Consider the following 144,179-nt stretch of genomic DNA (forward strand, 5'->3'; position numbering starts at 1 on the left):
GGGCACTATAGCAAATGCCTTACCAGATCTTCATTTTTATCTCTATAATGTCCCTTGAAAAATAAATCTGTCATGGGCCTGGAGGTGTGGGAATAGCTGCATTCTGTTACAGGAGTAAAAACATTCTCACTTTTCAATGCACCTCTGTTTAATTGGGTATTCTGTTTATTTCAGGCACTTGAGGCTTTGCTTTCATGAACTGGTAACAGAAGCCTGTAATAAGGTTCCCAGCAGATACTGATGGGGTTAAACCTATGACAACCATCACAAAAAAGCAGGATCTGGAATTTTTTGCTGTTGCTTTTCTCCAACTTCTTCCATTACTCTTAGAAAAAGCAGCTGTCTGGGATTCACTCCCAAATCAAGCTGGCTTTGTAAGCCCTTTCATTATTGATTTTCATTGCACAATTAATCATAATTTTCAATGCTTCAGAAAGGCTTAAACATTCATATGAATAAAAATAGAGAGTCAGCAGTTACTTTAAGTAGGAGAAAAAAACATGAGGGCAATCAATCCACGTGCTCCAGGGTACAAGCCTGATCAGCAGATGGACTCAGAAGGAAATATTCCCCCACAGTGTAGTAAAACATAATTAGGTGCACAATGAGGGTTTTAAACTTCCTTGTATATCATCTATCCTGGCTAGAAACCATCTATTCTGGCCTTAAAAAGAGGATAACAAGCAGTATGGCTGGCTGCTGTGTTCCTGTACAGATAAAGTCATGTTTCTGCTTCCTCCAGGGGTGGAATTGAACCAAAACCGCAAGCTGAAATCACTCCTCATTCCAAGTGCAGCTTAATTCTGCTGTGAGCCTCATCAAAAATGTCAGGACTTGGTGTCCATTGCTGCCTAACTGAGAAGCAGCTTCCATCTGTCTCCTGCTTGGAAAATGGGACCATGATACTGGCAGATGGCTGCAAAAAGCACATGAGCAGCATTGGTTCTAGAGCAAGCACTTGGCTACCACTGCTTTCAGCTTGACTCAGAAATGGTTCCTGGTGCCTCTGATCTTGCAAACCCATGTGTTGAGCTGCTACTGTGACTGTCCAGCTCTCCATTGTCTGTTGCTCCTGGCAGCCTCCTCCAGTGCCTGAAAAATGGAATCAAGCATTTGGGAGTGTTTTCCTCAAGGCTGCTCAGTCACTTTACATTCAGCACTTTCCTGGCAAGCAGACAATGTGAGCAGCAGCAAGAGGCACACTGAATGCCTGAGTACCAGCCTTATTGCCTGCTGTGTGGTGAGCAATGTCAGAGTCAAAATTTATCAACAAACCTAAGAAGCTGTTACTAAGTATGACAGGAAATAGAGGAGCTCTGTGTACTGGTAAGGTGATATCTGTGGACTTTATACAGCTTAGTGTGGGAAAATTCTGAATTAGGACCAACATCACTTGATAATGCTCTCATTTTGTTCGTATTTTTTATGTCAGTGCTCAGTGACGGTTCTCTTCTGCCATTGATTTGTTGCCCTGATGGTTCCTTTGCTGCTGTCAAAGTAACACACAGCTCTGAGTCTCAGTTCTCAGACTAAGCATTAATTCTAATTAGTCTGAGAACTAAGCATGAGTTTAGTTCTCAGCATTAGTGAGAGCACTGTTTTTCATTGCACCTTATTTACTTTTTGTGCCCTGATCACTTTGTAAAGGCGTGTCTTACAGAAAACCTGATTTAGTCCCAGGGTGCAAGCTATTACAGGTCCATGATAAATTGTTCAAAGCCAAGAAGGTCACAATTCACACAGACCATGTGCTCACAGGTAATGACATGTCTGAAATCTGTGAAAAGAGCAGAAAACTACATAATCAATCATGCATAGAAGCACTGAACTCCCTCAGGGCATGCACTCATTTAGTGCATGGTCTTGAGGATCTCAAGGAATACAGCAATGGATAGCTGTAAACACACAAAACATGGAGAGGAACCCCACACATACACTCGGGAAATCTCATAGCAGGTAACTGACATGCACAGTGCTGCTTTGACTGACACAAGCAGAAAAGCAATGTCACATTGCCAGGCAACTCCAGCAGCCTACGATGTTGTCCTGGCTCTTCACTGCAGTTAAGCAAGCTGGACACCATGGAGCACATTTTGGTTTGTCACTGAGGTGGGGAGATGTCTTCTGACCAGCCCCTCAGTAACATTCCCTCCCTCGATTTTGCAGCCCTGGCAGAACACCCTGAACATCTGAGAGGTGGTGTATAAGCATTAGGTGTATCAACCTGTCCATGCCTCCTCCTTATAACCTGCATCTGCATGGCTGCTAGTAAAACAGACCTGTGAACATGCCAGTGAAAGGCTCAATCAGCCACATCAGTGAAAAGTAATAGAGCTCTCTGAGGAGGAATGCAGGCCCCCACTACCAGCCCCACCTCCACTGCTGGAGCGATGCTGCGCATGTGGTGATAAACCTTACAGAACAGCCAAATGACTCTAGAAACATCCCAAATTCACCACTGAAGCCAAGTTCTAGGATTATAGGTTCTGCTAATTTTAGAAGTTGTGAACTGTGAATGCGACCAAAGTTGGAAACCTCCTTGGCTTGCCAAGCTTCACAACATGTGGGACCAACCTGCTAATGAGGGTTCAGCTTCTGCTGACCTGGTGGAACCCATTTGGGAGCACCCAGGGGCTTTGAGCCTCATAGAAGAACAAATTCTCATAAAGTACTTTCACTATGTGCTTCTCATACAAGCTCTGGGCAGAGGAATGCAGAACATGTATGCTATACAGCACCCTCTCTAGCCTACAGTGATCTCCTAAAGGTTTCGAAATGACACCCCAGACAGGAATCATGGTGCTCTCAGAGAATGGCCCTTTGATGTAGATTGCAGAAACTTTAAGCACAGATGCCCTTAGGTACCAGAGCAGTCGCACCATGCGGGGCTGGAGCAGTCACATAGAAGTGCCACTGCTTTGTTGGGGTCTGCAACTGCAATGCTGAGAGTGCACTGCAAGAAAGCTAACCTCCCCTATCCCTGGATGGATAGAAGACAAGTCAAGTGCGTATTTGGATACACTTGTACAAGAGCTTTACCTTCCAGCTTTTCCTCTGCAGTGTGGCTCTGCTTGTGCAGACTGATGGTCAGCATGGGCTGAGAATGAGACGTGCCAATCTGACCTGGGGACCATACCAGCGAAAGGTGTGAATGAAAGGGGGCAGGAGCATTGTTCCATGAAGCTTCTCTTCACCAGCATCCTCAAGCAGGTTTAGACATCCTCCAAACAGGTCGCAGCATCCTCAAAATCCAAAGGCAGGTTCCACTCTTCTAACCTCTACCAGATGCCATGCAAGCAATGTGAACAAGTGCAAGCAGTGCAGAGAAGACTAGCAATTACTGTTGATGCACTCAAGAGACAGGCAGAACACATTACTAGTCCAGGGCTAACTGTGTTCCTGATATTTACGTACATGCACATAAGTACATAGAGATGGGGACAGATGTGCATGCATTCACTTGCACCTTAGGTGATCTCTGTAGATGGTACTTGAAGAAACTTTCTCCAACACTCAGTAGCTTTTCCTGGAATGCTCCTGCAGTTCCCATTGATATCCTTTTTTAAACAAAGTTAAGCTTGCTTTGCAAGTACTTCTTGTTAAGATACTGACAAACAAATCAGTATTTACTGGCATTAAGAAAAGATGAGTCACTTGTTTGGGTGGGAGTTGATAACAGACCTTCAGGAAACAGAGCTCATGATGAAAATGTTTAACCAGTACTGACACCTCCGTACCTCCACAAAACGGCACATACACTACAGCATCTTTCTCCCTGCTGACCCTGGAAAGCTAAACAGTAAGGAGAGTAGAATAAAAATTTAATAAGATAGGTTGGTGTAAATGAATACTCAAAAAAACAAAGTGGACATGTATATGAGGGAGAAATGCTGTAACCACAAAAATTTAGACATAGTTCAGATTGTCCCTTCCTGGTGGTTTCATGGGCTGCAAAATTGCTTCCAGAACGAAATGACAGAGGTTGGTGACATTGCCCACGTATGTAAATGATCACAGTGTCCTACGGAGATTAATTGATTCATGAATAAAGATGAGGAGCTGAGGTGTGCAAGGAGAAATCATTTATCAATTATATGCCTTGGAAAACTGAAAGATGATGCGGCCTTAACGGCTGAATGGGTTTGAAAGAGAGACTTGTAAATTGAGTTCTAATTCTGTTCTGCTGTATTCATAATAAAGAGCTGTTAAACTAATTGCATCCTTGTGTGGTTCATGAGCAATGGCACTCAGCTGCATCAGACAGCAAGCAACAGAGATCAGAGTTTAGTCAGATTCCAGTCATTCTTTGCCTCATCTAGGAAGGATGCTAACCAGTTACTTTTGGCCTCATCAGTAGTTTTAATGCACAAAAAAGGGCAAGTGCCATAAATATTTTTCAGGAGATTAATTTTGTATTTGAATCTGAATTTAAAGAACCAAGAAGGACAGCACAGACTCACTTTGCTTTTGTGTTCTGCTTCAGTTACTTGGATCCATTGTGATTATCCAACCCTAGAGGGCCTCGTTGTTGACTAACTGGAAACGAGGATTCTTAAGGGTCAAAACAGTAGCAAAATATGCTAATCCCAAACAGCAAAAAGGATCTGAGGGATGAGGCTGCTGGTAACAGCTGACCTCTCATTCTACTGCCCCTTCTGTGTGCTTGTTAACAGATTCGCTACTAAAAACAGACAGTATCAACCTAGCATGGGCTCTGGCACACACTGAAATACAGACTCAGATCCGAGAATCTCGATGCAGGAAGAGGCTTGTTATTTAAAGTCTTGCTGCTTGACACTGTGAAAGCCTGGGATCAAAGAGACAGCCACACTTGTGTCCTTGTTGAGCTTAGAGGAAATTTCTTGACACCTGGCTGCTGAAAGCCAAGGATGCCACTGATGGGAGTCACTGGAGATTACTCAGTGGCACTGCTGTGACTGCTCAAGACCATCTCCCTGCAGCAATACCAGTAGTTACTTTTTTGACTTGTTCTATCTGACCACTTTCTTGGGTCTGGCTCTCCTTCACCAGCAACAGCAGCTGCAGGAGCACAGCACAATGGCCAGGCACAGCCTGGTCCTGCTCATATTGATGTTGTCCACTTCCAAAAGGATAAAGTACATTTTGGGCATTTTCATATTGACAAGTCACTTTGTCATCTCAGCCTTCGAGTCATTTCACTGTGGCTACGAACCACAGACATAAGAAAGAATACACAGCACAAAGGTTTTGTGATCCTGTAATGTTTACAGAGGTCTGGCAGCGTGCTCTGCATTCAGAACTCCTATAACCATCACAGCCAAGCATGAAGCTGTATGCTGGTGCAGTAGGTGCTTGAGCAGTGATAGATACCCTGACTAGCTGGGACATGGGTACCTGGCCTGTTCTGCTGCCACCTTTTTCATCACAGACATCTTAAACCTCCACACAAAGATGTGCCAGAGCCTGGTCTGGATGAGGTACAACATCTACGCAGCATCCAGAGGACATTAGTGTTACTATACATGAACGTGGAGAGGGAGTGGAGAAAAAGCAGATTTGGCCTAAAGAATGGATATCTCTCTTCAGAATTGCCTTTGAGGTGTCATTATACTTAAAAAAGCAATATACTAATGGCACCAGGAAGCTTATATACTGCCAGTCCTAAATCTCACAAGTGTAGTTTTCAACAAAGAAATCAACAGACTACTTTGTTAATTACCTGCTCTGAAAACTAGGAGCCGATTGTCCCTTATTAAATAAAAGCCTGTGCGTGTCCCAGTGCTACTCTAAAAGTTAACAGAAACCAACTGTCCCTCATTACTGCAAGGCTTCTGATCACATCTGCTATGGTAACACTTACAGGCACCAGCTCATCATAGCCCGTGGTCCGCCCGTGGTCCGCCCGTGGTCCACCCGTGGTAGAAGGAATAATTAATCCAGGTGCAGCAAAATCTTTGAACTTTCAACCAAGCAGCTCTTCCTCAGGGAATGCTGATTCATCAGAAGCAAAAAAGGATCAGTTTTGATGAATTTCCTAATTAGAGAAAAATACATTTATTCAGGGAAGGGAGCTCTTGAACAGTTGAAATCTCGCCTTGCAAGAGTTCTTAAATTCAATTTGATTTTCTCCAGGTCAAAAAAAAAAAAAAAAAAAAAGCAAGCATAGAAATGCAAGTTAATTTTCAATAACATTATAAAAAGCCTTGAAATTGAGTAAAACCAAATAATAGTTGAAATGATGAAAATTACATACTTTGATTAACTCATTTGCTTTTATAGTTGCCCTTCACAGTGGTCTTTAAGACTGCATTATTATTCCCAGCTTATCTGGGAAATATTTCTCAGGTTCACAGAAATTCTTGAAAGTTAATAAACAATCTACTGTTGTGGGTAGAGCAAATATATCTTAATTTATGACTTTTGTAGCCCAGAATAGCTCTTATTGCTTGACCATAGCAAAGACCTGAATGTCCAAGCTGAGGGAGGGAGATATCTGGAACTCATGGTGTTCACTGGAACAAACAGCCTCCTACCTCTAAGCCAGTCACCCCAGCTCCAATGGCCATGAATAGGAGCAGGTGTTTCATTACACTCTGAGATGTCTATAGAGATCACAGATGGATTAGTCCTGGAAAGAGGCCACTTCTCTGCAGTGCCAATGAAGCAGCATGAGATGGCTCACTCAGGTATAGTGGTCTGCACTGGGAAAGGATGAAGTTGGAGGAGATGGTGTTTCTAAGAGGACAAGACAAGTGGGTAGGGGTATGGTCAACATAAGGACAAATGATGACCCCTAACAGCTGGGTGGAAGTAGAGAAGTTAATGCTTAAGTTTCTCTTTTTTTTGGTCTTCCATCCTACATTTACTTTTCTCTTTATTTTGTTTTAACCTGTGCAGTGCCTTAACCACCACAAGACTCTAGTTTGTCCTTCCTCAGAATTTCATTTAGTGTCTTTAGTTTCCTCAAGCACCCAGTTTTGCTTTTTTTGGGGGATGTGAAACACTTTCAATACATACCAGAAACCCAAAACCGAGCAGGAAAACAGCAGCTTTCAAACAGAGTGTGAGCCACCTCTTTGCGAAAAGCTGAAGAACCCACAGTAAAAGCAATCAACATAAAAAAAAGTCTCACATTTTCCCAAACTTTCTTCTCAGGTAGTTAGTAGAAAGTGTTCCCTTTTCCTCCTTAATTAACGCTTTAAGACATAAAGAAATATGATCTTTTATTTCCTTTTTTACCAGCAACCCCACTCCATCAGCTTTTCAATTTCCTCTGTTACACATATCTCAGTAGGTTCAATTTTTCTCTGAATTTGTGTCTGTGCATCAGACATTTCCAGACAAAAGGGTGCCTGGATGGCCAAGCTTCATCTCCTGTATTTTATCCTCTGCTGGCAGCTTCCTTTTGCCTACATGAGGGAAGAGCATCTGAACCCCTGGTTTAAAAATCAACCCCTGTGGCACAGCACTTCCCCTGCTGTGAATGGCCTCTGTACCTTACCAGAACTTCCAATTTGTTTGAACAACATCTACAAAAGATAAAATAGGAACTACAAAATCTAGGTAAGGTGTCAGTGTTTTTTTTTATTTTCCCTTTGGTGTCCAGTTTGGGGAGTTCCAGTGTTGGTGCATATTCACAGACATTATAACCCCAGGGTACTCACTGGGTAGCATCATTCACCTCTGCTGACTTCAGCCATCTAAAACTCAGCTGTCTGGCTTCTTAGGACAGATGTACCCTCTGTAAACATTACAGGATCACAAAACCTTTGTGCTGTGTATTCTTTCTTATGTCTGTGGTTTGTAGCCACAGTGAAATGACTTAGAGGCTGAGATGACAAAGTGACTTGTCAATATGAAAATGCCCAAAATGTACTTTATCCTTTTGGAAGTGGACAACATCAATATGAGCAGGACCTCCCCAGGGAGCTCTGTCATATTGACTTAGCCACCAGGAGCTTGGGAGCTTGGGCTTGAGATGAGAGACAGTAGTAAATTTTAACCACTCTTTAAATAACGTTTTTTAAATCAATAATGTGGGTCCTGAACCCTCGGCTTTCCAATTGCATTTAGTTTCATTGTGTATGCCATGAAGATGAAGTTTTGCCTGCTCTTTTTTACCCTACTTATCTGGATTCAAGAGAAGCATGTCTTCACTCTTTCAAGGTAAATATCTACTGGTACTACTGGGCTTTTAGAGTGTGGTGAGTGGGACAGGGAATGTACTGAGGCAGAATAACTCCAAGTCTCATAAGAAAACATTTGGCAAAGGCTGACATTTATTTATTGGTCTTGTAATTGGATATGTGGTTCAATTTAACATATAGATGATGGAGGAAATGAAATTATTCTAAGTCTTCTTTGCATCCATAAATCCCATGTTTTTAATCATATTAAAACTATTTTTTTGGTCTAAGTGCCAATCAATTCTGTTCATTCAGTGCTTTTGAATGCCAGTAAAGGGCATTCTGAAACTTAATGGGATAAAATAATTTGCTTCATTTGCCTTAAAACAAGATCATAAGTGAATTACTTCTTGAGGTAGAAAGATAAACCATTTCAGAAAGTGCTAACAATCTGTTTTCTTTCTAAAGCAGCTTTGATGATTGTTTTTCCAGTCCTAAATCATTTTTGAATAACCATTCGGTATTTGTACAATGTTCTAGAAGCAGCTTTATTGTTACCTATTGATAAATTTCAGAAATGCCCGGGAACCAAACTCTTTCTTAAAACACAAGGACATATGTCAGAGATGAAGACGGGCAAAGTGCTTTGATTTTCTACATGTACAGATGATTTGAAGAACTGAAATGTTTTAATAGGTAGAACTAAAAGGATAAGCCCCTTGTGGTGCTATTAAGCAAGCTGAGCAACCTACAGGAATCACGATTAAACACAACCCGCTCACAGGACTGAAACACCCACACAAATAATAGTGAATTATGTCTCACAGCCCCTCTGTAACTCCACACCACATGCCAGTGGCAGACCTGTGAGAGATGAACACCACCGAGTTAATGTCTCAGAAGAGGGTATTTCATACCCATTTGTGTTACAATCCTGTTTTGTTCTAGATTGCTACAGAGGTGTGAGGAAGGTTACAGCGGGGGAGCAGTTAAACATGGTTTTAGGTTAATAGGGGGACAATTAAACATGTTTTTAAGTTAATTCAGTTGGGCAATACTGCTCTGTGCTACTTGAAGGTTCATCTATTTCATATTTTAATTAAATGATGAATATCTGACCCTAACAGAAGAATGCAACATTTCTCACTGAAAAGTCTGAGTCTAACCTTCCCAGCCCTGTTTATAAAAATGACTAAAACAATGAGATTTTAAAGGTGATATAACTGACTTTTTACTTTTATTTGGGTGCTAGTGTGGAAGGATTTAATGGTCATGTATTAAAGCTTGCCTTTGCAAGGTTATAGTGTGATTACTGCATTGTGAGACTTGTGAAAGAGTTGGGAACAGTGGAAAGACACACAGTTCACTTGTAGAGATAGGGCAAGTGTGGCAGCTGACTGAGAGACAGCAAGGTGGGAGAAAAGAGCCCACAGGCAGACATCTCTGCTCGAGTCAGATGAACAGCTTACACGGTCCAGGAGAACGGGTGATGATGCTGGCAGCATTCCTCTAGTGACACTACCTGCCGGAGGCAGGTAAGACATTCAGCTGAAGACAGGTAGGGAGGTCTCTTTTCTGGAGATGATAGTCACAACACGCAAGATTCAAATGAAGCCAGGCTATGAGGACAGAGAGACACATCCCTGCTGGTGCCTTGGTTTTGTGGCATGTGATGCCGCTGGCATTCACAGTGACTGAGAAATGAAGTGGAGAGGAGAGATGAAGAGACTGACATGCCAGAGAGCCAGCACTGATTTGCGACTATCTGTGAGAGGGTGGCCAGGGCCCCTGGGTGGGATTCAGCTGACTATATGGGATTTCTGTAGAGTGCTGCATGGGAACAAGTCCCCTTCACCTCCTGTACAGCTAGTGGAGAAAAATATGTGTATTTAGGTTATAACTTATTCCAGTTTAGCACACACATCTAAATTCACTCAGGTTAACCAGGCCCTGAAAATGTCTGTTTCTTTATTAGGAGTGACAAGCTCAGATACCAAAACCATCTAAAATGAACTGTAATGCATCCCACTCACTCTGTCATAGCTACAAGTTAAGGCCTGAGCATTGCGGGGTATGGCAGCTGGACTTACTTTTGTCACCCAAAGAAAAAGTAGAGGCAAAATAGATGGGGAACAATGACAGAGCCCAGTGGGACCCTGGCAGAAAGTTAGAGAAGTGGAATATGAAGGAACCTCTTAAGGACAAACTTAAAGAGTAACTAGGGAAGCAGGGCATGAGGACAAAAAGTGGAAGCGTATTCAAGATGAACATGTCCAACCAGGGCAGTAGGCAGGAAAAGGAAGCTGGGGATGGGAGGTTGTTTCTGAGATTTGTATAAAGGCAACAATTAGAGCTTTTCCTCAAAGCAAAGGAACTGAGAAGCTGAACGACTACAATTTCAGCTGTTACTACTCTCCATGTTAAACATGGCTACAAGAGCAAGGGCAGAACTCAGATCAGCTTCTTCAGTGTATTCAGGTCCTACCAATGAGAGCTGTAGAGGAATTGCTGCTGGCTATGACCTGTCCAGTACTTATCACACTCAGTTGAAATATTTGTGCAGCAAATGTTGGGGTGCAAGTACATACCAGCTTCCTCATCATAGCACTCTCAGGCTGTGTGAATCACAGGACAAAGCCAGATGTAGCAGCACTTTTCTGGCCTCCCCTCTGAAAAGACTCCCTCAGATACAAGAAGACAAATTCACTTTTAAAGTAGCCACAAAAACACACTGTGAACTACACTTGCCTAAAGAAATAGGCAAAATGCCAACTCTGACTATCCCTGATTACTTTTTGATGCTCTGTCAAATGACGGTGGAGGCAAAAATAGGGCTGGCATATTGCTGGTTTTACATGAGAAACAACAGTGATTGCTTTGAAAGTGGCTAAAAGTAGAAAAGATAAATTACCAGGTTGCCAGATGCTGTCACGTCTCTGCTTGAAATCAGTCACAACACTGAGTTGTGACAATCGTGTTATGCAGCTTGAAAACACTAGTGCTGATAGCTCTGCCTGTTTTCTTTTCAGAATAGTCTTTGCAGACACAGCTGGCAGGGGCTTCCACAGTGTCAGGTTTATACACTACTGCCAACTCCACATGATTAGAAGGCTGAGAGCCAGCCCAGCCCAGACAATGGAAATAAGTGTTTGACATTCCCCTGAGTCTGCTCCTTCTACACAGACAAATTATTTTAATTATCTATCGAGTGCAATTTTGAGCTACAGAGCTTGCAGGGAACTGGAAATCAGGACTGGATTTACAATGCAAAAATAGTGGATTTTCTTTCCAGAAAGTGAATTTCACTTCTGTCACCAATAGTGGGGCGAGGCATGGAGTAGCTGGATTGCACCATTTCATGTACTGCATATCCAGACCATGGGTTTCAAGTAGAAGGGGAATATAAGTTACCAGGCAAAGAGGGGGAGGACAGTGGTATAGACCAACTGAAACAATACCTGGCAGAGGGACAGAAGTTAGGAGATTGGGACAGCTGGACTTTAGTAGAAATGATGATGGTGGTAGTCTCTGCTCATCTATAAAACATCATGTTTTGCTTTTGCCCACCTGGGAGGGCTTTTGCCACTGCTGAACAGTGGCTGAGACCACAGAACTCGGGGGACAACAGGAGAGCTCTCTTCCTGGTCTAGGCTAGTTTTCCACCGGTGCTGCTGCACTCAGGTGCAGCTGGAGCTTGTTGCTGTTGTGCTGGTACCAGCTCCCAGGATGGTTCTCATAGTCCGTCAATAAATATTGGCTACCAAAGCCCTGCACCACTTCCTTCATGGATTTTACTGGCTGGCAAAAGCAAAGGCTGGAATGGAGCTCAGCATCTCCATTATTGAATCTTTGAGTCCACGGCAGCCAAGACAGGGAAGATGAGAAAGGCCAAGCCTGCTTCTCTACTTTCACATGACCTAGAGTTCTGAGTACCTGTGCTTTACTTAAATACCCTTCTTTTTCAGAGATGAAGTTTTGTGGGCTCTTCCACAAACAGACGAACAGGTTGAAGCACTTCAGGATTTATTGAACACCACTGAGGTAAACAGATCCCTCTGCCTTTCTTGTATCTAGGCCAGTTTCTTCCTCCAGGTGAACTAATACTGCCTTTCTTACCAGAGGAAGATTTAGCCCACTTTTATTCACTTGTTCCAATACAGCAACTCAACAAATGCCTGATTTTCATTGCTCCACTATCTTCTGACTTACATGAGGAGATCCCTTCTTCATAAAGTTGAAGTAATGCATTATAATAGAGCTCAGATTTCTGCAATTGATTTTGTGTAGTAAGACACTGAAAAACTGGCAAAGCACCAACACACGGTAAATAGAAACATGCTTGCTAGGGAGCCTCAGCATTTTAGACCAATGCAGTCTTGACCTATATGACTTGCACAGCTTTGAAGATCAGTACTGGATTTTTATGGTAGTTTTCTTAAAGCAGCATTTAAAAGATAAAAATCTCTTAAGCAATAGCTTTTTTAAAAGTAAACAACCAAAACTCAAAAAGCATTTTAACCTTTCATTAAAGACTAGAGTATTTAATTAAAATGAGCCATCTCTTCCTCTTCAAAAGCATTTGCCCACCTGCACCCTCCCAGTTTGAAGCCAACACTCTGCAACAAAGGTGTAAATGTTCCATCAACCAACATAATTTACAGTATGATTGAGGATGTGTTACAGATAGATGAAAGCTTTCAGTGGTGCTTATGCCCAGTCTTTCTCTGTCTTTTTTGGCTACTATTTGTTTTATGTCCACCCCAAAATTCTACCAGTCTTCTGCTGTCCCTATTAGCATCTTTTGATCCTTCCCTTTAGTTCTCACAAACCTTGATAACCTTCCTTCCTCTTTTCCACTTCCACAAGTCAATTCACACATCTGTCTCCTTTCTTGTACCAAAGTAAATCTTCCCTCCTCCATTTCTTCCTCATCACCATCATTCTTCACTTCTTTGTATGCAGGAGCCCCAAGAAGTAATTAAGAACAACTGCAGTACATTCAGTGCAGAGAGAGCATGTGCTGATTTCTACCAAGTCACTTGTGTGAATACGCAAGCCGAACATTTTTCAAGGGTTATAAACTGACCATTTTTTTCCCATGGCTACAAATTGAGCAAGTTATAAGAAGAGAAAGGGAATGAGAGAAGGAAAAAGAAGCCATAAATAGTGCCTCCTAACAAATTTGAATGGTTCCAATCTAGCAATCTAGCAAAGAAGCAGCATATGAAAATTAGCATCTTACAAGAAGAATTATCAGGCTAATTATAGGTGCTACTCCTGCAGTTGGAAGCAAAAACCTAAAGCAAAGGAAATACTTTGTTCTTGCAGCACACACATTGCACGTAGCCTCCATCAGAAGACCCAGATGCAGTAACAAGAGAGTCTTTTCTTGCTGCCATGGGGTAGTATTGACCATTGCGATAATAGGTAAAGAGACCAATAATCATACGCATTATCAGAGTTTCCCATTTACCCCCATTCACTGCTCCTCTGCCACCTCAGCTGTGTCAATCCAGAGTTCCTTGGTTTTCATCACTCTCCATTCAAATAATGCCTTCACCTAAGAGAAACTCAATCTGAACTAGTGCATGCTGGTGGAGACAGCAGTCTAGCTAGGGAAACAGGAAAATCAGTGCTGGGCAGCTAAGCATCCAGCTTGCATCTTAGATGGGTTTTCCAAACAATGCTGAGCCATGTGATGCTGTTACTACCCAGCCAATAACATGTGAGGTGATACACTGAGACTAGCTCAACCATTTGTATAGCACACTGCAGTAATATATCCAAGGGCCAAATGTTTTCCCACTTACTGTTCCAAAGTGTTGATTAAAAGCATGGATGAGTTTTCTGTAAGATTTTGCAGACACATTCTCTCTGAGGTATGAGTGAGGTAAACAACTGACAACTGCTACACGCCTGGAAACATGGCACCTAAGTTGAATATAATAATGCAACCACACCAGAAAGGAAAAAGAATAAACCCTTTTGTCTGGCAACTCCATGTTGTATGTTTTCAAAAATGCATCCAAGGATCATGTTGATCTTTTTCACATTGTGAATTCATAACTAAATTTCTTCTTACTGTCACTCCTAGATCTTTTGGTATTACTGGTTTTAAAGTTTCAGTCTTTTATTGAATATGTTGGCTTCTGATTTTATTATTGTAAAAGATTTAATTTTACCAAGAAGAATCTCATTTTCTTATTTTGCTCCCATTTCTAATCTCTGTATTGCTGCTTCAACTTGACTTATATTCAAACCCCTTCTGGCACTTATTTCCCCCCCTGATCAAAGTCATCAGCAAATACAATAACCACAAAGACTAGCCTGATCTTCATTAATTCTCCAAATACCCTCAGGGAAAATAACTCTCAGCAGACTTTAAAACATGTAACATAATAACCAGCTAAGCATATCTATTATACCAGAAATACTATCTCGGAAAAGGTTATGTTCCTGTCTTTGTTCCTGATTTATGAATTTATGTGCAGAAGTTATTATAAACATGTCTTAAACACACACGTTTTATTTCCAGCCGTAGCAGAATGCAGAAACACAACACAGGGAACATTAAACTGCTTGTTACAAGTGGTCTCTTAAATTGAAAACGTATGCTTTGATTATTTTTGAACTACTTCTTAAATGTCAGTAAGAATATTCTTTCTTTCCTAAGTTAAAAAAAAAAATAAAAATAAATGCTTTTGGAAACTTTGCAGGTCATTCTCTGGCAACCTGTTGTGGTTGAAAATATCAAGAAGGACAGAGAAGTCCATTTCTATGTCAGGGCATCCAGCATAAATAGCATAAAAGCTCAGTTAAGGCAACTGACCATCCAACACAAGTATGTATTTTTTTATTTGTTGTCGTGAATGTTTCTGTAAAGTTGTTTGCCATTTATTTCACAGGACATTGTGCTCTTTTTCAGAGTCTCACTGGGAGATGTTCAAGGACTTATTGAAAAACAGATAATCAATGACACAGTCAACCCACGCATATCTTCATCATATTATGAAAACTACCATTCGATGAAAGAAGTAAGACATTTTTGTCGTAACCCTCTGTAGATTCAAAGGCTGAAATTTGTCTCATGTTTGAGAATGGAGATAAGGAAAGAAATCATCATCAGGTAAATTATTACCATTGTATTGCTCAGCCACTGAGAGTTGTATTTACTGTAATGCCTTCATAAAGAAAGAAGCCCCAGACAAAATCTCTCATTTTTGCCTCAAACTGCCATTCACATACAGTTAATAAGGAAGGAAAATGAAACCACAAAACAACATACAAATATTTTACACATCAAATGAACAGCGATTTAACTAAGTAGAAGTAAAGAGGAATTTCAGGGCTACATTTGGACACTGTTGTGACTGTATCTTAGTGAGGGTTTTATGAGAAATTACAGAGAGACAAGTGGTAAGTGGGCTGAATTGCTAGTTTTTCTTTCTCATCAGCTAAAGAGGCAGGATTTTGGGAGGAAGAATTAATCTAAGTCTAGACCACGTTCAGGGATGAAGGCAAACAATTGGGATAAGATCAATTTGCTAACTTCAACCTTGCAGATATATTATTGGATGGAAGAAGTAGTGAAAGTCCATTCTGACCTCCTCCAGAAAATATATATTGGATCATCATATGAAAAAAGACCGCTTTATGTTCTGAAGGTACAGCTGTGACTTACTGCAAAACCTGTCCAAGTATTAATGTCAGCAAGTGACGAGGTTTGGCCAGAGCACTTTCTTAAATCTATACTTATATGCATATTTTTGTGGGGGTTATAATTTTCTTAAATTCTTTCAATAATGTGTATTGCATTTGCAAAGGCATTTGACCACATTAGGCTCCTTGTTGGGTCACAAGAAAGTTGTCACATTTAGGCCATCTTTCAAATGCATGAAATACTGGTGTGGTGGATACCCTCCTCTGCTAACTATGAATCCAACCTAGTTTGTTGCCCTGCTTAGTTGGTAACCTACTCACTTGACCTCAGGTCTTGCTGTAGTCTTGATGCTATGTTAGGAGCTTGCTGCAAGCAGTCTGAACATGGCTCCCTGACTGCATGTGAATATAACTGACAGCAGTATCCTGGCCCAGTATCAGACTAAGCTCTCCTCACAAGACAGATGTTTCTTCTTCCATCTTGGTTACGCTTTTTACTTCTGCTTTCAGGTGGTTCACTTTGCAATGGTGCCATTTTAATACAAGTTCTCTTTTGTCAGCTTTCTAAAAGGCAGGACAAATCCAAAAGTGTCATATGGATTGACTGTGGTATCCATGCTAGGGAATGGATTTCTCCTGCTTTTTGCCTGTGGTTCATAGGCCATGTGAGTAGCTAAACACATCTGATTGATTATCATTTTCAAAGCAAAGCAAAAAATCTTGATTATTTACCAGATTGCACTCTAAGCTTCATAAAGTCTTAATCTACAACACCAACATACGAGTTTTGTGTCTAAGCTGCATACATAGCAGCGAGTGTGTGTGCACATATGCGTGTGTGAGTAGGTGGAGGGGGGGATGTGTGCGACAGACAGAAAGTCATATGGATCAAACGCAAAAGAGCTCAGATGTATTCTCAAGTATATGAAAGAAACTTCAAAGTTTCTTCAAATGTGCAGCAGATTCAATATAGATGTTTACAATTATGAATAGTCATGGATGGAGAGGGCATGTCAGGAAAAGCAAGTATCTGGTAATCTACTAGGGCTGTGCCCATACCACCACATGGCTCCAAGGAATGATCTTAGCTCTGAATCATGCAGCACATGGTGGCTCATGCCCATATTACTGGCAGCTGGCCCTGCCTGGAGTAGATCAGAGAAGACCCAGAGTGAGCACAAGCTGTCCTACAGCCCCTGGCTTTTCCCTACATGCCTTCCTAAAGAAATACGTACCTCTTGCTCCAGGCATGGCATAACTCCACACCAGCATGAATGCCAGCAATCTCTATTTATCACTTGCTGTGATGTGTCACCTGCTGCCGTGCCTACTCCTACTGCTCCTCTGCGTCCTCCCTCTGCATTATTTATTTGTGTTCCTGCTTTTTTCCAGTCTGTCTCATTCAGAGAACGAGGCCACACAAGCCACCTTCTTCTAAAGGTACCATCCCTCCTAGAGACAACCTCATTTCAGACCTCCAGAACACGATCCACATCTGCCAGCCACATGCATAGTACCAGCTCATGGGAACTAGTAAATCACTGATGGGATGAGACTGTAGTATGGGTTTAGCCCAAAACCAGCCCTGATGTGCAGTTGCAGACCGATGGTCACATCTGATCTTTGGTATTTTTGATACCTACACTGCTCAGAATAGTGAACAAGGGTACACGAAAAGATTCAACATCCATGGTTTTCACCTGTACCTTAACATATGTTGCCTTTGTCTTTTGGAATTTAAGGCATCTCTGCTCAACTCTGTTAAGCTGCTGGCCCAATTCCTAGTATGTACCAGAAAAAGGCTCCTAATGCCTTTCTGGCCCAGACAAGGTTGCCCAGATTGCTCAGTTAATATCTTGAGGTATTATTCACTGTTTTCCACAAAAGCGAAGTTCATTGTAAAAATATGCTAGATGAGATTCAGACTTCACAATCACCAGTACTGTAGCCAGAGAAACAACATAGATGAGTCCTTCAAACATGAATTACAGTTCATGATGGAACTAAATAATAAGGATAATAATCATCATCATCATCATCATCATCATGTGTTTATATCTGTCCTCAGTCACAACAATAAAATCTCAGTGACTATAATATTTGAAAGGATATTGCAAGAGTTAGGAGCAGATACAGCAGAATGTACCTTGTGACCCACCTATAATGCCAGCCTCTAAGGTTCCCTTGGAGAGAAATGCATTTGCCCTTTTCATGCTGCTGCAAATAATTACCAGCTGTGCTGTCACTTTGCCAGTGACATGTCCCTGCAGCATTTTTCAGAAAACAAGCGGAACATTTAGGTTCATAATCCTTTTGATCTCACTTATGTGTTTTAAATTCAAATTTTATTTTTATATCACTTCATAAAAATAACATTTCAAAATCTGACATTAATCCGCATCTGCACACACACATTAAAATCACTAGCTCTCTCTAGTAAATCCTAGGCATTCTTATAATGGGTTCACTCTTTATCATTTAATTTTGTAGAAAGATTGACACTTCCCTTTAGTCAGAGAAAGCCCATTTCCTCAGTAAAATGAGGAATGTTTTAAAAATAATAAAGTGGTTTAAGTAAGGCATAAATAATAACAATAAAAATATTATATGATTAATAACTTAATCTATTTTAATAGTAATAAACCCACTTATCTAGGTTAAAATTTATCCCTGTGTCACAGACCAACAACCAGTTAGATAAGAAAGAAAAAATAATGTTATATACAGCAGCCATTTGAAACATTACTTGTTATTTTGGGGCCTGCTTTATTTTATGTCCTGATTTATTTTATATACCACTACTTTCCTGGTATTTTCAGTGGGAGGGAGGGTTCCTGTATTTTATATGACTAGCAGAAGTTCAAACCTTCCTCTTAACAGGCTTCAACTCTACCTCATGATCACCAATTAACATTGGACTGCAGCATATCTGATTGACTGTGTCAGTTCAATTCTTACCCTCTCCCTGGCATTTCTAACCAAAGAGCTACTTTGCTGTTTAGCAGTTTCTGTGATGTGATGCATCTCTACCAGGAGATAGACTGGTCTGATAACTGCATGGTTATTTTACATAGGCCATCAGGTGCCTTTCTAGGAAGGTAAGAAAACCACTGTTACAAATGCTTTTAAGAAGCTTCTCCTGTGCTTTATAGGCAATCCATGTGCGTGAGAGAGATCAGACCATGACAGCACTTCTGGAGCACTTTGACTTCTACATCATGCCTGTGATCAATGTAGATGGCTACGAGTACACGTGGAGCCATCCTTCTGTATGTAGAGCTTTTCTGACAGCCTATGCAACGCACTGATGTGTTATTTATGTGAACCATCAGTGAGCATGCTTAGGGCATCATTTCCACCCTGGAACCGCATGCCCCGAACTCTTAATCTATGCTTGCAATTTCTGCATCTTTGCCGTATGTCAAAAAGAACAAATTCTGCAACAAATTGGCATCTGACCCACAGTGCCTTGGTGTCTTCCAAAATGCCAGAAATGCATTTGTAAATGACAGAATCTCACCTTGGGATTTTAATACTTCAGCAGCAAGGTTACAGCTACTGGCACAATCCAGCACAAGCTGGACAGCATGCTGCATCACACAAAGAACAGTCAATAGCTCACACCTTCCTCCTACAAGGTAGCCCCATTTTCGGTGTACTTTTTGCTTCATATACATGAAGGTACGACATGTATCTTTTGTCCAAGAGTTTATGTATTGGTTGCAAATTCCAAGCTGTTGAGATGGTTCTTTGGTTTTTAGACCATTCACTCACATTAAAAAGAAACCACAACAATCTTCCTCCACTCTTTTACTCATCCAGTCTTAACCCAGCCTGTCTCACATTTGGATAACTACATATATATATACCTCAACAGCTGCACACCAAATTTCCAACTTTCCACATGCTGTCAGCAATGCCTACAAAAAGGTTGGACTTGGGAGTTCTAAACTCATATTTCTGGCCAAACTGTATGTCTCCTCCTCTCCTTCCCCAGTCCAAATCCATTGAAATCAGACCAGATGTGACCACTTCTTATCCTACCCCGTATTGTCTTTTATCATCCAGCCTTGCCGGCAAGCAGATTGTGGTTTTATAATCTGCCTTGGTCTTTTGCATCTTCCTTGACACATGACCTGTAGAGGCACAAGTGGGAAGTCATTTAATTAATCAATGAGATGGTGCACTGTTTTTTTCAGCTTTTTTCCCTGAGCATGGCTTGTGTGTTCGTTTCCATAGAATCGGCTGTGGAGAAAGAGCCGCTCATCGCATGGTAACAGCAAGTGCATTGGTACTGACATGAACAGGAATTTTGATGCGCACTGGTGTGGTATGATATAACTTCCTTCCTATTGTACCCCTGCCTCACTTTCAGCCTTTAAAATTCATTATTTTGGAAAAAAAAAATTTTCCTATTTCACAGAGTTAATATAAAGACAAATGCAGCTGATTATCTGTTATGAACAAGTGAATACTTCAACTTCAGACACTTTTTGTTGGGACTCAGGATTTTTCCTCCTCAGAGGGGATTAACCTCTTCCCAGCACCATGACAAGAGAGAGGGGGACCAGGACCCTGGATCCTGCCCCTTGCATCACACCATAACACATGTGGTGTAGGCTATTAAGGGGAGGGACAAAAGATGGAAGAGAACCATCTCAATATCCCTTGCCATGTCAATCAAGAGCTGTTACACCATCCAGTTGAATAGATGCTCCACCGTGCTGTGTTAACTGATCACCCCAGTCATCCTTCAGTAATGCCTAGCTGACCAAGATTTTTTGGCTCCCAGTGTTTGTTGTTTTCAAGGCTGTATCACGTTTATTTACCTACAGGCAGTTTAGTGCTTGACAGGTTTTTAATGCAGAATAGCTGCCTTAAAATGTTAACCTATGGGTCAGATCTGGCTACACAGAGTACTGACAGTAATGTCCTGTATGACTTTTGGTCATTTTAGTCAATTATTAAACTGGGAATAAAGATGTTTATTAACCATCCATGGCTATTATATGGGGAAAACCACACATTTTTTCAGGCACAAAATTATGAAGATGGAGACCACAAACATAGATCTGAAAGTGATATTCAGTATAAATGTGTCATAAAAACAGAATTTGGAGAAGTCTGAAGGAGTAACAGCAAAAACCTATGTGATACAGATACTAGTTTCAAGGTTATACAATGTAGCGCACTCAACTTGTCAAGCACTTCTGGTGAACAACTTCTGAAGTGGAGAGATGTTTCTATTTCACAAAGAGCAGAAGAAAACAGGTAGATTAGAAAGTGCTTCCTCTTTAAGTAAATCTTTGGACAAAATATACATCTTCTTATAGGGCAAAACCAGAACATCTTACTTAAGTAATCAGGGAAGCATTCATACTGTTTTCAGCCATGCTACACTCCTCTCTTTTAGACGTGTTTGGAAACATAGAAAAGCCTCAGCACTTTGTAGGGTCATTGGAGAAAAAAAAATGTAAAGGTGAATCTAAGGACTAAGTCAGATGCTTGTAATAACTTAAACAGGTGATTGTAAGGTTGTTCCTAAGTTTCTGCTTCTTTTAGTTATATTTATGTATATATACGTGTAACTATAGTCAGTAAAATGCTGAAAAAACAACCCCTGTTTTTCTTAGTTAGCATAAAAATATTGTTTATACTGATTCAGATACATTAATGACTGGTAGCAACAGTTGAGCAGATTTAACCTAGAACATATTAACTGTAAAAATCTCCATTATTGCTGTTCAACAGGATTCTCAGAACCAAGCTGGAGTTTTATCACTTTATAATACTGCTGCAATTATTAGTAGTTGTGTCAATTGAATACAATAACAGAATTGTGTTCATAGGAAAAGGCCACAGATTCATGGGGACCTGCAAGTTAACTTTTCTAAGCAGAGAAGAGTTCTTGTCAGGGGTGCCAAATGTTCAGACTTCCACTGGCTTCAGATTTGCTTGTGAATACACTTTTGTGCCACCGCAAAATCCTGGGTTTCAGCTGTATGCATTTAAAGCTGTTTTCCCTCTTCAGCTGCTTAGATAACAACTTTATGAAGTTTATGAACAAATCCCTCATGGTTTTTTTGAAGAGCAAAATACACTAAATGCACTGATACTGTATGTTTTTCTTTTATACCAGTATGAAGCAAAATTATTCCACAAAAAGCAATGCACTAACTTGGAATTTGCTCTGTGGAACCAATTTTGACTGGAACCTGGATTTAAATTGTTCTCCACATTTTCCATATTGTTCCTTTAGCTGGCTGCTCACAATCTGCACAAGAATTTAGGAAAGCAGACAGAACATTTATCTAAGATTGCCAGCCAACAGATTCTTCATTGCCTTTTTCCTTGGAGAGTTCTCCCTTCTTTGCAAAACAAAACAGTGTAAAATTTAACATTCTCATTTTGCCTCTTTTGCATGACTTTGCTCAAATGCCAGGAACTGTTTGTATTTTCATGTGCATGAATTTTCATGGACTGTGAAATCCCCCTTGATTCAGAAACATTAAGGTTCATACTTATATCCCAGAATATAAATGTGCCACAGCCCTCTCTACCCCAGTACCCTTCTTTCTGACCTCCCAGCCTGCACCTCCCAGAGCCTCTCTGTTGCCACTTCTCCCACACAGCCTTCTCTCTTCAGTGTATTATTTCTGCTTCTTCATACAAGGGGCATTTATTTTTAGCCATTGATACTATAAAGGAGCTTGCAGCATCTGTGGAACAGTTCAATGCATGAAAATACAGGTTTATTCATAACATCAACAACCACACATCACCATATCACCTAAACTTTCTGTCTATTGCAACTACATTTCATGAAATACACCTTTATGGAGCCATGGAACTTTTAATTAAAACATATATATATGTTTTAGGTTAGTACATGTATATGTTTTAGGTTAGTATATTAAAACATATATATGTATATGTGTTAAATATTAAATTAAATAATTTTACATATTGAGATATATATACATTTCAATCACAATTTTAAAGCGGTTTTGGGATCCAGGTATGCTCCCTGCTACTTTGGCATGGTATAGATCTTCCTTAGATATCACTGGCACCAAAAGATGTTTCCTTCTCTCCTGTATCTTAAGATAATAGCTTGTGTTTCTTTCTCAGGGCTGCAACTTTGCAGCTGTAACTGGCATTACTGATTTCTGAAAGATGGGCATCTGTTAAAACACACCAATGCCCAAGGATGAAGAAAGTCTTGCCGGTGTTAAAGTACTCAGTGAGCTTTATCCCTGCATAAGATTTAAAGATAAAATGTCCATTTAAACTAGAGATAGTAGCAAAGGGGAAAATTTACAAAATTGATTAAAACATGGAGACCTGACATTTAACATTTTAATGTCCTAATGTCGTAAAGATCCTAGCTTCTTCCAGAAAGTTATTTGGTCTTATTCTGAAGAGAGCAAAAATGGTGAATCCTAGTCGTCTTCCTGGTAACTTGTTCCAGTGCATAGTTTTTCTCATTCCCTTTGATTTGTGTTTCTCCTACTTCCAAGTTGCAGGTTTTTTCCCCCCAGTAATCACTTAGAACTGTCTTTTTTCTGTAGGACTTCTATATTTTGAGAAGGGATTTCACGATTTTGTTCTAGGTAAATTTAAATCGAGCATATTCATCCTCTCCTCTAAGACATTTTATCCGGTCTTCAAGTCATTCTTTTTTTCTTCACCTTCTCCATTTTTTTTTCCAAGTGTATAGCAGGTGAGAGATCCCAGCAGGTTCACACTGATTTCTGGAAGCATGAGAGTTCTTTCCACAGCATGGCCATGTCCATTTCTTCTGTATTAGCATCATACTCTTCTCTTTTGTTAATCAGAACTGCAGAAGAGGAGAAGGAGTAACGCTGTGCACTTCTTTGTTACAGGAGAAGGAGCATCTCCCTATGAATGTCATGAGATATACTGTGGACCCTACCCTGAGTCTGAGCCTGAAGTGAAAGCAGTGGCTCGGTTTATCAGAGATCACAAAGACATCATTAAAGCCTACATAACCATGCACTCTTACTCCCAATTGGTATTGTTTCCATACTCTTACACTGTGGAAAAAAGCAAAGACCATGATGAACTGGTAAGTCTTCCCAGCTCCTGAAATTTATTTCAGAAATCTCTCCCTTGCTTTGTTAGGCTTCTAATGAGGAACACATGGTGCTCTAAGGATCAGGAATTAGCAAATTAGATTTCTCTTGATGTTCCTAAGAACTTAAAGAAGTCTGGGCTGATCTAGCAGTGTGCAACTTATCAAGCTGCTTCTGAAGACTACGGTAAAATAAAAATACTTGTTACAGATTGATAACACAACAACCCCTGATACACTGAAGCTAAAGAGCAAAGTCTTGTTTTATTGTGCACCTTGAAAAGATATTTTGCTAATTTCTGATTATGTTGCACAGTTTACATACATCCTAAAAGTACTTGTGTGTTTAACTGAAAAAATGCCCTCCATACACCTAAGCAATGAGGTACTCTTGTGGACACTTGCTACTTTTAAGGTTTAATAGTAGAATTCCCTCAATGAAAATCTATGTCAATACTACATAAATCAATAGTGACTTAAAATACTGTGGTGAAAAAGGAGAAATTTGAGACAAGAGGGAAAAAACGGTCTGACAATAGTTTGCTGCCTGAAGTGATGGTAAGGTCCCATATATATTTTTTACCTAGCTACAGCAGAAATGCAAACTGTGGCATGGGCATATGCTTAAAATTTTAACCACATTCTGTGGGTTTTCTAGAGCCTTTAATAAGAACATTTAACTAATGTGAGTTAACACAGAACACAGTGTAAGTAAATCCTAACTGCATACATATTAACTATTATCACAACACAAGAATGTTTTGTTTAATATCAGGAAAGTCTGGCAAAGAAAGCAGCTAAAGCTATAAGGAGAACAACAAAGAAAATTTACAGACCTGGTGCTGGTGCACAAACAATTTGTAAGTATGACTTTACTGCAATAAAGCACATCCTTGCTAGCATCAGAAGACAGCTTTGGAGCAGAAAACTAAAGTTCTGGTTCTAGGTGACTTACCTGTTTTCTCTTCTTATACAGATTTAGCTCCTGGAGGGTCAGATGACTGGGCTTATGATCTTGGCATTAAATATTCTTTTACCATTGAGCTTCGGGACACAGGAACTTATGGATTTTTGCTTCCTCCTCAAGAAATTAAACCAACTTGCTTAGAAGCACTTTCTGCTGTCAAAGAGATAGCTCAACATGTTCTTCAAAATTTATGATGTTGAATATAATTTATTCCAGCATGACTGTTCTCAGTTCAACCAATAATAATAAAAAAACCAAACACCTTGCTGCTTTATTAGGATTATTTATACACGGGCAAAAGGAAAAAGAATGACTGCACTCCCTGTATTTCATTTTAGAATACATGACATTTTTTCTGCCATACTTATAGACCTATAACAGTAGTTCAGTGCACTACATATATATATACTGAACACTGTAAGGGGAAAATAAGATAATCTTATGTCCCTCTAGATGATGGGAGCTCCAGGTGATGTAGCATCAAACAGGCCTCTGACTGACATATGTCATTCTGGGCAGACCCAGAAAAGATTCACTCATTTTGGTCACACAAGCTGTTACAGGATTTCCTCATAAAAAAACCCCAACAACCTATCCATCATTTTCACAAATAAAGGCTGTGCACATGAGAACTTCCCCCTGCATCTTTAGAGAAAGGTAAGGACACACCAGCAGCCAAATCCAGTGGGAGCTGCCCAAAGGCTCCTCTACTACAATCAGCTGCTATGTTTATCCTGTGGCCAAGGATTAGCACAGAACATAGGCTTCAAGACTTTATACCAGGGCCTCTAGTGACAGGACAAGAGGCACGGTTTTAAACAGAAAAAAAGATAAATTTAGGCTAGATATCAGGAAGAAATTCTCCCCTGTGAGGTTGGTGAGGCACTGGCACAGGTTTACCAGAGAAGCTGTAGCTGTACCAGAGAGCCCTATCCCTAGCAGTATTCAACTCCAGGATGGACGGGGCTTGGAGCAACCTGGTCTAGTGGAAGCTGTCCTTGCCCACAGCAGGGAGTTGGAACTAGATGGTCTTAAAGGTCTTTTCCATCCCAAACTGTTCTGTTTGCACCTCAGCCACAGTGTTTATCAGCCCCCCAGTCCTGATCGGCACAGGCCGAGAAACCAGACTGGCGAGCCCGAGTAGGGCGCGAGGAACAACCAGCGCTGCCGGAGAACGTCGCCCTCCTGGGCTGCCGAACAGCCCGAAGCTCCCTGAGGCTTGGCGACTCCCGGCCAGCTGAGCAGGGCAAACAAGCTCCTTCCGCAGACTCATCGGCCCGCCTTCCCCGCCCTCCTCCAACATGGCGGCACTACCGCTTCCGCCCGGTCCCCTCTCTGCTGCCCTCCCTTCCCTGACGTCATCACCAGCGGCAGCGCTCCGAGGCGGGCGGCGCGAGGGCCGCCGGGAAGGCCGCGCGCGGCGGGAGCGGTGGTGGTGGCGGCGGCGGTTACCCATCGTCCGCGGCGCGCGGGGGCAGGACGGGCGGCGCCGGGCTGTAGGAGCGGGCGGCGCTCCTCGTCTTCCTCTCCGTGTCGCTCCGCGCTCAGGCCCGGGAGGACGGACTCCCCCCTCGCCCCCTCCCACCCTCTCCGCCCCGGGCGGCGGCGGAGGAGGCGGCGGGGAGCGGCGCGGCAGCGGAAGGAGCAGGTGAGTGTGGCGGAGCGACCGGGGAGTGGAGGGAGGGAGAGTGAAGGGCCGTGAGGGAAGGAGAGGCGGGAGAGGGTGGGCCAGGCCGGGTCCTGCATCCCGTTCCCCGCGGCCCACGACGGGCTCGGTGCCGGAGCTGCGGGGAAGGGCAGCGGTGTCGCCCGCCCAGCCCGGTGCGCGGCTGGGGCCTCGCTGAGGGCGCGGTTGGGCGGGCCTAGCGATGCGGCCAGCCAGCCGTTTGCGCGGGGTGAGGTGCCATCCGTCGGTGACCATGCCGGTGCCCGCCTCCCACGTACTTGGATCTTCCTTGTTGATGTTTTTTTTCCCCTTCAGTGAGGCTCTTCTCCCACTTTCTGTCAGTAAACCAGTTTCTGCTTCATGCGCTTAGAGGATCGGCTAATTTCGCTGGTGCCAATTCAGTCATCACCATGTCTTTAGACAGTGGTCTCAGCTGGCTCCCATTCCTTCCAGAGCTTGTATGCCAGGCATGTTGGGTTAGTATTGCAGATGGTCTGCTTAGGTCCTTACCTTTGACTTCCTCTGCTGGATTCTCCCTCCGCCATTGGTTTCTTGTCAACCTTTTGCCAGATTGCTTGAAGAACAGGTTTTGACAGATAGTGGAATAGGGATCAGGACCTTAAGGGATCTTGCTGTGGTGGTGAAACACTTAAGGTGCCTCTGTGCAGATTGGAGCGGTCAGACTGGCGCCATCAACTAAGTGTATCTGGAAACTGTGGTAGTTGTATGTGGCTGTGCCCAAAATAATCCATTCCACTCCTCAGCATGCTTGTTATGGTGTGACAACGTGCTAATGTGGTGCTCCAGTTTATAGATTGGAGATAACATGTGTCCAACAAACTTGGCATGAAGGCATAGTGAACTGGGGTCTGTCCACACAAGTCTGCATAGACTGTCCCTTAGTCTGATGGATCATCTTCTTTGAGTATGGGAATTTTGTTAGATGAGATATGGAATACTGAATACTTTCTTTTGTGATGCTAGGGCCTGATTTTTTAATTTATTTATTTACATGTAGAAAGCCAGCTGTGATTTTATACTTCTGAAAACATAACTAGCAGTTGCTTATCACTACTAGTGAAGGAATACCATATGTTAAATGAGAGGTAGGGTCAACTTAATATGGTGACGGGTTGACAGCACGGAGTTGTTAAAATAAACTTGGAATAATTTCTAAGGTTCTGCCAAACAGGCTTCTTTGTGGGAGTTAAGAGTGTTAGACTGACATCATATAAATGTGCAGCCAGTATTTGGCTAGTTTTTTGGAAGATGGGTAACAATGCGTTTTACTATTTTTAGCATTATTTTTAGGTAGTAAACCAGTGGAGCTCCTTCCAGTATCTCTATTTTGTTAGTAGCATCATGTGGAAACATTAACACTGTAATCAGAAACAAAACCTTTTCAGATAAAAGCTTTTCATGTGGAAAAGTGGAGGGAAGCACTGACATTTTCCTCTTCCTAAGGTGTTATTTAGTTGTCAACAGGTATTAGTTTATCATAGGGTGTTACAATCAGTTTGTGCCTGAACTCATGTAGGATTTTAAAATTACAATTTTGTTTGTAACTTTAAATGGCATATTATTTGTCACTTCACAGGTAGGAATTTCTTTATGTTTAACCTGTGTGTGGCATGCATGTATGCATGCACAGACATTGATTGACATGCCTACTAGGGATGTCTTGGACTTTCTTGAACAAATTATATCTTGTTATATTTTTTTTCTGAACTTTGCTGTTGTTCTGTTACATCTCAGTTGTAGTTATCCTGTCGAAGCAGGATTGTTTTTTGCAAATGACTGGATTAGGTTTTTCTAGTAGAAAAGCAGGTGTTTCAGGTGTGCGTCTATTGATAGTGGCTTATGTAATATCATACTTCTTTTGGAAGAAAAATGCTAAGCATGCTTGACCCCAAAATGGAGGAGTACTGATAATAAAAATACGGAATTTCATTGAATGTTGTGTTAATCATCATGCTTCATTGATTTCAGTTACTTGGATAGTGCCCACTAGGTATACTCGCTTCTCTCAAGTCTGTCTTACATTTTAAATTTACTCATGTGATAACACTCAGAGATACATTTTATTTCAAATGGTAGTATAATTAATGTCATTAACAGTTAGTCTCTCACCCAGGAAAAGTTACTTCATTTAAAGAATAACATAGATTCATCTGTAGGTTATTGTAGTGTTAAAATATTCCTAAATTATTACTAACAATTCCTACGGATCTTATTTATGTATTGGAAAGTGATACTTTACAGTCAAAACCTTAGCTATAGAATTTATTTTAGGAGTATAAAGTTAATTTTGCTTAGTAGTAGTAAGCTGTTTCAGAAGTTGCAGACACTTCAGTGCCCCTAGGTAGATACAGCGATACAGTGTCATGTACTTGAAATATAGGAGTACATAATTTTCTACTTAGAAACTTAAAAAAATAATAATCATGGAAGTAATTAGCTGAAATGTTGAAATATGAATGCTCAGGGCTCAGCCAACACTGATAATCAGTGCTTTCTAATCCATGTGAGTGTTTGATAAGGAGATGTTAGTTCAGAGGCACAGGCATTTAGTGGAAAGGAAAATCGCTGAACTGGCCATTAGTGTGGGATTTATTGCAGAATGGTGATCATCAAGAGTAAAGCAATGTAAGATGAAAATGAGGGAGAATTGAGCAAGTTATGGGAATTCTATGGGATGTTCCATTTCAATTGTTCTTGATTATCCATTAATATGCAGTCTGAAAAATCTGGAATTGAGACAATTTTGTTTTTCCCCTTATAGTACTTGTTTATAAGCAAGGAAACTTGTCACTAACATAAAACTACTGTTAGGCATCTGAGGTTTTCAGCTGCAATATTGTTTAAATAGTGGCTTTATTTTTCCAACTTGCTTGGGTTTTTGAAGAGTGAAAATGGGACTGGCTACATTTCCAGATACAGTCTCTCAAATGTAATGCTTGACATAGTGAAAATTCCTCAGTTTGCCTGTGAATAGCATGTCTGGGCTCTAAACATTCAGCCTGTATAACAGTTATGTTCACTTAAAGTGAAATCTCATACAGTTTTGGTTGCAGGAGCAACCAGAAGAACCCTTGTGATAGAATTGACAGAATGCTACCTAAAATAGTACATATTTTTTGTTTGTTACTCTTAGCTTTTTTTTTTTTTTTTTTCATTTAACATAGGGGTTTTTTTACAAACCATAGAAGAATCAGGGTTGGATGGCATTCTCTTAATTTCCTTATAGGAAATTATTGGCCAAAACGTCAGGAAGCAGGTAGTTGGAATGAAGTTACCTGTTCAGTTATGATGGTGTTTCCCCCTTCATCCTCTCCATGTCTAGAACTATTCTCTTAAGCTTAGTCATCATCTTAACTTCCCATAGAAGTTAATTCAAAGAAGGTAATATTTGCTAGGTAAAAAGTAAAATTTAAAATAAGATGTTTTGCCTCTGTTTCCTTGAAAATAGAAGGACATTGAAATTAGGAGGCAAAATAAAAGTAAATTTTATGTATTATGTACTACTATCATGTTAGTGTGTATTGTACTTGCGTATCAGATGCACTCATTTTATCTGTCCTTCATGTGTTGAACCTTCTCCCTATGCCATTGCCAGTGCCGTTCTGCTAACCCTTTTTATTTCAGATATATCTCTTTTTAGTGCAAATATTTAAACCAAAATCAGTAGTTCGTATACGATCGTCTTATTAAAAATGCTTTTGCATATGTCAGTCAATTTTTGTATCCTCTGTTAAAGTGTGTAGCTGCATGAAACTTTACAAATTCGCTGGGGGATTTTGCTGACATGCAGTGGGAAACAATCCTGAAATGGAAGGGTGCTCAGCTGGGTGAGATGTGGTATTGTTTTGCTTTCTACCTTTAATGGTTTATTCTGTCAGACTTTGTAACTACTGCTGCACATTGAGCTGTCCACAATGACTCCTAATTATTTTTCTCAGAAGACTGGACTAATTCAAACTCATCAAGTATTTAGATAAAATCATTTCTCCTTGTGTGCATTACATTTTATTTATTTGCATTTCATCTGCTGTTGTATAACTCAATTTTCTAACTCAGGTAGATCTTTCTGGAAATCTCTGTTCTCCACAGTTTTTACTAACCTAAGTAATTTCTGAATACTGGCAAATTCTACTGTTTCACTGTCTGCTTCCACTAATTGTTGTTAACCATTGTTTTTAATGTCTGGTATACAACACATGGTTAACTTTTACCATGTCTGAGCATCTTGGTTAAGGTCTTGGTTATCTGAAACTTCCTTATGATAGAGATCAAATTCTTCAGATAATCAAAGTGTTGCAGAAGTAGTCATTAGAGCTGAGCTGAGAAATCTCTCAAGTACAGTTTAAGCTTGCTTTCTTCTGTTGCTTGTAAAGGAGCTATAGTGCCTAGCAAGAGCTTCAGCACAGTTTTCTTTGTAGAAAGTGCACAAATGTTAGTCTTCTAGAGAAGCCTTGTTGTTGAAGTAACCATAGGATTCAGATAATGAAGTTCCATCAAAATAAAAGGGAGAAAACCAGGTATTATCCAAATTTCAAGTGTAAAATACGTACAGCAGTGTTACTTCTTTTTTTTTGTGCTTTTGTCCGCATTTGTACTTTTTCTTTTTTTATTATTTTTCTGTAGAATGGAACCTTACAATCTGAATGCTATGGGAATATATTGCCGATAAGATCAGTGAAAATTTGTAGTAATACAGTGTCGAGGGTGTTAGCTTAAATCTGTATTATTCTGACTGTATGGATGAGCTTTTCGTGACATGTGGATAGGGGCAGAAGAGATAGCAGAAGGGTAGGTGGTTAGAGTTTGACTAATCATGTTGTACTGAGTAATGAGCTCTAGAGTGATGGCACTGTGACAAAGAGGTGTTTTTTTTGGGCTGTATATAAATCGTCCAGAAACTGGCAGATTTTCCGAGACTGAAATAATTTCAGTGTAGTTCAAGTAGAATTTAAACAATGGACAATGGTTTTTGGACTCCAGTTTGCGCTTTTTTGTACAATCTGTCTTGAAATGTGTATCTTCGCTTTTTTAAAAAAAAAAAAAAAGTTTTTTTTTTCTGTATTCAGTAACTCCTCAGGTAAGAGAAGTTGTGACTTATTTATCAAACTTGTGCTGTATTTGCTTTCAAATTTGTTTTTTTTATAATGAAAGGAGTTACTTAAGCATATCGCTGTTTTGTGGTTTTTTTTTGTTTGTTTTTTTGTTTTTTGTTTTGTTTGCTTTTGAGGTTGGTGGTTTTTGTGGGTGAGGTTTTTCTTGGTTCAGTTTTTTTTTGTTTCTTTTTTCTTTTGTTTTTGTTTTTTGTTTTGTTATTTTTTTATTTTTTTTATTTTTTTGTCTTTCTAAACTCAGGTGATTGCAAATAGTTGTAGGATATAAGCCAGTAACAAATACAGACTGTGGATGGTATCAAGGTGATGTGCAGTATGATGTCAAGTTGGTATTTCACACATCAAAATAAGAGGGATGGATAGAGCTCTCATTTTCTGGATATCTGTTTCTGAAAATGAGCCATTACTTAATTTCTTAGAACCCGTTTCCGAGAGGTTGGTGAAGTAATATTAAAGGTTCTTTTTACCTGCAGTCGCTTCAGCTCCTGCACATAAAATACATGTTGAAGGAAAGCATCTGTTCTGTGTGGTGTTTGGTACTGAAATGGATAACATATCCTATGATCTTTCCCAAAGGGAAGCTGAAGAATCCAAAACAGGTCATAAAATAAAATGAAGGACTATCATTACTGGTGCTCAGCTGACTTGTTTAAATCAGAGGCATTCCTTGTTATTAGATACATTTCACTCATTTATGACTTTTATTCTTTCTTCATCATCTCTGCAGCAACTCTTGCAACATGTATCATACTATTTTATTAATGTGAGTTCAGTGTCCATAGCCTCAAACTGAAGGATTTTACAGTTTTGCTTTTTTTTTTTGGTTGAAGTAGTACAAAATGTCAAAAATTAGAAGGAAGGTCACAGTGGAAAATACCAAGACCATATCCGATAGCACTTCCCGAAGACCCAGTGTGTTTGAAAGGCTTGGACCCAGCACTGGAAGTACTGCAGAGGTGAGTTGTAAAAGCGTTCTTCTCCTCTCCACCCCAGCATCTTCTTTTCCAGGATTTAGGTGGTGGGAAAGTGTAGCTTACAAGTACCAAGTACTCAGATGTCACTGATATTAGTAAAGGTGGAAAGAACTCCTTAACGCATGGACGTTCAACATACTAGTAACTAGAATATTTAGATAACGTGTGTTGTCCCAGCTTCTGGAGAGGAGCAGTAGTAATGTACATATTAATGGAATTCACACCAACCTAAATTTTTCTCTGCCAGACCTGATGCTTATTGTTGGGTTTTGTTTTTTTTTAAATTATATTACTGGTGGACAGAAATTGCAGATAAATGGGAGTTAATGTGGAGTCATTTGTTTGTTCTGCCACACTCACACCAATGGTATTTCCAGAAACGAGTGTGAAATTCACCCAGTGATGTCTGTCTCTTAGACACAGTGCCGTAACTGGCTGAAGACTGGCAACTGCCTCTATGGGAACACATGTAGATTCGTACATGGCCCTTCACCACGAGGTAAAGGCTATAGCAGCAGTTATAGAAGGTAAATCAAGAACTCACTTTGAATTCTTCACATGCTGTAGGAAAAATAGCTTTTGCAACTATGTCTTTTGTTGTGTTTTTTTTTTTTTTAAGTGAAATGCTGTTGTGTGCCTAATGGTATGTTTTATCAATAACCAGTTGCACTGTGAAGCTTCCAAAGACAATTTAGCAATTTGCAGTGGGTTTTCTCAGGATTTGTGTGTATGTAACTTTAAAAAATGAACAGAATCCACTGAATGCAGATTAGTGTCTTATATTACTTGAAATGGGAAGTTTAAGTGCCTTAACACTTTTTTTGTGTAGTGTCACTGCAGCTTCTGATATGCCTTTCTGTCCTTTACTAAAATGCTGTCTTGCAGCTACTTTCTGCAGCACTCGCATACTTGCAGCCCTTTTGCGTTTGCTATATTGTTTGATGAATAAGGCATCTATCCTTTCTCTCCTGTTGTGAGAAAACAGTTCTCTTCAAGATGTAGTCCTATGACTTTATCTGTCAGATACAGAACAGATATCCTGCATTATAGGAGGTGATCCAAAAAGTAACTCCATTTTTCAAATGAGAGTATTTTTACTCTCTGCCTCTTCATTTGTTACTGTAATGTGAAAGCACTGGGTGTCTCAACTGTCCTTTTTGTGGCGTAACACCTTACTTAACTGAAACAAAATGTGGCAGTAACTTTGTAATATTCTTGCTATAAAGAACAAAAAAATACAGTTTCAGCATAGTACGTCTTTGTATGAAGTCTTCACATTTTAGAAACAACCGCCCTTCATAATGCTACAGTAGTGTCTGTGTTGCCTCTAGATTACAGATGGGCACACTAAAATATCAAAGTGTAAAGCCACAACAGGAAGGTTGGCATGAGGTTAGGGTTCTGTTTCTGTCTCTTTTTCCTGGTCTTGTGGCATACTCTCAGGATGATCTTGACTTGACTTGTTTGATCTTCCATTGTTTCTAAGGTGGTAGCAGCTGGGATACAAAATACATCACTGAGTTTAATGTTTCTTTCAGTATGTAAAAAATTTTAGTCCATTCTGTACTGAATGTTCCAAATGGGAAAAATGAGTGATTTACTGGTAGAAATTAAATTTTAAAGCTTTTAGAATGTCACTTTCTTCTTGTTTTCAGTGTTTGGAACACTCAGTGCATAGTTCTCCTTGGTCATTTGAAGAAAAGTGACATTTCTTTTAATGATTAAAACTGTGTTTCTGCTTCACTGTCACTACTGACATTTAAGAATAATGTCAGTTTACTTCTTTTTATTGCTAACTTTTTTTACTGGGACTATATGAAAAAGTCAAAGGACAAATCTTGCTGCTTATCTGCTTGACACATTTAACATTTAAGTGTTCTTAAAAAGGGTGAGGAAGCCTCTGCCTGCCTTCCACATACACATACACACACACCATAACAGACAAATGAAAAAAGCATGCTTGTCTTCAGAAGTTTCTGGTAATACCTCACGGCCAGGCACAGAAAAAAACTGATTTATGTACATGATAAAATGATGACAGTTTCATGCCATTTAACATTACAGAGATTTTTACAAATGTTACCCAGAATTTTGAATGCAGTTTTATTGGCTTCTTGCAAGCCAAGCTCATGCTGTTTCCACAGCAGTTCAGTTCAAGCAGTATTCTTGTGCAGGTATCTGGGACAACATAATGGTGATGTGTCTACATGTGTTCAGCCAGACCTGCGGATGAAGGCCTTTGTTTTGCAAGCAGTTGGTAGGGCAAAGCAAGTCTTGCTGCCTTTCTGTCTTGCCTTTCAGTTTCATACCTGTCTGAAATAAATCTGTTAATGGTTTTTATCTGACTATAACGCCTCCCAAAACTCAGAATCACACCAGGCAGTAGGAAAACTTGACTCTAAAGTGTGAAGAAGACTCTTTAAGTTTAGTTTCACTATAACTCCGTTTCAGCATTAATGCTGCTTCTCACAGCATGAATTTTAATCTTGCTGTTACAAAAAAGGGAACCTAGCATGTTTGAGCATGCGAACCTTTCTTGATGAGGGTATTAAGAATTTGTTAATAGACCTGCCAGTCTTCCAGGCATCCAAAGTATGGAGAAGCTAACAAGAAAAGAGCTGTGTATAAACATGCTATCCCACAAGGAACTTTCCTCTCTTGCTCCACTTCTAAATTGTTGGGTAGCTGCTTGGCTGCTTCCTGCTGGTTCTCTTATACCGTATACATATGTGTCTATGCCATTGTAACTTCTCTTTCTTAGCCTGTCTGATCATGTTCATTCTGGATAATTAAACCATTTTTAAAGCCAAACCAGCAGTGATATTGGGTAAGACCTTACAGATTTTGTGAGGTTCAAATACAATTGTATGGGAAACTGAAAAAAAAAGGGACAATATTTCATGAGCAATTTTAATATGTACATTACACACTAATAATTGTCATTTGCTAATGCCTGCACGTGTGTGCACACAAACATACACAGATATGCTCAAAAAGTACGTTGTAATGTGTGCCTACTGCTGGGTAGTTACTCCCGACACTGTTAAGAGGCAAGTGGAGGGACTGTTACAAATCTGTATTTCCTAACCAAGCTGCTGAATATGCAGAACTGAACTGTTGCACAAGTAATGCCATTTAAAATTGCTTAATGTCCCTGCTTTAATTTTGAAATGATGAAATTCTGCATTTTAGGCCTTACTTAAGAAGTAAGCCCATCACAAAATATTAAGTCATTTTTTCGTCGAGTAGTTTTCTGCTTTCAGTGTACAGGGATAATGCTGTGGAGCCTTTTGTGTGAAAGGTTCTACCAGCTGCAGTCTAGCCACACATTTAACTGTAGAGGTAAAACTATAGTTACCTGTTGGAATTCATCAGTGTGCATTACGTGTAATAATCAAAGAGCCTTTTTGGAGGGGAAGCAAGTGGAAGGTTAGGTAGAAAAGAAGCCAAATTAAAGTTGTGGTATACCTGAAAGAAAAATCAGACCAGCTTCTTTTTCTGTGCATTAAGTTAAAATATCTGAAAACTGTTCAGTTTTCTGAATAATTGTTTCTTAAAATTTGACAAATTTTCAGTCCAAAAAACAAAAAAAACCCAACCCAAAACAAAAATTAAAAAAAAACACAAAAAACCCCACTAACAAACTCCAAGCCTGAAGCTGTAGCTTTTTTTCATTTCTGTGATTTCTTGGTAACTTTTGTAATCTTTAAGTAGATTTGAATAATAAGTTTTTTCTTCCCTCCCATACTGAAAAAGATACTAATTAAGAGTGAAATGGTTTCAGTGTTTTTTCACTCTGGTATGTAGCTTTTTTTTTTTTAAAAAAAAAAAGATATTAAAAACCAAGTACATGAGCTGCATTCAGTAGAAGTTCTGTTGCTTTCTCCTTTAGCTGCTGTTTTATATACCTGAAATTGCTCCTGTCGAGGAGCAATGTTACATTAGCTTACATTTTTTTGCCCTTAAAATTAATTTTCACTTTCACAAATTCAAATCCTTTCTGCCATAGCTAAGTATTATTAAAAATTAAGGCATATATTGCCAGTACAATGTTTGAAGACAGTTTATTTGTTGAGGTAGCTGATGGTTGGAATGCTTCATAGTGTTTCAATAATGCAAAGGAATTATCTTTCTAAGATGGGTGAGGGGAAATAAAATAAGCTTGAATACCTTTGCTAATTTAATACCTTTTCTAAAGTCAGGTGCTTTAAAGATGCAAAGAAGATAACTTGTTTATATTTGTATGCTGGATATTATTTGATCCTTAGTGCTGAAGGAAGTAGCATGCTACCATTTTGTACCTTTCCTCCAATCTAGATTGACCTGTATTTAAAACTTCATGAAGAATTAAATGTATTTAGAATGAGAGCAGTCGCTGGTCTTTTTCTTCTTGGATCCTAAAACACTTAACCTTATGGCACAATTTGGCAACATTGCAAAAGACGAAGTGGAAACCAATTACTGTTTTTCAAATATGCACAGGTTGAAAATGAAATCATTAATTTAGATTTTTGTATGCACAAACTGTGAAAGACAGTTTATGATGTACTTATGTGGCAGAGGAAGAGTGGGAAAAATGACACTTTCTAAATGGAAACCCTAATTCAGTCTGAAAAACAAGTGCAGACTTCCTTATTCAAATAGTACATATAACTTCTGATCAACTAAGGCAGTATCAATTATCTCTTTGTGATTCTTTAGTGTAAACTGATAGGTACAGATCCAGCACTTTCATTCATCTATTTCATGGGAGAATCTGTAGTTAACAGCTGACAGCCATCCTGGAAGTACAAAACTCGGTATCAGTCCAGTTTTATATGAAGAGAAAATTTGTTTTCTTGAACTGAAAGATCATATGAAGCAGCTCTTATATCCATCCCCTTTGCTTAGGAACTTGTTTGAATGCAAAGGTTGTTATCTTTAAACTCATAAGGGATAAAGAACTTGTGAATACATACTAAGGTGACAAAATTACATAGATGTGGTAGGATAGGATGTTCCCCTTCCCTTCCCATAATACCTTTTTACAGAAAATATATGTTGTTACATGACTGCTAGAGTTCATCCAATATTTTGTAATGAAGTAACTGCAAAATGGAAAATAGAGGAGACCTCCAGGAGTAAATTTCTGGTGCATGGTCTTGCAACAGGGTTTTTTCTGTGGCAGTCTCGCTAAGGCTGTGAGAGGATGGCACTAAGGTCCTGTTGTCTCCACTTGCAGGCTTCATCTGTATTCAGAGTTGTGCTTCTGTGTGACTGTCGTTGCTAGTCTAAAGTAATTTGACTCTGCATTAATTGTGGTTTTTATATATATACACATATATATATATATATAAAAGATATATATTAAAATGGTGCAGCTTAGAATATGGAGAAGGCTAAAGATATCTTAAAGACTTGGTAAGAGTGATTGTGGAACACAGTGATGGTCAGAAAAAGATTTATTCTGGGTAAGATCACCTGAAGCTGATCTGGAGTAGTAACCAAGTCATGTCATATACATGTACAAGTAATTTTTCTTCTTAGAGTCAAGTCTTCCTTCATGTTCTGAAAGGGTTGGTTTTTTAGAATGCTTAAGCACATTAGAACAAAGTATTTTTTTTTTATTCATCTATTTCACTTCTGGGTGGGAGGTTTAGCTTCTTTATGTATATGCTAAATAAAAAAAAAAGTAATAGCTTGTATTTGTTTAGAAATAGTCCCACAGAACTGGTTATATTATGTTTCTGTATTAAACAGGTCACCAGAAAGACCCACTGGAGATCTTCGGGAAAGAATGAAGAACAAACGTCAAGATGTTGAAGCAGAGCCACAGAAGCGAAGTACAGAGGAATCGTCCTCTCCTGTTAGGGTAAGAGTGGAGTTTGCAGAACTCCAGAATCCCTCAGTAGCAGTTGGGCAATGTGTCCTAGAAGCCTGATCATGGTGACTTGTAATATTTAAAATGTTTTAATGAACTGATCGGTTTGTACATAGCATGTGGCATATTTTATTATGAAGTGTCTTAACAATTGTATTATATTGCAATTTTATAGCACTTTCTGGTCTTGTGGTGCCCAAAGATTTTACAAACTCCACAGACTAAAATATATTATGGATACTGATATTTATTATTTAATAACATTGCAGACTCTGGTTATTACCAAGAAAGTGTATTAACTGATGTTCCAATCATCCGCTGTTTTTCCCCCCAGCACTTACTCATATCCATTGTTCACATGCATTCTGACTCCAGTTTTTCCAAATTTGCTTTTGATGAGACCACACAGTTACTGTTGTGCTGGTTCATTTCACCTTCCTCCTCACAGACTGATCAGCCATCCCAACTGCTCATTTTTTGTATTTTGCAAAAATTCATCCATTATCATTCTCATTTTCTTATCATCTTTCTGCAGCCCTATACCCCTAAAATATCAGAACTTACTTTTTTAAAATCGTATTATCTGTTCCTGATGTTACAAATGGATAGGGGCAGAGTTGGTAGTGTGACCCTGAACCCATGTAACAATAGCACCAGTGTATTCCTGCATCATGTTTTTTAAGACCATTTTCATATGAATAACAACTAAAAATTTTTATCTGTGAAAACTCAGGTTTGCTTCTGCAGATATTAACAGCATTCTGTTTTTATTTCCTCTTGGTCTGTTCCTGCTTGCTGTATAAAATGAATTTTTATGCCAGGTATAAAGAAATCAACAGCAGCTGCTATCATTAAATTAAGAGAATGGCTTACCTTTCAATCATGTTTTCAGTTGCTGTTAATTTATGTAAACTTTTGATCTTTTTACTCTTTTACTTGAATGTGTTTCTTTTATTTTTCTAATAGTTTGAATAAACTGTTCAGTTACTGAGTACATGGTTGGTGGGAGAAGTGTTTTTGTCCAACCGTTATTAAAAATTTATCGTAACTTCTTCTGTCCAACTGACAACTGTACAACTCTGATTTTGATGTAATTCTTACTTTTGGTAAGAATTCATGCTTTTATAGTGTTCTATTAATGTAATAATAAAATACTTTTAAACAACTAAGACCCAAATAAAGATGAACTTGAAGCAGGAATCAAAAAGCATCATAGATTTAGCGGGTCTGTTAAAGTACCCAAGAATTACAGGGTAAGCACACTGCAGAGGAAAAAAAATTTACTCTGCTTCAATCTCATAAAACAGAAGGCTGAGGAGACCACTGAGCTTTTATACTATTTACATGGAGGCAACTTTCAAATGTGGGATATCCAAAGAAAATTTCCTGGTACAATAGATGAAGAGGGACAGTCATCAAGAGTTGCATTGCAAAGAACCAGGATATCTAAAGGAACAGAAGACTGAACTGACTGAACTGCTAACAAAAATCTTGCTCCATCATTAGAGCTGCTACTATGGTGGAGATCTAATATCTGAAGTTTCCATCTCTTACTAAAGCTTTTGGAATAACAAGAGGAGCTGGATAAAAAAATCTTAACTTTGTTTTGAAATAATGAAAAGTAGCTTGTTCCATAAAAAGTTTCCTAATTGTACTTTTTTTTTTTTTTTTTTTTTTTTTTGAAAGGGCAGCACTGTTCCTGCAGGCAGAATTTGTGCTTCGCCAGTCTACTAGCATGAAACTTTAACAGAGCATAGGGGTTAAGAAAGAACTGTTTGATACAGGTGAAACCTTAAATAGCTTCTTTTGAAACAAGGCTTTTGAGGCATATTAGATAGTCGAAGAATAGTAGGTATAATATTGTCAGGTTTAGAAGCTAGCTAAGGGGAAAATTTTAGATTAATTTCAAATGATAAAGTTACAGAGGATGTTATGGTGCTTCATCTAAAGAGCTATAACTTTTTAAGAATGTGAAAAAAATGTTGGCTATCCCTAATGTCAAACTTTACAGAAGATATGAAAACAGTTGAGATTACTAAAGTCTGAGGAATGCCACAGAGATTGGGGAAAGATAGTTTTTATCAGTACAATGAAAGGTGAAACTTGGTGTTGGCAAGTGCAAGGTAATGCACAATTAAGAATGTATTTAAAACAAAGAATCATGAATGAATATTTGAAAAGTAACTGAAGCCATCCAGTAGAAAAACAAGTTATTGTGGACAGCTCAATAAAACTATCTGTTCAAAATGCAGTCACAGTTGCAGAAGCAAACACTCGTATATAAAAATGGAATAGAAAATGATCAATATTATGTTGTAGAAATTCATGGTTCAGTTTTATTTGAAATGGTGTTTGGTTATGATCGCCTGTATGCAAGAAAATACGAAGTATTTTTGAAGTGGGCAAGGAAGTGAGAGACTGGAGAAAAAAAGAGCATGTGGCGAATGTATGTAATGTATGGTTGAGATAATGTAAATTAGATGCGTCATGTTCATACTTTATCCCAGTAGAAAGAGTGGCAAATTTTAAATGATGAGGGGAAATGCTGTTTATGTTATGTATGACAATTCTACCTGATTGCCAGAAGATACATTAAAAAACCTGAATAGGTTCCACAAAAAGTTGAGACAATATAACTAGTATAAAATCATCTTAGAAGGCATTTCTTTTCTTTGGAGACATAAAATAACTAGCACAATCTGTGTGTATTTAGGACAAAACTTCCTGTAAGGACAGATTATAGAATATATTCCTTATATCTTCATGTCTTGCACTGTTATTTTCAGAGACAATATGCTGCGTTACGTGGACAACTACATTGAACTTGGTTGTTTCTGTATTTCTCAGATTTGTGCTCAGAATTATTTCAGCACTGTCTGTAGTGTATCAATTACGATACAGATAGAGTAGGTTCATGCTGCTACTGTATTTAGTTGGAAATTTTTATGTTGAAATTTTCCCTGTATTATGAAGACAGCTACATTGGAGTATATGAAGTATTAGCTAAAGTGTTACCTGGGAGGTGTGTGTGATTTGGGAGAAATAGTTGGAAGAACTTAATGTACATTTAGGAAAGGTTTTTTGTAGGGATTGTATATTAACCTGTTTTGTATCTGTGCTCTTTATCAGTATGGCTTTTGAATATCTCTACTAGAAATGGAAGTCAGCATTGTCTTCCATGTCTGAAATGGAAACAGTACCTGTTAATTTCAGGGAAACTTCAGATTCATTTTCGTGTACATTTGCGTAGTGTGGTAGTAGTTTACACTATAGAGGTATTATACCTAGAGCAAAATAGTACTGTGCTTGCCTAAAAGATTCTATCTGTAATACTTGATAGCTTATTTTAGATTTTAAGGAATCTGTGCTTTTGAATTAGTTTATATTTCTGCTTCGTGTACATGTGCTGATAAGGCTGAAACTGAAGTTTCTGCCTTGTAAGAGTCTTATAAATATTCTCTCTGCTGGTGTTGGTAAAATAATACTGCTTGGCTAGAAGTATGTTTTGCCAACTGGATGAGTCCTTCTGTGCTTGGCCAGACTCCTCTGGCTGTGGTGGGAAATTCATTCAAGTAGTCATAAAGTCTTGTGCTGTAGGGTGCTGATCATATCTTACGGGGTGTGGAACTTCAATTTAAGTAGATGTTAAGTTAAATAAAATCTCACAGAATTCAGCCATAATGTCATGGGTTTTTTGTTTTGTTTTTTTTTTTTTCCTAAGTAGCATTTCTTCTGAATGTCAAATTAACCGATTAATTAAACTGTAATCATCTAACACATGTAAATAGTGTAACTGAGCACATACTTGAGAACAGCAAGATAAGGTCTACTAACTTGTTTAGGACAATCCGCAATTTCTTCTTTTTTTTTTTTTAATAAATATATTATTGTGAAAGGTTATTATTTCTTGCCTAGTAAATGGGATTTTTTCAGAGTCTGCAGAAAAATAGTTCATGAGTGTGGTTAAATTTGATACAGCGTCTTCAAGTACAAGTCAAAGACATTCTGCTGGCCTTTGGAGCTTGACTTACTTTATTCTTGGCTTATTAAGGGAGAGACAAAAAAAAATCCGTGAAGTACAAGCAGGTCTATATGAAGGAAATATTTCCGATAGTATGAGGGAATTAAATATGTTGTAAGTGGAACAAGTACAATGGAAGGAATACCTTGAAGATTTTTGCAGTGAGAAAATTCAAATGTGTCTTCTAACCATCATAGTTGAAATTCTTGATTTGTGACCCCAGGAATAAATACTCAATTTCTAAACTGAGATTTGTTTTTTCAAGATGCAGTGTTACCAGAATCTTTCTCCTGGCAAATAAACTGAAGTCATTTAGTGTATAAATGGGCTTGGATCAAGTTGTCCAGACTTGTAAAATAGCATGCTTGCATAAAAATTGTCTATTCCTTTCCCCTATATTCAGTAATTCAATAAAATTTCTTTCATAGATGTTTTTGCTGTCAGTTCTTCTGTAGAAGTATAATTGTGCCACTACTGAACCACTCCACTGAAAGGAGAAAATACAGGTTTCTAGACGCTTGTGTTTGATTGTGAGCTTGGAGATGTAGGCAAGATGTAAGCAATACTACACAGGTTGTGTAGTATTGTGTAGTATAAAATATGTATTTCAGTTTGCTAGTAAGAAGTAGTGTTGGACTAATAGAAACTAGTGTTTGTATTCCAGAAATTGTTTATTGTTTGTTTATATTGTAGGAGTTGGAGTATAGAGTAGAAGTACACAGTTTAATACAACAGATGCAGTCTTTCAAGGAGGGCAGTCTAGAAATGTTAAGTTACTCTAAGAAGATAGAGTGGTTTCAGGGCAGTCTTGTTGATGAAGTTAGGGTTTTCAAATGTCAGTAGAGGAATTTTCTTTTAATGTAACTTGCTTTGTATAGTACAATTCTTGCTCTGAAATGTCTTTAGTACATCTTGTGGTGATGGCTTAGGTGGTGTCAGTAGCCAACACGACTTGACAGGTTACCATCTTGTGCATCGTTTTAGAGATCCTGTCATGAAATGGAGAAACCTCTTTTTCCCTTCCCCCCACCTTTTTTTTCCTTATTCTACAAGCTGCTTTAAATTAAATATGACACAAATTAGTTCTTTACTGTGAAACTCCTTTGTGTTCCATAGCGCCTGGTCGCTTCTGAGCCTTTGAATATGGTACACTGAATGCATAAAGATGAGAGGCTTGAGAATAACTGTGTGCTGAAGCATCTGGTTTAGTTCACTAGGTAAAATAAAGACAGTGCTTGTTCTGTCATCATATCATTAAGCTAGGGATAAGATTTTAACATTTAGTGAGTAAAAAGGAATAGTTGAATTTTACTTACTTGGGAGTGACTATCTAGAAGCTTATGTTATTTCCTTACTGTATTTCTAAGGTGATTTTAAGGATTGAAATTAAGTAAAAATCAAAGTCCCAGTAAGAAATAGCTAGCGAAATTCTCAGGCATCTCCTTCTCTTGGTATAAAAGCAAAGGTTTCTACGTATCAACACTGAAGAATCCCCAAAAGGCAAAAGAAGGCACTATGGGAGGTGAGAACAAAAGGGATATGGAACGGACTTTCATTATTTGCTCTTTCTGGTTTCCTACTTAGTAAATTAACCTGAGATACTTCTAAGCTTGAATGTTCTTTTCCATTGGGTTTTTGGTTTTGTTTTTTTTCAAATAGTGAAAAAACTTTGTCCTATGCTCCACTTGATCCCAGGTAGATTATTTAAGGAATGTCCCTTCAGCAGCGGCAGTGATGTAACTACGTATCAATTACTACTGGAATTTAGCTGGGGAGAAAAAACAGCATGGGTTCAGTTACCTTATGAAATTTCTTTCCTATAAGAACAGTCTTTGGCTTCCTTAGGAGTCCACAGGACCATCTGCCCCATGCAAACTGGTGCTGCTGCAATAGTTAGACTTGTGTAATAGCTCAGGGCCAGTGAAAGTTCAAATATAAAGTTATCAACAAAACTTGATTCCAATATGTTGCTTTAGCCTTTCCCCCCCGTCCCTTCCTTCTGCCAGCCAAGGGTCTCTGGGTTTTTTATTGTTTATTTTATTGTTTCCCCAAATTCTTTATCCTGTGGAGAGTTAAATGGTTCAGCTTCTGAGGCTTATCTGCCTTGCATATAAGTATTCTTATTTACAGCTGAGAACTCTCACTCAAGCTGGCAAAATTACACTCTTCCAATGTTTGTTAAGCTATCAGCTCAAGAACCTGATCTGTTCTTTCAGTTCCTGTTTTAAACTTTGTTCTCTGATACATGCTTGTTTCTTGCCCTGCCCCTAAACCTTGTTAGTTTATGAAACCTTTCTTCTCTTTTCCCCATCTGCTGTTTGCACACTGATTATTTGAAATTGCATTCGATCATGTTGCCTGTGGAATCTCTGCTTATTTAAGAAGGTATTTGTTCAGCAGGCTAAAGGGAGAAATACTTTTTGAACTATAAAAAAGAAACGGCCAAAATGCCATGTAAAATGTGCCTTCTTCAGTCTTCTTTTAAAATAAAAATGTTTACTCTAATGAAGCATTTTTCCCCCTATAGAAAGAGTCTTCACGAGGAAGACACAGGGAAAAAGAGGATATCAAAATTACAAAGGAGAGAACACCAGAAAGTGAAGAGGAAAATGGGGATTGGGAAACAAATAGAGAAGGTAAGTGTAATGAAACCAATGGTCCCTCTACAGCTCAGTGAATTACAGGATTACTGGACTGTATGTAAAGTAGAATGTTTGAAGATTTGGTCTCTAAACAGAATACTTTTATGCAGTAGACATTAATTTTTAGAGGTGAGTAAAGAAGCAGTCTTTGCTTTGTAGTTGGACTGCTACAGTGCTAAAACCAACTTATTTTAAAAACAAATGCATTTTTTCCCTTTTAAAGGCTCCTCAGACACCAAGAAACTTGGCCGTAGTCTACTCTATAGCGGAACCTTTCACATTTAGATCACTAGTTGAATCCAAGTTGCATCCAAAGTAATTTCAGAATTGAGCAGTCTGAGGAGAGAGAATAACTCCTTAGAATTAAGTCAGCAGGGTTTTGTTGCATAATTTGTAGTGGTATAGGCTGTCTCATTAACAAGGGTGTCATTGGATGAGTATAACAGCAGCTCAGCAGCTGAAGGTAGCACTATGAAAACGCTCCAGGAGTGGTAGGAGTCTTGCATTACCTTCTGTACTCATTTTTGTTTGTGTGGGCTTTTTTGTTTAGTTTAGTGGTTAAAAGCTGATTTTGTTGTCTTTGTTTATAATACTTGTCCCCTTGAGGAAAAGACTGTCTATTTTCTCCTGAGTTTCACTTCTGTTAGAGACCAAGCTCACCTGACAGTGAAATTATGACTGATTCTAATGAACTGTAGTGTTTGTGTAGTTTTGTGTCAGTGCTTCCGAAGTAGTTACAATATTGCAATTGAAGATGAGAATCCTGATCCATTCTAAGTGAATTCAGATACAGTGAAGGTATTTGCAATAAAGTATACTACAAGTTGGTTTTGGGATGAGGCTCCTCTGTAAATTTCATTAAGTAGGTGACTTTTAGCATGTGAGGTAAGTGTTGCAAATATTGTTTTGCATGTCACAGTATGTGAATGGAAACTGTGATATTTTTTCACTCCTTTCTAAATTTTCTTTTCAGCATGATTTAAGAAACAGCGGCCTATGACATGTATACATGGAAGTAGAATCTGAAGTCAAAACACTTTGGAACATAGAACCCTCAAGTTTTATATAAATACATAGTATGAATGTCTGAAGTTCTACACATTGAGGCTTTCATCTTGAAAACTATGCTTTATCAAAATAATGTTGATTGTAGCTCTATGGCTGAAGTAGAATTACTATCTGTGAAGTTCTGCTGAGTGCTGTATAAGCAGGTAGATGGACTGGGAAAGAACCTATGCTGTTAGGAACTGCACCTCTCTATAAGCTGTTCCCCTGCATTCTTGGCACATAAAGGGCATTTGTAGACCGAGTTCAGTTGTTGCAGAACCTTTTATATAGTTCCTGTGTGTAGGAGGGGGAGTGAAAGCTAATAACTTCTTAATGAAGTAATCTTTTCTCTGACAGTTATTTTCCTGAAGTGCTTTTTGAACATTAAACTTAAATAGCCTTATAATAAGAAATGCAAACAGAGTGAGTAAATTGCTTTAATTTTCAGTAAGATTTCAGTTGCAAAGCTTGAAACATATGATATTAACTAGCCATGACTTAATGAAAAAGTGAGAGAAATTGCATCTCTTCTGATACGAAAATCAAACAGTAATAATGTTTTAAAACAGAAATAAACTCTTGTGCATTAATCCAGTGAGAGAGGTTATGCAGACCTTTTAAATTCAATTTGTATATATAATTAAGTGTATCAATTCATTTGCGAGATACTCTATTACACGAAGCTCTCTAGTAACATGCTTCAGTACTTGGATCTGTTTCATATGAGATTTCCCAGTTAAGTAGTGCTCTACATATTTTTGGATTTCATGAAGATATACTCCTTTTTGTTATTTAAATATAAATAAATGGTTTACTGAGTTTTCCTTCCTACCTAAGCTTAATTGATGTAAGTCTCTGAAAGAAGTTAAGGTGTTTTTGTTAATGGAGTTTAAAAACTTAACTGCAGTTTCTGTGGAACTAACTGGAGTTTTTTCAAGTTTACACACATAATTAAAGAGATTTGGCTTAGCTTCATTGCTCCATTCATGCAGTGCTTAAAAGTCACTGAAATATTTCTGTGTTGCATCCAGTATGCTAAATATTATTATTTCATATGTAATTGTTTACTAATCTGTTTACCTTTTTCATTTTTTTAATAAAGACTCTGATAATGGAGATGTTAATTATGATTATGATCATGAGCTGTCTTTGGAAATGAAGCGCCAAAAGATTCAGAGAGAACTCATGAAATTGGAGCAGGAAAATATGGAGAAGCGAGAGGATATAGTCATTAAAAAAGAGGTTTGTATTATGTCAATGTGAAATTAAAAATAAAAATTCAGGAGCCACTTCATAGCCTTCTAATTGTTTCCTGGAAAACTTAAGCTTCCTCGGCTACAAATGCACTATTGTATTACATAGTAGTAAATAACTGGTGTATGTGTATCTAAGTGTGGGACTTGGATGTTATTTGTGAGAATCTGGTCAATCATCCAGCACCATAACCAAGTGTTCTGCTTTATGAAGTCTGCTATTAAATGAGTAGGACAAACTTGAATGCTCACTGGGCACATATTGATTTTAAACTTTGAGTTATAGTTTTTGTGATGTATTACAGAGTGCATCATCTTATCTGCACCCATCCGTTTCCTGTCATCTTCCTTTTATGATGTTCTCTGAAAATGATAGTTAGTTTATTTGAGGTAGATGTGTACATGGTTAAGATCTCAGTCTCAGGCTATTACTGAATTTACGTATTTGACCCATACAGTCAAGCTCTTGAGCATCAGTATCGGTTAATATATTCTTTTCCTCAAGATTTCTCCAGAGGTGGTTAGATCTAAATTATCGCCATCACCATCACCGAGAAAGTCTAGCAAATCTCCAAAACGAAGATCCAGTCCCAAATCATCTTCAGCTAGTAAGAAAGAGAAGAAAACATCTACCGTATCTTCCCCACTCCTGGATCAGCAGAGGTCAGTATGTAAATGCATCTTGCGAGAAAAGTGAGAGAACCACGCTGATTTTTTTATTACTGGGCTTTTCATAAATAATATGGGTTTCATTATCCTTGCTTTCAGCACTTTTGATTCTGTAACCTCAGGTGAAGTTGTCTAAATAGTGCATTGTGAATCATCTTACGCAGAAAACTGTTACATTAATATGGCTGCCAGTTGATTAATTTCATGGTTTACAAGCAAACCTTTTCTCTCTGAATGTCCAGAATCTCTGAGAGGTGATGAGGAAATATAAACCATTAAAAAAGTGGGAAAGCAGTTTTATTTTGAGACACTGCAGCCTGTGAAGTAGCTTTTCTAGACTGAAGTGAAACTTTTGTAATTTGACTACCTGCACATTCTGTTGGTATTGCATATTGCTGTTCAAGAAATAATGTTTGACATATTGACATGGCAGGAAATTTTTCAGAATTCAGGAGGGGAAAGGAGGTGGGGGATGTGAAGGGGAGGGAAAACGCAAAGACAAGGTATGTGAAAATCACAGGAAGTTTGTACTGGGTACCTTGCCATGAAAAGTCAATCTCCAAAAACCTGTTTCTAAGTGATTGCTGGCTGCAGGACCTTTTGAATGACTACAGCACTTAGATAAGAAAGAAATTACAGTAGCAGAGTAAGCAGACACATCTGTATTTGCTAAGCAAAAATTCCCTTTAAAACAGGGACAAAACAATGTTATTTCTGCCATGAGAATGTACAGCATGGGGTAGTATGCTGCTGACATTCACTATGCAGTAGTATCTAGTTCATAGGGTTTATGTCAGTGGTAGTTTATATGAAAAAATATATACCATTTCATATCATGGGATGCATAGTCAAAAATATTCTTTATTCTGTGTCTGGTAGTTAACGTTAAATTCAAGACATGAGTGGATAGGTCATTTTGTGTATGTGATTAGGGTTTTGCATTGTAGACATGGGAGTCTAAACAGACAAGATGCTTCATTGAATTCTTGTTCTCTGATGTGTGCAGTTCATGCAAGGGCATTTTAACTTTGAAAACTGGTTCTGTCTGAACAGGAGCAATTCCCATTTTTGTTCCCTTGCTTCAGAAATAAAGGTTATAAGTGGAAGAGCTCAATGTGAATTTTTACCATCTACAGTCGAGTAGAGTTATTGAACACTGCTTTGCTAATGGAGTGGTGAATCCCATCCTAAAAGCCTCAAGGCCCTTTACATTATAACTTTCCTGCCAGCATCTGAGAAATCATTGTTTGAAGTAGTTGGCAGTCCTTCATTTTTCTTCCCCCTGTTAATCTGTCTATAGGAGTTCTAAAAGTAACCAGAGTAAAAAGAAAGGCCCCCGTACCCCTAGTCCTCCTCCTCCAGTACAAGAGGAAACCCCCCTGGGGAAGAAACACAAAGAAAAACATAAAGCAAAAGAGCGTTCAGAAGAAAAGACAAGGGAGGTGAAAGAAAGAGGCCGTGACTTTGAAAGGCATAAGGAGAAAAAAGAGAAGCAGAGGTAAGTTATGTTGCATTAGTAGCTTTTAACATTAATGTAACCTTGCTTATAAAGTTATCTTTCATAGAACACTGAATATTAAGGGATTTATACTTTGCCAACAACCTCTTTGGTACTCATTAAATATTTTAAGTGTGCTATATAGATGTATTGATGGACTAATTAACAAATTGGTAGGTTTTAATTATATAACTTAGTAAGTTTGTAAAATACCCTTTTGAAAGATCCATTACTTCTCAGGAATTGGACTTTCACCAGTGGAGCAATTAATTTGCCAAAATCTTTATCAAAGTATTCACTTGTCTCTTGCCTGCTCTTCTGAATCTTAAAGCACTATTATCTTTCTAATTTGGCACTTGAAGGTTTAAACTCTACATAATATTCAGTAGGTTAAAAGTGTTTCTGAAGTAGTCAAAGAGTACTGTGATTTTTAGAATGACTTTGCTTTTGCACATATATACATATGTGTGTGTGTATATATATAAAATGGTGGACTAATATGACATTTTCTGAAGCGTATGTGTCCATTTAAGTTGAAAAATACAAAATCTGCATTTTTAAGTCATGTATTCTCTTGATGAAAATGGGTTACATGTTCATGTTTACTTTGTATCTGGCATAACAAAGGAGTGGAAGACCAGTAGGCATGTATTTTTAATTGATTAAATAAATTATATCACACTTAGTTTAGACTATGTTATTTCCCTCATGCTTGTACATTCCCATTGCTGGAAGGAGTTCATAAGCAGTAGAAAAGAACATTCTAGGTAGTGCTGGAAGGGTCAAGAGAGTACTTGGCTTATTATTGTACTATAATCGGGTATTGTTGTGGGGACTGCAGCTTTTTATTTCAGTGCTGGTTTTTTGTCTTTTTTTTTTTGTCGAAATAATAAAAATTAGGAAAGATTCATCAAGTCTTCATCATGTACAGTAAGTGAAATAGTTGAGGGTTCTGACAGATGCCTTTGATTCATTTGCAGCTGTGATTAGTGTTTGAAAATGTCTGTGATCTTGAGGCTTCCTAAATAAAGTTATGATATTACACATTTTTTTTTAATAGAGTAGCAAGATAATCCTACATGGATAGGAATTCTGTTTCATGGACACATGAAATACTGGGTATAATTATGAGAATATAATTTTGGATTTACTGTATTCTAGTTTTGTATTTTACAGTTTAGTAATTAGCAAGAAATTCAGTGCATGTCTTGCATTCTTGAGTTTTTCTAGATTAAGGTAATCTCATATGTAGAATTATGGGTGGAATATATGTTTCTATAAGATTGTTCTTGATCTTGTAAGCACAGGTTCTGTCTTGGGGTTGTAGTAATGCCATATTATACCTGTTGAACAAGCTGCTGTTTATGTTTCCCAGGGATGCCTCTGAAAGCTCCCATAGACAGAAGCGTTCTCCAAGTCCTGCAGATCATTCTGGCAGTAATTCTTCCCCTTCCAGGGAGTATTCACCACCTGCTTCAAGGCGAAGACAAACCTCCCGAGCTCCAGCCAAGTCAGCCACTCACAAGCATAACTTCTCACCGTCTCGCAGGTGGGAGGTCAATTGCATGGGTTTTGTTTCCAGGAATAGTTGTAGTTTAGAAACTTCCTCTGTTGATTTGTGTGTCTGTTGTGAATATGTGTGTGCCTCAAACACCTGGACTCTGAGAATTTCGGGTGGTTTTTTCTTTTTTGCCGAGTTACTACACTGAGAATACCTGTGTTGTCAAGAATACAAGTCATGGTGCAAGCTTCCATTTATCACTCCCTCTCATATGTTTTGGCTTCAGGTGGAACTTCAAAAGTCCGATATGAGACATAGCCTGTGAACTTTTTATTTCTCACCTTCCCCTTTCTTAAAAAGTAGAAAATGTGAGAAGTCTTCCATCTTGGAGATGAGGAAGGAGCAGAGTTTCTCTGCTCCAAAATGAGTAAGGTGATACACAGATCCTGGCTCTACACATCTTTCCTGAAAAGCAAACACAATTGGCTAAATGGTACAGTACGAGGACAATTTCAGAGACCCTTTTTGCAGGAAGCTTCAGGGAAATGATCATCCTGCCAGTTCTAGGGGCCTTGGAAAAAAATCTTTTACCACCCGTTAAAGAGGAAGGAGGAGACTTCTTATTTTGTTCTGAAGGAGTCTGTAAGCTCAGGTTTAGAATGGCACTGCTAAATACTACTGCAGTCCTATGTTTGTATAATGGAGAGGAAAGCATCCTTATTTTCAGCACTTCTGTTGAAGGGTGGGAGGAAGACACCAGATGTCATATGTATCTGCATGATGATAAAACAAGCAAAATACACCCATCCATTCAGAAATTCTAAGAGTTGTAAGCAAGCTCTTTGGCTGCTGTGGTGACTCAGTTCAGCTGAACAATGTTGTATTGTTTTAATCTAGATGTCACTGATGGACATTTTCTTTAAATTAGATTGTGTATAGGGAAGGGAGTAAAGCAGCCTGTTCTGCCTGCAGCCAGCAGTAGTAAGGAAACTGAGAAATACCTTTGCAGCACCCTTTTCTCAATGTTTTTGTTTTGTTTTGTTTTTTTTTTTTCTAATCTACTCTGTATTTTACTCACTAGCACCTGCTTGGGGGTTCTGTGCAGATGTATCAAGTGTGTGGAAAGGAACATTAAGCAGGGAAGACAAATGGGCCTTCTTCTAGAAGCATGGAAGGATATTTTAAATGTTTTGTGTCCAAACCATTGATAACCTCCCATGCAAGCCAATTTTGGTGACCCCATGTTTCATGATAATGGTTTCATGGGGAAATGTAAATGTAGTCTTAGTTTAAAGATGGTAAGTCATGGAATTATATTGTATTCTGTCAGCCATTTCTGACCTTGGCAGAATTTTACTTCGAGTGCTTTGGAAATTTTGCTACAAATTCCAGGCCGTCTGTTTCATCTGTATGTGACAGTGTCACATACAAATTGTCATTTTAAAGGCTGGGATGTTGCAGAAGATTGCAGAAGTACTACTGCCTTTGATAAAGTAGTCCCTCATTTGTGAATCACCCAAAACTGAGAGCTTCATCTGGATGATCTGGATGTTTACTTGAAGTCACCGACACTATGTATGGAAGTTCAAAAGTGGGAACTAAACCACTTAAGTGGGATTTTTGAATATGGATTTTCCATGTGTGTTTTTTCTGACTCCTGCTTTTCTCTTTGGAATCTCTGGAATTTTGTGAAGCAGAAAGGAGTCGGAGTTAAGGGTAATGCATATTTCATGTAAAAACATACTTGCAAATCACTTTGATGCTGATAAGGGAAAAATACCCTTACTACCGAGCTCAAGGGTTTGAAATGTGTGTCCACATTAGACTCTGTACGGATAATGTATTACAAGGAAATTTGTATTACAAGGAAATACTGTTGTGTAAATGATTTTTAGTTGAGTGAAGGGATTTTGAAAGTGAGAGACTCTTTATCTGCATTTTCTTATCCTATTAGCTATGAATTTTCCTTGTTTGTGTAAATATTCATGTTTGCTAAAACCTTTAAGTAGACATGTATATGGGTTTTCTGGATCAAGGCCTAAATTGTTTAAAGATCAATGCTTATAAGAAAAGAAAGAAGTTAAAAATGCACAAGAAGGTGACACTGATTCTTTTATAAAGAATTGAATGCTGTTGGAAACAAAAGAAAAAAAAATTCCCCTTAGGTAACACTGTGTAAAATGTTAACTGCCTAATTTTACCATGAATTTCAGAAAGCATTATATATTGAAGAAAAAAATTGTTCTTGGTTTGGGAGTGGGGGAGAAAATAACTTTCTTTTCTGACTCCTCTCTCCCTTCCCCCAGGAGGTAGTTGTGTAATATAATTTTGATTGAACAGCTTGTTCCTGGATAAATAAACTATTGCCATTTAAAGAAAGCATAATTTGAAAGGGTATTCTTGGTACCCTTAAGGGAAAACTAGTTGGCGTTTTATAGAAAGAGCACTTTCAGCAGACAAAGAGCAGAGAATACACAAATTGTTTTAATCACTCTTCTTGGAGGGCATAGTAAAAACTTTTCAAATCAGGTTATTACATGTGTGCCTATTCTAACTCTTTATTTGCAGATCTGCTTCCCCATCAGGTCAGCATCATTCTCCCATATCCTCCAGACATCACTCCTCTTCATCGCAGTCAGGCTCCTCTGTTCAAAGACATTCTCCTTCCCCACACCGCAAAAGAACTCCTTCTCCATCCTATCAAAGGACAGCTTCCCCACCTGCAAGGCGATCATCTTCTCCATATCCCCCACATTCTTCCTCTTCTCCTCAGAGGAAGCGAAGTCCTTCAAGACACCGATCTCCTGGAAGAGAGAAGGGAAGACATGATCGTGATCGGACTTCACAGTCTCATGACAGGCGCCACGAAAGGCGGGATGGTATGAATAAAAAAAACCACTTCAGAATAATTTTTATTTCTTTGCAAATTGGATTTTGAAACTTAATTGTCAAGCTGTGGTATCTGTCCCAGTGGCTAGGGGGTGAAGAAAATATGGGCTGTGTTATAGTTCCTGTGCTGGTGGTGCTGTCTTCAGGGACTGTGTTCCTCAAAGGACTGCCTTATATAGGCTGAGCTAGTTGTAAAGATCCTGTAGTCATTTGTCTAGGTGTTTCTTGTGTGATGACGTGGTGGTGTCAGTAGGTAAGTGAGCTTCTCTTAGTATCAGGCATGTACTAGTGGATTAGCTGAATGACATCAGGATACTTGCGAGTGAATAATACTCTTTTCTGTGAGGTTCCCCAATGCTAATCCAGTCCTCACTGATTGCTCTGTTGTCCTTTTAATTGACATTAAGTGAGGCGTGTGCAAAGAAACAGTCATTCCCTCTGGAAATCTGTAAAGCTGGCTGGGTAATTTGTGATGAGCAAACATGCTGTTTCACTCAAGAGACAGCTTTCAAAGAGTACATATATCAGCTTTTTGTTGGAGTGGTTGTAATGCTGCAGCAGTAACATTATAAATATGTAATTAAAAAAGAAAAAGGCTTTGGCAGGGCACTGAGGCCTTAAAAGCAAGTGGTCTAAATATAGCTTAAATTTCCTGAAAATATATGTGTATGGATTAAAAATGAATCTATGATTGGAGGAAAAAAATGACCCTACCTTAAAAGTATTGAAGTGTGTTTGCTCTAATACATTTGAAGTTTATTTTTATTACACTTACTGTCTTTTGAATAGGTAAATATTTGTAAAGTACAGATTCAAATTCACAAAAAGATCTTTAGAGCTTACTGAATGTATAGGTAAATACTCAACATGATCTCCTTCTTACATATTAGTTTTGAGTTGCTGTATGTCAGAAGTGTGTTTTGACAGTATTATTTGTGTGCTTAACTTTTGCTTGCTTTGATTCGATGTATAACTTTTAAAAAAAAAAAATTTTACAGAAGCTAGAGGAAAAAGGGAAAAAGAAAGAGAATCAAGAGATGATCGTGATTATGACCAGGAGCAGAGTACCTCCAGAGATCACAGAGATGACAGAGAGTCCCGTGATGGAAGAGATCGAAGGGAGACAAGAGACAACAGAGATCGGAGGGAGACGAGGGAATCCAGAGATACTCGAGACTCCAGAGATACAAGGGATTATAGCAGAGATACTAAAGATAGTCGTGATCAGAGAGACTCGCGCTCCACACGGGATTCCCATGACTACAGAGACAGAGAGAGTCGTGATGCCCATAAAAAGGATGACCAGTATCAGGAGGACTTGCGCAGCTACGGGAGATCACATGGCAGAGAGGATAGCTCTCGGGCCGAAACAAGGAATGACTCCAGAAGTGACTCCAGAAATGAGAGCAGAAGTGATAGAACTGGCAGAAGTCGAGGCAGAGGTCCGGAATTATCTGACAAGGGTATTGCATTGTTTAAAAAACTAATAAGTATCCCTAGAGTTGGAGATTAAATATTGACATTCATACTGCTTTGTTTGATATTTGATAAGGAGGTGCTGCCAAATAGCTCATGCTTTTAAAGCTATGTTCAATGCTATTGTCATTAAATTAGAACAATTGCTTAAATTTATAGGACTTACATGTTCTCCATTCTTTAAAGTAGCATAACATTGGTATTCTGCCATCCAGTTTTAAAACAAACCCTAACCGTTACACCACTCTAATTCTGCAGCCCTAGGTTTTTTCATGGGCTGCAAATACAAGTAAGGGGCATCTACAAGAAAGCTGGAGAGAGACTTTTTACAAGAACATGTAGGGATATGACAAGGGGGAATGGTTTTAAACTGAAAGAGGGTGGATTTAGATTAGCTATAAGCAAGAAATTCTTCATTGCAAGGGTGGTGAGGCACTGGAACAGGCTGCCCAGAAAAGCTGTGGCTGCCCCATCCCTGGCAGTGTTCAAGGCTAGGTTGGATGGAGCTTTGAGCAACCTGGTCAAGTGGAAAGTGTGCCTTCCAATGGCAGGGGAGTTGGAAGTAGATGATCTTTAAGGTCACTTCCAACCCAAACCATTCTATGATTCTGTGTTTCTGTGTGTAGTTGAAGGTTCATAGGGGGCAGTATGTTTCAAAGTACTGGGCAGCAGGTTTTTGGTGTTCTCTGAAAATCAACTGCATGTCATAGGTACTTGAAAACCACCTTTCACAGCTTTCCCTGCCCTGCCATTCTATCCCTTCTTGATTGACCAAAAAAAAAAAAAAAAGGGATTTTAACCTGTGGCAATATTTTTGAAAGGCTGATGCACCTCATGGAACAGCTTCTCTTTTAACCATCTATAGAAAATAGAAAATTTTGGCTTTCTCAGGTTTATTGTGGCAGGGAAATGCCATATAATTTTTACAAGAGAAATTACCTCTACTTTTCCTGCTTATTCTTGCTGTACAGTGTATAAGCTTACATGCTGCTCAGAACAAATGTGACCTGGCTTTTGGACTGTTCTGTTTCTAGCCAGGAGATCTATGCTATGACCAGGGCATGGTAATTTAAAAAAATCTTGATTTTTGGAGTTTGAAAATAATAACTTTACAATTAAAACATGTAAAATTGGAGTTGTTGGTTAAATAGAGTTTGGCACTACAATTTCTATTTCCATGAGCAATTGATTCAAGTTTATTAAAAGTTACTACTTTAATTGGTATAAGTATCAGTGGTTTTCCTTACATGTGGAAACTGATCTCTTATATTGCTACATCTATTAGGAAGTCGTGGAACTAGAGGATCCCAGGCTGATGGTCACAGCAGTAGTGGAACCTACCATGACAGCTGGGACTCAAGGAGTAGCTACCCTGACCGGGATCGCTATGACAGTCGAGACCAAGCAAGGGATTCCTCTTTTGAAAGAAGACATGGTGAACGGGACAGGCGTGACAATAGAGAAAGAGGTATTTCCATGAGTACTTCTACACTTACATATGTAATCAAATGTATATGTATGAATGTGTGTATTTCTGGCTCCCTCCTTATTCTTCCTTGTTCTGCCCCCACACCATTAATTCATAAATAACTCGACACCGCAGACTGACACTGGTCTTGTCCTTAAGTTAACTTATGTAGTAAGATCACTCATTGGCAGTGTATGTATGAATGCTATGGCCTTTCTCCCTCTCTATAGCTAGATGTTGGCACCTTCTGTTTTTATTCATCCATATAGTCTTTAAACAAACTAAACTTCTTCAAGAGATTTCATTGTACAACTTCAGTGTGAAACATCTTTTCCTCTTCTTTGCCTCCACCTCCACTTCATATGCATACACATATAAGCTTAGAGTCATAATTGCATTTAATTACTTCTGCACCTGGAAGAGTGCTGTGTCTTTAAGGAACTTAGTCCCAGCTTTTACTCACCAGTTAAGAGAACAGGACGCATCAGGGAAATGAAAGTAGCATGGAACTGAAAAGAGGAGCCGTTAAGAATAAGTGTGAAATTACAGTGTTTTTTTCTATCTTGAGTTTTGATTTGGAAGTGATAGATAGGCTCTAGCTGTTGCTTAACTTAATTTTTACAAAGGGATGTTTTGTAATATCAGGGGGTGCTTTTTGGCCTATTGAAATGTATCTGTTGTTGCTTGTTCTTGTGGAAAGTTCTGCTTTAGATTCTCTCTCGTCTTCAAGGCAGGATTTCAACAGACCTAATCTCTAGGTTTCCTTTTTCGTGTTAGCTGAAAAATCCTGCAGTCTGAATGTGTCCTGGGGGTTGGCTTTTGCAGAGTAGCTTTCATCTCTTCACCTTCCCACCCAAGAAAATCCTAGATATAATGTAATTTATGCTCCTCATATCATTATGAGTTCATAAATTATTCAGAATTAAATCCCAGTCAACAGAAAAAAACACCTTCAAAGAAAATACATGTAATCACAGTAAAATAAATTTATAGAAGGAAAGTTGCTTTGAATGGGTTCTATTTCCCTTTTAGGAGAAAAATGTAAAGAGCTGAATGGAGATAAAATTTATTGTTTTCTTACTTGAAAAATTTATATCATTTTTTGTGGTAGTAAATCCTCCTCAGAGTTATAATTCAAGACACAGTTTCCATAATTAGACCACAGTCTTAATGTTTGTCATTCAAAGAAGAATTGAGATAGATTTTGGTTGCTATTTGATTCTGTAATATGTAAGGAATCATTTTAGTCAGATTTTAAAATGCAAGCTTGCACATTTGAGCTGCCTTTACTCAACTATGGCAAATAAGTTGGATGTTCCAAACAACCACTGGAGCAGCACTTCAAAAAATGAAGTCAGGTAAGAAGTGCTCAATATCCACATTTAATTGTCTAATAAACTTCCAGTGTCTTGATTCATGTAAGAGTTTCATGTGGATGCTTTGTCACCAAAACTGACATAATAGATAAGAGTTACAGAACTTCTGGATAAAATCTAACACTTAGTATGCACAGTAAATCATAGTATTATAGGCACCATAGAAAGAATGTGAAATGTGTTCACGGAACCAATTGCATGGATTGATGATTTACCTTTCACAGAAATAAGTGTTACATCCATGGCAGAAATGTTACTCAAGTTTGCTTTTAATTTTATCTGGCAACAGGAGAGCAGTAAGTCGTTGTTAATTTGCTCAGAAATGAAAATTGATTAAACCAATGAAATGCACATATTATTGATTTGGTCTTGTTCAAATTCTGCCTGCTTGCCCCTGGTGGATGTTGTCTCAATTTACAGCAAAGTGCACTCTTGGTCTCAGAGTAATGGACCGAAAAATACCAACTTCTATTCATGCTATTTTTTGCTCTTTTTTATAGTGCTTTTAATATGTATTGTGGAAAAATATTTTTATTGATATGTTGTAGTTCAAATACTATTTACAGCAGAATAGAAATTGTTATGAAGTGGTCAAAATTTATAGAAATATATGTAAAAAAATCTGAAACATAATTAACAAAATGCAATGAAGTCTGTGGAAAGTAAATAAATCGGGTTTCTCTCCTTCTTGATCAGTTATTTTCTATGTAAGTTTAGTTTTCTCCCTGACTCTAATCTACTGATCAAGCTTCTAAAACTTTAGGACTCTGTAGTGAATACATATGAAAATTTCCAGCAGTTCTGCTTCCCCTATCTCATCCTCACCTCTCCCTTTCCTGTGGGTTTGGTTGTGTATTTCTGAGGAGAGATCTTTTCTGTAATGAGACAGGTCAGAATTTCTTAGTTGGCAGTAACTTACTGCGTATTGTAAACAGTGTGAATTCTTGTAAAGGCTGTGACTCTTAACAGGCTTAGGAAGTAAAATTTTCATATAGAAGCCTTAGCATTGCATATCAATGTCATTCAGAGCTTTTTAAGATCTTATACCAGATTTTGAATCACTGAGCAATGTAATAGTAATAGCTAGGCTGTGAGGTGTATACTTGCCTTTTGAAGCCATTCAGAAAAATCTAGTAGAAAATAAAAATTTTGTAGTAGTTCTTTGGCTAAAATAAGGAATGCCTATTAAATACTGAAAAGCCTTTTAAATATTGAAAAAAAATCTTTCAAAATTGGTACTGTTTTTTGTTTTCTTCCCTCCCCAAGAAGAATTTCCATGTTTCTGCAGGGAGTTACTTTTCATTTAAGACAAACCAGTATCTAAATTGTCAAAAGCTGTTGGAATTTTGTTAGTGTAGTGGAAGCAGTTTATGTCCTGTTAGCACTTAGTGATCAAACCCACTTTTTTTCACAGATCAGAGAGCAAGCTCACCAGTACGGCATCAAGGACGAAGTGATGACCTTGAGCGGGATGATAGAAGAGAAGAGCGAAGGGGAGATCGGTCTGATGACAGGAGAGAGGAAAGGGCCCGGGAGAGGGAGAGAGAAAGAGAGCGGGACCGAGAGAGGGAAAGGGAAAGAGATAGGGAAAGAGAAAGGGAGAAGGAAAGAGAGTTGGAGCGAGATCGTGCTCGGGAACGGGAGAGGGAAAGAGAGCGGGACAAAGACAGGGACCGGGAGCGGGACCGAGACAGGGACCATGACAGGGAAAGGGAACGAGAGCGGGAGAGGGAGAAGGAACGAGAGCGAGAGCGGGAGGAACGAGAAAGGGAGCGGGAGCGAGAAAGAGATCGTGAGAGGGAACGAGAAAGGGACAGAGGTCGAGACAGGGATAAAGAAAGAGACCGCCAGAGAGACTGGGATGACAAAGAAAAAGGAAGGGAAGACCGCAGGGATAAGAGAGAAGATATCCGAGAAGAAAGAAGCTCAAGAGATGTCCATGAGGAGAGAAAATCGAAGTGAGTAGATCTGAATGTCACTTTGGTCTCAGAAGAAAAAAAAAAAAGGCAGTCTGTTACTGCTGATTTCAGTATGTTAGTAAGCAAGGGAGTATCATAAGGGAGAAGACAGCCTGCTTATGTAGAGGCCTAGTCTGGCACCATTTCTACCCTGCATCTGTGTGGCGCACACTGGTGACCCCAAAGTCAGTACTATGGTGATGAAATTAATCCAATGCTTTGTTAGTAGACAGTTGTGGAACTACTCAGGAGCTAGCAATTGAGTCAGACAATGTCATTTTCCTTTCTAAGTATACTTGATTGGCCTTTCCTTTAATAAATGCAGGCATTCTTGGAAACATAATAGCAGTCTGTGGTACCTTTTGAAGCCTGGAAAGTCAGATAGCAGCTAACAAGGTCAGGGTTCATGACTTATTTGTTAAATTTCTGTGGAACATGCATTACCCTTTGCACTGCTAAATTTTCAGTCCCAGAAGGCTACCAGTGAAGGCGTGAACAATATCCTGAGTGAATGTGTGGTGCCTCTTTTAAGTGCGTAGCACTGATGCACTTTTTTTCTTCCTTTTCCCTTTTCATTTAATACAATAAAATTCTCACAGCTTTGTCAATACTGGTCAAAGCAGTGTTGCCCTGAATGGTTGCTTTGCTTGGAAGTTATGAGTAGTTTTTGCATGAGGGAATTGTGGATTCCTATAAATCGGCATGGGCTCCCCCAGTCCCCAGCAAGCATCTAAGTGGGGGTTTAGCTGCCAGCTGGAGGCAATGCACTGCAAGGGTCATTGCCACAAAGAAAAAATTATCTTAATAATCTTTGATAACTTTTTGCTAAAAAGATAGTCATCTGAAGTGTTTGTGTTTTAGTTTAAGGTATCTTACAGTATGGTCAGAAAACTGATCATGCTTGCAGTTTTGGAATAGCAACTTCAAAAACTACAGAACTCCTGGCATCCTTAGCTTTGTTGTCTTCTGTATGGGTTGCTTAGACTTCAGGGATTGTGTTGATTACTCAGTGAATGACTGTTTTCTTTAAAGAATCCTGAAGTATTTTGACTTTACATGTTTCTTGTGCAGAAAGCGTCACAGAAATGAAAGCAGTCCAAGTCCTCGTCAGTCACCCAAACGTCGTCGTGAGCACTCTCCTGATAGTGATAATTACAACAGTGGAGATGATAAAAGTAAGTAGGAGCAGGCTGCCTCTGCAACTGGATCCAGGTTACTCTCTGCTTATGGAAAATAACTTGCAATCTTAAATAGACAAAACATGGGGAAAGCTTTTGTAAGTGTCCTCTTCCCCATATTTTTATGACTATTTTTCTTAATCTGTACGTTTGTTTCATCTTAATTTTGTCACTATATGTTATGTCTGCCAGGTGATAGTGACTTCCACATCATTTGTTTAAGATGCATGTTTACCAAAATGGAAAGAAGCCTGCTGCTACTGCAGCAGTTGAAAAACTTTAGAAATGTAGCTGAAATAATGGATTGTATGTTTTAATTTACACTTTTTTTTCATGTACAAGATACCAAATGTTCACATGTTCTCCTTCCTAAACAATGCAGTGCATCCTTTTTCCCATTTTGTAGATGAAAAGCACAGACTTCTGAGCCAGGTTGTGCGGCCCCAGGATTCCCGGTCACTGAGCCCCTCTCATATTTCAGAAGAGCGTCAGAGTCGGTGGAAAGAAGAAGAGCGAAAATCAGACAGAAAGGAAAGTTCCCGGCGTTATGAAGAGCCAGAGTTTAAAGAGAGGGTTTCTTCAACAGATAAGCAAAGAGAGCAGCCAGACGTTTCAGAAGGCTCCCGCTCCAGGGTTCAGGAAAATCTTGGACACCGTCCTTCTGAAGAACGAGATGCTTCTGATAGAATGCATGATGACAGCAAGAAGAAGTCTAAGGTACAGAAAAAGGCCACAAAGAAGAAGAAAGATGATGACAGTGGGGTGGAACGGTATGCTAATGAGTCAACGACTGAGGAAAGCCAGGTCTTTTCACCCAAGAAAGGTCAAAAAAAGAAAAATGTAGAGAAAAAGCGGAAGAGATCAAAGGGTGATTCTGAAGTTTCTGATGAAGAGATTGTTCCACATCATAAAAAGAAGAAAGGCCCAAGAACCCCCCCTGTAACAAAAGAAGAATTGGTTGAAGCACCACCTGAGAAAGCTGTGGCAGAAGTCCCCCAAAAAAGAGAAGATACAACATTCAGTGACTGGTCAGATGAAGATGTTCCTGAACGTGGTGACATTGTTGTTCCAGAAAGAAGCACTGAGGATTCCCATAGAAAAAGTCACAGGACAAGAGGAGAAAAGGTGGAAGCCCCTCATGTTACTATAGAGGATGGACCACACCGTAAACCTGTGGATCAGAAGCGTAGCAGCAGCCTTGGTAGCAATAGGAGCCATGCCTCAAGCAGACTTAGATCTCCTTCCAATGAGTCAGCTCATCGCAGTGGAGATGACCAGACTGGACGGAAGAGAATCCTGCACAGTAGCTCTAGAGACAGGGATAGGGACAGGGACAGAGAAAAGAAAAGCTTAGAAATCACTGGGGAACGGAAATCAAGAATTGATCAGTTGAAAAGAGGGGAACCCAGTCGCAGCACATCTTCAGGTAACAAGATACATTTCAGTGAGACTGACCTACAGTTTCATATAGAAGTCTGAAGGCAAAAATCCCAATTCATTCTTGGCTGTATGCTCTTTTCATTTCTAATTAGTGTGAAGGGAGAGGGGGGGATGCTCTCTGCAATTCATTGTAAAGCTAGAGTGAATTAAGATTCCTGCAAGTGTTACCATATTTGAAAAGCTGGTCCTTAGCGGGCAGGATTATCACTTTGTTTATACAAGAACAGCCAGATTCAGTTCTACTGTCTGGGGAGTAAAGTAATTTATAGGACAAAAAAAAACCCCAACCTTGTAGAAGGAGAAAATGCTTGTGCTAACAGAACATTGAGATAGTTCTGTCATCCAAATAATGTTCTTAAACTCATCATTAACATTTTGATATGGAAATTCTGAAATCTATGCAAAATGAGGTAGATACTTTCTTCCTAAAGCACTTTGGCTCTCTGTTCTCCTCATGGTTACATGCCTGAAATGATTTTTCTGAATTTATCATTTGCTAGCCAAATTATTTCTAGCTTTTAGAAGATACATTTTGAAAATTCAGCATATTTCTTTGCATCTGTTTCTGAGTTAAAATGATGTACCTTTGGTTTGGCTTCTGTTATAGTGGAAAGTAGCCACTAAAAATCTTTTGTATGAGTGGGATAAATTTTTTATATTTCTAAGTAAGGTTAAAGGTATAGACAACCTGAAAACATTATTTATTTTAAGATAATGCATTTGAGAAGTACATTTTCATACCTGAATCTTTAAAATGCTTTGGTCTAGTAAAATGGTATTGCGTTTATGTGCTGCAGTCACCATATGTATTTAAAATATTTTATTCAGATCGTCAAGATTCGAGAAGCCACAGTTCAAGAAGAAGTTCTCCTGAATCAGATCGTCAAGTCCATTCCAGATCTGGGTCATTTGATAGCAGGGAAAGGCTTCAGGACCGAGATCGACATGAACATGATCGAGAACGAGAGAGAGAGAGGAGAGAGGGAAGACAGAGAGACTGGGACCGAGATGTTGACAAAGACTGGACGAGGAGCAGGGAACGAGAGAGGCTCCGAGAACGAGAGAGGGAAAGGGAGAGAGAGAAGCGACGGGAGCTGGACAGAGAGAGAGACAGACAGCTGCCTGATGCTGCTGAAAGAGAGAGAGACAGAACTCTTGACATCTCCTCTCAAAAAGAATCAACAAAACACAGTGAAATGAAACTGGACAGAGATCACGAAAAGGAATTTGATGGTGTTTGTCGGGATTCAGTGGCTTCAGAGAAGGAAAGAACAGACAAAGATCTAGGACCTTTACCAGGTTTTGAAGATGGAAATGAGGCCGAAAAGGTGGAGAGTTTAGAAGGTGAGATATTCTGTGAAATTGCTTCGAATGACAAATATTTTATTCTTGCCTTTTTAACATAGTGCTGAATTGACCTGTAGTAGATTAAGGTTTGTTGAAAGGTTTGTTAGCTCTCACTTCTTTGCTGTGGAAGCTGGCAGAATAAGAGAGAAACCTGATGAGCATCTTCTTTAGTGTTAGTTGTGTATATTTGTTAATTTCTAAAGAAGTCTTGAGGGAAAGAAACATAAATGATGTGAGGTATAATTTCGTTAAGGTGTGATGTTTCTGAATAGGCAGTTTTTGAAGGGTAACACCAACATTTGATTGCCTTGTTATATCATTATAAGATATGTTTCTTAGTGTGAAAGGGACAGGTAATGAGTGAAAAATAATTAGTGTTGACTTGGAACTGTTCTTTAGGGTTTTTTTCTGCAGTGCAATTATCATAGAAATGACTGTCTGATTAGTAGGTGAAACATATGTATGGCTTCGTACAACAGTCCAGAAATGGCTTTCCTGAGGTAGTGGTATTAAATGCGGCTTCAGTTTTCTGGCGCTAATGATACTGGGGAAAGCATACTTGGAATTAATGATTAAATTAAGGGGCAAACAGTGACAAACTCTTAAGAGTTTTCCACATGGATTAGACAGCTTGACATCTGCAATCTGTATTAACAGCATAAACAAAGAAAGAGTGTAATCCAGGGTAACTGGTGTCCATTACTGTTGTGTTCAGTAAGTTGAGGATTTTGGTGATTGCAGGAGTTTTCTTCTCCAAAGTCTGTTGGAGGAAAAAAAGGTATTGTCAAATTTGGAATTTTTGGATGTTTGGGGTGGTAAGACCTGAAGTCCATAGTCTTAGAAAGAGAAACAAATTAATTAAGCCTTTGTAATTTGACACAAGATAACAGGACATTGTCTCATCATATTTGCATTCTTAATAAGAAATATCTGTAGTGTTCATTGTTAATTTGGGCAGTTAAATCAAATGTTGTCTGGAGAGAATGATGAGGAATATTTATTACTTACTATATCTCCTGATATACCTGATCTCCAGATATACCTGATCATAGAATCATAGAATACTTCGGGTTGGAAAAGACCTTAAGATCAAGTTCCAACTCCCCTGCCATGGACAGGGACACCTCACACTAAACCATATCACCCAAGGCCTCGTCCAACCTGGTCTTGAACACTGCCAGGGATGGAACATTCACAACCTCCCTGGACAACCCATTCCAGTGCCTCACCACCCTAACAGGAAAGAATTTCCTCCTTATATCCAATCTAAACTTCCCCTGTTTAAGTTTTAACCCGTTACCCCTTGTCCTGTCACTACAGTCCCTAATGAATAGTCCATCCCCAGCATCCCTATAGGCCCCCTTCAGATACTGGAAGGCTGTTATGAGGTCTCCACGCAGCCTTCTCTTCTCCAGGCTCAACAGCCCCAACTTTCTCAGCCTATCTTCATACAGGAGGTGCTTCAGTCCCCTTATCATCCTCGTGGCCCTCCTCTGGACTTGTTCCAACATTTCCATGTCCTTTTTATGTTGAGGACACCAGAACTGCACACAGTACTCCAGGTCAGTACAACACGGGAGCAGAGTAGAGGGGCAGGATCACCTCCTTTGAGCTGCTGGTCACGCTCCTTTTGATGCAGCCCGGGATACGGTTGGCTTTCTGGGCTGCGAGCACACACTGAAGCCTGCTCATGTTCAGTTTCTCATCAACCAACACCCCCAAGTCCTTCTCCGCAGGGCTGCTCTGAATCTCTTCTCTGCCCAACCTGTAGCTGTGCCTGGGATGCCCTCTGGATGGCATTCCTTCCCTCCAGCGTATCAACTGAACCACACAGCTTGGTGTCATTGGCAAACTTGCTGAGGGCGCACTCAACCCCACTGTCCATGTCAGCAACGAAGATGTTAAAGGAGACCGGACTCAACACCGATCCCTGAGGGACACCACTCGTGATTACTTGCAAAGTGGTCATTAGGGGTGACTGGTACAGTTGAGAAGATCCTGTTTAAGGAGACTGTCTGTGGAGTGGAAGCACTTATCAAAGATAGTATTTGAGCATGGGGAAGTCTGCTCTGTCTTACTGCAATGGAGAGATTTCAGTGGTTTTTAAGCTAGAGGAGGGAATGATACAATAAATCTGAGAGTACAATGTGGTAACTTCAGAAGAGTTGGTGAAAGGCTGTTCCTGGGTATATCATGTGGTTCCAAGAGGGCACCTGTAACTAACAGGCCATGGGAATTGTGTTCTTAGGTCCAGCCTTTCAGCAGACTTCTTGTGTTTTAATGTGCATCCTTTGGTGTTTTTTTCCGAGGTTGTCTTGTAAATTCCCTGAAAATTATCATGTGCAGGAAGTTATGGTATATTTAGGATTTACTTTTTTTAGAAAAATGTCTTTATAAAATACTAAATGGCATTCCACTTAATCAAGGTATAGTATATAGCATGCTTATAACTTTCTACCGTTTAATGTACTTTATTGTCTTTCATTACTTTTATTACTCCTGCTTATAACTGCTTCTTTTAGCTGACCAGTATGTCATGGTTTTAATGCAGAATTAATATTGAAGTATATTTCTGGAGAAGAGCAGTAAAGATATAGTAGTAGAATTACGATCTGGGATTTATCAAACTTTGATTTGAAATTCAAAACTGAGAAAAATCTTTTTTTTTTTTAATCATGTATTAACAGCTATGGATTATTACTTTTAATTGCTTCATAGGGTAATTCTTTAATGGTTCATCTGTGCTGTCCAAACACATGTTTATGGTGAGCTAGTATATCTGGTAGATCAGTGTGGAGGCAGAAGATGGATCATAGACAGTGAATATTTAAAATCATAAGGCACAAAATGAAATCCAGTACAGATCACCTTAATTTCCTTTTAGAGTGGAAAAAGCTTTTAGAAAATGAAACATAATTTACAAAGCTGATGATGTTAAGGAGGTGTCTGGCATTTACTTGAACAAATTGCTGTGGTTTATTGTCTGACAGAATGTGTGAGGATGTAATTACCAAATTATTTTAATATCTTAAACCTTAATGTGTTTGCTGTAGCATTGGGCTTAAATAATGCCCAAGATGCTCTGTGCTTCCTCCAAAGTGCTGCCAGGTGGTCTGAGTAGTTAATTTAAGCTCTGCTAGCATGTCTTTTACTTGCTTTTTTTCATGCTGATTTTTAGGTGAGTTGAGGTGGTTTTCAATTCTTCTTTTGTAGCTTTTACAAAGGCAAGCAACAGCAAAAAAAAGTTAAAGCAGAGGCAGTTTCCCTTCTGGCTAAGGGACCTGGAAGGTGCTAGAATAGTCATCCACAGGGGAGGAACCCTGTAAAGTCTGTCTAGCTCTTATAGCCAAATCATAGCAAGTACTGTGGTGGAGAACTCTTAAGAAACCCTGCGTTCAGGGCAATAGGGTTTCTGAATGCTTGAATCAGACTTTTCTGTCTTGGAGGTGAAAGAATAGCTTCAGGTGTTCCTTTCGTAACCTATGTAACTTTGAATGTCTTGTGTTTATAGGCTTTAAGGAATGTTTTTACATGTACAGAACAGGTACTTGTATATGCATACAGCATGTGAATGGCAGGAATGTAACAACAATGAAGAAGTTTGACATTGCTTTCTAAAAACTCTTCTTGCGACTTCCACAGAGAATCTAAAAGTGGAAAGAATTGCTTCATTCAGGATATCTTGCACCTTTTTATTTTGGGGGTTTGTTACTTTCTTTTGTAGAGCCTTTGGACTGAATCCTGAGTTTAGATTTGTGTGCAGAGGTATCTGAGACTTTGTGGTGCTAACTTAGATGTGTATTATTAACTACAGATTAGATATCAGATAATCAACATATGCTTCTTCTGAATGTCCTCCTCTGTGCAGTTTGAGTAATATTGCACACACAAAAAAAAAATTACTGCAATATATAAAATGCAAACTGCCACATTATGTATGGGATAAATAACTTGTTTCCATTAAGTTAATATTTCTTTCTATGTTGGATATACTTGTTCCCAAAAGCTGGTAGTTTAGTTTGCTGAACCTCTTTGTTTTCAGGCTGCTTAACACATGTTTAGAAAACAAGAATGATTGCTTTAAAGCAACAGTATGTATCTGTCTGCAGGAGGAGAAGATGAAGCAAAGATTGATGATGTACAGTCACTGGGGTCTGGTGCTGGAGAATACGAGCCCATCAGTGATGATGAACTGGATGAAATTCTGGCAGGTGATGCTGAAAAGCGGGAAGATCAACAGGAAGATGAGAAGATGCCTGGTAAAAGTATAGCAAAACCCCTTTTTATTATTTAAATTTAAATATAAATATTAGATACATTTGCATATAATGCAGTTGTGATATTGACAGTATTTCTAAATTAGGAATGCAGTTTGTATACTCTTCAGCATTTCTTTGTTCTGTGATAGGTAAGTCTGCAAAGCAGAGAGGTTAAGTACTGGAGCTGTTTTGTGAAGTAATATTTAGCTTGTTTTATACAGTTAGAAGGGTAAGCTTTTTGGTTTTATAAAGATTTTTCCATTTATTTCATTTGTTTTGACCATTATTAGGAACTGATATTTTTATGAACAGATTTTATCCGTGCTTGAATGCTTCCCAAATGCACTGGGAAGCACGTAGTTTTATAATTGTCTTGAGTTCAGTTGGGTCATCTGAGCTGTATCATTGGTGTTTGTATTTTTTATGATGAGCATACTAGAAAAGCAGTCATATAGCTATTAAATAAATAGTATAACTTCCCTTTGGAAAAAAATATCTATCATCCAGAGTTGAAACATTAGCTTTTGAAGCATTTAATTTGGATCTGTCATAGCATGTTTAGTTTTACTGTGACTTCTGTGAACGAGTAGGTGATGTGTCCATATCTGCTGGCAAAGCACGGTCTGAGCAGCCTTCCACAAAGGATTTGCAATAAAAATAAAGAAGAATATTAGGGGTGGGATTTTTTTTAATCCAAGAAGCTATATATTTGTATGCTCCTTTTTTTACCTAAGAGAATTTTGACACTTGTACCTGAAGTGTCCAAGGATCTGGCTTTGAGAACTGCAGAACAATGCCTATCTGATATGCTTTGCTTTTAGGAGAGGGGGTTATGCAACACGTCACATTAATCAGCTTTGGTAAGGGATGATGGTGTGATAACTCTGTCAGTGTTTTTGCAGATCCTGTGGATGTTATAGATGTAGATTGGTCGAGCCTTATGCCAAAGCAGCTGAAAGAACCACGTGAGCCTGGAGCTGCACTCCTAAAATTCACACCAGGTGCTGTTATGTTGAGAGTTGGCATTTCCAAACGTCTGGCAGGACCAGAACTCTTCACCAAAATTAAAGAAACTTGCCAGAGAGCATTAGAAAAGCCTAAAGGTAATTGTTACTGTAGGGGTTAAACTGCCTTTTGTACTTAGTGAAAATCTTTCTGAAGTGTGCATTAATTAATAAATCTCAGATAAGTAGAGAGGAAAAAAAAAAGCAACCCAACCCTGGCTTCTCCCAGCCCTGTTATTCTCCATGAATGTCACTGCTTGCTTGAGCCATTTAAATTGTGTAACTAATAGTCCTGGGCTGTTGCTACAAACATTTTCAATGCATCATAGGTAGCATAATTTGAGATGCATACTTGGTATTAGTAAGTACTGTAAATGTCCCACTGAAATGTTTTCAGTTCTTTTTATGCAGTATTAGTTTTCTTCTAGTTTAAAAAAAAAAAAAATCTCTGCTGTTATGCTTAAGAATAGTGATAATAGAAGGTTCTCCAGCACTGCCTCTGAGCTGTCTTAAATGTACTCAGATTCAGCTGGACTTTGCTTTGGAGAGGAAGGGGGATTGAAGTGCCTCCAATGGTTTCCCTTTGGTGTGTACAGTCTCTCACACATCAAAGTTGCTATGTGTGGAACTGCCAGTAAGGTCTCAAGTGCAGGCATTTCCTGTGAAATCTGCTGGTTCAGGGTTCCCTTCTATAGTGATTACACAGCCACAGCATGTATATTCTAAACAAAGGCACAAATATGGTGTCCTGAAAAGTGAATGAATTTGAGCTAGACGTTTAGTTTGCATTACAGTGGAAATACAGTGTTTTCACTTTGGATTGGTGGTATAATTTGTTTCCCTGTTTTATTCTTGAGTTTGGTGGTCCCTTCGTTGTTCTAATTGTGGATACAAAGTTTCTGGTAATAGACTGAAATGAAGAAAAAAGGGAAATGATAGCTTTTTAATTATTATTCTTTGGAAACAAAAATCTGTAGTATGTGATGGAATTGAGCTTTGTAGCTGACATCCTCTGTTATATGCAGTTGTTTCCTCTAAGGGTATAGACATGCTTACTTTCCAGATATGCTCAGCATCTGGCACTATGCACTCTGCAAGCTGTCAGTGTTACCTCTGAAGTGGCCTTTTTGTTTCTTGTCACTTATTTGTGATGTTGATTGTCCGTTGAGTTTGTCTGGATGACTTCAGTGCAATTCTTTTTAACCTGCCCTTGATTTCCTGTAACTTTCTTGTCTCTTTTCACCTTGTCTAAAAACTAGTCTTGCTCAGCTTCATCCAAATTCTCCAGGTGTTTTAAAAATGCATCTTTGTTCTGTTCTGTGTGCATACTGCCAAACAATTTTTGCTGTTAGCTGCTTTATGTTGCCCAGTTTTGATGCTGACTCTAGTAAGGTATTAGATTCTCTGATAAACACCCAATGGTTTACTATACAGTGGTGGCTGCGTTGGACTCAGCTGCATACACTACCATTTTTAGAGGTATTTTTTTCAATTGTATTATAATCTTCCTATTTATTGTAAAAGGGTTATAAATCAGTAAGCTGCAGCCCAGCCATGTGCACCCTTTTTTGTCTTTGCATTTCATAGAAACAGACCAGTTGCAGAACAAGACTCACCTCAGGATCTTTTGTTAAAGTGTTTAAAGTCTTCTAGCTGCACGCTGCTTCTTCTGATAAATGTATTAAAGGACTAGTCCTGCCACTTTGAGTATTGTTAACAAATGTTTTAGATGAGCCAGTAGGAGGGGATAGCTCATTGGCATCTCTTGACTTGTTCTCCAGGTTCATTCGGCGTCTGTAAAAGGATTATTCTACATAGGAGTATTTCACTTCTGCACAGCCATACAAAAGGCCTGTGTGGACACTAGTATGGTTATCTGATGTCTTGCAGAGAATGGAAACTTAGACCACTTTCTGGTTAATGCTAGTAGTAAACTCCTTTTGTCACACACATCTGAACGTAAATGGTATCCCTTCTTCTGTCCCAGAGCTTTCATAGATTTTTAGGCCTCTCAGTGATTGCTGTCTGAACATTTATTTCCAGTGCTTGATCCTACATACAAACATACCTGTCCTTCCCTTTAAATGGTTGAGGATTTACTCAGGTTTTGTATAAACTTCAATATCCTTTTTTTCCCCGAACCTTAATATTGTTTAGAAGGCCGAAATACAAATAGTAAAACTTTAAGAAGTTTCATATTACTGGCTATTGGTATTCAGAGATACTGTGTATATGTTGATCTCTGCAAATATCAATTCTTTCTAGATGCAGAAAACCTTTTTGAACATGAACTGGGGGCTTTGAACATGGCGGCACTTCTACGGAAAGAAGAGAGAGCTGGTCTTCTCAGTAATCTGGGCCCCTGCTGTAAAGCACTGTGCTTCCGAAGGGATTCTGCAATTCGTAAGCAGCTAATGAAGAATGAAAAGGCAAGTGCTTCATTTCCAGTGCTTGGTCAGAACATGGAAACACAGATTCCATTATGCAAAGCATTTCTCTAGGAACATAATTTTTGTATTTGTTGTTCTGAAGTAAGCCTGGTCCTTTAAATAACGGAGAACAGACTTTTATTTAAAGAGGTTGTAGGGTGTTTATTTTTTACTTAAGATGAGAATTTAATTTAAGATTGACAGTAGACGTGGGTGCTGTTTCTTATTTGAGGGTTTCAATTCTGAAGATACGTTTTCTATATTCAGCGAATACATTCTAAAAATAACTTACTAAAATAAAATTTCAGAGACAATTGTTGAGTAATTCTGCTTGTATTTTTATAAGAATTAAGGATTCTGCTCTTCCAAGTAAAAATTGAAAGAAAAAAAATACTTTAGCCATTTTTGCACTACAGTAGATTTTATGATCTTGCATGCTAAATAGAAAAAACATTAATTCTCAGTCTTTTCTAGTGAATATGTATGGTTAAACCTCTAATTATTGAGAGTACTTGAGGTTAATATCTCAGTTTGCATGTTAAAAGCCATCATTTTCAGTTCTTTCCCTTTTTATTTTTCATTTTTAATTTCAACAGGGAGCAACAAAACAAACTTACACAAATTCTGCAGCAATGGACAGTGACTTGTTACGGTTGAGTCTACGGTTGTTCAAACGGAAGGCTGTGTGCCAAGTTCCTGGGCAGGAAAAGACAGAAGATAGTAAAATTCCACAACCAGCTATCCAGCAAGAAGTGTGCGTGTCTTGAGCAAATGACCATGGTGGCACTTTCTAGTTGATTTCCCACTCTCAGTGTTGGTACTGATGTTTAGAACCAGTTGGTTCAAAAGCAGATGTAGAAGATGGAAGAAAATACTCTGTATGTGCGCAGATAAGAATCATTGGGTTTGGATGTGAATAAAAGGGGTAAAAAATAAACAACTTCTGTGTGAAGTTCTCTGCAAGTTTTAGAATATTGAATCTTACGCTGTAACATAAATCTGTTTTATGGTGCATGCAGTGTAATAATGTGAAGATGTCTGGTTTTAGAGCAGTTTATAACACCGCCTAGTATTAAACTGAAGAAAACTGTTTGCATATCTCTTTCTTCATTATGAATGGGGTTTTCCACCACCACCCTGGTTCCTCAGTGCACATACAAAATTTCTTAAATAGCTTGCTTCCTCAGAGTCTACTCCCGCTTTCCAAATCCCTTTCTTATCACAGCAGCCTGTGGTGTGGATCTGAACCCTGATAAAACTCTAGCTCTTTTCCATCTTTAGTTTAATTCCTGCTAATTTCTGGACACAAAAGTGTTGTCACTTAAGGCTCCCCTTCTTGTTGATGAAGGGAATTAGAAAAACTTCCAGGAAGTGATTTATGACCAGTTTTAGATGCATTTAAATGTATTTATGAGATTAACAGCATTTTGGAAATGCCTGTTACTTACAAGGAAAGGCTAGTGCATCTGGTTTATATACTATTAAGTATCTGGTAGATCGAACCCATGCAGCAACCTGTGGGTATTTCATGTTTGATGAGTTTCAGGAGGTTTTGGATGTTAGCAGTAAAGGCAGTGAGCAAGGATGGTTTGCTGCATGTTAGAGATTTCAGGGTCCTGATTAGAGGTTTGTCAAGCCTGGGCTCAATTTTGTAAGAATTGTTTTCAGTTTGAGAAGTTAATATGTTCTGTGCAATTATACCTTACTGGTATAATCCATATATTAGTATGTAAATAAGCAACATAAATATATTACATATTTACATATTCTGTGGAGGCCTCCATGTGAAACCTAGTCTTCTAAAACTTCAGACTTAAGTCTCTGTAAACACCCCTGTACTTTTCCTGGGTTTAAAACTGTTGCTTTGAATTCTAGGGTACATTCTATATGTACATATATCAAATATAAATGACGTGAGAAATTTCTACCATTTATTTTATTCTTATCAAATTACATGATTCAGGCAAAACTTAAAATGTTCAACAAGTGAAAAACTTAAAGGGCTTAGTAGTATTTTTAATGTCACTGGTGATTTTATATGTGCTTATAAAAAAAATAGTCTTAAACAGGCTAGTACTTTAACCTGAGTAAAAGTTAACAAACCTGTTCTATGCAGCATTTAAACGCACCTACCTTTTTTATAGCTACAGTAACACTGCCTTTAAGATGAAAGTGTTAGATCATTGCTTCCAATTATGTTAAAGCCCATTTTAATCTCTTTCTCTAAAAGACATAAAAATGTTTGATAGCTAGAAACAGCCTGTCAAAGACTGCAGTACACAACATAGATTCACTGTGTGCCATTTCATTACACTGTGCTTGCCTTAAACACTCTTCCTGTAAAACCGTCAAGGTGTATATATGCACTTAGTTTGCAGAAGAATATTTCACACCACTCTAGAAAATACAAAATAAAGCAGGCTTGTTGCACTACTATATCTTGTGAAGTGATAGCATCCCACTGAAGGTAAAAGCCAGTGCTGACCTGTACCATCATTGTTGGAATAAAACAAAAGAGATGCTGAAATTGCCTCTTACACATCTTTGTTTTGATTCAGTTTGCAGGAGTACATTGCAGCACTGGTAGGAAACATGCCTGTTCCTGTGGGAAGTGCTTAAGATTTTTTTTCCAAGCAATTCACCTCTCAGCTGGCAGGAATTACTGCACAGGTAGAGCCCAGCAAGTGTGAAATTCCTGTGTATGAGCATTTTGGTCTCTGTCATTGTGACAAAAAGCGGTGTTTAGTTTGCAGGGAATGTAAGTTACAATACTGTCATCAGGTAATTTTACAGTAAGAACAAGAGATTTGCTCTTACTGCAGTTTCCGAAAAAAAGATGTGAAACTTGTCTGAATCAGAGAACTTGCTGTAGGACCTTCCATCCCTTTTCCTGTGTTGGTCATCACTTTTCAGATAGGGTCTGCCTGCCCTGTTAGCCTCTTCCATCTCTTCCTTTCTCTCCATTTCTCTCCTAGCTTGATTTTGTGTTGAAAAGAGTAGATGAAAGAATTTTAGTTCTCATTTTGCAAGACTTCAGCATGGCACATAAGAGCTTGTAAGGCAAGGGTGTGCAGACAGGGCTGAATGTGTGCCTTGGATGCCCTTGTGCACTCTAGCTCCAAGTCTGAAAACGTGGAGAAGCATCTATCCCTGCTCTGTTTCTGCTTTTTAAGCTGTGGCAGCAACTTGAAAGCAGTCCCTGTACCAAAGTAGAGGTGTCAGCCATTGCTGCTGCTAAGCTCACACTGTGCCTAGTTAGATGATAAATTAGTTTTAAGCTTCCCTGAGGAGCAGGCTGGAATGTGTTGCTGCAGAAGAAGCAGCTGCCACGTGTCCTGGTAAGATGAGGCAGGCCTTCACCCAGGTGAAATGCCATGCCCAGCTCTTACAGCTATAACAGATTCACAGATGGAGCAGATTTTTACATCCTTGACACAAATGGGACTATGACCTATATCTTGGAATATTGTCGTGTTCATTATCACAAATAATACTTTAAGGCTATTGCTGCTTCAGCTAGTGGTATGAGATACTGATTTTTGACAGCAGGCCGTCTGCACAGCATACTCGTAAAGACAGAGTTTAGACAACTGTACTAAATTAAGACTGTTTGAATTGCCTTGACACAGTTGTGTTTTCCCGTTTCTGCTGTAGGAATGCCCTTCAGCAGAGAACAGGCTGGCTGGAGCTGCTCTCCCTGTACGTGGCAGGGTACGGGATGCATGTTCAATTCAAGCAGTTGCTACGAGCTTAAAGAGTTCAGGAGCCTTCTTTGTTCAGCACTAACACTGGAAGTTAGTGCTTTGGAAAGAATCTTTATACAAAAAGTTGTTTCTACTGTATAGGTCTTCACCTTCATGCTAAGGGGAAGCCCAAGGAGATGGTACTAAATGCTTGTTCTTGGTACGCACGTTGTATAGTAGGTAAGGTTTCCTGGGCTATGCGGGTGGCCAAGGGGTTTTGGATGCAGTTTCAGGAAACTGCTTAAGAACAACAGATGTAGTGTTGCTGATAAAAAACTCTAAATGAAGTCCTAAACGTGGAAGTAAAGCAGTGTGACCGAGCATAAAGATGCAAGGGATTTCCTAAACCAAACGGACATCCTAAGACTTTTGAAATTTGTCCCATCAAAATCAATAAAGACATCCAAACATGTTTGAGAGGCAGGTGCTAAAATAGCGTTCAAAACCCAAATGAGTGATGTTTTTTTGAAGAAGACAATGTTTTTATAATGAACAGCCAGTATCATTGCCTCTGCCCTGTCAGTAGGGATCAATAGATGAAAGAAGGAAGATAAGTCTGTTCTGGGAATGTTTAGTTTTTTGGTATCAGCTTTCACTGCCAGGGATGCACCTACCACAGACTTGCCTTTTCCCCTGGTAATGAAGTCAAGGTATCATCTTTAAAGACTGAAGTTTCAGAAGACATGCTGGAATGAACTGCTGTGGCACAAAGTAATATGCTGCCAGATTTAAGTGTATGTTTGCATGTGCAAGGGGTTGTGTTGGTTGCAAACATGCAGTTCCTAAAAAGAGGGATGATTGAAGTGACAGGTATTGGATGGGGATTTTAAGAAAACTCACAGAGTTGTGGAGGGTGGCAATGCTTTTTCTTGTCTACTTCATGACTAAATTTGTTGTTTGAACATATGTGTATGAGGAGTGCTTAGGACACTGTGCAGAAGGACACTTGAGGAAGGGTGTAGTAGAAATGGGAGAGAATTAAGTAGCATAGGTTGTAATTGTCAGCCTGGGCGTGTGACCTCACACTTCATCCCTGGCAGTGTTCAAGGCCAGGTTGGATGGGGCCTTGAGCAACCTGGTCTGGTGGAAGGTGCCCCAGCCCATGGCAGGGGGATTGGAATTAGATGATCTTAAGGTCCCTTCCAACCCAAACCATTCTGTGATTCTGTGAGCCAGGAGCTTGCTCATTAGGGTGATGGAAACGGATCTAGGAATTCTGAGGACACAGTGAAACAGCTCTGGAAACAAGCAGTGTAGCCCTAACATGGCTCCAGACGTTGTTTCCATCAGGGAGAGCAGTGGTTTTACTACTTGCTGTAGTACCTGCACATTCTTACCTGGTCTCCTCTGCTCTGCTCCCCTATGCTTGCAGCAATTGGATTCAACCTGCAGGCATAGGAAGCTCTGTGAAAGTGAGGAGAAGCATGGAGTGTAAATGCTGTCTCCTGAAAAACGGGAAGTGAGAAATGGGGAGGAAAAACTGAAGGTCAGCAAAAGAGCCTAAGCTGCCGATATGTACCTTTAAGATGGATACTGAAAGCCCCCTGAGGACCTGAATAGGTGTGCACAAGGTTTACCTTCGAGTTGCAAAGGTGCTTTGTGTCAGTATGAAACCTTCACCTGCTTCTATCTCAGACATCATTACTGTGCCTGTGTCTTGCATGCTCACAGAAAATGTGTTAGTGAGAGGTTTCAGGGGATTTTGAATCATCTTGCACAAGGTTACTAGAAAAAATTAAGCTGTAGCAAGTGAAGGATAAGGAAATGACATGAATTAAAAATTAACTGGGTAACAGAAGGTAAAGCAGAGGATTAAATGATCACGTCTCATCACAAACGGCTCAGACTGTGTGACCTGCCTGTACATTTGTGATTTGGGAAGCAGTTAACTGAGAAGGAAGATGAGAAAATTTGCAAATCACAGTTAAAACAGGAGAAACACTCAAGGAGATGTATTTGCTACCATGTGGCCCATTCATTCAGCTCATTTAAAGCCCTTCCAGTCAGCATCAAGATGTCCAAATTGACATCTTGTCATTATTGTCATCTTGTCTGTATTGGGTTTGCATGGTAAGGTTTTGGTAATGAGGAGCTGGAGAGGTGGCTTCTGTGAGAATCTGCTAGAAGCTTCCCCCATATCTGACAGTGGCAATACCAGCCGTCTCCAAGAGGAATGTACCACTGGCCAAGGCTGAGCCAATCAGCAATAGTACCTCTGGGATAATGTATTGAAGAAGGGTGAAAAACCATGTGCAACAGCAATTGCAGCTGGAGAGAGGCGTGAGAATGTGTGGTGTGAGAGAAACATCCTGCAGACACCAAGGTGCAATTAAGTAAGTAGTATCCGTGCCAGAAGGGAAACTGTAGTTCATGGCAAACTTCAATCTCATGTATAGCTGTGTGTAAAGCCAAAAATGGAAGAATACACAGAAAAGATGATGTATGCAAAGGTAGAAACTAATGCAAGTAGGATCCTAATGCAAGAAAGGTTATTGCAAAATAGGTGAGAACTCACAGAAGGCATGGAAGGTATTGTATCAGAGTTATTAAACTTCTTGGGACCATGTCCTTAGAAAGGAAAGGAGTAATAGGTATGATTAAAATATATGAAACAGGAGTAATATTAGGCATTATTAAAATATATGAAACAGTGGCCCAAAAGGAAGATGAAAGATACTTTTTTCCTGCTGTTTGTGACGCAGTTTGTTTGTAATTCAGTAAAATTAAAGAGTGGCAAAATTGAATAATGAAACTGAAATTTTTATTTTTCCTCACAGTTAGGCTGAGAGTTCAAGCTGCAGGGCATTGCAGAAGCTGAAATTTAGCACGATTTCCAAAAGGACTGAGTGTGCTGCAAGTATATATAGATGTTCCTGGGAGGTAAGCCAAGGCTGTGTCTGTAAGAGCTAGTATGTATTTACATACAATGGGGAAGGCTCTGAGGCATTGTGAGCTCCTGGTACCCAGCAGTTTGTTTCTGCATGGGGAAGCTGTCCCAGCTCCTGAAATAGGATGGCTGCCTGTTGGGAAAAACCCCTGATCCAGCTGCCAAATCACATGGGCATTTGCATGGGCAACAATTCAGTTTGGGACAGGCCAGGTTCAGTCACACTGTTGTTCAGACTCAGACAATCATGTTCCTCTGCTTGGGAACCACCCTGAGCATGTTTGAGTCTTTCAGGATGTCATATGTGTGGGCTTAAACTGCACACCTCTTGGAGACTGTGAGACCTCCCAAGAAGACTATGTCAGGATATGTCTTAACTCTGGTTGAATTAGGAGAGCCTGTTTGATGGCTTTTGAGTTTTCTTTTGAGGTGTCTGGATAGGACCACTATAAGTGGAATATTTATTGGCAGATAAATTGACATTTTTCCTGCACAATCTGAGTTGTTTGGTTGTTTGGTTTTTTTTTTCTTTATGTAAAAGGTTTTCTTGCCAGCTTATCCTTTTCGATAAGCTTTGGGTAACTTGCCTTTGGGCTGGCAAGTTGCCCAAATAATAAATGCACTGTTAAATTCACACTTAGCAGCAAATATTCTGTTTTGCACTTCCCCTAAGCACTGGTACCCACTCTTTGCAAATCTCATCTGATGCATGTACTGTCAAAACATAAATAGGCAACTGTGACTTCTCTGCTGTCTGCTCTGGAATGATAGCATAATCTATTTGCTGTATTCATCCCTTTCATTTCCATTTTTATTGCTATAATCTAACCCACTTTTTTTTTCTTTCTTTCTTGGTGCACAAATTATGAAGATGGCCTTGCCTATTCATCAGCAGGCTCTAAAGCGCGTGTGGTGTGTGATGCATGATTCTATCTTGTTGTTTGATCTAGTTAATGCCACATTCATAACTATACATAAAAAATGGGGAGTGCTTTCTGATGGCAGCTTAGTGTAAATCGCTGGCCCAGGTGAAAGCATGGAATCTTCAGATCTGAAGCTTAAAAAACCCAGTCAGATATACAGCACTTTTAAAGGGTTAAAACCTGCAAAAACCAGGTTCAGTTCATTGAATGGGCACAGGAGCCTTTTCCTGGAACACCAGACCAATGGCATCACCATCTACATGGAGATGTCATCACAGGGGTGCTGAGTAACTACAAGATTCATTCATAAGGGCATGCTCAAATTAAGGTCCCACTTCAGCAACATTTTAGGAAAAGCAATTTAATACAGCTCAAATACCATAGGAGCATAAAACAGCCTGATTTTGCATTAAATTGCTGAAGCCTGTAATAAAATATACTGGGTAGTTAATAAATAAGGCAACTGGATAGAGAATTTCAGAGCCAGACTTTTTTTCCTGGCAACAGGTATATATATCAGTTCCAGCCTCAACTCAGCCGTGCATGTCTGGATGGAAAGGAAAGATCATGTTTGTGTAGGGGAGATTCAACTCTAATTTTCACCTGTATAAACCAATGTGAACTGTGAAGAGAATTACATGATTAAATTGATATACTACCGAAGTGATAAATCCAATATCTGGAAAGATGTTTTCCTTCCCTGCTTGTTTCTGAACCGTAGAAATTGTTTTTCAGCTCTTCAGTGAAGAAAAGCAGAGGAGGATTTATCAGGTGGTGAGTTTGGGCTGGTTTTTTTTTTAAATATTTTGTGTTGCTGTAAAGTACCTAGTCATTGCTGTATTGATTTGTTTATCAAAAAAGGAATATTAGATAAAGAGCGGGAGTTCCCTTGGCTTTTGTCCCTGGTTGTTAAATAAATACATATATACGTTTTTGCTACAGTTTCCAGGGGACAATTTGTCTGGTCTGACCACAGGACCTCATGCAGCCTTTCAAGTCTTAAAAAGGGCCTACAGGAAAGAGGGGGAAAGAGTTTTTAGCAGGTCCTGGATTGAGGAGTAATGGTTTTAAACTAAAAGAAGGGAGATTCAGGCTGGATGCGAGAAAGAAAAGTTCTTCACAGTGAGGGTGATAAAACACTGGCACAGGTTGCCCAGAGGGGTGGTGGATGCACCATCCCTGGAGACATACAAGGCCAGGCTGAATGTGGTTCTGGGCAACCTGATCTAGTTGAAGATGTCCCTGCTCATGGCAGGGAGGCTGGACTGAATGAAAGTCTCTTCCAACCCAGGCTATTCTGTGCTTCTATTTCATCTGGAGACATCGTAACCTACTTTCATCTGATGAATACTGACACTGTCCTGTAAAGGATTGGAGGAGAACTTATTGTAACCCTAAACTAAATTGTATTGTTGGGCTTTTTCCTCTTCTTCCTGCAAGACTTAGGTAGCTTTGTGATTCACCACACCCTACTGATTAAAAGCTGGGAATGTTTCTTCCCAGTCTTACAAAAAGAAAATGTTATACAGCTTTTGACCTGAATTAGTGGTGGGCAGAGCAACATATAACCCATTTCCTATTATTTCTTAATTGTTGGCTCAGGCCCACTTTGTCTTTCAACTGCTGGCATGTGCTGCTGTTTGCAGGCTGGCAGCTCCATGCAGGCTTGCTGGAAAAGGGATCACAAAGGGATTGTTAGATGGCAATAGGAAACTGTTGTGAATAAAAAAATATTCAGGAAGCCAACAGAAGTCTTAAGGGCATTTAAAAATACGCTGTAAAGGACATCACAAAGACCATTGTAGAAATACAGTTATCTTCAGCACAGCCTTCCTTGTAATTGAGTCTTGGACCCCCACTGGTTAAATGACTGGCTTTCTATCTACGTGGTTAAATCTGCTTCTTTGTGGATAACTCTTTATGAACACTGCTCCTGTTACAAATCGTGAAGTACAATTTATATGGGCAATAAAACCTTTAACAATTGCTAAAACAGTTAACCAGCTCACTAGAACATTCCCTATCACAGATCTGGCCTTGGGAAGTTAACTAACAAACATGTTATTAACCACTGATGAGGAGCTGTTTGGAAGAGATTATTGCTTAATTAATCTTTGTGCTGAGCTAATAAGAGTGTTAAATAGGCCTCTCTGTTGAATTGGGTTGTTAAAACAGATTGCAAGTTCCCTCAGGGGGAACACTGAGACCAATATGACATTAAAGTTAGCCATCCAACAAAGAAGATATTTTGGGCATTAAAAATAACAAATCCAAACATCTTCATTAAGAACATCATAAGATTCAGTGGCTGTGGGGGTATTGAGTGAGTATACGTGTATGTATAAACTACCGTGCTCTTTCCTCTTCTGGTAAGAAAGCTGTATCATTCAGCATTTAAATTCAGTGGGTTTTACCACTGTTCTATTGCGGCATAAATTGAACGTGTCACACTTATCTGTAGTAAGCAAGTTACCCTGATCTGGAAGGCAGAATCTGAAGCAAACTCAAATGTCATCTGCTCATCCTAGAGACAAACGAGATCAAAAATCTCTTCATATTAATGAGTTGAATAAGCCTTCTGCTTGATACAATTTGATGCAACAGTAAAAGGTAGTGACCAGGTTGCCATTGTGCTTCATGGCATTTTTAGTAGTGAGCAGTCAGGTCTCGGCCATGAAGAAAGGTGCCCATACTTCAACTCCCTTTCAACATGCATGTTACGGGAGAAGAGAAAGATTCCATAAAAAGAAAGGTTGGAAAGGAGTTATTCACCCTTGAATGTCTGGTGGTAGTAACTCAGAAGGGATATTGGTCAGTTACTACAGTTACTTCCATGCCGGGTCCTGTCCCTCATGAGACACAATTCCATCCTTACACCCAACTCGGAGGTGTTGACTCTCTGTATGTTTGCATCCCATGATCTGAATGTCCTGGGTTCAGCAGTAGCAGTCATTTTTCTCCTTCTTGGTAGCTGGTGCAGCGCTGTGTTTTGACTTTTGACTTGGGAACAGAGCTGATAACAATGATGTTTTGGTTTGGCCAAGGACTTTGTGAGCCTCATGCTCTGCCAGGGAGGAGGGAAGCCAGGAGGAAGCAGAGACAGGACACCTGACCCAAACTGACCAAAGAGGTATTCCATACCACAGCACGTCATGCCCAGGATGTAACTGAGAGTTACCTGGAAGGGCTGGGAGACTGCAGGGTTGGAGGAGGTGCTTGATTGGGTTGGGGGTGCGAATTATCAGTCCGCTGGTGGTGAGATGTTGTATTCTCTTCCCTCTTTGTTTCCTTTATCATTATTATTATTGGTGGTAGCAGTAGTGATCTGTGTTATACCTTAGTTACTAAACTGTTCTTATCTCAACCCGTGGGAGTTGCATTTGTTTTGATTCTCCTCTCTGTCCCTCTGGGAGTAGGGGGAGGGCAAGAATGGGGGGAGTGAGTGAACGAGCCCTCTGCCTGGTTTTAAACCACAACATATACTCAATGTGTGATTATATTTCTTTTGCATGAAAAAGACTAGGCAAAGCATTTATGGCATGAAAGTAGCAATATGACAGAATGCATTCATGCATTCCCATATTTTTGATGTTAGGGTTTTATCTTGTCTGAATTCTTGATGGCTTCAGGCTTAATATCTTGCACACACCCTGTCTCACCAAAAGCCTGGGTGTGCCAAGATGAGGTTAAGTCCTTGTTTGCATGACTCCTCTGTGCCTGACCTTTGACATCTTATGGGTTTATTTTATGATCTTTTGCCATGCATACTTGAATATTGATGAGGAACTTGCACTTATGGGATGCGGTCACAGTACAGATCATCACTTAACGGCCTGTTGACTGGTTTCTCTATGTTGTCCATGTTGTCTCTAATGCATCACATCAAAGCACCAAGCAAAACCTTCTTGATTAGCATAGCCTTGGAGACCTCTAAATGTTGTCTCACTTCATTACTACTGCAAAATGATCAATATGCCTCACCAAAATTAACTGTACTTTGGACATCTCCCTTGCCTGATTACTGTGCATCTTGTATTCCTCAAGGATAATGGAGGTTTGTTCCCAGCCAAGATGTTATCCTGGTTGTAGGCACAGCTGCAGAGTTCATCTGTGCCTGTGTTTTCTCAAGAACGGATCTTAGCTGCTAATCAAAACCAGTCTTTTTACATGTGCACATGATTTGTGTTTGGTGAGTATGAGTTGAAGTTCGTGAATAGGAAATGATTGATTAGAATAACATACCCCTGTGCTTTTTAAACATCAGGATGAGGGCTGGAATACCTCATTCCTGACAGTCTACAGCATATGTCCACAAATCAGAGACGTTGTTTTCCCACCCCTCATTTCATGCTGACTTTTTAATGTACTAGCCGAAGCTAATCTTAAGTGTACAACAGCATATTGGCTTGTTGTATTTGTTACACATAATTAATATTACTCTAGTCAGCTATCTTCTCAATTATTATTTCCAGTTGCTTCATAGTTATTAAAATGTCACAGTTCAAGCACAGATAAGTGTCCTTGATATGCAGAGGTCTGCTAAGTGGAAAACTTTTAGGTGCCTTTTAATTACTCAGATCCTCAAGGTATACTGCTGTGGTCATGCTGTCTTCAAGTATATATTTGACCTGTACTTCATATGCGCAGTTAAAGGTTCAAATAAACATGCATGTCTTCTCTGCTTATTAGGTGAAATTCTAGACATAAAGAGAACTTGAGGGGAGTTTCCACTGATGTCTCAACTAAGTAAATTGTTCATGCTGGACGCACCTGCCTGCTTTGTCTCTGCTCCACTGATCCATACTGCCGTTTTTTCCATACATGCATTCACAGAAATCCATTTGCATGGAAATATGGCTTGCTAGTTAAGCCCTTGCATTGTAAATCCAGCTTTAATATTATCAGCAGTGCTCCCTGCTGTGCCTCAAGGGCCAGTAAACCACTCCTCCACACAGTGAGTTGGAGGACCCATTGCACATCCTGTGTCTTCTAGGCTCTTGCTTTCCATTAAACCTTCTTTCACGATCAAGGCCCTCTTGCTTCAGTGGAGACCAGCTGAGCTGCTGCGGTAAGTGCAGGAACCTCCTAGATGCAACGCCAATAACTTGTTCCTGTGTTGCCATCAGTAATATCTCCTTATATATGTTCTTCTTGCGGATCCTTTCTGTACAGAAGGAGTTAGATCCCAAGGTAGGGTGAGCTTCAGTGAGGAGGTCTAAGTGACAAGGTCAGAGACTGCAAAACCCTGTCCCCTCCGGCTCACCACCACATCTGTGGTTCTGAGCACTGTCAGCTGGCACTGAACAGTGACTGTGCTTGGGAAGAGGAGGAAGGAAAGCTGAAATCAGAAATTGAGGTGGAAGAGTATGAATAAATGTCTGAAAAAAGAAGCGAGAGAGCAAGAAAATGACAGACCAGATACTGTTAAATCTCTGTTCATCAGGTTGTGAAAATCTCCCCTCTACACCGAGAAAAATAATTTGCTTTCCAGCACAGACCCAGCTCTCAACAAGCTCATGTTGGATTTGGGGAATTGCCTTTCAGAAGGTTCTTCCCAACCAAAAAAATGTCATGGCTTTCTACTGAAAGAAAGCTGAACTGGTCAGGAATCCATCTAAGGATAATCTTCAACTCCAATAGTCGTATTTGTCTATGATAGGGCTCCCCCTTCTCCTCTGCTGTTGGATCCTGATATTTCATTTTCTCGCAGTCACTCAGGAAACCCTTTTTTTCCCAACCACAGCCCATTGGCTGCAACAGTGGCACCCACACCATTTCCCGTCTCCTGTTTAGGTACATTCCACCACTACCACGACCTTCGGAGCTGATGTATGGAGCAGCCCTGCAGGATTGTTCTCTCTGACATTGAGCGTGAGGCTGGGCAATAAAATGAGGAATTAGTAGGCATTTACATTCTGAAGTTAATGATGAGGAGTGTGAGCCTTCCAAACATCTGTTTCCCCTGTTTTCAAGGGGGCCTTTAATTTTCTTCTGGTTCTCGTCCACATGGCTATTGTCATTAAGCATCAGCTAGCAGTGCACTGGCTCTGGGAAACAGAGGCTGGCTGTGGAACAAAAACCCTCTAAATCACAGTATGTCTCAATTTGGGGGGGACAGTTGTAACATCCATGGGGTTAGAAAACTGTTGGAAACCTTCTTCATGGTGATGAAAGAAACACAGGGAAAACTGTGCTGTCTCCAGGCTTGGGGCTGGATCCAGGGCTGTATAAATGAGGACACGGGTCACAAGTGGCTGTGATCTCTCCCTGAGATCCACTGCTGGTCGGTCTCTTCTGGACCCTGCTAAGTCCTAGGCTGGTGACTGTTGCCCACGGAAAGAAGAAAGCCCTGACCCTAGGTTGGGAGAAAGGCCAGAAAATCCAGAAATTAGCAACTTGCAGGACAATAAGAATGAGAGGGAAGAGCATTGTTAGAAAAACAAACAAACAAGCAGGACTGAGTGTTGAAGGAAAAAGAAGTCAGGAGGGGTAGATGAAAGGAAACTCTAGATAGTGGCCACTGTTCTGAGATGGACTCAGTGGACATAGAGGCAGAACACTGTTCCCTAGTAAAACAAAGGCATGGATGAAGCTATCAAAGATCAGTCAACTCCAGATCCAGGGAATGAATGGGGCAAACTGGCATGAGCAAAACATAGAGGGGTCCCCTTATGGAAGAAAATGCCAGAAAGGAATATAAAGGCAAATAAACCAAAATCTTCCTGGTGTCTTTGCCTTTAACTTTCAAAGCCTTCCAAGAGGGCATGTTGGTCAGCTGTTACACCCTTCCCTGATTTAGTGACACTGAAGTAGCCTTCACTTCCCAGAGGCCCCCACTTTATTGCCTTTAATAACCTCGTGAAGGGTAATGAAGCATCTTAGGTTTTGTGTCATGCTGTTTGGTGTGGTGAGGGTGGGACATGAGGGCTTTGGGACACCTGGTCAAAGTTTCAAGATGCCTTTGAGAAGGGGCCTGGGGTGTGGATGAGGCATCCTAAGGCTCAGCCCTGGGGACAGGGTCCTGCTGCTGTTTCACCTGAGAGCCTGGGGGACTGCCCCTGTGACTGCAGCCAGCTCTTTATCCTTTCCCAAATTCTCCCTAGTCTCTCCATGACTTTCATGTGGAAATTTGGAGCTGAGGCAGTACAAGGACACAGGTTGGAGGGGGGTCATCCAAGACTCGCGTCTGCTGCCCACCCACAGACAGAGCTGGAGGTGGGTTTTACCATTTCCCCTTGTCAAAAGAGTTCCTCCTTGTCAAAATGTAAGCACAATAATAGCCAGGGGGAGGCTTTAAGAGCCTGCTGCCAAAAGTGACTTTTATTATGCATCTCACCGTTCGCAGTCATCCAAATGCTGTGATGTCCGTGCACACCTTAAATTGTGGATCTGTGACAGCTGGATTCAGCATGGGGGTGTGGGAAGTCTCTGTGGTTTATCAAATAACAGGGAGAGAAAGGAAAATCAACGTGTCACAGCAGTGTCTGTCTGCTGGCAGCCCAACTGACTTAACTGGCTGCATGCTTTTAGTGGTTGTGTTGGATTTGCTTGACTTTTAAAAACAGACAGGCTTTCAGGCTTGCAGCCATTTTCAGATCAAACCAACCCCCCACTCCTGTCCCCATCTTCCCGTGAAGTGCTTTTTTGGCTGGCACAGATTGACTGATGAGGATTTGGTTCCAAGATGGTACATTCAAGGTTGTAATAGAACCTTTTCTTTTTGGCCGTTTCCCTTTTAAGCAAGGTAACCAAGAAACCCTGATTTGCATTCGGGAATGCTGATTGCACTAAGTAGTTAAGTCCATCAAGTTCCCAGTGGCACTTTCTGTCTGTGAGTTTCAGATAAAGATGGGGAGCTAAAGTAGCTTAATGGATTAAAGCAATTGCCTTCCTCACCTAGACACCTCAGCCGGAATCCGATTTTGGTGCTTAAGTGAAATTGCCCATTTGCTTCAAGAGGGGGAAGTGGGGACAGATCATCAGAGTTACCCCAGTGGCCAAAAACTCCTATCTGGCAGCTAAGGGGTGGCCATCAGCAGGACCGGGGCCATTGGCAAGGGTAGATGTGGTGGCCTGCTGGTGCATGTGTCCCTGCAACTTGCTTCTCTGACAGACACTCTCCTCATATAGAAGTTCTCAGAGAAGCTGTGGCTGCCCCATCCCTGGCAGTGTTCAAGGCCAGGCTGGACGGGGCTTGGAGCAACCTGGTCTAGGGGAAGGTGACTGCCAAGTGCAGGGGGATTGGAAATAGGTGAACTTCGAGGTTCCTCCCAACCAAAATCAGTCTGTGATTCCCAACTGCTAAAACTGAACCCTCCTTTGACATGAAGCAACTATCCCTCATGGCAAACGTGGAGCAGCTTGTCCCACTATTGAAAACATGGTGACGAATTCTGCTGAATTCTCATTAATTTGGAAAATCGTGCTCAGATTGAAGAGGTGCTAAATGGTGAATCTTTCCATCAGACCAGGGAGAGGCTCTGGCTGCGAAAGCATCAGTAATTTACTGTAATTTTAGATGTTGCAGCTTCTCATCTATTTGAAGGCTGATAGACATTGTTTTCTAAGTAACAGGGCATTCCCTGTAAAAAATATCATAGGTAATGGAAAGATTAAAACAGAAGTTGAGGTATCACCAATCTATATATTCAATCAATGCCAAATGTTCTATGCAGTCAGAATCTGCTTCCCCATACATGTCACTAGGACCATACCAGAATACCAGAAAGCTCAAGAGCATTTCCAAGAATTGGATTGCTGCTATTTTAACTCCCCCCCCCCCCCCCCCCCCCCCCCCCCCCCCCATTTTTTTCAGTTCACTTTGAGTTCCAGAATAGAATAACTGTAAATTGACCAAATGACCTGAGAGATCAGTGGAAAATCTGACGGGTAACTCCTGACTTTTCATTTACAGGCTAGAGCCACTTCCACAGGAGCAAAACATCTCTTAGGGCTTTCTACTCTCCAGTGTGGCTGTAATAAAAGTGGATTCTCTTAAAGGATCATTTTGTTTCTGTGCATAGCTGAGGCCCATCACTCCTTATTTCCCAAGACATCCCAGAGCACCTGGGAAAATGTGTCCTTGGAGGGTCACCTGTTCATTACTGTCTTCTCCAAGGTGGAACATCACAATCTCATGAGACTGCAATTTTCACTAGGAGAATATTTCTCCAAGATAGCCAGATTCTGATTAGGTAGAAGAGAACCAGATGAGCTGAATCTGAACAGTCAATGTGCCAGTTTTGTAAACTTCTTTTTCACATGTAATATCTAGAAAACCAGTTGATGAGAGTGTTAGGGAAGAGGAACTTGTTTCTAACCTCTGCAAACAGAGGCCGATCACACACTGCTGGTTGTGAAGCTCATGTGAAACGTATCAGAGCCAGTGCTTCACAGCAATGATGCATCTTTGTGACAGAGGGGAGAGACAGAAATATCACTTAATGCCAGATTAATCCAACACAATTTAATAATAAGGCGCAAAGGAACATACTTGTCATTTACCATCGGCTTTAAAATGCTTTGTGTACTCCTCCGTCTGATCTAAGCTGTCCATTTAAACCCTTTTGATAGGCTCTCTCAGTTACTGTTTCTTACAGATCTCTGTTTTACTGCCCCCCTCTTCTGTTAAAGAGTTTAGAAGAAGACTGACCTTGATGTAGGAGATCACGTCATTGTCACTGCCCCATGCTACATGCTGTAACCATTACTCTCATGAGGCTGTAGAAGACTGCTCTGCAGCCCTAATGAAGGCAAAAGCTTTCCTTGCCAGTGAAGTGAGCAAATAGGATGGGAAATGGTTCCTTGATCCTATCTGCAGTTTCTTTTCTAGACTGCAGCCAGTCCTAATTGGGATTTTTTTCCTCCATGGAATTAGGGACTTCTGTTATCTGCCCTGAAGTATATTCAAGTTTGTCTATGAGAAGCCCAGAGTTTGAAAAATGGTAACGTTTGGGTGTTTCTTGGCAATGAAAACTTTTCAGGTCATGAAAAATCATTGAAAGATGCATGTTCTTGAAAATGCTTATCGAGTGGGAAAGCTGTTTTTCACTGGAAAACATGAAGAATAATTTTCTTCTTCACTGTAGCACATCAAGTCACACCTGAGCCTGAGCTCCTTTCTTACACTGTTCAATTTCTGTTTATTTTGCCTCCTTTTCCCAAAATGCCCCACTCTTTCTCTGCCACCATGGTCAAAGGGTCAATGCTTCCCAGTTCAGCAGCCCTCAGAAGGCTCACAGCATTGTTTAAATGTCCCAGAGACCAACGGAATTTTGTGGTGCTCTGGTTTTGGGACGAAATCACCTGAATGATTCTGCATTTACTTCTGACTCTGGGAAGTGGAGAAGGTTGGATCCAGAAACGAGAGCAGACCTCTGAAATTCAGGGCTCATGGTGTTCTTTCAACCTCTATTCCAGGCTCTGCCCAGACTTCTTCTGCAGCCAGCGATGGGTCACTCAACCCCCCTGTGCACCTACAGAGGGAGGCTATCATGCTCACTATTGACCCACCCCCATGCCCTTTCTGCCCCATGTGCTGTCACATAAAGATCCCAGGGATCTTCAGCTGTAATATCGCAGTGCAGTGGCAGAATTACTAGGATATAGGTTTCTGCCTTACTCTTATCTTGTTAGTTCGGATCCACGAGCTAAAGAAATTGCTATTTACCCTAGTTAGCCACCGAATACTGTTTACTTAACTTACAAAATGCAAATAGGCTGTCGGTCAGAGGGTTAAGAGAGAGCAGTGACTAAGTACTTGTAAATTGATGTAGTGCCCTGAGGGTACCTCTGCTGGTAATAAAGTGCATCTCATAAACAGATCTCCTGTTATGGTCCAGCAAAGTGGAGTAGATCCTTCCCAAATTAACCATAAATGAGACTGACACTCTAACACAAGTCAAAAGCCCCTCAGGGCACTGCTTACATTAATTACAAAGCCTTAGAAAACTATCTAGAAGGGCTTTCTCTTCTCCAGGAGAAATTAATAGAAGGGATCTGCAAACGGGGAAAAATCAGACATACAAGAAGCAAAAGCCATTTAAATCCTTCTCTCCGTGCCATGACTTTTGAGATGGAGAAGTCCATCTTGTCCATGGATGTGGTCACTTGCAGACATGCCATGGAAGGCAAGAAACCACCACTCGAAGGCTGGCAGCAGGACGAAAAAGGGCTGCAAGAGCAAAACCACATCAGGAAAACGAATAGGCTGGAAAAGCTGGCCTCCCCAGGGGGTTTGAGGACATCCATGTGGGCTGTGAGTGCTCCTACAGCTGAGATTGGGGTGCCACAGGTGCCCCCCCCCCCCCCCAACCTCACCCTGCAGCATTCAGATGTTGTCTGTGCCCAGTTTTGCTACAGGGACATGGCTCATGTTATGGCTGCTGCCCTCCCCAAGCTCCTTCTACCAAAGAGCTCCAGCCCCATGCAGGTGCAGCCAGTGCTCAAAGAGTCAGGCGACATGGGGTGGCCAAGTCTCCTCCAGTGGTGTTTCGAAGAAACCAAAATGTGCTTTTTTCATTTGCTGGAGGGAAAGCGAATAGGCACCCACAAGCTAACATTAGCACCAGAGGGGTCAGGTCCTCCGCCATGACTTTGTTTCTCTCGTGCGCTGGAACATCATGATGGCATAGCAGCAATGCAGATGAGGTGACAGCCCCTGGGATGCACACTGGATCAGGGGCTGAATGAGCTATGTATCACCAAAAAATGAAAAAAGCCTCCTGATCTGAAGTTTGGGAGTGCAGTTGGTCACAGCTCCTCCTTTCTTGTGACAGGCTGTGGGACCAGAACAGGCAGTAGGTGTTCTCTGAGGCAGGATGGCTCCTCTTGAGCTTTGAATCAAAGCAGGTGGAAGGGTGAAGGTGTTGCTTTATGCCCTATCCTCCAGTTCTCTGCTTTGCATTTCAGATGCAGGGGCATGGTTTATAATCTAATTCCAAAACAAAGGCTTAGCATCTATTTTTTATGCTCTGTTAAGTAGCCTGTTTGGAATTTTATGATTCAACTAATATTCGTGGGGGTTTTCATTGCGAGCAGCCATCCAATAGCAACATTAAATAAAAAGTGGAGTCTCTTTATTGATTTGCTTTTAGTTAAAAACAAGCATGTCATATATAATCGAGATGTACACTGCTTGTAGATCATAGAGAGCACATTTATAAAGCTATTGAAAGAATTAAATGGAATTTATCACAGCTACCTTTCCGAATCATTCAAACAGGGATGTTTACACACCTAAAATGCTGACAGTCCTTCTGGCAAACTTTTAATACAATCGTTTAGTTTGCTCTTTAAATGCCTGGCATATTTTAACCCTGGAGATAAATGCATCTCAGTGGGATTGCTGAGTAATTAAGAAAAGTGTCTCTGATGGGCTTGCTTCATACAGAGAGGTGAAATAACACTGGCAGAGTCAGCTGATTGTTTGATGTCTTTACATTTAAAAAAAAGAAGGCAAACTCCATTGTGAGCCATTGTCACACCGTGCGGCAGGGATTGCTTTCAAACAAGTTGGGTTTTCAGTGTTCCTGCATCACAGTTTTATAAATTGCCATTTAAAATGGTAACCAGTGTATGCTCTGGAAGGAAGCCTCTCGAGACCCCCTTAGCCAGAGCACTGTGGCCCTGAGGCTGGAGGTCAAGGCTCATCTGCTCAGTCGAGTTTTCCTTGATTGAGGGCAAGAGCTCAGTGGCAGTGGTGGAAAGGTTTGGGGAGGAGAGGCTTACTGCCTGCTAGCTATTTGCTGGTAAAAGATCCAAGGGAGCTGTTTGTTTTCTAATAATGGGTCAAGATACAGTCAGGATGTTCTTGATAACCTGCTTTTAGGCTTTGCGTTGAGCTATTTGGATGCTCAGTTCTACTGAAGATGCAGATTCTTTTTTTGGTAGGAAATACCAAATAGAAATTGAAACACTGAGCCCCCGGAAAAAAAAATCAAGCCTCGAATTACTGCCTGACTCTTTGATGTTCCATGATTAGCAATGCATGCAGTTTTAGTCCCAGTGCTATTACGCACAAATCGCACTGGGAACTCTCCCACAGCTATTACTGCCAGCAGAGGGATGTTTTCACATAGAGACATTTAACTCAAAATAGTCACTTTGCTGGAAAAATCTTCCTGTAGGGCAGGCTCTGGAGTTTTCCTTTTGGTGTAAGGTAGCAGAGCTAAATCCCAGGCCGGGAGCTTGCAGCCTTGATCTCTGCTGGCAATGCTGAGGTCAGGCTCTACTCACCTCTTGGGAGTCAGCTGTATCACAGTCAGAAACATGTAGTGTCAGCTGGGATTTTCGCTGACAAAATTGCTCTCGGCTTCAGTGCCTGTCCTCCGGCATGAAAAGTGTTCCAGGAAGAAGGTGGCTGTATCCCCAGAGATGGTAACTGATCTCATTATGAAAAACATTAGTTTTTCATGGAAAACAGACCCGGAATTAAGACATTAGGCAATTGCCCCTTTAAATGATCATTTTCGACTACAAGACATTGTTATTACTGGTGGAGAGGTGGCTGCAGAAACAGGCCATTTGACAATTGTGTCTGAGAGCAGGGGACAGAAGTGCCTGTTTATTTGCTATATAAATCAAATTAATTTAGTTAAATTTACAAAGGCAGGAATAAAAGCAATAAGGTCTGTCCTGTGGCTGTGCCCTGAAACAGAAGCAACACTGCTGGTATTGAAACTGTGCTCCCCAGGGAAACCAAGAGTGCAATGTAGCTGCAAGTATTTATTTGGCTGTTGCCATTTCCAGTACTACATATTTTAAATGTATTTCAAGCACTGTTGAAAACCTATACTGGTGAGAAACCACCTGCCCAGAGGGACCCAGTGAGGCGACATGTCCACCAGCATGAAGGGAGCTCTGAGGAAAACAGTGAATTAAGCATTTATAACTAAGGTTAATAACTCCAGATGTAGCTCCTGCCACACAAGAATGGTGGGCTGTTTAAAGGCACATGTTCTGGCCGCCTAACTCTCACCTCCTGCCCTCTCCCCCGTCCCTCTCCACTGCTCTACCAACATCTTCTGCCTTGTCCATGACTTCAAACACATCCGAAGCATGGCAGAGCATCACTTTTCCACCTGTGATGCAAAAATAGGTAAAAAGGGGTCATACTTTGGCAACCTCCCCCAGTATTTCTCACCTCGGTATTTGCCTCATTAATCAAGGCAAGACAGACGTGATGCGGGTCCTGGACATCACAGACTGTCTCTAGCTCACAAGATGTGAGACCAGATGCAGAGAAAGAAACGGTCACCGCAGGACATAGCCTGGAGGGAGCTGCATGGCTTTTACTGTGTTGGCCAGTTGGCGATGACAGGCATTGGTCTGCTTCACCTCTGCTGACATCAGCATAATTGCAAGGGTCTGTTCAGCTGAAGGACAGCTCAAACATTCATTTCAGGGATGACTAACCATCTCTGGTTTTAACTCCTGAGAAGACCCTGAAAGTGAAGTAAATGGTCTAAGAGCGAAATTCTGCTATCAGATACCTGTCTATAAATGCCACTAGTGTCATAGATGCACCATGTATGAACATAGGAAGAAGATTTGGTGCATCAGGTGAGACCCTTCTTGTTTAGCATCAGTTTATGTGCATGCTTTCTGGGCAGACAAGTTCCTGCACCATCTCTGATCTAGGTGGGCTCAAACTTAGGTATCTCTGGGCTGAAAAAACACCACTGGCTGCCAGAATGCTTTTTGGTGCATATACAGATGTGAAAAGATAATGTCCAGGCAAGCTGTTACCAGGTGAAGCTCATGAGGGATGGATGGATACCTCTGGTGATACACTGGGACACGGTAATCATCTTAACAGCACTTGGCACTGAGCACTGCCTCCCATCCATGTTGCTCCCTGAATCCCTGTGCCATTAGATAATTGAGCTTCACAGCAATACCTCAGTGACACTGGCACTGGGAAGCATGTTTTTCAAATGACTAAACATAGATTTGGAAAAGCTACTTCTCCCACCTGGCTACTGGTCACCAGAGGGACCTGCAAACCTTTCCATGGCAGGAGCTGGTGAGACCTTCGGAGAGCAGTGGTGGTCCCTGGTGCTTACCAGCACTGCATGGGAGGCTACTGCTGGGCTCTGTCCCTCTGTCCCCCTGGAAAGGGTTTAGAAATTTAGGAAATGGGTCTGGGATTTAGACTTAGGTGGCACATATACAACCATCCCCAGCCCAAGTCCTGAGTATGGCTACCAATGGGGAACTCCACTGCCCAAAACAGGGTGGGGATTGGAGGGGACACAGACACTTTTGCACTGGTGTGTACCCAGACTAATCTGGGGTAACCTGGGCTCTGAGCCTTTACTTTGGCCAGGGCAGGAGGATGCCTCAGACAGGGAGAGAAGCATGCACTAAGCACATACCTCTACAGCAGGCACAACCCTTTGTAGAGACTATTTCCTCACAGTCATGGCAACGACTGGCCTTCCTGCAGTGCTGGCCAAGTACTGCCAGTGACAAGCAGCCCCTGCCATGACACCCACTGTCCAGGTGGGATGTACAGGGGCTTCTGTGGGGTTGCAGGATGTCATGTACTGGAGTCACTGCTTGCATGTCAATACCCAGCTTGCTGAGCTTAGGGTTCATCTCACCTGGTTATGGAGGAGTGTGGTGCTACATCTGTGAGAATCACACATGGACAATCAGTGGATGTGACTCGGTACTTTACGTGGTGCATCATCTAATCCATTTTACGTATCTCCTTTAAGCTGAGATGCCCCAGACCTGCTTCTCCCCCGTCTCGGGAGGCACAGCTGGCTAACTCAGGCATAGGCATCCACTAGAGGAAGATGTATGTGACCTCCAATAGCTGGAAAATTCTTGATGAATGCCTCCTAAATCTGCCTCAGGATTTGATGACAGAAAAGTCCAAGAACAGGAAAATGTGGACATAGGATCCAAAGCTGTGAAGCAAGCCTGAATTATTTATCATTCTTGTGACCCAGAACAGAAGGGACTTCAGTCTGTCTAACTGGGTCATTTGGATACAGCCCTGCACCTCTTAATTGCACAGGACATCTTCCTCCACAGGGGAGTCAGGAGCAGCACAACCTTGTTCAGCAGGGCTCATCTGCACACCCAGCAGCTGCTCAAACTTAGACGTGGGCACAGAAAGTCTGTCTCATTCCTGCTACTTGCCTGTGCTTCTCATGTCTCCATGCATGTGTCTCTGTGTCTGTTTTAAAGCATATAGGCAGAAAATAAGCCCATCATTTCTCTGGCAGGGTCCGGGGCAAGCCCCCACCATCCTCATTACAAACCAGAGCTGGAGAGGACACTAAGGAGATTAAAGGGTAACAATGGTGCTGCCACCAGTCTGCATTGCTGACTGCTGCTTCCCCCAGCTGAGTGCAACTCTGGGAGTGACATGCCAGACCACAGACAGCCCCTCAGGCGGGCTTCCTGGCAAGTGAGGAACTCTCTAGCCCTTAAACCTGCTCAGAATTAGAGGCTGCCTCTGAGTAAGCTGCTGCCCAAGCTGTTGGCAGGAAAAGGAGCCTCCTTCATCCATCACTTCTGGTTCATGGAGCTTTTTCTGTCCAACTCAATGCAACTGAGGTGGCTACAGTCCATCCACCCTTGCATTGGTATGGCCCAGAGCAGCAGGACTCTCCTCTGGGCACTGTGTTAGGCTGGCAATTGAAAGCAATACAACCTTATGGTAATGTGGGCATCAGGCAGCCACTATGAGTAGGAAATGATGGCAGCTACTTTATCCAATAACGGCATGAAAATGTAAAGTGTGTCTATTGAGCTGCTGGCTTGCTGGTGAGAGTTAAAGGAGATGCTCTCTCAGTTATAACATTTGCAGGGAGAAGTGGCACAAGATATTGCCGTAAACTCTCCCGTTAATAAGCCAGTAGAAGAAGAGAGAGCATGCCAAATGCAGCCGTGTGAGGGGACAAAATTAAGGAGGCAGCAACCTTTTTCCCTAGGCAGCAGATATCCCCAAAGGAGAGATGAAGAATTCCCCTCTTGACCCAGCGACTGGAAAACTCATGTACTGCTGATAATAATGCAGGAAGGATGGCTTTGAAAGGAATAAAAGAAAAATGTTTTTGCCATATTAGTGTCCTTTAATACTAGAGGGAAAAGTAAGTTCCTGCCAAAAGAGATTAGCAGGAAGAGCTCAGCTCAGCAACTGTGCATTGACGATGCTCTGCAGGGTCAGGGGGTGCAGAAATTACTTTTGCCCTGTGACAGATCTGGGAGACGTGGCCCAAGCACGTGAACAATGGCGTGTGCATTCCCTGTTATTCTGGTGATGGTATTGGCTGTGCAGCATTGCAAAGTAGCCCTGAGGGCAATGGCCATGCACAGCTGAAGGTGAGAGGGAGCAGGAAGACAGAGCTGAGGACATGTCGGGAAGAACCTCAGAATTCTGCAATTGCTTCCGGTTAGGCAAAATCTGTTTTCTCCCCAGTTTTATAAGGTTATCTGTGGCATTTATTGCAGAATCACAGAATCATTACAGTTGGCAGGGACCTCGAGATCATCTCGTCTAACCCCCCTGCCAAGACAGGGCCACCTAGAGCAGGTCATACAGGCAGGTTTTGAATGTCTCCAGAGGGGGAGACTCCACAACCTGCCTGAGCACGCTGTTCCAGTGCTCTGCCACCCTCAATGTAAAGAAGCTCTTCTTCAGGTTGAGGTGAAACTTCCTGTGGTTTAGTTTATGGCCATTGCTCCTTGTCCTGTCACTGTGTACCACTGACAGGATAAAGAGCAATGGCAGTTTATCACTGATACCTTGTTGTGTCATTTAACTGCTTTAAAAACTGATTTTGATGGGGTTTGCCCAATAAAAGCTGTCCTTTTAAGAAAGTTAGGTTTGTTGAGATGTTTAACATCAGTTTCCTCTTAAAGCACCCATACAATCCCAATGCAGCTGTTGCTTATAGTGCTGCAGAGTCAAAATGGATTTTTAAAACCTATTTAGCAAAATACTTCTCCACAAACAAATAAAGCACTTCAGTAAAGCCAACAGCTTTTGACAACACTTTGCTCATGAAAAAGTCGATCATTATTTAAAAGAAGAAAAAAGGCTTGCTGGTATTCTCGCCTCTCGTCTGTGTAGACACCACAGAAGACAAGGGGAGGGAGCACGTCCATGCATTTTCCAGGGAGGTTTGAGGTTCTCTTTTCTGCCAGCAGGCAGCTCTGGCTTCCATGTGTCTGTGCTGAAGTGGTGTTAAATCTGTCCTGTAAGTGAAGAGGAGACGGGTGAATGGGACCCCAAGGAGTGAACGTGTCATGCTGTAATCGGTGCATTGTGATGCTGTGACCCAAATGGGTGATTTTGCTTCTGCACTCATCAGCGGTCAGGAGCAGATCAGGCTGAAGAAGAGATGAGGAAGAGGAAGAGAAAATTAGTAGAGGAGCTGTAAAAGTGACATCTTGAGCAAGAAAAGTGCTTTGCAAATGAAACTGTTGAGTTTGCTGAAGGAGGTTTTAGGCAAAAACTGTCTTTGCATGGAGAAGGTCTGTGGTGACAGAGGCTGCCCCATCTCAGGAAGGGGAAAGCTCAATGACTTCCTGCAGACAGAAGCTTATGCAGACAAATAATTCAGACAGGAAGTATGATGAAAAATGCTAGTGTGAAGACAAACAAATTTTGGAAGAATTTACTAGGAAGTGCCACTGGTCTCCTTCTTGCTTAAAAGCTCTGGATTGCAACAGAGGAAAATGATAATTAATAGTGAAAATACATCTCCTCAAAACCTGCTGTGAGATCCAGGAGAGCAGATGAAGCTTCACACAAAGGATGCAGAAAACTGCCTGATGTCCCAGTCAGGTCAGGGGAAGTGCATCCTCAGTGTGCCCCATTACCCCCATGACTATGAAGGGAGCTGCACTGATGCACTCAGATGTAGACACTCACAGGAGAGGTGGCTAGTTGGCATGCCGTGGATCTTGCTCCTCCATCCTGTCCAAGCAGAAAATGGGTTTGAACACTAGCTAGATGTGGGCACCAACACATTTAAGTAGCCAGCTAGCATCTCTAGAAGTCAGGGCTGAGAGTATAAAAGAGGTCTTTCCAGGCACCCATGCTGGTTGTCCCTACTTGATGACAGCAACAGGTTTGCTTGGTTTGGCTCCTTCCTCAAGGAAATATAAATAGTGGAACCAGAGTACACCCCACATCAGCCAGCCCTGACAGAAATCCTACCAGCAGTCAGAAGCAGCAAGCAGGCTGGTAAGCTGCCAGGACGGATTCTCATGATGCTGAACAGCATCCCCTTCTCCCGTCCTTGGGATAAAGACCAGTGCTGGTGCTGCCTGAGACAGGTTACGTTCCCCTTATGGCTGTCTGTAATGGAGGGCAGCATAGTGCCATTGGCATGGAAATCATCCTGTGGATGTCAGTGAGATATACACATAGGGACAAGAAAGAACTTGGGTTTGCTATACCTGTGGTGTCTGGCAAGGCAGAAAGGGAGAGGAAGCGGCATGTAGGAAGGTCACCCCCAAAAGTGCCTAGTCAGAATGATAAAGAAATCCAATTGAAACCCAAGCCCTGCAATTTAACATTGGGTTTGGACTAAGTGATGCATCTCCCAGGCTGCTGTCCTGCCAAATTGCATGGTGCCTGGGCACTCATGGTTTCCCACAAGCATTTCCCTTTCACTTCAGTGGCTCAGACCAAAAGCAAAGTGGGCAAACTGTGAAGTTCGTGCTGCTTTTATGTGCAGCTGATCCTGTTATTGTACTAACCTGACGCAGCTGCATCAGAAGCTGAGCTCTTGGAGCATTATAGTCCCATGTGTATTATGGTGATGCCACTAGAGCTGCTAATTTGGCAAAATCTGGATCCTAATGAAGATTTAGCCTATGGCCTTTTGCCATGTCATACTTGCATGTTATGGAATTAACTATCTTGGAAATAATGGCTGCAGTCACCAGAAATTTGTAACCAGAAGTTAAATAAGATTCCTTGCATGTGGACTTGTTCCTCCTCCCTCTGGCTACATCCACAAGTAATGGACGCTGTCATAGGGGCTGTGTGTGGGTCCCAGGACATGAACAATATGGGCAATAAAATGTTTTCCAGAAGTGTTGCCATGAAAGTGAATGTGCACTGAGCAGGAGTTAACTTCAGGTGCACTGAGTTCTTGTTTTCCTCCTTTTCCACACATATTGCTGTCAGGGAGATGCTCCTCAGAAGGTCATGTGTAGAATGCGAGATGGGCAGAGTTGCATATGGGTGTTTGGGCACTGCAAAGGTCCCTCACCCACCCTGGAAGGTTGTCTTTTCTTTGCAAGAATGGCAACTCTTTCTGTATACCAGCCCAGTGGCCAGGATGTTTATTTAGGTTGAAGATGTCACTGTGTGCCTGTGGGATCAGGGATACCTCTTCTGCCCCCCAGGTAGGCAGCTGTGTCTCAGAGGGGCTGGACCGCAGCACTGCCAGAGCTCAAGGCTGGCTGGACAATAGGGATGGGGGTACTGTCTCTGCTCCCCAAGGATGTGGTCATGCCCCCCAAGCTTCAATTGAGTTGATCAGTCAAACAGGAATAATCCCAGGGGTTTAGGTGGTGATAACCAATTTAAATAGCAAAGACCTTTTTTTCATTTGAGGCTTTGAGGGCAGGGTACTTGAACTGATAACTTGCAGACTGAAATCTGCTGCTATGAAGTGTCTGTGTAGCTACCAACTACAAATCAGGAAGACATAAATAATAAATAGCTGGATGCTCACAGTTACTTTGGGAATGGAGAAAAGGACACGTTTAAGCAAATCGATTCACTCACTTGTCCTCAAGTCTGTCTGAAAATATTCTCAAAGAGTCTCTCAGCGCTGCAAAAATTATCTCCTCATTTACAAGCAAATGTTAAGAACTTAGAGATACACATTCCTCCTGTCCTTAATGCTGGGGGGGGGGCAGAATTATGTTGTCAGCTGTTCCAGCATTCACAATTTCCCACTTATTTATCCACTCAGGCCTCCTTTTTTACTTTATGTTTTATTTTTTGTACACACAGGCTCTCTGCAGTCTGGCAGAGCCAGTATTGCAGTATTGATTTAGTACGAGGTAGTTGTGACAATCCAGTCCCAGGCTGAAGCCTGCGCTGTATGGGGGCTGCTTTACCCAGAGCAGCAGCCTCACACCCAGCACAGGAATCATGTTTAAAAGAAGCAAAAAAGAAAAGAAAGGAAAGCTACTTTCATCTGTTCTGCTTTGAAGGGAAAATGGATTACCAAGGCTAAATAAACCATCTGAGTACTTAGCTAGCAAGCCTAAATAGCACCCTGATAGGAAGTTCTGGCAGAGAGCTAATTAAATTAACCCTCTTTGATTTATTAACAAGCAGAGCAACATATCACACAGAATTGTCCCATGAAATGAATGTGCTTTCTGATTCCCTTGGCTGCTTCGTTGCAGTCACCTCTTGGAAAAGCCAGTTATGGCGATTCAAGTTTAATGAGACTCAACGTCTCGAGAAGACTCCCTGCCACCAGCAGAGATACACACTGGTAATAATACACAAAAGCATGTTATTTTCCTTGCGATTCCCTAACTCTTTTTTAATGCCTAGGACTGTCTAATGGCTAATTTGTAATTTCCTACCCACCAATATGCAGATGAATGACAAGCAAAAGCCTTCTGCATGTTTAATTATTGTGTTGATTTAGAAGCTACTTTTCCCTCAGTGCAAGTTTCTCTCTGTGTATGCTCTCATGCATCATGTATTTCATTATATTTAGAAACATGCCCTGTGCCTTTTTATGCTCTCATGGTTCCAACATACAGTAATTACCATGTTTTGTGTGCAATGGACCTGATCCACCAGCAAGTGTAAATCAGGAAAACATTGCTGACTTTAAATGGAGTTATTTCAACTTACACCAGACCTGAGTCCTGACCTCTCTTACTTTTAGTGGTGAAGGAAGCTTTATCTGTGTGCTGGGACCCTTCTGAAGTAGCAGAGTATAAAATCTAGAAAACTTCAGAATGGTGATGATTCAAATCAAAGCCAGCAAATGCACAGACGTGAAACTATTTATACAGTGAGCTCTACTTCTGCTTAACCCCTGCAAGGAACTGTAATTCTCTTTGAATATTTGATTTCTCTCGTTCAGCAAAACACAGTCTACTTAATCTATTTTTGCTACTTTTTAACAGTTTCACTGGTGGGCTTCTTCCCTATGCCTTACATTTAGCTTTGGCATCCAAACGGTCTTTCGTTAAATTAAGGCAATTAATAAATGGAGACGTTAAGCAATCAATTTTGTCTGCATATCTCCACAGCCTTACGTATGACTGGCTGTAATCACGAGATAAATGCAACGTGCTGATGTATGGTAATGTTCAATAATACATTCTCCACCAGGCTCAATTCATCAGGGAGTTTCTGGAGGGGAGGCATTTGTTATTGGCTGTCTCCGGACCTCAAGGATAACATTTCTGTCCTTTCCATTGGCCGCCCTGCCGCTGCAAGCCTCTTCCCGTCTTATTTTGATGATGAATATGAAGGCATGCTAAGCTGTGCCGGAGCATAGCTCACACTGCCTGCACTCCCTCCCGGGGCTCAAGGACTCAGGGGCTCCCTCACTGCTTCCCCTACCCACCGCCAGCAGCAGCAGCACCAACAGCAGCAGCAACGCCAAAAGTTGTGATGCTTTTCTTCACCCAGTGCTTTGGGGCTGTGTTAGATCTTATTCATCTGCGGTTTCAGCACTACAAGGCAAAGAGGGTTTTCTCAGCTGCCGGGCAACTTGTCTGCGTTGTCAACCCAACGCACAGCCTAAAGGTGAGTTACAAATATTTTTTCTCTTCTGATATCTTCTCGTCTTCCCCCCCCCAACTGCGTTTCTCTGCAGGAAATGAAATGATGCTCTCACAGCTGAGGGAGAGTGCCGTTAACACATTGCAGCCCTGGCAGAGGGTGTTTGCATTGTCTTGCTGCATGATTCCCTTCGGAGTGAAGGAGAAGCAACCCTCAGCTCCAAGCGATTGTGGAAGTCACTTCTCCCCCTCCCCAAAGTTTCCTCATCCCCTTCACCCATGTGAAAGGAATGTTGCAAGTGCCTGGAAAAAATGAATGCAAAAGTTAGTTGGATGAATTCACATTCCTTTTTGGTAGAAGGATGCTGGGGGGTCTTCCAGGCTGACACCCAGGCACAGCAGGATGCTGCCAGGCAGTAGGGAGCAGGGAGAGGAGGGGTGGCAGCAGAGGGGTCTTCGGCTGCTGGTCTTGTTTGCTTTTTGGAGGAAAAAGGCTGTTCCTGTCTCCTGGAGGGAGTATGAAGGCGTTCCTCTGGCACTGAAACTGTCCTTAAGCTGTTTGCAAGGTGAATCTATTTTAGGCAGGAGAATACATTTGCCTTAATGCAAAACTATTTATAGTCCCCATAAAACATTTCTCTTACTTGCACGGTTCTGGATTTTCACTGAGAAAGTGGCAACAGCTCTGTCTGTGCCAGAACTGTGATGTTTGTATATAGAGAAGGAGGAGCAGGGGAAGAAAGCAACTGGGTGGCTTTAGTTACTTTATCACAGTAGCAAATGACCAACTTTAATGAAGTGTCTTCTGTTTTATGGAAGTCCTTGAGGACCTGACCCATGATGCCGCTCCGCTAGCCCAACGCAAGCTCAGATATTAATTTAATTGAGGACAACTTATCTCTGGATCTGCTGGGGTCCCTGCAAGGAACTCGAAGGTGTTGCTGGGAGCATCTTTCCTGAACTGTGGGTCCCTGGGAGGTCCATTGATGGGTTAAATCCCTCTTCAGAGTATATCCCAGAGTTGTATTTTCAGCCTCAGGCTGCGCTCAGGCAGGGAGAGGTTGTTTCTAGCAGGGCACCAGCTCCAGGAGGATTTCACTGCAAGGAAAGGATTTCACTGTAAGCACTGTGCTAAACCTGATGAGTGCTGCTGGCCAGGGCAGCATTCCCAGGGGACACACTGCTGGAGTGCAGGCTCACCTCTCCTGGCATTGCTCCTCTGCTGACACAAGCTGTTTAAAAACGTGCGTCCCTGTCATTATCTGAAAGGATCCGAACAGATAAAAGAAGCAACCGCTTTCCTAAGTGCACGGAGAGATTCTGTAAGTGAATGCTTCTGTGCTCGACCCCTTTTATGTGACTGTCTCCTGCTTCTTTCATCTATAATTTTAATTAAAAAAAAAAGAAAAAGAGCAGAAAAAAGGTTACTGAAGGTCACAATGCAATTTCAGTGCCTGTGGCACTGTCTGATGAGGTCCCATAAGCACACAGAAGGGGGTCTGCTAACTGCTCCACTGGTATCTAGGACTAGACCTGAATTTATCACTTCAGGTCCTCTCAAGCTGCAGATTTGCTATTGTGGGAACTGCAGCATTTTACCTTTGAGCATACCAGAAACAGTTGATGCTTCCGCTTGTTAAACACAGAGGGTATTTCAGTTTATTAAAATCACCCCATGACCAAGCTCTTCACTGCTCAGACCCAAAGCCTGGTAGAGAGACAGGCAATCTCAGTACTGTCTTGACAGCTCTTGATATTAGGATGCAAAACTCTCTTGGAAACAAATGGGAGCCTCTAGGAAAAGGTTCAACATGTCAGTGAAGCTCCACTGAGGATTGTCTTGAGTGGGAATTGCTCCCCTGATAAGATTGCAGTGGGAACCCTGTGGCACGTGTTTTCCCACACAGGTCTGTTGAGACACCAGATAGATGGATAAGCTGACAAGAAACCTCTCTGCTCTGAAAAAGAAATCCTGACTATAAAGTGAAATATGCTTGGAAGGTGCTCCCAAGTTACCCAGCTCACATCCAGTGGACTTTAGCTCTGATCTGCTTTCAAGGTGCTCAGTGTGGTTCCCACCATCTCTATAAGGAACCCATCAGCACTCAGTGGCAGGGTGGGTCAGATCCCTTTGTGTCCAGCACAGCACTACTGGTGTCCATACAAGAACACCAGCTACCCCTGAACAAGACACTTCTCCCCACCAGCTCTTGCCAGCACAGCACCACACCTTGTCCAAAACCTGGTGTCAGAGACAAGCCAGATGAATCTGCTTCTTGGGGTGCCTGTTTCTCGCCCTGGGATGCACAGGGAAACTGTGGTTGCTCCCTCCAGCAAAATGGAAGGGAATTCTGAAGCTGGGACAGGGAGTTTCCTCCCCTCCCCCAAAGCCTGTCTTCTATGCCAAATGACACCTGAGAGACCACTGAAAATGAAAGGGACCAACATATTGCTCTGAGATAGTTTACATTATTATGACTACTTAGATGCTTCACAGTCTGTTATTTCTAGCTGTTATTTTTTATTTCAACTGTAACATTTTGTTGACAGCCCCCAAATCTATCTGAACAATTGACAAGTGGAGTGAAAACTGTATTAAGGTGTGCGGTCGATGAATACATGCCTGCTAGGAAACAAGAGCTAGGAGCAATGTCATTTCTCTCCCTTCCCTTCAAAGTTTAAATGTTTGTGCTCACTCCAGAATTGTAAACTCTTCGCAAAGGGATTATTTTATCCTGTATCTCCACAGCACCGGGGTGAGGGGGCTCCTGGTTCACTGGTGCAAATGATAAATCACAGGCATCGTATTCTGATGTGATTATGCACGCTGACATCCCTCACATAGGCCTGATCCTCAATCAGTGCCAACACACATAACTCCATTAGAGGCAAATAGCAGCAGGACCTCTATTCTCACTCCTTCCATCCAGGGGAGTGGTCAGGGATGGTGGTGTGATCCAGCCTACCAGGAGGATCCATGGCTGGTGATCATGTAAGTGTGTTAAGAGATTTGTCATCGTGTAAAGCGCTCAGTGAGCAGCAGAGGGCAGGGGAGCCCTGGTACCCTCCAGGGAAAACTTGCACCAGCTTGTGCTGTCACAGACCCATAGCTAGAACAAGGGGGGCCTGCGGTAAAACTATGTCAGCACGCTGTCAGCGCAGTCACAGCCCAGACCTCTGACTGTGACCAGAGCCCATCACTTCTTCCTTTAGTAGAGGTCCAGAGGTTAGCAGAGAAGCACACACTTAGAATGAAACCTGTGCCTTTCTTCCCACTGAAAGGCTCATTAACTGGGAAGGCTGATGAGTGCTTCAGTGTATCTTAAAGGACAAGCTGGCAAGAGTGTCAGTACAGACACCTCTATTGATCTGCTGCTATTTTCCCTGTGCACGACAGGCTGACACAGCTGGCTTTAAACAAGGAAAGACAGCTTTGCAACCGTCCCCCTCTGTTTCGCCTGTTTGGCAGGGGTATTAATGGGACGGGAGGATTGCTTCAGAGATGCTTTGTCCTTCTGTCTGCTTTCTGGTCTTTGTCCAACCGTGATATTCCCCAGGCAGGCACAGCAGCAGCACCTTAGGAAGCACTCCTATGCTGGGATCAAAATTCACTTGCCAAGCAGAAAAAAAAAGCATGTATTTACTGCACTTCTATAGGTCACCTTCTTTCTCAGTCATATTACATGCATTACCTTGTAACCTGCCTGCCTTCAAGCATATGGTCACCATGATATCTCCCCTTGGAGATGCAACAGAGCTCCCCAGCAAAGTGGCTGCTCCTTCCCAAGGCCATGTTAATTACAAGAGCACTTCTGCTGCTGTCTGCAGGGCCCAGTGTGCAGAGAAAGTTTAATGATGCTCCGTGCGCATGGAAAAAATGAGTGTTTGCTTGTCCTGTGGAGATGAGGCTCAGTGAGTTCCTGTGTCTTTTCACCCTGTTAATAGCAATTGTCCCCAGCACTGCTAATTGCAGCCTAGGGAGAAGCAAAGGTGAGTGGTGTGTCCTTGCTCCTTAGCTGGCATGGGTCCCTGTCCCAAAAAGCAGCCATAGCACGTGGCAGGGGACTGTTGTCCAGTAACAGCCCAGATGGTACTGATGTCTTGAGGGGTGCTGTGTACAGCTGGGTAAAAGAGATTTTCTCCATTCAAGGAGTTACCAGCTTTTTACACACAACTTTAACTCTTTGGAGAGTGTGAAAAATGCTCTTGCAAAGAGTAAAAAACTGTGGTTATATTGTGCTTGTAAAACCCACCCATCTCTATCTCTGTAGGACTTCAATGAACTCACTGAATTACAAAAAGAAGCATGTTTAAAGGAGGGCGTAAGTAGTTCAATCTTGTATTCAAAAAGGGTCGTAACATGGTTTATGGGGCCAAGCTGTCTTCTAGCTATTTTTTTACAGCAACAAGCAAATCTGCTCTGAGTTAGGGAAGGGATTTGAATCCTGTTATAACAGTTTGGCTCTGCACACAGTGGCCAGACAAATAGCATTGTAATCCACTTTATCTCCAGCGGGATTAAAGTGCTGCAGTGCATTATAACCCCATGAGCTTTATTTATTTATGTGGTGGAAAGGAGGAGAGTGACTCTGAAACCTGCTGCTAACAACCCGCAGGCATCCTCTGACACCATCTCATCCTGGACATGATCTCATGACCACCTCATGACCATCTCAACCCTAATCTCATATCTTCCATGCAGGGCTGTGATTTGGGGAACCCAAGTGGTGTTTGGCCCCAATGTCCAGCAGGATTGTGACAGCCATGATGAGAGAGGCTGCAAAATCCCCTGCTGCCTGCAAATGCAGGCTCCTGGCAAAGGCGCTGGCTCCCATCCCAGCCGTGGGCTTGGGCTGTGTGGGCACCTGGCACCTCAGATATTCAAACCCTTGTGTAAGAATGTGGATGGCAGCAACCAGAGCTGCTTTGCCATCCCTCCCTCAGCCTTGCCTCTGTTTGAAGGGGTGTCAGTGGGCAAAACTGGAAACCAAGATGATCGTGACTACGCTGGGAGCCTCTGTGCATGTGTTCACAGCCACCTGCAGAGCTGCATGCTTCAGCAGCTCTCCCAGCAGGCTCTCCATCCACCAATGCCACTGCTTGGTCACAGGAGCTCCCCTCTCCTGTAACCCATTAACCCTGAGCCCACAGACCCAGTACCTGTGCAACCCACAGTGCAGGGTGGCATGGGCTTTACTTCAAGCATGCTGCAAAGCAGAGCAACTTCAAGCTTCAGCGTGGTCTCCCAGAGTAACAGTTACGGCATCTTCTTGATGGAGGGAGAGGGAGGGAAATGTTGCCATGTCAGAATATTATGTGTTAATATGCTCCAAGTTCCTTCTCCCCACCTCTTACCCCTAATTAATTACTGCTGTTAACTCGCCCTGCCTGTCGTGCTACAGCTCTGGATATGGGACAGAGTGGGTAAGCATCGAGTCTTTTCCTCCTCACACTTGATTTGGGGGTGAATTTCAATAACAAACCTGACCTAGTTGCAGGACATTTCAAGTCAGAGGCTATCAATGGAAGACAGTGCTGTTATTTTAGTATTAGAGAAATGCCTCTCCCCTCTACAGGGTGTTTGGCAGCAGGGTAAGGAGTATCCATCAGACACCACCACGTATTGCTTTGTAATCCACCCACTCTGCTATGACTCTGCTCATTAAGAATTTCCCTGTGCAACACTTTGGGTTAGACGTAACAGCCCAGATATATCCCTCAAGAGAAATACTGCCCCAAAGAAATTGTGGTGGCTAACACAGGGGCTGCAGAGGAAAGAGGGATGTTTTATTATAAGCCTTGACTACATGAAATGAGTGGAGAGGTGTTGGTCTGCTTCCCAGTAGATGTAAGTCATCCGAGGACATTCCCACCACTGGCATTAATCAACACACATTGTTGGTTGCCTCAGTAGAATATGAATATGGTCCTGCAAGCCCCAGATGTTAAGAAGTCCCAGGCCACGTTCCCAAGCATCATGAATTTCGCCTCAAAATCACAATTGACAGAGTACAGATTTTTGTTTAACCATTGAGAGTCTCTCCTGGTATCGAAGACCTCCCAGCACACTTAGCTGGAAGGCACACAGAAACTTCCACTTTTTTTCTCAGAGACTATCTGAGGTTCTTAATCCTAAAAATCAAGTTTAAAGCACAGTGGATCCCAAGAGCTCCTGTAAAGCAAGGGAAGGGAGCTGCTGTGGCTGTGCCCTGTCTCTCCTGGGTTTTGGCACTTCCTACACCATAGAAAGCCCATAATCTTTGTCCTGCCTCGCTTAGAGTTGGAACTTTATGTCCCTCCTGGCACCCCCAAAGCCTTTCCATCACAATGGCCAATGAGTGTCCCTCAGCCAGGTGCAAAAGTGGGAAAAAGTGTGAATCCTGCAGAAGTTTCCCAAGGTGGCAGGGGGGAGGACAGTCTTTACCCAGCTCTCCTAAGGGCTGAGTGACCATAGGAGCAATGACTGTGGTGGACTGCTTTAAACACCTCTCAGTGGCATTACCGCAGGCACACACAGCTGGGCAGGGCACAGCATGGTGCAGAGGCATGGTCCTCCTTGGAGCCACTGGAGGTGGGTGCCAGGAGACACTGGAGGCATCGAAAATGAGAGAATTCCTTTGGAGAGCTGAACAGAATTCAGGTAACATGCTAGGCCTGGTTTTGGTGTGATTTTTACAACAGAGCTGAGCCATCATCAGGTTCAGCTGACCTGGGTCCAGCTTCTGATGAAGCTGGAGAGAGCCTGGGCCTGAAATCTCTGCTTAGGTCTGGCTGAACATAGAGGCAACTTACCAGCCCATCTCTGTATGCACATGCTGTATTTGGAAATGAAAAACACGGATGCTGAGACATTAAGCACCTTATCAGATTGTGTTATTTTTATTTCTTTCTTTCTTTCCATAGCTTGTCTCTTTATTAAGTACTTTTCTTTCAGTGCTATTGTCCTCATCCTGCCCATTCTGTGCTATATCAAAGACTTAAAGCAAAAGATTGTCTGCATCTATTGCTCAAAAACCTAATTTTGGGCTTTTTTTACTCCTGCTGAAAGGAAAGCATCACTAACTTTACTGCAACTTTGGATCTCTCATTTTCCTCTAAGCTCTTTCAGAAGAAATCACAATCATTCAAGCCTCAGCTTGTTTGGTGCCACCAATTTCCCAGTGGCAGATTAAGTCCTGCTTTAAAATGATTGCCAGCAAGATGAGGAGAGCTACAAAACCCAACTAAATGTTGCTGTGGATGTAGCTGGCAAGGAAGCAAAGTGCCTCACATGCCTGCAAAAGCTAATTTTCATTGTGCTGTGGATGGGGTTCAGGCAGGCAAATCCAGTGGGAAGTGCCACGACTGCCCGTTGTCCACCTAGCACAGCAAGCCACGATCATGATCCCTTCACCAGTGCTGGCAAAAGAGAATATCTTCCTTCTGCTTTGGTGTGGTGAATAAAATCCAGTTTCAGCAGGAATTTAAGCTGGTGGTCTGTGTGCTGCCGAAGTAGGCACGTATCCCTTCTGCTTCCATGCCACAGGAACAAGCAGCTAGACAGAGCAGTGGCCTCAGCTAATTCTCACAACCTCCCACAAAGCTCTTACCCCTAAGGGTTACTGATGGCTGTGCTGAATGGCAAAATTCCAGTTGTGCATGGAGGTGTCCTGACAATTGCTCTGGGTGACCTGCTGCTAATAGCTACCTGCAATACTCCCACTTGGCTCTCCTGCAGTGCTCTCCTTTGAAGAGGGAAGAGTGTCGTGGCACTGCTGGCACTGGGTAAACTGCCTGGCACATACACAGTGTACAATTTGAACCACTTTCATTTAATTAGAGGCATTTCTGAGCATCTTACATAACATTAATGGGTTTATCTTTAGCTATCCCCTTCAGTCTAAGCAACAACATGGAAGCGCCACTGAGGGAGAACAGCAGAGGCCTTTGAGTAGTTGGCATGCTTTTTTTGGTGTGCTTTTTTCAACAGGTAGAAATGTTTGAAACAACTTTGGGAAGGGATTAACCAGTTATTTCCAGATGAGACGCAGTGCTTTCAGTCCTAGTCTTTTCTTCCAGAGCAATTCTGTTCTGAGCTGATCCAAATTGAAACCCCGCTGCCATGGGCAGGGACACCTCACACTAAACCGTGTCACCCAAGACTCCGTCCAACCTGGCCTTGAACACCACCAGAGATGCAGCATTCACAGCTTCCCCAGGCAACCCATTCCAGTGCCTCACCACCCTTACAGTAAAGAACTTCTGCCTTACATCTAACCTGAACTTCCTTCCAGGTTGTCCTCCTCAGTAAAAAATAGATCATTTGCACAGCTTTAGTGATGTTACTGGTATTTTAAACATGCAAATATTAAGCTCCTGATCGGCTGGCAAATTGTCCATCAGCCCTGGGGAAATGTGTTGCAGAGAGACATGGATGAATATTGTAAACAAAAGATAGCACACTCTTTCACATCAAGTGCCAGCTGAAATAGAAAGAGAAACAGAGAAATGGATCATAAACAAAACAGAAAAAGATGAAAACAGTAACATCCACTTGTGCAGAAAACAAACACTATAGATGGGTAAGGAGGCAGATGCTGCGGAGCAGAAAACCACATCATCAGAGGATGAAAATGTTCGCCCTCTCTTTGGAACTGACATGTGGAAAATAAGCAAAGTAATAGGTGTGAAAATGGAGTAAATAATCAGCACACAAGGATTACATAGAGCAGCTAGGGACGGTTATGGTCACCTTCAGGCTTTGTGGAAATGAGAGGCTGAAATGGAAATAGCAGGATGGTGGCAAGTGGGCTGATGATGGTAGTGACCTGAACTCAGCAAAACCACTCAGGGGCTCAGTGTCAAGCATGTGCACAGATTCAAAAATACGTACGTTTTGCAGAATCAGACCCTTATTCAGACATACTTATTCCAAAAAACTTGATCCATCCAAAGACCGTATGAAAAACCTGCTGGAGTGCAGCAAACTTACCCATCTCTTCTGAAGAGCACAGGGTGGATTGAAAACATCTTCTTCTTCAGCAGGGAAGTGATCCTAGATGTCTCACTGCTGCATTGTGTCATCTGTCCAGACAAGGATACTTGTTTGCAAAAGAGGATGTTATCCCTGCTGGTTGGACCCCCATAGTGTGAAAGGCATACTACAGACCAGTGGGGCCAGTGCTTTGCTTATGGGGCAGTATTGTGGGTTCACTTCTTGTACTACCTGAGAGCTGAGGACATCTCTGTGGTGCAACGTCTTTTGGAGGCTAGCATCAATGAGATGAATTATCCTCAAAGGAAGGCTGTCTTGCTTGCCACTGACAATCTAGGAAGCCAGAAGACTAGCTTGGAATGGATAGGTCATTTTTGTCTAGCTGAAGTTAGATAAAATGCACCCCACTGATATCCTACAGTTCCTTATACAAAAGAAAACCCAATCAGGATAATTGTCTCATTAAGATAAATACAGAAGTTTGGGCACAATAACACCAAGTATTATACTCACTACTATTTTACACAGGTTTAGGTAAGGTAATCTAACAACCTTCTTTCCACTTCCCAAAAGCAAGCTTTGAGGGAGATTTCAGATGTAGCATAAAAAGGTTTGGCAACATGACTGCAGGGTGAGAGCTTTCAGTTATTTGTACTAGAAGACGCTTCTCATAAAAAAAAAAAAAAAAAAAAATAGAGCACAACATTTTGGACTGACAACAGAGAATTTCATGCAAAGCACGCAAATAAAACATTGATGCTGTCACCAAGGAGAACAAGGACCAGACGTAAGCTGAAACAAGGGATATTTTGACTACATGTGAGGCACTAGCACAGGCTGCCCAGAGAGGTTCTGCCATCTGCACCCTTGGAGATTTTAAAAACCCTGAGCAACCTGACCTATCTTTGCAGCTGACTGTCCTTTAAGCAGGAGTTGGTGATGACCAGAGGTTTTTTCCCACCTGAATTGTTCTGACCCTGCAATCCTGTATAAAAACAGATCTTGGTGTGCAAGGAGGAGTGCAGCAGTATTAGGGTTTCAAGACTAATCATCAAATGGTTGCATTAGCAACCAAGCCAAAGTCATATAGAATCACAGAATGATTTGGGTTGGAAGGGACCTTGAAAATTGTCTAGCTCCAATCCCTCTGCCATGCTCAGGAACAAATATTTGAAAGACATATCTGAAATGAATGAGGAAGGCAAAGAGATGGACATGTGTGACACACTCAGAAATCCAAGGATCAATATGGGATACCAACATCAGTGAAAAATTATGGAGCTATACCAGCTACAGAAGTAGTTGGTAATTTAAACTCATCAGAAATACAAATCCTGATAGTAGTCCAAAGCCCAGGGATATTACCAGCTAATGAAATCAGTCTGGATTGTAAAGGAGGCCACTGTGCTAGATGAGGGATGGCAAAGAGAGCAAGACGTATTTCTAAATACGCTTTGGAATAAGCATCCATATTGGTAGTTACAATCAATACAAAATAAACTCTGGAGAGGACAGATTGCTCAACATCTATTAGAAAAGACTGCACTGTGGCACAAGAGTAAACATGTTCCCAAAGAGCATTGAGTGAAGCAAATAACATGGAGCAGGTCACGTGGAGCAAATAATCCACTCGGAAAAATGTGTCTTTCATTCTCCTTATAGGATGGCTGCCAGCAGAAAAAAACTTTCCCTGGGCTTATTCAATTAACTGCTTCATGATTACTTTCCCCCTACAGCAGGATCCCTAATGCTTCAGACCCATTTTTTGGCATGCGAGCTGTGTTAATTAGCTACGCAAAGAGGTAAAAAGCAGAGATTCTACTTAAGTAGCATTGTTCCCTGCCTGGATTCTGGTTCTGCTCCCAGGCTCGATGGAGTCTGTTTCTGTTTATCTTTGACCAGAGAAATCTAGAGGTTTCAGACTTTGGTGACTTAGGATGAGATAGCATCACCAGAGGTAAGGAAATGCTATTTGGTCCAGCCATTTTAGGCAGGGTCATGGTTTGCAGCATGGAAGTCTGTAGGTGACCTGTATTTTGTTGGGGCAGCTTAAAATATTGCCATCCCACATGACTTTGTTGGTCCCTTAAAATCTGTCATTGCCTTGGTTAAGGGCCAGCAAAGGGGGAGATAAAGGCTGGTCCTCATGCCGCTCCTAACCCATTTCATACGCCTTTGTGGGTTTATTAAAAGAATTGCATTAGTATGCCAGACTGATGAGGCAGCTGAAATGCAGGTACTCTTTGCTGCGGCTGTAGGTACATGAGTCCTGGCAGCAGCCATGCAGGCACTGAGATCAGGAATGTCCTAGGCCACCATAGAAAGCTTCACCAGAGGGTATCTGACAGGAGACTGAGGCATCTGTCCTTGCAAAATGTTTTATTGGTGATTAAGGTTTGTTGGCTGGGAGAGATGGTTGTGTTTCTTTTTCTCTCCTCTCATTCCTACAAAGTAGCTGTGATGCGGTCAGGGACTTGTGTGGCTCGTTTAGTTTTGTCTTTGCCATCATTGTGACAAATGTTTTTAGGGACCTTCTTTATCCCTGTTGAATAAAGCAGTATCCTATATAAACACTTACCTCAAGGCATGTACCCAGGTTTAGACCTCTCATTATCTGTGCTTTTGGGAGTGGCTAAAAAGACATGTTTTCCACAGCCACAAGCCAACCTGGGCAGAATGCAAACTTAAAGGCAGCAGCAATGCAGCAAGAGCATGTTCCTTACAAACAGGGGTGTGTTTACTTGCTGGCAATTCATAGCTATTCCCAGGTAAAGATTTAAAGTGTGGCAAACAAACAAGACACAAATGCTGGCAATTATTCAGTGTCATTTCAACTTGTTTCCCCCTTATATTCAAACTGGAATATTTCTTGCAATTATAGTTCCAGCCCTGGAATCTCCAGGGTCTAAATCATATGGGAAAGAACACAGCTTTAAAAATAAAACAAAACTTTCACTGAGTTTCTTCTGCCATAGGAAATATTTCAAAAAAGAGACTCAAAAACATTAAGGTCATGCAATGTTGCACAAACATGACCACTGGCTTGTAAATAGCTGATTATAAAGACTGAATTTTCTTTCAGGCTATTGGCAAAAGACAAAGACACTATCAGAAAACAGATCTGAAGCCAGCTTAATCTCCAGGAGCTTCACAAGGCAACACATAATTTAGTGCTGCAGCTAAACACGAGCTCACTGGTGAGGTATCTCTAAATAATTCTCTTAATAATAAGCCAGTGATTAGAAAACCCCATCCCAGTTCACAGATAAATCCAGGCTGCATCTGGGTGTTTTGTCTATTTGCTGCTTTAACTAAAGCAACTTTAATTTGCCAGAGGCCAATCAACAGCACATAGCATGAGAACTCAGTCTGATGAAGCAGATGTTGGGGAAGGGAAGACCTTTTCTTTACTCACTCATAAGGAAAATTTATTGATGCCAAAAGCAGACTTTCAGTGGTTTTTTTGTAATCGTAACTTTTGCTTCTTGGCTTTTACAAATAGAAGAAACTTTCAGATCAAGTAGCTTCTGAATTATTTTTCATGGAAAAGGACCTTGATGCTCTCTACAGACAAATCACACAGTGGGCTGCAACCAGCTCCAGTCCTGGCTGACCTATGATACAGCTCAGACACTCCAGTAAGACCTTTGCCACTTGGTGATTGCAAATAGTTGAGGGCTGAAAGATGAGCAAGAACATAGCCCAGCCTCTGCAGTCAAGAAGTCCTACAGCCTAAGCCCAGTTTTGAGCATAATTTGTTTCCCTGGTGGCGAGCAAGTCTACCTCTTGCTGGGTATCACTAGACTTACTCAAGAGCCATCTAGTAAGCATCTATTCCTAAGATGGGCAAAATCAGCCTGAGCTCCCTGAGAGAGCTCATCAATGGCTGACCCAATGTACTGAGCTCAGCTACAGCTAACACTGACAGTTTGCTGTGGTTACCTGTGTACCCAAAACTGCTTTTACAAACAGAGCCTTTGAGATCACCAACAGCACCATAAAGCTGCCCGTCTCCTGCCCCTCTTCCTCCAGGAGCTGAGGTGTGAGAAAGGACAGAGCAGAGATGCAGCAGAGGCTGGATACAAGCCAGGCTGAGCCTAGCAGACAAACAGCTGCATTAGGTGGGTGCTGTGCCTGAACTAATAAGCTCTGCAGGAAACAGGATCTGTTCACTGCAGCACCCTGCCAAGGCATTGTGGTTTATCTGCCTCCAAACCTGATGGGCACATCCACATGCTGCAATGGTCCACTGTGCAGCCAGAGCTGCAGGATGGATCAGCTAGCTGGGATGCTCTGCAGGCATCTACACCTTTAGTTTCTCCCTCTGTAAATGAGGTGGGGGACAATGTTCTTTGACATCAGCCAGGTGGTTTGGAATGGAGGCCAAAATAGTCAAATCTCCTGTAGTAGGTTAAGCTGCTGTATGTTTGTGAGGGACCCATCCACAGAACTGGTCCTGTTGCCATAAATACTGTAAATCTGATGATCCTTTTGGTGTCAATAAGGCTGGTGGGATATATTCTTCCAACCTTACAGTCAGGCTGTAAATATGTAAGACCAAAAATGAGGATGCTGAAGCTTAATTGTAGCCACCTAAGTTTATAATGTTTTTACCTTAATCCCTTAAGGATGATTATATTGTGAGTATAAAATATAAAGCATTTTAGCAGCACTAAGTAATACTTAGAGGGCTCATTAATCCACAGTTAATATGCAGCCACTACTGAGAGGGAATGAAGCAATCATGCCGCTTCAGCACTACGCAGCACACACTCCTGCTTGCCTTTAGGAGGGCAGTGGAGGATGTCTGCTCTACCTGGGACTGCTGCAGGAGGTGGACCATGAGGCATGTGCAGCTTCCTAACCTCCCTTGTCATTGGGCGCTGTGGTTTGGGACAGATCTGTGCCAACACCTTGACTTTTCTCCTAACAAATACAGCAAAGTTGGCACCTTTTACTTTTCAACCAGAGTGAAATACAGCCACCTAGGTCAAAGGAGGTGCTTTGGAAAAGTGGGTGTCAGTGCAGCAGCCTATGTGCTTTTCCCTCGCAAAGTCAAAACCCTTGGGAAGTCAATCATAAATCATCTAGGCTTCACCACATATAAATGTGTAGGAGTATTCATCAGCCTTATCTTCACTGATAAACAAAATGCTCTTCATCACTTTGGGTTTTCTTGGTTTCCCTGCATGCAACAGCGATTAGACTGTGCCTCATCCAGTCCATGATGAGTTCCCAGCAGTGAAGCAGAGGCAGAAATCACAGTGTCTGCAGTACAGCCATACAGTCTCTGGGTTTTAATTCCAAGGGGGCATAAATGCTCATAGAAAATGTCCTAATGGCACATGGCAAACAAAAAAACTTGTCATCTTAGTGATTTTCAGGAGGTTCTTAACTGGCAGAAAATTCAAGGAGTGTTGCTTAGAACAGGGTAAAATGAGAGTGGTGTGTCAGGCACTAATAAATGTACATATACTATGTGGTCAAAGATAAGATCTTCCTTTGTCCTGCCAGGGAACTTAATATTCCAGGTGTCTGCCACCACAGGAAATGCGTAATGATGTTTCCAAATGATTCCCCTTTGTGTGTACTACCTTCACTTCCAATGTGTGAAGGAAGGCTAAGTCCACCCATGCTCACCAGTCTTTGTGACCTGCTCAACTGCATCTGGATGTAATACAGCATCATGGCCAAATGTCCAAAAAGGGCGCAAAACTCATCAACCTGGGGTGGCTGCTCTTAGCTGCAAACAAAGAGAGGAGCAAGAGCAGGAAGTATGCCTTTCTGATGGGCTTGCTTCTAACACCCAGTCCCAAAGCTGAAGAAAGAAAGAAATGTATGTGCTCGAAGTGGTAAATCCTTCTCTGGATTAGAGTGGCCGGGGTGCAGAGCCCAAGCCTGCAGCTGTGCTCTGTGGATTATGCATGGGTGCTATCCTGGTAGGAAGCTGTAGTGTATGCTCAGCACTGGCAGCCACCCTAAAATTCATGGCCAAGAAACAAGGAATGTGAACAGGTCACCCTCAAAATGTAACAGCTTGCTGCAAATCAGCCCCCTCCTACATGCTCTGTGCTGCCCTCTTTGCTAATATGGGCACATCCACTGCACCTCCTCTAATACAGAAGTTGTAAATGCCATACCACGATGCAATGCTCCCGATTATGCAGAATTTTTATCTAAGCATAATCCATTGATGTAGTTTAATTACCATAAAGAAGCTGCCTTATAGCATCCAAAATAACATCTATTTGCCTTAATTTTACAGTATGGTAATTAACTACCAACTACTTATTTAAAACATATTTACAGAGGGAAATGTCAGAGATGATCACTTTTTCATGCCCAGTAAATGCACCCGCAATAACCAATTTTGAATTTAATTAGCTTGCTTATGAGCTCACCTCTGAGAAAAATTATTCCAGAGGACGTGTTAGCTATGATGCTTAAGCAGATTCTCAGATAGAGAATGCACCAGCTGCAGGTCAGTAACAATGTTTTGCTTTGTTATGTCCGTGTGTTATGGTGTTCATACAGGCTTAACAAAGTTATGGCCTTCACATAATTTTTAAGTTAAACTATTAACTACACAGAAAATCAATATGCAATAGAACAACGTTCATTAAGCAAACCATAAATCAACCCTTCTGTAGACACACAGCAGGTACCAAAGACTTTCATAAAATTCCTGGCCTGTCATGATCAAGGGAAAGGAGACTGTTACCATGAACAACACATTTCTGTGCGTCAGATCTGTGTTAAGATATATGCACACTAAGAAATATTAATTGGGAAGGGAATTTGTGTCTCTCAGGGCCTAGTGACAGTGTGGTACTTCAGTGTGTAGCTCTCTGGACAAGATGTGTGCTCACAGCATGTTCATCCATCACTGAGGACAAGCACCTGGAGGGAGCCTGTGAAGATGGCAGCAGGGGCAGGCAAAAAGAGGAATCCCATTTTGAAACCTCCCTGACATAATACAGGGTGAAGACCTGGTGGGGGTACAGTGACATTTTCTTGCCTCCTAGACATAAAGTCACATCATTTAAATCTAGAAGAGGCTCCTATGGTAACCTAGCTAGTCCAGCTGCACAGGATCCTTTCTCAGGAGCTTAAGGCCCTAACTTCAGCTCCCTGATGTCTTTTAGAAAGACCTCTACTTTGGACACAATGACTTTAATTGACAAAGACCACATGTCCATGGGCAAAATATGATCTTAGGAATGCTACTGTCAGCCGGAAAAATAAAGGCTACATTTTATTACCTTGGAAAGCTTAGAGGAAGCTGGAAAGACATTGTTCAGTGTTCTCTTTTTCCTGAATGTTAATAGCAGCAACTTGAGATAGCACACAAAAGCCTGGAAATTAAGGATCCCCTCACTCCTGCTTGAGAGAACTTTGATATCCCCACAGAAACACTGTGTCTGTTGTAAAAAACACAGTAATATTGAGGGGGTTTAGAGGGGAGACAATGAAATAACCCCAGAAAAATCAATTACAGCTGGTTGACAACAGAGGTTTGTATTGATTTGGCGAGATTCCCCCTCCTCAGGATAGTTTTGCAATAGCCTTACGTTCCCTAGGTACTCACCTGTTCCCTCCAAGGTGTCTTTTCCCTGTGCTCCTCTCTCTACCAGCTTTTGCAGGTGCAGTCGCAGCTCATCTCAGCTGCTGGATCAGCAAGTTTTGCCCTCTGAGGCTTTGTGAAAGTCACCCCAGCTTGCAAATCCTCTGACTGGTGCTTCAGCACTCTGTAAAAGCCAGCCGTGTCTGCGCACACCACTTACCCCCACAGAGTCCAGGCTCTCTCGGATGCTTTCCCACAGTAACTGCAGCTTCCTCCCCCTGCCCCATTTTCCCAAATTGCCCCTTTATTTTTCTCCCAGTCACAACCTGACCCATCCAGCTGGTTTCTCAATCCCGGAGCAGGCAGAGAGCACCTTCCTTGCTCCTGTGGGCTCCTGAGGAATCCCTGGTCATCCCACATCAGGGAGATCTGCCATGGGCTTTCTGCTCCCCCAGCCTGGGGGTACCAGCCTGGCAGTGTTTCAGTGCCTTAATGCCTCACTTCTGTTCTAGTTAAATATCGAAACTCCTGGTTTAGGGGACTGGATTTTCTTGTACTTTCTTTTCCGTCAGGAGAGAGTCCATGGCTCCTTGGTCTGGAGAATATCATGCTTGCCTTTGGCAAATAGCCAGGCTTTCATAAAATGCTCCTCAAGTGCAAACTCCCCGTCCACTTATAAATACTGTCACCTACGTTTTAGAGCTGGAAAAACCAAGGCCTTTCTGAGATTAAAGCTAGATCTATGACACAGAAAGGAGAAAGCCCCGGTCTCCTCTTTTTTTCATTAAGAAAGTGTTCTCAGCAGTTCTGCACAACAAGAGATGAAACCTCTTCTGAAGTCAGGGAAAGTCTCAGGAGCCTTAGCACTTACAGGTTCACACCTTTGCATCAGCAGAAAGAAGGGGCTTTTTTTGAAGTTGATCAAAATAGGTTTGATTTTGAAGTTACAGAAATTATGCTGGTTTTGGAGATAATCAGTCCAGGCACCTTCTACATACAACAAACAGAAATAATATGCCAAAACAGAGAAAAGTAACTGTAAGCTGATAGCAGTTATAGTCCAGAAAAGGTGCCCGCTGAAGGACAGACACTATCCCCTATCTCAACTCAAAATACATAAACCAGGACCTGTGTGAGGACATTTCAGCTCCTAACTGTTGTTTCAGCCCCAACAGTCTAGATAATAAATTTAGAAACTTATTTTCAAACCTGTGCTACATTGTCTTAAGATTACATTAAACTTGTTATCCAAATCATAAGAAAAATGAAGACTTGGTTGAGTCTCCAGGGGCAAAAGTAATAATTTCATGCAAGATGCCATTTGTTTGTCCCCGAGGTCAGTGTCTGTGCACTGCCCAAGGAGTGCTGCCTTCCAGCTATGCCTCCGCTAGTAACAGTCATGGAGTGGAGACCTACAGCAAATGTCTTGTGATGGTTAAGAGAAATAGGGAGTTTAGACTGATTAAATCCGTGGTAGGATGCACTTAGGACTAAACTGCAGCTAAGTTTCGTGTCTGTGTTTCACAACAGGGAGTGTGTCTTCTTGCTTCTTTGAGATTTTATCCACCTTTGAGCCAGAACTGGAGAATGGAAAGCAGAAATGGGAGATGGTTTCAGTGCTAAAAAGGGGGGCTGGGTTTTGGTGCCTTCCCTTTGGATGTGTCTGGTTGTGTCCCCATGGGCCAGGTGACAGCCCAGGGGTGTATGACAGTGCATGGGCAGCAGCTCGGAAGCTCAGCCTGGCTTTTGGCTATTCTGCAAACCAAGCTCCATGGAGAGCAATGGGGTAATTGTCCTGCAAGTGGTCAAATCTGCATTTTTCTGATCACTTGAATTCACTGCAAAACTGATGATAGTGCAGAGCTTGCACTTTTCTACTGTCTTTTTCTTCCCTTTAATATAGCCAAGTGGTCTGCTATTAGCAGACATGCATTAAACTTCTTGGCACAGCATGTTCAGCACTGAGAGCAGGAAATGATCATTTCAGGGCCACTGCTAAGAAAACCTGTCGAAGTATCTCAGGGCAGAGTGAAAATCTAGTACTTGGGGATTAATTATCTGGAATTTAATGAGGCCAAAAACCAGGTAGCAATTAAATGTCTGGAGATGGAGAGGGTAGTTTCATAACAGACTTCAGTGGTGAGGCTGGCTTAAGAAGTTTTTGCTCTCTCGTCTCAGTCTGTTATCAAATTACCATTTTGGGGGTTATTCTGTGAACCTGATTGCTGAAGTGATCTGCATTTCAGACTCTTTCGGGGGATTATATTTGAGCTGTGACTTTTCAAAATTAGGCTCAGGTTTCTGACGGATTGGAGCAATGAAGAAGATGTATGTATGTGCACACATACACATGTGCATTTAGGCAGGTCAGCATAAATGCATTGAGGAAATTATGTTTGCATAGAGAAAGTACAGTATCAAAGTCCAAGACTGAAAGGTTATGTCTGTGCTGCTAAACTAAAGAGTGACAGGAAACAGCCTCTTGCCTGAAGCTAAATGTCAATGATTTCTTCAGCTGGTTAGAGTTAGCTTTCACTATAACAGTTTCACCATGGAGAGATGTAGCTGGAGTGGTGCACACAGAGCCAGGGAGTGAGCTGATAATTTGGGTATGTGGATCATCAAGACTACGGTGTGTGGATTTGCTACTTGATTGCTTTTGCTGGACACAGCCATATATCCCTTTTCACTAAACATATCCAGCTCCAGATAGTGGCTTTCAGGTTTAAAAATCCAAAAGCCAGTATTTGTCTGATGTAATTAAATTCAGAATATTTTTATTTGAATTTTGACTTTCTTAATTTTGTTTATAGTATGTAAATATATGAATAAAAGAAAGTTTTTTTTTCATAGCAAATTATATTTTGAATAAGTCAACAGGAAACCATACTGTTTCCTGATTTATGTAAGCAAGTTATTGTCCCCTGTACTTGGCACTGGTGAGGCCTCGAATCCTGTGTTCAGTTCTGGGTCCCTCACTACAAGAAAGACATTGAGGTGCTGGAGAAGGTCCAGAGAAGGGCAAAGAAGTTGGTGAAGGGTCTGGAGCACAAGTGTGATGAGGAATGGCTGAAGGACCTGGGGTGTTTGGGCTGGAGAAGAGAAAGCTCAGTGAGACCTTACTGCTCTCTACAACTGCCTGAAAGGAGGTTGTGGTGAGGTGAGGGTCAGTCTCTTCTCCCAGCAAGTGATAGGAAAAGAAGAAATGGCCTGAAGTTGTGCTAGGGGAGGTTTAGATTGGATATTAGGAAAAAATTCTTCACCGAAAGGTCTGTCAAGAATTGGAACAGACTGCCCAGGGAAGTGGTCGAGTCACCACCCCTGAAGGTATTTAAAAGAAGTGTGCTTAGGGACATAGTTTAGTGGTGGACTTGGCAGTCCTGGGGTAACAGTTGGATTCAATGATCTTAAATGGTCTTTTCCAACCTAAATGATTCTGTGATTCTAAGAAATATGTGAAGAGTTCCTATTTAGTGGTTTTAAGAAAAGCATGTTGCACAGTAAAACCCCTGACAACTGTATCACCCAGCATACAGGTGTTGACTTTGCATCAGTCCTATCCCCTATTTCATCCAGTCCAGCTTTTCTGCAGAGTTCATGTTTCTTTCTGAGTACATTAATGATATTATTGCAGTTCTTGCTGTCATAGCAAGAAGATCAGACACGCTCCCTGGTTTCTCCATACAGTATTCAACTCTGGTTATAGAAAATATTCCAATAAATTATTACATCAAACAGGATGCAGACAACAGGATCAAAACACTATGGTGTGACACGTGCAATATGAAATTATAGGCATTACCTGGCTAGGTATATGTACATATATTAGTTTGCATATGGGACCTAGGAAAAGATTTGTGGAACTGGAAATTTTTTAAAAAATCAAGAATCAGGATATAACCACCCTGGGCTTGAGCAGAGCCTTTTTACCTCTTACAAAAAGCCTGATGGTTTTCTGACAGCCACAGAGCAGCTCTCTATCACATATTTTGTTTTTAAAGCTTTAATTAGATCAGCCATAGCTCAGCTTTCCTTAACTCTCTGCAGGCTTGTACCAACACAGATGTCCATGAGGAAGAGATAATGGTTTAAAAGCTCTAATTTTGTTACCCTCTCTGCCATCTAAGCTGCTCCTAATGTGATTAGGAAAGTCCTTTCTTATTTAGGCAGGGTCAGTTTGTCTCAGTGGAGGTACGGAAAGGAGACACTGAGGGTGCCAGTGCTGGCTTCATGCTCAGAAATGTTAACGTGGTGGCTTGGAGACTTGTTAATGCAGTCTCCTTCATCACATAAAAAGGCAGGGGAGAGTGACCCACTCTAGTCATTTCTTCTTTGTTTGCATTTATCTGGAAGCAATGAGCTGACACGTTTCCACAAGTGCTGATGATCTTAAGGTCCTTTCCAACCCTAGGTGTTATATGACCCTATGATTCTGTAAGCGCACTTTATACAAAAAGAGGCTGCCAAACCTGGTCTCTGTGGTTGTACCAGATCAAGCTGCGTTCCTTACATCTGATTTATCACATAGCTTCATCTCAGTGAAGTAGGGGGCCACAAGAAACCCAGTGCACCAGGCACTTGCTGAACGAGGAAGCAAGTTGTAGACTGGAGGGTTGAGGTGGTGGTGTGTTTTAACCCCAGCTGACAACTAAGCACCATGCAACTGCTCACTCACTCATCTCCAGTGGGATGGGGAGAGAATTGGAGAAGTGAGAAAGCTCATGGGCTGAGATAAAAGTAGTGTTAAACAAGTAAAACAAACGCCACACACAGGCAAAGTAAACCAAGGAATTAATTCACCACATCCATGGTCAGGCAGCTGTTCAGCCATCCCCAGGAAAGCAGGGCTCCATTGCACATAAGAGTTACTTGGGAAGACAAACACCATCACTTCAAATGTCCCCACCTCCTTCTTCTTCCTCCAGCTTTACATGTTGAGCATGACACCATATAGTGTGAAACACCCGTTTGGTCACTTCCAGCTGTCCCAGCTGTGTCCCCTCCCAACTCCTTGGGTACCCCCAGTCTACTCAGTAGTGGGGTGTTGTGAGGAGCAGAAAGGGCCTTGGCTCTGTGTAAGTGCTGCTCAGCAATAACAGAAACATCCCTGTGTTATCAACACTGTTTTCTACACAAATCCAAAACACAGCCTCATACCAGCTACTGTGAAGAAAATTAACTCTACAGCAGCCAAAACCAGCACAAGTGCGCTGCAGTCATGCCTATTTCGGAGCTATGTGCCACTAGATTAGGGCAGGAGCAGCAGGGAAGGAAGGGCAGAGCTGTGGGATGAAGCCCATCAGAGGAGAGGCACATGATATAAATGATGATAAATGTGCCTGTGGTTAGGTAAAATATTGTGTTGCCTTATTCCTACTCAGCCCCTGCTTTCACCATCACACCTGAAACATGAGCAGGCTACCACAGCACAAGTTAACCTCCATCTGTATGGGCTGAAGACCACATATCCAGTCTTCACTACCAGCTCAGCCCATTTTCTTGGGGGACACCCCTGACAGAGCTAACATGCCACTCCTGGCCTTATGCTGACATGCTTCTCTGACCTCTCATTTCTTATGCACTGATTTTCTGGTCATCCTGATGGAAATTACAAAATTAACCCTGGCAATTCCAGCTGCTGGTGCTCCACACTGCTTGCTGTCCATGCAGTTCCTACACTGCAGACAGCTGGTGTGATGTTTCCTGCTATCTTTTCCTATAGGTGTTTTCAGTGCAGGCCTGGGGGCTGTCATTTGGGCTGTTCATGCTCCCTGCATTTTCTCTGTGTTATGGTGGTGGATAACATGGACCAGCTCATTTGTTGTTTGCCCCCTCTACCTTATCACAGCATTCCCCACTACTAGATTAAGCTCATAGATGGCTCAGCACTCTGGGTTATCTTTTCCATAAATGGCACAAACATAAGTTTGTCTCCAAATGTGTCATTCTCAGTATTTAAAATGCTTCACTTCCTTCATTCTCAGCCTTAGCTGTGTGCCAAACTGCTCTTCCGTGAAGTGTGGGTATCCCTGCAGCTGGCATTGTTCAAACAGGATTTTTAGGATTACAATAGTAATACTGCTAAGACTTTATACAAAGTGAGAAGCTTTTGTTTTCTTCCATGTCTGATGCAAACAGATGTTATAAACTTCTAGTAAAATGTCTACTTCTAGGCTGTGGCTTCTTGAGCGTTCTAGGGCACTGGAGCCCTGGACATGCTGTTCCTATTTCCTTCCTGTTCTAGTAATGCTGCCAGGACACTACAGAGTTTGGTTTATTTCATGCAAATGTCAATTTTCCAGTTTCCTTTCCTTCTGATCGTCACTAATTTTTCTTGCCTATTCGCTCTTTGTGGTGGTGAACAATCCTGCTCAAACACACACCACCCCCTCACTCATTCCCCACCAGCAGAATGGGGGAAAGAATTGGAGAAACAATAGCAAGAAAAACTCAGGAGTCAAGATAAAGACAGTTTAATAAGGGAAGGAAAGAGAGAAAACAAAGAACAAGTGATCAAACGCAGTCATTTGCCACCTTCCACCAGCAGACAAGTGTCCAGCTGGTCTCCAAGCAAGGACTACTTTTTGAAAAGACAACCTCCTGAATTTATTGCTGAGGATGTTATGGAATATAACTTTGATCATCTGGGGTCATCTGTCCTGCTGTGTCTGCTCCAAACTTCTCACCCAGTCCCAGTTAACTTGCTGGGAGGCAGAGTGTGAAACACAGTCCTCGATGCTGTACAAACATTTCTTAGCAATAGCTAAAATATCTGTGTGTTATCAACACTGTTTTGGTCACAGATCAGTGCAGCATCCTATGGGCTGCTGTGAAGAAAATTAACTCCATCCCAGCCAGACCCAGTGCTTCTTACTTCAATTTCACTCCACATGCTCAGTGACTCCTCCCTTCTTGCGCACTGCTCTTTGGCGCCAAATATAAAAGATACCTGACCAAATGGAGGGTCCTATTTTACCCAGTGGAGGGAAATAGGCATGCTTAGAGTAGATGCAAAAGCAGATCAGGAGATGAGCCCAGATGACTATGCTATTTACCTTAACTGTTAGGAGAGCCTGTACTGACTAGATCATATGCAGATGCCTGTGAACCTGTGATGTTAGGTAAGATGAGCCACACTTCGAGTTGTTTTTGAAACCTTTCAGTGATCTAAAAACTTTGAAACACAGAGCATAAAACTTTAACCATATTTCTCTTTTTGAGATCCTAGATGCTCTAGCCCAGCAGACTGTCACCTTCCACTACCTAAATGGTTCACACCTTGTTCTGTGATTCTTACTAAAATCTGAATATTTGACCTTAAAAAGAGACAGCATTATGACGTACTACATACATAGCTTTCCACTGGTGTACAACTGGAAATACAACTCTGGCTGCACTTTTTTCTCCTGTGCCTTTGTGGTAAACATCAACACCTCCAACTCACAATGAAGTGTTTCATTTTCATTTGGAGGGATGGTGAAGATTAAAGGGAGAACAAGAACAAAGAACCTGGATTATCTTCAATTCGTATTGCTGGCTTTCTATGCTGGAGAGAGGAAACGGTAACCTTTGTTTCTAGGTCACTTTGTTCAGGCACCTTTTACTATGCACAGAGATTCTGTAAGCAAGGTGTACACAACTTGAAGTACAAAACAGTTGTTTATTAGTTGACACAGACAAGAGATAGCTGGATTTAACATGCTACCAGGCTAAGCATTAGTATGTTTGGTGTCCTCAGTAAGAAACCTGAAGAATCCTTTCTGGCCAAGCAGTCAGCCAGCAGGTAAGAAAGGGCTGACATTTGTGACAGGTCCTCAGTGCTGCTGAGTCTCCAGTTTCCAACTCTCTGTGCTTCCATCCTAGGATTTTGTATCTTCCCATGCTGGCATTTTTGGTGTTGAATACATTAGTTGTTCCCTCTTTCCATCTCAGCAATCCTACCTCTGTTTGCCTTTTCACTTTTCCTATCTCATGATTCTACAGATTTTCTCCCACTCTTCCTCAGCAGTTTGAGACTAGGATATGTTGCTGGGTTGAAGCAGAGCCAGACACGGGATTCCTGGATCACAGAGAGATACATCTCTAGGAAGAGAGAAGGTTGCAAGTGTGTCAGAACATGAGTGGTTTATGGAAGCACAGATAGTGATTTTTTTGCTGGGCATCCAGATCAGCAGTGCTGGTGAGGATATGCATATGTCCTGGGTTCAGCAGTAGCAGTTATTTTTCTTCTTCTTCATAGCTGGTGCAGTGCTGTGGTTTTGACTTTAGCCTGAGAACAACGCTGATAACACTGATGTTTTTAGTTGTTGCCAAGTAGCATGTAGTGCTTACTCCTATCAAGGAATTTCAGTCTCATGCTCTGCCAGTGAGGAGCGGCACGGGGAGCAGGGAGGAAGGAGAGACAGGACACCTGACCTACGGAAGCCAAAGAGGTATTCCATACCGCAGCACGTCATGCCCAGTACAAACTGGGGGCAGTTACCTGAAAAGCCCAGATTGCTGCTCATGTCAGGCTGGGTATCAGTTGGTGGGTGGTGAGCAATTGTATTGTGTTTATTGTTTTTTTTTTCCTTTTCCCCTTTCAGTTTTATATTCTCTCTCTTTATTATGCCCCTTATCATTATTATTATTGGTGGCAGCAGCAGTAGTTTTGTGTTATACCTTAGTTACTGGAGTGTTCTTATCTCAATCCATGGAAGTTATATTATTTCGATTCCCTTTCCCATCCCTTCAGGAGTGGGGGGGAAGAAAGGGAGGAAGTGAATGAGTGGCTGTGTGGTTCTGAGTTACCAGCTGGACTTAAGCCTTGACAGCATATTATAACTGATAGGTCTTGGTATGCCGCCAGTATTGTGTGCCTACATCTAGGGAACTCTATGCAGGCATTCCAGACGGAATCCCTAATCTTGCTGAGCTCACCTTAATTTTTACTGCCCTCTTCTGCAGCCACAGCCACCACCAGGTTCAGGTCCCATTGGCAGAGTAGAGCCCTCCACTACCTGGACCCTCCTTTTGAATGCATTTTCCAAATATCTTCATTTAAAGTGTCCCCTTTTTCCCAGCTAGCAGTATGAGACCCATTTGGTGCAAGCTTGAGTGTGACGCCAGAGCAGAGTAACACTTCTGTAGTAATAGACTGAGATATCCAAGAATTTCAGTGGTCCCCAAGTATATAGAGATTCAGATCAGCCCTGTGGAGAAAGACTTGGGGGTGTTGGTTGATGAGAAAATGAACATGAGCAGGCTTCAGTATGCACTTGCAGCCCAGAAAGCCAACCGTATCCTGGGCTGCATAAAAAGGAGCGTGACCAGCAGGTCGAAGGAGGTGTTCCTGCCCCTTTACTCTGCTCTTGTGAGACCTCACCTGGAGTATTGTGTGCAGTTCTGGTGTCCTCAACATAAAAAGGACATGGAACTGTTGGAAGAAGTCCAGAGGAGGGCCATGGGGATGATCAGGGGCTGGAGCACCTCCTGTATGAAGACAGGCTGAGAAAGTTGGGGCTGTTCAGCTTGGAGAAGGCTGCATGGAGACCTCATAGCAGCCTTTCAGTATCTGAAGGGGGCCTATAGGGATGCTGGGGAGGGATTCTTCATTAGGGATTGTAGCAATAGGAGAATGCGTAATGGGTTAAGACTTAAACAGGGGAAGTTTAGATTAGAAATAAGGAAAAAGTTCTTTACTGTGAGGGTGGTGAGGCACTGGAATGGGTTGCCCAGGGAAGCTGTGAATGCTCCATCCCTGGCGGTGTTCAAGGCCAGGTTGGACAGAGCCTTGGGTGGCATGGTTTAATGTGAGGTGTCCCTGCCCGTGGCAGGGGGGTTGGAACTAGATGATCTTAAGGTCTTTTCCAACCCTAACTATTCTATGATTCTATATAAGGGATGGATAAGTTTCCATGATGGATAATGCCTTAGCCAGTGTAGGGGAAAACTGTATTTCCTTTACCTGTTCAACATGACCTGTTGGGAACTCAGGGCAAGACCAAGCTCCTAAAATACCATTAGATGCTATTTCTTCTCTAATTCCCTTTAGCTACTGTAACCTGTAAAACACAATCCCTGAAAACTAAGACTGGATCCTAAATTTATCCTGCCTCATATCAGGATGAAAACTGTGGAAACCTTTGCTGTGCCTGTGTCTCCCTGTTCCCAACAGTGCAGCTCCATAGCAGAGGTGCAGTGGAGCTGTGCTGGTTTTGTTCAGCCAAGGATCTGGGTTTATCTTGGTTCACCCTTGCTGTAGTCCTTTTCAAGGTACTTGTTATGCTCATTGCTGGAGAAATATCAACAGCAGAAATAAAGAGGGTGGCACAACAGCAAAGCAGCCAAGTGAGAAATCCACCATTCCCGCGCAAATGAGGCTCGTTCTGGCCACTCAGCATCTGCTCTTCTCCCTGGAGCCACGGCTCCTATAACAACAATGTCTACGTAACCTTGAGGTGCCTCTGCTGAAACACGATGTCACCTGCACACAGCAGAGCATGTTCAACTGAATGCGACCCTTCGCCAGGTGACTTTAGTCATGCTGATGGGATTTGGATATATAATGAGAAGACAAAGATACCCCTTGCTCCAGAGTGCCAGTACCAGGAAACAAATGACATAAAAGGAAAGTAATGCACTCCTGTGCCTGTACTCCACACTTAAAATTAATTCCGTGTAACTGAAATGGATTGTTCACATAAATCTCACCCTGCTTTTAAGCTAGGACATAACCTCAGCTTAATTGATATTTGTGCTTGAAGACAAAAAAATCAATTTGGCACCTCCAAAGAGCCTTTAGGATTTTCACAGAGAAAGACTTTCTGTGGTAAACAAGCTTCTTTTTATAGGTTCAGGTCTGTGAATATGATATGCCTTTGATAGTTACACACATGGACTTGGAAATTAATACACCTTGTGGATGCATCATTACCTTGGTCTCCTTGATCAAATGCCCAGGCACTTGAAAACTTGCACAGATAGCTCCCATTCTTACCTTTGCTGTCTCACTACTCCAGGGTAAGGTGCCTGTTTGTAGTTATTTATCAGTGTGTACATGATCAAGTCCTGTGGAGACATCTGAAATGTGGGTATGCCACTTCCATTCCTGTTTTATTGCTCTTTAGCCACTGTCCACTAAGTAATAACCTCAGATTCAGGTGAAAGAGCACAAATTAGGTGGGAATTTTACCATCAAACCTGCAGTGTGGACAATTCAGCAAAAAAAATAATAAAGCTCAGCCCCATTTCTGAGTGGTCAGACTTGGAATGGGGTTAGCCACATACCCTCCCAAGCACACCATCCCTTAAAGCTCTGAGCCGAGAAGGTAGGAGAGTAAGGAGTCTCTGCTAGATTTTGAAATGAGCTTGTACAGCAGGTTCACTGCACTGTTATCATGCCTTGTAACACACAGTGCCTCTATGTCCTACAATTTATGTGCTAAGTATTTCTAATATAGCAAACACATTGATTTCAAGGGCAGATTGCAAAGCGGTGTGACTCTTCAAATGACAGGGAAGGTAAAGCCTGAATGCCCTCTTCTAACCGTAGAAGAGCTGCAGTATGGCTGAGGAGTTGAAATCAGTCCAAAAAGGCTGCTGACACAATGTACACTTGAAGGAAGAGATGTTTTTTACACAGTGCTTTATGAAAACAAACACGTACCTGACATGTAACTGCATCTTGACTTAAGATGTCAAAAGGAAAAGCCTTCTGCAGGAAAGTGTTTATTATTTTCCCTTCCAAATGACCGAGTGCATAGGAAAGGTGCCAAAAGATGTCCCTGAAGGCTGACAGTCTCTGTGCAACCATTAACCTTCAAGAGCTTGGGAAGGAGCATGTGAACTCCCCTGATGTGAATTCCTGCTTCTTGCCTAGACAAGCTGAGCCACCCCTGGGTGAGGGAAATTTGGATACAGCTGTATCCACCAAGCCACAGCAGGACGAGGACACAGCACCAACTTGCAGTCATCCGTGCTGTGTGATGGCCAGCACTCTCCCTGGATTTGTCCCATGTCAGCAAGCGCTCTCCTTGATGGGCTCAGAGACCAGGGGCTGTTCCTACCAGGCAAGTTGAACTACATGGACAAAGATGTGTCAATAGCCCTCAGGGCCAGGGAATGGCTCCCAGCCTACTTTATTAACCTGTATAAAGGAAGTCCAGGCTGGTAAATTAGAAATGAGGTCTGAGTCTGAGGTGTAGTCCTTGACCACCTGCACTACTTTTTCCTTGGCACAGCTTCAGACTATCCTGTCTCCCCTCAATGAAAGTGTGACTGTAAGCCAGGTTGTGTCACCTGGGCTTGGGAGCAAAGATCTGTCCGTAGACCTCCTTTGTTTGGCATTTTAAACCTTGCATATAAACCTGTATTATTGTTCTTTAAAGGCTGCAAGTCATGGTGAAAACAGGGATGCTTGCTTTGTCACATGGAGTCTTTTACATGAGGGACAAGATGGTATAGAGGTTATCAGCTGAGTTTGTCAGCTAGATGGTCAGTGTTAAAGCACATTTCACACGGCAAAAAGAGGGCATAGAGGTACTCCAGCTGGCTAGCTGAGATCCTGAAGGCAGCCCAAGTTTAGAGTGGGGTGTTGACAGCCCCATCTCATGGCTCAGTTGGGGCAGAGTTCAGGAATGAGCAGAGATGTTATTAGGAGAGACTAAATTCATGAAAGAACTACTCTGAAAGACATGAAGACAAAACTGGGACCATGTTTGAGGCAACATGGGGACAAGCCAGTGCAAGGCCAGGCAGATGAGACAGACTCAAAGGACTTGAAGATGACCAGGAAGCCCAGGAGCAAAGGCAAGAGCATTGTGGGATTAGTCTCACCTGAGTGTAGGAGCTGAAAACCAGATGTCTGCATCTGAGCTCAGCTTAGTTGCCCTTAACTTTCTTTACAGGCAGTGGTGCACATTACAAGTGATGCCAGAATCAGGATAATGCCAGACTGAACTGGGAAGAGAATTCAACCATAACTCTACTGCTTTACAGCTTCAGATGGTTTAAATTAATCCTGATGTTATTCCATACACAGACTTTTTAATTTTTCAGCCTGCATTCCTTTAACTGCAGTCAGCTGCGTAAGGCCAGTGGCAAGGAACTCCACCACAAGGACATTTGCAAGTCAGCTTAGGTTGATACTGCTGCCACTGATGATCATTTTCACATTTGACTGGTAATAAAGAGTTGCAGTTTACCTTGTACCATGTCTTTGTGCAACCTTTTTTTAACCTCAGTTTCTCATCCTGAAACATTCATGTTCCTCTCGTCTTCTGCCACTGATGTCCATCACTTGAAAGTGTGATAGTGTCTCCCCTTTTCTGTTTTCTCACTGTCCCATCTACTTCACTGGCCAAATTGCATGGCTTAAAAAATTGCAGCCAGCTATCTCTGTCACCAGGGCTTGGCACCTTTGCAAGTATGAAAGGAAATAAAATACTGAGCAATTAGAAATGAAAATGAAACATGAAGAAGTATGGCAGGTCACCACAACGCTGAGGTTCTTGAATCACAAGGGTTATTTTTTCCTTGAACCATTCTCATTTCACATCATCTATGTAATCACTCTGTAACCAAGGGCAGCACCAGGACAGCAGCTATTTAACACAACACTGAGTCTTCTCCATAACCTCTTAATTTGGATGATCTCCAGCCAGTTTAAGTCACAGCTGATTCAGATCCTGTACATCTCTGCTGCTGCTGATTGCCATTCTGATAAACAGCAACAGGGTGAAAGAAAGCAAGCAAGCAGCGTAGTCCTGCTTCTCCATTCACTTAATGTATCCTCAGTAGCATTGCTCTGTAATATGTATGTTACCAATCAATACTTGATATAATTTTAGCAAATGGTGCTGGAGCAAGCCCAAAAGCTAAAGCAGATCTTTGTGTAAAACAGGCAGCAGGAATAAACAAAGAGAAAGTGCATGTGGGAAGCAAAATGGATATGTGACTTGCAGGTCCAACTTGCAATGACCTCACAACCTCAAGGCCACCAGAAAGACAAAGCATCTATTGGAAAAGAGCTTTTGTGATGCATGAGTAGGGACAGCAGCGATAGAAAGGGAGTGGCAGGTTTCCCACTGTAACTGCATCAGCCCTTTCTGTGGAAACAGGTTTTCCACTGCCTGCCCTGAAGTTAGCTGCTCTCATCAACACTGACAAGACCTCAAGCAGGGATGAGGTTAATGATCTGTATCCTAAGATGATGAGCACTGGGTCTGCTCTGGTTTGCAGCGGTGGAGGAGATGTGTTCATACAGCCCTGTTCTGTGCTGGAGTGCACTGGCCTAAATGAAGGTATTAAGACCTTCACTGATCATTTAACTTCTGGGCTGTAGTCTAAGTCTGCAGCAGGTCTTGACATATCACTTCACAAGACAACCTTGCAGATCCTCTTGTTTGTGCTTCCCTGAGCCCATGAAAACAGAGCAGTCAGCTCTGCTGTAGAAGAGTTATAGGTCTGATTTCCTTCCATGCTAAGCTGAAATCCCAGTGTAGAGAGGAAAGATATAACCCAACTCCACAAAGTAAGGATAGGATACTGCTCTGAGTTCTTTCTCTGCCTGTGGATGCACTAAATATATCTCTATGAACTAAGGACAATAGGAAGATTTTCCATCCTATGTTAGATCAGAAAGAGGAACAGCAGTCAACCAATGACTGGCTAGTAGCTGATTAAGTGGCAGTTGATCCTTACAATTTTCTTTCCTTGAATACATGAATACACAAGATGATGCGAGGGCACTGTGCCACATGATGGGAAAAGCCTGGTGAGTCAGGGTAAGTTGCAGGGAGGAGCAGTGCTACTGGATCACATTCGAGGATATAGAGTGCAGACAGAGCACAGGCTCAGACCAGGACAGGCACTACCATGTGCATGATATACAGCCCCCACAGTCTAAGGGCAGCAGAGTCTGAGCAGAAGCCAAATAAGTGTACCTTGAGCTTGGGGCTCTGCAGGATAGCTAATTTTGCCTTCACACAGCTCATAGTCAGGTTATCTATGATATTTTTCAGTATTTCTCATAAAACTTTGAAAGCTATTTGTTTCCCAGCACTGAGGATGTTTTCCTAGCAGATCAGCTTTGATACCTGGCAGCAGGGACCAATATGCAATCAGCATCAGGCTAAGTGAACAGGGGCCTGCCACAGCAGCTGCTGTTTGAGAGGGGACTGTCCTATTCACTCAATCCCTTTTGATTCAAAACCTCTTTGGTGGGCAATTTAGCTCTGAGCAATGATAGAGAGAAAAGGGCCAAGCAAATACATGGCTAACTGCTCCTTTGTATGAAGTCCAATATGCAGCAGTTAGATAGCACTTCCAGGTAGCAATGGGAGGAATCCTGTGGAAGTAAAAAGTCCTGTTGGGCTCTGTGATTCAGGCTCATGGCTTCAGGTCCCATTGTCACTGAGTTTTTACCATATGTAAATCTAGAAAGAGCCTCTGGTAAAGGCAGTTTTCATCTCATTATCAATTCAATTTCTGTGATAACCCTGCTGGGGTTCTTAATTTCTTGTGTTAAAACAACAAATGAGATGACCCATCTGCAATCTCTAATAAGTATCCTGGGTCAGTGATCACTCATTTGTTATAGTGCTTCTCACCCGAAGGAGAGAGATGAAAATTTGTACTCCTAATTGCAAGAGCTGTAAATTAGTTTTATTTCACTGCTAAATCTAGAGGCCTGAAAATTAGGATGACCAGCTCTTAACTGGGAAGAGAATGTGTCAGCTCAAAGGATTTTCTGCATTAGGCAAATAAGCAGCTCATAATCACCCATTAAGCAGTCACAGTGGCTGTCTCCTGACACCTTTTGCTATTCCCAAGTTGTGGCTTTCCTGCTGCACTGAACGTGGCCAGCGACCCCAGTTCCACTTCTAGTCAAAGAAGAGAAATGAACTTCTCCTGCAGGTGCTGCACAGTGATTTCATCTTTTCCTGAAGGTTGGCATGTTCAAAATAGGGATAATCATAGAATCATAGAATGGTTAGGGTTGGAAAAGACCTTGCGATCATCTAGTTCCAACCCCAATAGTGAATTGCTATGTGGAGCTACATCTTATCTCCATTAGTAAGAGAGCTTTATATGCATAGCTCAGGTTTGAACATGTCTATCTTTTAGAAATACACATTTAGATGAGACAAATCCCATACAAAAATTATCTAGTTGGTTTTCACAGTTGTTTCTTCTGCTAAGTAATGCTATCACAGAATCACAGAATGGTTGGGGCTGGAAAGCACCTCTGGAGACCATCTAGTCCAACTCCTTGTTGAAGCAGGTTCACCTAGAGCAGGTTGCAATGATAGTGTCCAGGCAGGTTTTGAATATCTCTGGAGAGGGAGACTCCACAACCTCTCTGGATAGTCTGTTCCAGTGCTCTGTCACCCTCAGATGAAAGTTCTTCCTCATACATCTGATGGAAATTCCTGAGTTTCAGTTTGTGCCCGTTGCCCCTAATCCTGTTGCTGGGCACCAATGAAAAGAGTCTGGCCTCATCCTCTTGACATCCAACCTTTAAGATACTTGAATACACTGATAAGATCCCTCTCAGACTTTTCTCAGCTAAACAGGCCCAGCTCTCCCAGTCTTTACTCTTAAGAGGGATGCTCCAGTCCCCTAATCATCTTTCTAGCCCTCTGCTGGACCCTGTCCAGTGATTCCTTGTCTTTCTTGAACTGGAGAGCAAAGAACTGGACACAGTACTCCAGATGTGGCCTCACCAAGGCTGTGTAGAGGGGGAGGACCACCTCCCTCAGCCTGGTAGCCACACTCGTCCTAATGCACCCTAGGATACTATTGGCCTCCTTGGCCACAAGGGCACATTGCCAGCTCATGGTTAACTTGCTGTCCACCAGACTCCCTTGTCCTTCTCCACAGAACTGCTTTCCAGCAGGTCAGTTTCCAGCCTGACTGGTAGATGCAGGTGCAGGACCCTACACTTACCTTTGTTGAACTTCATTATGTTCCTCTCCACCCAATTCTCCAGAATAGCAAGGTCCCACTGAATGGCAGCACAGCCTCCAGGTGCATTAATGACTCCTCCCAGTTTCACATCATCAGTGAACTTGCTGAAGGTATACTCTGTCCCTTCATCCAGGTCACTGATGAAGAAGTTAAGACTAGACCCAGTACTGACCCATGGGAAGTACCACTAGCTACATGCCCCCAACTAGACTTTGCACCACTGAGCACAATTCTCTATGCTCTGCCATTCAACCCGTTCTCAATCCACCTTGCTGCCCACTCATCTAACTTGCAATTCCTGAGCTTACCTACAAGAGTATTATAGGAGACAGTGTCAAAAACTTTGCTGAAATCAAGGCAGACAACATCCACTGTTTTCCTCTCATCTACCCTTATCCTTGAAGTCTTTGCAATCCTATGGGTCTAAAAGATGCTATTCTGAGTTAGCGTGGAGTTGCTGACACTTTGGAAATTGAGGGTAAGCCACCACTGCATGTTCATAGTGTGGAAAGAAAGGAAATGAAGGATTTTAAAGACAGATGGAAGCTATGTTGACAGGGTCGAACAGCCTTTACTGAGCAAGCAGCTGCTGAAGTCACAGAAATACTTGAGTGCCGCCTCCTGGGAGTGTGGTGTGTCTCTTGCAGTAATTACACGTGTGACTCTTCAACTCAGGGTCACATCCCCACAGGGAGCAGGGACTGCAGCTGGGAGCTCAGTGGCCTGAGAGCTGGGTGGTGGAGCTGTGCCCTCTCTTGCACATGTGCACCCTGGCTTAGGGATAGGGTAGGCAGCACTGCAGCATGAGAGACAGAGGGCAGGTCTTCCCTTGGTATCCCATCCCTGAGCTACCACCCCTCCTTTCTTCAGCTCTGGCAGCCCTTTGGGGAGAAGGAGAGAGGTTTGTCCTGTGAAAGAAAGGTGAAACGCCTTTGATGCGATTAAATGAATGATCTGTCATCTTGTTCAATAACAAGTCACACAGAAAGTTCTACAGAAAGCTGAAAACACAGAAAACCACAATCCGTGCCACCTTCAAATCCTCAAAACCTATAAGTGTGTCAGAATTGTACAATTATTCACTTTCATAATGTTCACAGTATGGAGTATTGTACAGCAGGCAAAGCACTGCAAACTCAGAGGCTGTCAGTACAGTACCTTTCCATAAGCATGAATGTCAACTTAGAAAGTTGTTGTGTTTTTTTCTTCAACAAAACCCTTTAAAGTTTCACTCTATTAATAGAGATGGAACACTGTCTTCTCTGGCTAAGCTGAGCCTCCCTTTCTGTTCTTTCTACCTGCATCCTCCACATGTGAAGAAAACTTCGAGAAGAACTATTCTTTGAGAATTTGAGGGGGAGGAAGAAGGAACAAGCTATGATTTGCACAAAATTAGAAGTATTTGTGACACAAGCCAAATGTTCCCACTCAAATGTCCCTTTCCTTAGTGCAAAGAATATATCCATGAAGCATCAGCATACATACACAAACTAAGAACATTTCCCCAGACTTGCAGTTTGGTTTTCATGCCCTAAGCTAATGGCTTGCATTGGTTTTCTGGATTGTTTTGCATTTTTTCTCATTTCTCAAGACTGACTGCACAAACTGAAGACACACATTCAGCTGACAGTGGAATAAGGATGAATTTTGGGTTGTCTTGTAACAGGGAGACTGTTTTCATCCAGTGCCATACTTACTGTGCAGATACCCAGAGCAAGGGCAAGCTGAAAGCTCAGGGGTAGGTCATTAGTGGAGAAGGGGCAGGGATGTGTCAGGGAAGGGAGAGTTACTCTGAGCCCAGCACAATCTATTTTCCCTTCTCTTCCTAACGCTCCTGAAACATGAGCATGACCTCCACCACACCAGGCCATTGTGGATGTCTTTGAGGTGCCCATTGCTCACTGGTATCAGTGATGCCTCAGCAGGAGGGAGGCAGACATGATTTTAAGCCACTCTTGCAGCTCCTAGAATCACCATAATCACAGAAGTTCCAAGTCAAAAGTTGGAAGGGACCTTAAAAATCATCCAGTTCCAGCCCCTTGCCATGGGCAGGGACACCTACCAGTAGACCAGGTTGCTCAAAGCCCCATCCAGCCTGGCCTTGAACACTGCCAGGGACACAGCTCTCAGGAGAAGGTCTTAACCAAAAATGAGGAGTGTCTTTCAGCTCATACATTACTCAGTGACTGCTACAGAGGTAGTGTAGAGACAGGGATTCAGTGTCAGCAGCATTGCATGCCCTGTGCTCCCTCCCTGCTCCACCTACCTGGTCCCAGTCCCAGGTCTGAAGTAAGCTGACACAGGCTTAATTACACATTACCCTGTATAATTAAGTTGCAAGAGCAATGTGACACAGAGCAAATCCTTGACCAGGAGGTGTGTGTGGATGGGAGACACTGGTCACACCAAGAGAGGTCACAGGCTCTCTCAGCAACCACCACCGTATCCTTTCTTTCTTTCCAGTGGCCAGTAATGTTTGTGCTGTCCTTTGGCACTCCCAGGGTGCATTTCTGAAAGAGCAGTTAGTGGATTTAAATGTCATATAATTGTGATAGCTGGAGATTGCCTGATGGAAAGGAAGCATTTCGATTGTCTCAGGGTGGATTTGGTCTAATTATCTCAGATGACACCAGCAAATCAGTTCCTCTTGGAGACATGCTGTTACTGTAGTAACTTGTAAATGAATATTGGATGATGAGTTATTAGAGACAGCCTGAACTGGTAAGTTTATGAGTACAGTGGGCAATCACTTCTTCTTTTTTTTTTTTTTAATTCTTTTCCATATTAATTTCCTTTTTGGTATGAATGTAAAACACAAATCAGTGGGTCGGATATAGGGCTCTTGTGAACTTTGCCTCTCCTATCAGACAGAGCAGATGCAGCTTGGAACTACTTTATCACTTGTTTTTAATTAAAGCCTATAATGGTTTTGCACTTTATCCAAAAAGTGGATAAAAGATGCAGTGAATCTTCAGATAATGCTACATTTTGTATTATCTCTTTTTACATATGTAGGCCATTCACTACATCACCCAGCTCCACAACCAGCATTGCCTCATGAGTGATCTGGTGATAAACAGTGGTTACACCCTGCTCTTCTGTAAGCAAAACCTGATAGTGTGTGCCTTAGCTTCCAGTACTTGCCTTGTGTGGCCAAAGGGGATGACATTCAGAGGCATCACCCTTGCTTAGAACAAGATATAAAAATCTCCTTCTAGTCCAGAGAGAAGAGAGTAAATGACTCCATGCTTCAGTGCATCAGCAATTGCAATGCAACGTCAGATATTTTGCACTATGGTTTGTTTGTCACTGTATTGTGCCCAGTCCTAAAATGCAGCAAAGAGAATTCAAGTTGCAAATCAGGTTCCAGGGGCACATCCCACCTTTCATCCCAGCTTCTTCTACACCTGTAATTGCTCTAGCCCTTCTGTGAGGCTGGGCAGTCTGCCAGGAGGAGGCTCAGGCTCTCCCAGAACTGACCCAGAGATGTCAGACTCTCCTCCCTCTATTTTTATAGATGGCCACCAAATCTGTGGGGCACAATTTTCCCTCAGTGAAACCATGTCAGCTCTCACCAATGACATCCTTTTTTTCCATGTGCCTGAGCATGGTTTCCAGGAGGATCTGCTCCATAATCTTGCCGGGCACCAAGGTGAGACAGACTGGTCTCTCCAGGTCTTCCTTTTCCTCCTTTTAAAACATGAGGGTTGTGTTTCTCCTTTTTCAGTCAGTGGGAGCTTCACTGGACTGCCATGACTTTTCAAATATGATGGACAATGGCTTAGCAGCTTCATCTGCCAGTTAGCTCAGGACCCACAAACACACTTCATCAGGTCCCATGGATTTGTGCATCTTCCGGTTCCTTAGAGGATCTCAAACCTGATCTTCTCCTAAAGCAGGTGCTTTTTAATTCTTCCAGTCCCTGCCTTTGCTTTCTGCGACTTGCGTGGTGTGACTGGAGCACTCATTGGTGAAGACTGAGGCAAAAAAGTCATTGAGTACCTCAGTCTTCTCCATATCCTGGGTAACCAGATCTCCCATTTCCTTATGGTAAAGACCAACATTTTCACTAGTCTTCTTTATCACTGACATACCTATAGAAGCTTTTCTTGTTGCCCTTGATGTCCCTGGCCAGATTTAATTCTATCAGGACTTTAGCTTTCCTAACCTGATCCATAGCTGTTTGGATATTCATACTTGGTTAAGTCCTTGGAGCAGGCACAAGGCAATTACCACAGACTATGTGATGCATATCAACTTGTTAACCTGCCAGACCTCCACAGGTCCAGATGCTTCCATTTCATCCATTTCATCTCTATGCTTTTCATTTGTTTTGGCTAGCAAATAACTGTGCCAGATGCCCCATGGGAATTGCCCATGTGCATGGTTTTGTTTGTATCTACTCCAAGCATTTTGTTTCTCAAAGAAAAGAAAGTGATCTCAGGTAAGATCCAGCAAACACAGCAGCTAACCAGGATTTGTCTGTGTTTCCATGACCCATCTGCAGCTTTGGCTGAGGGTCAGCAAGGTGGTGCATCTCCCTTCAGCCTGAAGCACTGGAGGTTTCAGTGTCCTCTCACCTGGGCTGGGAATGGTCCATCAAACTTGGTTTTAAAGCAGGAGGGCTGAAGAGCATGACCTGCCAGTGTCTACACCTGGGTCCCTCTCAGAAAGTACCTTTGAGACTGAAACACTTTAGTATAGATTCTGGTTTTATTTCATTATAATTACATAGTTTTCAATATATTGAAGAACATAAAGTTTCTTGATTTTTTTTTGCTTGCACTTCAAGTCTGAATGACAGTTTATGTTGATTTTTGAAAAGCAAAAGGTTTTAATTTGAGAATAATGTCTTTCCACCTTGAATACATTGAAAATGCTGCAACATTCTTGCTACATCTACCATAAAAAAAGAGTTTACTTTTCTTCCAAAATACTCCCAAAAATATATGGCCTCATCTAAAATTCAGGGTCCTCTGACAGAGAGAAGTGTGGACGTGTACTAAAGCAGCATTTTCTCTGCATACTCTGAGGTGTGTAATCAGCATGAGGACAACCGTTAACACATCCCATACACTGTATAACCAAGTCACGCCTGATTATGTTGCAAAGTGAGATGAACAAAATGAGCTTGAAGTTGTCCTCTCTCTGCTATTTGACAGAAGGGAAAACGAATCCTACCACTGCCAAAGCTGCAACTAATATTCAGTGCTTAAGAAATTCAGCTGAGGCATTGATAATGAATAGGATTTTGTGTAATTAAAATTTTAAATAAATCCCCAACATGAGCCCTGGCTTGGACTTCTTAATTTCAGATGTGGAAGTACAGTTTTTGACAAAATACACTGAGGGTTTGGGGTTTTTTTCCTTCTCTTTTCTTTCATCTGAGAGATTTACAAAATCTCATTAGCATACTAAAAAATAGCAGGAGAGAAATTAAATGAAGACCAGGATTAAAAGACTCACTACTTTCTTCATGTCACCTTTATAGTTCTTTTGAGTATCTGTCCCCATGGTGGGTGTAAGTAGTGTGGAGGTGGATGTTAGTGGGTGGCAAAGCTTTTATGAGGCAGAAAGAAGCTGAGAATTAGAAAATTATTGGAGGCAGTTTCGATACAGATGAGGAGAAGTAATCAGACACTGAGAAACCAAGGAAGAGAGTAAGGCAGTAAGAAAACTGAATAAATGACACATTTCACTGGCAAAGAAAATGCCAATTTGTTTCAACAGAAACCATGAAAGTTGCCATGGAGCTCTTACTCGGAGCATCCCACAGCTGTAGGCCTGGTCCCTCCTTGCCTGTGGAAATCTTTGTCAAAACCAAAAATCCACAAAGTTCTCGTGGCGCATTTCCAGGCTGCTCACCTACCTACAGGGTGAGCTCATCCCTCTCTGTCCCTTATCACACATAGGGTGGTGGAGATGAGTGATGGCACATTTGAGAGGAAGTCCTATAGCTGGGAGGAAGACATGCTGCCCTGGAGGGCTGGACTCCATTCATGCCTCTGCCTGGAAAGCCCTGTATGACACTAGAGAGTCACTTACACCAAGCTGTTCATGGATGGCTTCAGTAGATCTTTGCTCTTGAGGTGCTCGATCTGAAGTCTTAGACCTGATTTGTGGATAGTTTAATCACTTGTAGCTGCAACTGAGGTTAATGGAGTTTGAAAATATCAAGTGCTCCAGGAGGCAATTCTATGAAAAACCAGGGACTGTTTGATATAAGCTGGACAGCAAAATATGGCCAAAACACTTAGATCTTTAATCTCTTTGTGCTCAGATTCCTTGACCCTAAATGGAGAAATAATACTGCCGTTGTACTTTAGCTCAACATCATATATATCAGCTGACAGATGCCAGTGATGCACAGACAGCCACAGCAATGGGACTCATAGAAGAAAAAAATACCTAAATTAACTCAGAGGCAGTTTGGAAAAAAAATACACTGTCTCAAATTTGGGACTATTTTCTCAAGGACAACAAAAATAAGCTCATCATCAAAATGCATGGGCCTCCCTTCCCCAAGGTCCCACTATTTTTTAAATACAAAAGGTGCCAGAATTATTTAATCTGGAAAAAACAGTGAGTTTCCCATCTTCATTATTCTCAGAAACATTTGGAGCAGACCTGTAAATGTTACTGGTCTATACATAAACACATGTATGTGTGTTTACGTAGGTGTATGTGTAGTTTAATATGTATTTTAAAGCCAGGTGTTACCACAAACAACATAATCTTTACAAAGCTGTACACAATAGGAAACTGCACCTGAGAGTGGGGTCAGCTGTAGCAGGAGTTAGCACAGGGCCGTGTTAGCACAGGTGGTGGGTTGGTAACAGGGGCAATGAGCACAGCCCTTTTCAACCCCTGGCTCCCACCAAAGGTCACAGCTGCCATGAACATAAACGGCTCCAACCAACTCTCCTGTAAGCCAGCCAAGAAAGCTGTGGCTGAGGATGAGAGTTTGGATTCACAGAGGGAGAAGATATGGGCTCCCGCTCCAGAGGAGGATAAAGTTGCAATGTCTCATGGTGTGCTAAAGCTGGACCTGGGTGGAGGGGAAGCACTGTCTGCTGGTTTGGGTTGGCTGGCATGCCCAATAGCTTTATTTTCACTTCTGCTATTTTTTGCGTGACCCTGCTCAGAAGCCCCATCATAGAATCATAAAATGGTTAGGATTAGATAGGACCTTAAGATCACCCAGTTCCACTGCCTCTGCCATGGGCAAGGACATCTTTCACTAGACCAGGTTGCTCAAAGCGCCATCAAGCCTGGCCTTGGCCTTCAGACTACACTATTGACTTCCCCAAGCAAATAGCCTAGCCCATGGGTGAATTAATGAGTGTTTGCAAAGTTGTCTGTAATCACTGGATAAAATGCAATTGCATAGGTGTGAATTGTCTGGAAAAGGGTGATTATTCCCAGCACCTGCTTTGCTGTCAGAAACCCTCATTGACTGGGCAGTGAACCAGCCCTTGTCCTCACTCCTTAGGACGTTCTTGGCACGCACTGGCACTGTTCACAAGAATGTAAAACCTGTTTTTTTTACACATTATGTGCATTACTGTAAGTAAAAGTATGAACGAGACATCCAGGCTCCCAGTATAATACTGGGAAACACTGGAAAGTGCAGGAAGGTGACATTTAACCTTCATTCTGAAGACCCGCACAGCATTTATTCTTCCGCAATGCAACAATGCTATTCTCCCTCCTTTTAGTCCAGGTCATCAGGGTCAAGGTCCTCTCCCCTGGGGTGGGAGAACTGGATTCAACCCTTCCTCACCCTGAGGGGTTTGCAGTGAGCAGATTCTCACTTTGCAGCAAGAAATTCCTGACTTGCAAATGGGGAATGCAAGCCAATACGAGGCATTTGGCTGCTAGGGCACCAGCCCCCCTTTGCTCTCCCATTTGAAGCTGCTCTAATATGCAGCAGAGAAGAGCGGCTTGAGGGATCACAGTGTAGCAGACGCCTGCACCCCACAGGGCTGGGAGCTCAGCTAGCAGAGGTGCACTGTGGGTTGCTGCCTCTGTTTCCACTATTTTTGCCGCAGTTGACCTAAAGTGTTTGCTAGTTAATATACAAAAGCATGAGGAACGATACCAAATTCCTCTCTCCTGGCTGGGTGCCTGGAGCTTTGCAGCTGCAGAGATATGCTTGTGTCTTCTTTACCTCTTGGTGATCTTTGAGCAATCTGCTTCTTGGATCTACACTTTGACTTCCCATGGTTTTTTTTATGAACTTACTGTGACTGGAGGTATAATAGTGATAAGGAGCCTCATGTGAACAGGCATCCATTTCTTTCTCCACAGACTGTGTTGTCTCCAGTGCAGCAGGAGATTCCTGACTAAAATCGGGATATGCCCTTCTGCTCCTTGTCTAGAAACTAGTAAAACCTCTGTGGGTCTGCCCCAAGCATGGGTTTCGTCCTGGCTGCATGCAGAGAGCAGTGTCCAGAGGAATGTTCCTTCAGCATCTCTT

At 41.6% G+C, this 144,179-nt stretch overlaps 3 protein-coding genes across 5 annotated transcripts in view; all 3 read left to right on the top strand.

Annotated features, from left to right (window-relative positions):
- The first annotated feature begins 7,927 nt into the window (after positions 1–7,927).
- Positions 7,928–25,047, top strand: CPB2 (carboxypeptidase B2). Its single transcript, XM_062607374.1, has 11 exons — positions 7,928–8,148; positions 12,074–12,149; positions 14,825–14,949; positions 15,034–15,142; positions 15,671–15,772; positions 16,328–16,432; positions 18,920–19,036; positions 20,007–20,097; positions 23,654–23,856; positions 24,638–24,722; positions 24,839–25,047. The coding sequence occupies exons 1-11, from the start codon at positions 8,072–8,074 to the stop codon at positions 25,021–25,023; spliced, it is 1,275 nt and encodes a 424-aa protein (XP_062463358.1). The 5' UTR covers positions 7,928–8,071; the 3' UTR covers positions 25,024–25,047.
- A 1,200-nt stretch (positions 25,048–26,247) lies between these two features.
- Positions 26,248–73,008, top strand: ZC3H13 (zinc finger CCCH-type containing 13). Of its 3 annotated transcripts, none has more exons than XM_062607375.1 (20): positions 26,248–26,477; positions 32,458–32,583; positions 33,019–33,128; positions 38,341–38,452; positions 45,010–45,118; positions 47,274–47,413; positions 47,930–48,087; positions 49,394–49,591; positions 50,967–51,140; positions 53,661–53,971; positions 54,980–55,444; positions 56,743–56,925; positions 59,716–60,259; positions 61,331–61,434; positions 61,844–62,863; positions 63,706–64,221; positions 68,334–68,489; positions 69,386–69,586; positions 71,753–71,920; positions 72,517–73,008. In XM_062607375.1, the coding sequence occupies exons 2-20, from the start codon at positions 32,467–32,469 to the stop codon at positions 72,681–72,683; spliced, it is 4,953 nt and encodes a 1,650-aa protein (XP_062463359.1). In that variant the 5' UTR covers positions 26,248–26,477; positions 32,458–32,466; the 3' UTR covers positions 72,684–73,008. The 3 variants fall into 3 exon arrangements, with proteins under 3 accessions (XP_062463359.1, XP_062463362.1, XP_062463361.1); XM_062607378.1 differs by having other exon boundaries at positions 68,334–68,483; XM_062607377.1 differs by having other exon boundaries at positions 32,461–32,583.
- Positions 73,009–101,904: 28,896 nt separating this feature from the next.
- Positions 101,905–144,179, top strand: part of SIAH3 (siah E3 ubiquitin protein ligase family member 3) — a 46,981-nt gene continuing 4,706 nt past the window's right edge. The window contains exon 1 of the mRNA XM_062607402.1: positions 101,905–102,237. Within this exon, the coding sequence (XP_062463386.1) occupies positions 102,103–102,237 (135 nt within the window). The 5' untranslated portion in view covers positions 101,905–102,102. The remainder of the gene's footprint in view (positions 102,238–144,179) is intronic.

Source organism: Pezoporus occidentalis, unplaced genomic scaffold (assembly GCF_034315485.1).
Source record: "Pezoporus occidentalis ecotype Australia unplaced genomic scaffold, CSIRO_AGI_Poc_V1 ctg122, whole genome shotgun sequence".
NCBI classification, from domain to species: Eukaryota; Metazoa; Chordata; class Aves; order Psittaciformes; family Psittacidae; genus Pezoporus; species Pezoporus occidentalis.

What these genes read in the sequence shown, in the direction of transcription:
- ZC3H13 (XM_062607375.1), top strand. Translation starts at nt 32,467, where the DNA reads ATGTCAAAAATTAGAAGGAAGGTCACAGTGGAAAATACCAAGACCATA. An exon ending in TATAGCAGCAGTTATAGAAG is followed by an intron (nt 33,129 to 38,340) that starts GTAAATCAAGAA and finishes TGTATTAAACAG; the next exon opens with GTCACCAGAAAGACCCACTG. An exon ending in CCACTCCTGGATCAGCAGAG is followed by an intron (nt 48,088 to 49,393) that starts GTCAGTATGTAA and finishes ATCTGTCTATAG; the next exon opens with GAGTTCTAAAAGTAACCAGA.
- CPB2 (XM_062607374.1), top strand. Translation starts at nt 8,072, where the DNA reads ATGAAGATGAAGTTTTGCCTGCTCTTTTTTACCCTACTTATCTGGATT. An exon ending in ACACGTGGAGCCATCCTTCT is followed by an intron (nt 19,037 to 20,006) that starts GTATGTAGAGCT and finishes TCGTTTCCATAG; the next exon opens with AATCGGCTGTGGAGAAAGAG. An exon ending in TGCTGGTGCACAAACAATTT is followed by an intron (nt 24,723 to 24,838) that starts GTAAGTATGACT and finishes CTTCTTATACAG; the next exon opens with ATTTAGCTCCTGGAGGGTCA.